This window comes from Aotus nancymaae, unplaced genomic scaffold (assembly GCF_030222135.1).
Source record: "Aotus nancymaae isolate 86718 unplaced genomic scaffold, 86718_ANA_hifiasm-v0.15.2.pri h1tg000040l, whole genome shotgun sequence".
NCBI classification, from domain to species: Eukaryota; Metazoa; Chordata; class Mammalia; order Primates; family Aotidae; genus Aotus; species Aotus nancymaae.
In genome coordinates this window covers 117,624,655-117,753,052 of record NW_026988454.1, presented here as the reverse complement: position 1 = coordinate 117,753,052, position 128,398 = coordinate 117,624,655, and the positions used below count along the sequence as shown (strand labels likewise).

General features: G+C 40.2%; 3 protein-coding genes across 4 annotated transcripts; 2 read left to right on the top strand and 1 right to left on the bottom strand.

Moving 5' to 3' along the window:
* The first annotated feature begins 15,640 nt into the window (after positions 1-15,640).
* Positions 15,641-49,467, top strand: SPATS1 (spermatogenesis associated serine rich 1). Its single transcript, XM_064360426.1, has 8 exons — positions 15,641-15,779; positions 23,951-24,098; positions 31,108-31,229; positions 32,493-32,654; positions 38,923-39,043; positions 40,280-40,342; positions 45,977-46,092; positions 49,329-49,467. The coding sequence occupies exons 1-8, from the start codon at positions 15,641-15,643 to the stop codon at positions 49,373-49,375; spliced, it is 918 nt and encodes a 305-aa protein (XP_064216496.1). The 3' UTR covers positions 49,376-49,467.
* Positions 49,468-59,784: 10,317 nt separating this feature from the next.
* CDC5L (cell division cycle 5 like) lies at positions 59,785-122,007 on the top strand. 2 transcript variants are annotated; one of them, XM_021676066.2, is made up of 16 exons: positions 59,791-59,961; positions 61,488-61,591; positions 63,868-64,029; positions 64,632-64,759; positions 67,991-68,090; positions 74,407-74,625; positions 76,899-77,043; positions 78,714-78,902; positions 89,061-89,209; positions 91,946-92,108; positions 93,772-93,936; positions 95,466-95,546; positions 95,845-96,087; positions 99,387-99,584; positions 116,846-117,058; positions 117,809-122,007. In XM_021676066.2, exons 1-16 carry the CDS (start codon positions 59,917-59,919, stop codon positions 117,911-117,913), a joined length of 2,409 nt encoding a protein of 802 aa, XP_021531741.2. In that variant the 5' UTR covers positions 59,791-59,916; the 3' UTR covers positions 117,914-122,007. The 2 variants fall into 2 exon arrangements, with proteins under 2 accessions (XP_064217075.1, XP_021531741.2); XM_064361005.1 differs by lacking the exons at positions 116,846-117,058; positions 117,809-122,007 and adding an exon at positions 102,000-106,426 and having other exon boundaries at positions 59,785-59,961.
* Positions 67,563-67,952, bottom strand: LOC105714689 (small ribosomal subunit protein eS24-like). Its single transcript, XM_064360425.1, has one exon. It carries the CDS (start codon positions 67,950-67,952, stop codon positions 67,563-67,565), a length of 390 nt encoding a protein of 129 aa, XP_064216495.1.
* Positions 122,008-128,398: the final 6,391 nt, after the last annotated feature.

The following is a 128,398-nucleotide window of genomic DNA, read 5'->3' as shown; positions in this document are numbered from 1 at the left end:
GTTTTTTCCTTCCTTGAGAAAATCTGAAATAAAGAAGGTCTGTACGTAATGCTATGGAAAGATCTCCAAGCTTGAAAAGAAAAACATGCAGAATTGTGTGATTGTATGCTACTATTGCATATAAAGGGATGAAAATAGGAAAACACACATACTCATATTTGCTTGTGTAGCTCTGGAAGGGACACATAAGAAATAATGGTGGTTGCCGAGCATGGAGGCTCACGCCTGTAATTCTAGCACTTCGAGAGGCCAAGGCAAGGGGATCACCTGAGGTCAGGAGTTCCAAACCAGCTTGGCCAACATGGCAAAACCTGTCTCTACTAAAAATCCAAAAATTAGCTGAGTGTGGTGGTGCATTTCTGTAATATCAGCTACTTGGGAAACTGAGGCAGGAGAATTGCTTGAACCTGGGAGGTGGAGGTTGCTATGAGCCGAGGTTGCACCACTATACTCCAGCCTGGGAGACAAGAGCAAAACTCCATCTCAAAATAAAGAAAAAGAAATAACAGTGGTTTCAACTGGGATGGGGGTGGAGATGGGGCCTGCCTGGGGGTGTGGGGTGGCACAGAGGCTTTCCCTGGATGCCTTGATTTTGCAAGCTATATAAATAAATTTCCTGTTCAAAATTAAATAAATAAAATATAAAAAGAGAGACATAGAATAACATGAAATAATGTTCTCCAGGTCCTTGGAAGAAATAAGAGACGGAAATTTTAGGCTATGGCTTTCCCTGATTAAACATAATTTCGGTTACAAAGACAAGCTCCACGCTGTGAGACAGAGACTCTGCAACTTAATATGTGTGCATGAGGCTCTGCTGTCAAGGTACATTATTTTGATATTGTTTTCATTTCTCTCTTTTTTTTTCTATTTTGCTTGTTTGTTTATTCTACAGGTAAGTTTATCATCAAATCCTTTCCTTTCATAAAAATATTTAGACAGATCCCTTGCTAAATGCGGGATTTTTGTTTGCAGAATAACGTTATTTTTCAGAAGACCTGCTGCAAAGTCAGGTGTTATATGCGGTCTGTGGCTCCTGGGAGTCAAGTTGGCTTACTTGCCAGAGTGTCTGACTTCCATCTTTCATTTGGCTGTTAGGGAAGGAGATAGTTGCTCTGTCTTTGGTCTAGAAACCTGTGTTAGGAAGCCCTTCCATGAAGTGTTTAATAAATTAGAACACAGAATTCCATTATCCCTTCTTGAAAGGGGCCCTCTGTAAGGATGTCTGGAGAATGGAAATGTAAACACAGAATTAAGAATCCTAACATTAATGCAATTTTCATTTGCTATCAATTTACTCTATTGTCTTTGAGATGCTATTAAAAATGCATACAGGATGTGAGTGAGATAAAACATCAAATTCAAGCTGAATCCAATTTACAATGGCACTCCATTTCTCTGGCCCACCAGCTTCCAGTGGCTTTAAGCAATCTGGGACACAGCCCAGAGCATGGGAGTGAGGGAAAAGGGCCTCTGAGCAGGGAGAAGTGCTGCCATAAAGTCTGAGAAGCTCAATTCAAAGGAGGGTCTTTACCACACTCACTCAGGGCCTGTGGAATCAGTAACTTCCTTTATATTAATAGGAGTAGCTACCCCTTATTGGGCACTTACTATGTACCAGGTAACATGCTTTATATGTAATAACTTATTTAATCCTCACAACAATCCAATGAGGTAAGTTATAATTCCCATTTTATAGATGAAGAAACTGAGAGAAGTGAAGTGACTTACTGAACATCATATAGACAGTAAATAGTAGGGCATGAATGTGAACCCAGGCAGCCTGGTGCCAGAGCTGACGCTATTAACTACCATGCTCAATTTTCCCTTCTCTCTTTTAGTTATAGAACAGTGTTTGCACAGACCATGCTGAGTCTGTCTTGCTGTTGGATGTGGCCACGTGGATACATTTTGGCCTCTGCACCAGGAGCAGAAGTGAGATGTGCCAGGTCATACAGCTCTGCCCTTCTGCCTTTCCTTCTTTACGAGTTGGAATGTGGTCTTAGGGGTCAGAGTGCTAAGAAAGGTAACACTCAAGGGTGGCAGAGCAAGAGGTTGGAAAGAGCTTGGGTTCCAACCCTGTGGAGGTGCTACAGATTCCTTGGAGTATCTATTCCTGCATTATGACATGTGAGAGAAATAAACTCTTCTGTTTAAGATGCTTTAAGTCTCTATGATAGCAGTCAAACTCACTAAGCAATGCATTTTTCCCAGGGCATGAAAGAAAGGCTACATTATATTAACAAGTCAAGGAATTATTCAAAGCATTTAGAAATTCAGTAACAACCAACCTTTGACTCCTAATAGGGGCAACTTTAGTTCTCTGGAAATATCTCTGGAAAATTCCTTAATGATGACAGTAAAAGGAGTATACATTATTTGGTTGATGTAATAAAGGGAGCATGTAAATTCAATTCAGTTCCACAAATGTTACCCTTGTCCAAGCAGGGGACTGTGGGGAGTGATCAATTGAAGATATTAGATGACACTTGCCAGACTGTGAAAGAAAGCCAGTAATAAATTATCTAGGAGCAGTGTTGCAGAAATATTGATGTCTGAAAGATACTTGACATTCTCTTTTCCTTAGAGAGTATTAACTCAGAAAGAGAGTCAGATTCTGGTAGTTGGGGTAGAAGATGGATGTTTATGGAATGGCTACTATGTGCCAGGCAAGGCAGATAGAGTCCTTGCCCTCAGGGAACTCTCAGTCATTGGGGTGTAGGGGACAATGACAGATGAGCATGCAGACGTCAGCAGTGATCAGGGCTGGTGGAGCACAGAATCCTGCCCTGGCTTAGAGCATCAGGGAAGGCTCTTTGGAGAGATGGCCAAACAGAGTACTAAGGCTGAAAAGAAGTTGAGTTTTCTTTAAAGAAAGGAGCACGTGTGTTTTATGAAAGTTCGAATTGAAAAGCCCGCCCAGATGACAGGAAGATAGAGGACGGACAAATTATTTAACTCTGTTTGTCAGCTCTGAGGATGATGATGTTACCCTTGTCCAAGCAGGGGACTGTGGGGAGTGATCAATTGAAGGTATTAGATGACACTTGCCAGACTGTGAAAGAAAGCCAGTAATTAATTATCTTGGAGCAGTCTCGCAGAAATATTGATGTCTGAAAGCCTTAGAGAGTATTAACTCAGAAAAAGAGTCCAGATTCTGGTAGTTGGGGTAGAAAATGGTAGAATGTAGAGGAGAAGCAAGGAAAGGTGGAGTAGCGTCAGTCATGAGAACATTCTTTCCCTGAAATGTGGTTTGAGGCTGGCATCCTTGGGGTCTCACCCCAAAGTTTTTCCTTACTGCTCTAGTCTCCAGAGTTAAGACCTGGGTCTGATTCTGACTGAGCCATAAGTCAAAGCCAAAATCCAGCAGTATATGGTTATGGCCTTTTAGGAAAATTGCTTAAAATTATACTTTAAGGAAAATTGCATTCTTTCACATAAAGAGTGTGTGTGTGTATACACATGTATGATGTATATATACATAATATATATGTGATATGTATATATACATAATATACATACATATGTATATATGCATAATATATATGTGATATGATTTGGCTACATCTCCACCCAAATCTCATCTTTAATTTTAGCTCCCATAATTCTCACACGTTGTGGGAGGGACCTGGTGGGAGATAATTAAATCATGGGGGCAGTTTCTCCCATACTGTTCTCATGGTAGTAAATAAGTCTCATGAGACCTGATGGTTTTATAAGGGGAGGCCCCTTTTGCTTGGCTCTCATTTGCTCGTCTGCCACCGTGTAAGACGTGCCTTCCACCTTCTGCCATGATTGTGAGGTCTTCCAGCCACATGGAACTGTGAGCCCATTAAACCTCTTTTTCCTTATAAATTACCCAGTCTCAGGTAAGTCTTTATCAGCAGTGTGAAAACGGACTAAGACATATGTATATGCACGTATACATATATACAGATGCTTCTCACTTGACTTTCAACAAAGATGTGTTTATCCCATTTGCTTTTCATGCAAAACGTTGTGACCAGGTGAAAAAAGATAATAAAATAGAACAAATAAAATACAGAAAGAAAAAGCCCTTGAATTTTGCTGAAATGAAAATTTAATGATAACAGGCCTCTATTTAACATAAATTTAACCCTGAATGTATTAACATTGTCCTCTTTGACACAACAGATAAATATATTGAGCTATAACTATTATACACACCATACTAAGTGCTTGAATTTAATCTAATCTCTCTCTTTACAAAAAGAAGAGTATAAAATTGCTTCCTGGTGTTCTTAGAAGAGAGAATTAAATTCATAACACAGCCTTCCAAGCACTGTGCCCTAAGTCCTGCCTCTCCTTTATTCTCCATACCCTTACACTATTTCATTTTCTTCATAGCACTTCCTTCTTTCTTTTTTCTTTCATACTTTTTTTTTTTTTTGAGACAGAGTCCTCACTCTATCACGCAGGCTGGAGTGCAGCGGTGTGATCTTGGCTCACTGCAGCTTCTGCCTCCCAGGTTCAAGCAATTCTTGTGCCTCTGCCTCCCGAGCAGCTGGTATTACAGGTGCCCTCCACCACGCCCAGCTAATTTTGTATTTTTAGTAGAGACGGGGTTTCTCCATGTTGGCCAGCTTGGTCTTGAACTCCTGGCCTCAAGTGCTCTGCCTGCTTCGGCCTTCCAAAGTGTTGGGATTACAGGCATGAGCCACTGTGCCTGGCCTTACAGAACTTATTTCTATCTCTCATTTTTATATTTATTTCTCTACCGTCTTAAAACTTGTCATTGAAGTATAACATAGGTGCAGAAAAGTGCACAGGTGAACTGCTGGGTGCATTTTCTGGGGGTCATGGACTTTCAAAAATGTTATTTATTTATTTAGTTGTAAAATATACGTAGCACAATATTTGCCATTTTAACCATTTTTTGTTTTTGTTTTTGGGTTGGAGTCTCTCCCTGTCACCCAGACTGCAGTACAGTGGCGCGATCTCAGTTCGCTGCAACCTCTGCCTTCTGGGTTCAAGCAATTCTCCGTGCGTAGCTGGGATTACAGGCACCCACCACCACACCCAGCTAATTTTTGTACTATTTAGTAGAGACCGGGTTTTGCTATGTTAGCCAGGCTGGTCTTGAACTCCTAACCTCAGGTGATCCACCCACCTCAGCCTCCCAAAGTGCTGGGATTACAGGCGTAAGCCACTGCTCCCGGCCAATATTTGCCATTTTAACCATTTTAAATGTACAATTCAGTGGCATTGAGTACACTCCCATTGTTGTGCAGTCATCACTGCTATCCATCTCCAGAACCTTTTCATCACCCCAACTGAAGCTCTGTACCCATTAAGCATGAAGTCCCTATTCCCCTCCCCAGGGCCCCTGGCTCCCACCATTCTACCTTCTGCCTCCATGAATCTGACTATTCCCGATACATTATATGTGGTCATGAGTCACTGGCTGTGACCCTGAGCACTCGACATCATGTGCCTCCTGTTTCTGTTTATTTGGATTAAGTGTATTAGTGTTAAGCCGTGTGATGACAGTCCCCAGCCAGCTACAGTGCCTTGAAGACTGTGCTCAGGGATTTTTCTCTCATTTCCTGTCATCACTGTGAGAAACTGCCATACAGCTAATGTTTCCATGTCAAACCGCAGTCTCCAGTGTGAGCAGGAGTTGCTGCCAGCTTCCCAGTTAACTCCTCTTGCCCGTCACAGTAATCAGTGGATTCCTTCCACTTAAGTGGATTCGGGTAAGAGCCGGTGGTGCCGTGAACATCATCTCTCAGAACAAATTGAAGCCATGTTTGAAGGATGCTGCTTCTACCAGTGATGACTTCTGAGTTTTTCCTCTTCATCTCCTCTGAAAGATTTCTTCCTAAATAGGTAGGTTTTGTACCCAAAACAGCGTCTGTTTGGGAAAAAAATGTGTTAAGCATGCAGTTCTGCTTCTTTCCTGCCATTACCCCTTCTCCTAAATCCGAATCCTGTTTAGCTGAATAAGGAACATCTGGGACTTTTCAAGGCCTTTTTTTTTTTTCATGTGAGAGAAAGGCACATCTGTTTTAAAGTATTTCTGGAAAATGGAAACACAGAATGGAAATTGGACAAGATTGAAGTGTGCTGGGAGAATGTGTCCATTTCTCACTCCAGAGCATGAAATTCATGACGACATTCGGTTTGGAGGAAGTGGGCAGTCTGGCAGCTGGGGCCTTCCTCCCTTCAAAGCCCCATAACGAACTGGCCAGCAGTCCAGTCGTCATACGTGTGGACCACAAGTTCCTCTCAGGAGTTCCAGAAGACTGAAGAGGAAGGTGTTTTCCCTCTACTTGCAAAGTAACAAGAACCAATGGCCTCCTGACCCCATGGGTGTCTTGGAGGAACACTGAGGATGGATGAAATGCACAGGACTCAATGATCGTTCTCCACTCATCACAGCCTCCCTGTGTTAGAACTATACAGCCACTCTCTGCGCCACGTGACTTTACGTTATCTTCCACGTGTGCAGATGGAGTCTGTGTGTTCACCTCACTGATTTTGGGTTTTCCCATGCGACCTGCTTTGGCCAACAGAATATGAGTGGAAGTACAACAATTTCAGGCAGAGGCCTCCAGAGACATGATGTGTTTTCATGCACCCCTCGTGTGCTATGCCATTCGACATGAGAAGAGCAGACCCTGGGGAGCTGCTGCTGATCCCTGGGGAGTAAGACAAATCCCGGGGAGCGAACCTGCATCTGAGACGCAGTCTGAAGCCAGGCTCAGCTGAGCAGGTCTAGCCTGAAGGAGATTGATGTTAGCTGACCTCCAGACTCGTGACTGAGCAAAACAGGTGTGTGTTGTTGTAGGCCACTGAGTTTGAGATAGTTTGTTACACAACATTATTTTGCCAATAGCTGAGTAATACAAAGGCCAAAATGCAGAAGCCAAGAGTAAAAGGGTAAGTGGAGTAGGTGGCTGATGTGTGAGTCAATAAGGAAGCGATGGTGGGGTCTGAGCACACAGCGTGTGAGGAAGCACCTGCAGGAACAGAGTGGAGAGGATGGGGAAAGGAACCCTGCACTGCAGCTCCACCAGAGGCTGGACGGAGGGGCAGCCCCCGCCCCACACACCCCTCCTCTCTGTGCCTCTGCTGAGCACTGGGCCTTTCTGGTGTCTTTGTTCAGTGTTTCCAATATCCAGGAGGCTTCTAGAGAGTAGATGTTTGACTCCTAACAGGGTCAAGGTTTCCAGTTATGGGGTCAATCTGGGCTCATGGTCCCGCTGTGTCAATGCAACAATAATGGAAAGGTGGGGCACCTGAGATCTAAGGAGAACGCCGCTGAATGGGTATTGGCATCACTAGCTGGGAGCTCCCTAACTCTACACAGCCATCAGTACAGGGGGCCAGCCCTCCGAAGCAGAACTTCCAGGCTATGCTGGTGTGAGCAGGGCTCTGTAAGGTCCTGCGACCTTGAAGAAGCTGCTTAATCTCTCCAAACTGAGGGTAGGAGGTAATGGGGACAATAAGAGTACCTATCCCCACAGGACTGTTACAAAGAGTCAAGGCAGAGAGCCTCTGACAATGCCCGGCAGAGTGAAGCCCACCATGAATTAATATCAATAGCCATGTTGCCATTTCTTTCCTTCCTTCCTTCCTTCCTTCCTTCCTTCTTTCCTTCCTTCCTTCTCTCTCTCTCTCTCTCTTTCTTTTTTTGAGTTGGGGTCTTGCTTTGTTGCCCAGGCTAGCCTTGAACTCCTGGGCTCAAGCAATCCTCCTGCCCCTGCCTCCTGAGTAGCTGGGCCTACAGGTATGTGCTACCATGCACAACTTGTGCTGCCATTTTGTAATGAGACCGATATCTGGCATTCAGTAAGAAATGGATATGTCCTGTTTTTCTGAGCCTAGATATTTTTTAAAAGTAGAAGGCTGGGTGCGGTGGCTCACACCTGTAATCCCAGCACTTTGGGAGGCCGAGGTGGGCAGATTACGAGGTCAGGAGATCGAGACCATCCTGGCCAACATGGCGAAACCCCGTTTCTACTAAAAATACAGAAAATTAGCTGGGTGTGGTGGCACATGCCTGTAATCCCAGCTTCTTGGGAGGATGAGGCATGAGAATTGCTTGAACCCAAGTGGTGGAGGTTGCAGTGAGCCGAGATGGCGCCACTGCACTCCAGCCTGGTGACAGAGTGAGACTCCATCTGAAAAAAAAAAAAGAAGTCCCATCAAATAGACTGTCGCACCAAGTTGGAACTCTCCTTAACAATACCCTGAGCAGAAATCTGAATTCTGCCATTTGTTCCTCAGCCCATATCAGCCAACCTGCCGGCTTTTGTTTTCTTTTCTCTTTCTCTGTTTCTCAGGAAATCTGTCTATTCTTATGTTTGTAGGGGGAAAAAAAGGTGGAGGTGGACCTGAAAGAGCAGATGGCAGAGCTCAGCAGGATGCTAGCTCTTGACACCAGCTTGGGCTGTGGAAATGCTATATTCTATTGACACTTCCACCATGAGCTAGGTGACCCCTCTGCTGTACCTGTGGCTTGTGAAATGGATCATATGACCTTCATCACAACAACAGCTGGGGCTTTTGAAACCGGGAAGATCCCGTCACACTAGCTTGCGTTTCTTTTCCTGACCTACCGTAGAATCTCGCCTCAGTTCTGTCTTGCACTCTGCTTTTTCAGGGGAGAATTTCCAAGGCCAATGAGCTCCCTATCTAGCCGTTTTTGCATTTTTCTTAGAGTTTGTGTGGAGACGCCAGTCTGTCTCAGGACGCAGTCTTCCACATTGTTTTCCAAAAGCTGGCTTTTCTGGAGGCTTTTAGTCTGTCCCTGGTCCTGGTTCAAACCTGAGTGAAGATACCGGAGGATGTAGCAACCCTCCTCACAGAGTTCATGATGAGCAGGGTAAGGAGATGATCTAACTCCTTCCCTAGGGCCTCTAGCTCTTTAACAACTTGCAAGAGTGAAATTGCTTCTATTGGTTTCTCTCCTCCACCCTTCCCCAAGAGAACAGGCCAAATGCTGTACAGTTCCTCTTGCATCAGATTCGAGTGTTTGTACTTCTTTATTACAGAAATCGGTCATAGAAGGAATTGCTCTTAATAACAAAAGCACAGAGTTATTGACTTCCTACCATGTGCATGTCATTCTAAGTGACTGACATGTATTTATTCATGAATCCTCTCTCCACCTTATGAGGGAAGTACTATTATGATCTCTCTTTACAAAGGAGGAAACTGAGGCTTCCAGAGGCAGAGTAACTTACCTAGAGTGCACAGCTGGTTAGCAGGAGTGGCAAGATTTGCACTCGGGGAGTTTGGTTCTGAAGACTGCTCTTGTACTCACAACGTTGTCATGCTTGTTTTCACAGCACTGGCTGGGTTGAAGACCACAATCACATTTATTTGCTTATTTTTTCTGCAAAAGTAACAAAGATTCAGCAATGTTCAGAGATTTGGCAGCCTCTTAATAGGCTCCAGGAATAGTCTGGCCTTCCATGGGCAAATGTTCTCTTTAGAATGTGGATTATTTAATGCCTCTTTGTCTCCAACTTGGAGCCCCGGGTACCGATTCCAGGCACCAGGAAAAGTTCCTTCAACTTCCTGTTAGTGCCAACATCTCCCACTCTCAGCCTGGCTGAAACCAACTTAACCATTTCTTTTGCTACTGTTTCCTCTCAGGCTAACACAGAGACTCATGTACAATTAGGTTTATTTTTCCAAGACTTGGGGTCCTCAAGCCATAAGTCTTGGGTTGTCTTTGCCTCCTCTGTTTGGTTGGCTTCTCATATCCAGTTGGTTCCTTCTGGCTGGCCCTCTTCCTCAGACAGCAGCCTTCCTACCTCATCAGACTAATCTCCTTAAAGCTCTAGGGTTCCAGCAAGAAAGAATTGGCACCCTCCAGCTGGGTAACTGCAGGGTTTAATAGAGGCACCATTCACAGAGGTGCAGGTGGGGTTTAGGAAAAGCAGCAGGGAATGCGGCAATGCCTCAGGAGTGTAACAGCTGGGAGTCATTGCTACTCCTAGGCCTGCAAGGTCCAGGGAAGGAAGCAGTCAGTAGTCCCCAAAGAGAGCTGTGTGGAGCCCACCCTTGTGTGGCCCTAAGGGGAGGGGCATAGACAACTGAGGCCAACAGGACAGGAGCTGGGGGTTGAGGGGTAAATACCCCGACTTCACTCCTCCCTGTGCCTCCCTCCAGTGCCTCCATGGGATCTGGGGGGTGCAGTCCACATAGGCCAACCTCCCAGGCACAGAACAGGGTGGGGACAATGGGAATGGACCTGGGAGGACACAAGGATGGGCAGCATATACCACTTTTTCCCCCTCATCCCTCTGATGAGAGATCTGCAGTGACTATTCCATATTGGGTTAAACCTGGTATTTATGGAATTCCACTTCAACCTCACCTAATTCAGCCTTTTCCTTTCCTGTTCCATAGAGAATTGGCATCCCACTCACAGAAGCTGGTATCCTTACTCTGCATGTCTATTTTATGTATTACATATGTTACATACATTTTAAAATCTTAGTCATTGATTTATGTTACTCAGAAATCCAAGTCCCAAAGGACTTTTGTGTTTCTGGGGACGATCGTCCTCCCAGGCCTCTCCCAGGCAGTCTGGCAGCCTAGGAGGCAGCCCTGACAGCCTGGCCAGTACTGAGATGACAAATGGACCTGCTCATTGCTGAGGGCACATACTAAGACGGCTCTGGGACCACGGTGAGAGCCCAAGCTCTGAATCTAGAGAGACTGGATTTAAACTCCAGCTTTGCCAGTTTCTGGTGAGACAAGTTACTTCTGCCTTTTGAGTCTGTCTTTCCTCATTTGTAAACAGAGGATGATTCTACTAGCACTTTACCGTGGCCGGGATTAAGTGAGATAATGAATGTAAAGAGATGGGCCTAGCTATCACGGATACTCAGCCGGGGAAGGGACTGTGTTTTACTCACCTTTAAATCCCTGCACCTAGCACAGTTCCTGGAACACAGCAAGTGTCTGGTCATCGTTTCCTGGACTGAACTGACAGGGAGGCCCTCTGACTATTTGGGAGCTGACGGTGTTAGTTGAGTCTGAGGTAGCAAATGCTCTTTCTCCCCATCTTTGCCAGGCTTCCTCTACCTACCATTGAAGGTTTCTGAAGGTAATCGTGCATCAGTAATTCACTCAATGCCCATTTCCCCAGCTCTGTCTTTATACAAGGCTCTGCGATGCCTCTTACTTGAAGTAAACAGCAGAGAATCTATGCGCACGTTCTGTTTTCCATACCTGGGTTTATACTGCCCTCTGGTGCATACTTATGGGACAAGCACATTAAATGAGGGCTTCTGCTGGGTGACCTTTCCTTGACATTGGGGAAAAGAGGCTCCCCTATATAGACCTTCTGCAGTGCTCTTGCGAGAAGTAGTGTTTAAGATGCCCTCCTCGCCCAGTTTAGCTTGCAGCTCTTGAGGGATACCTAACTCAGAGACTTTTTACCAAGGTCTCTTGACCCCTTGGCCATTAAATAATACCATTCTAGGCTCAAGTTTCTTTCTCCAGCAGGCACTTTTTGTCCTGCCAAGACTCAAGAGGAATGGGGTAGAGTTTGTCTTTCTCCCTCCACTGTCTGGTTTCCTCTAATTTCTGGGCTCTTAATTCTTATGGCTGCCCCAGCTGCTCTCGAGGGTCTGGGGTCATGGGAGCCTGGGGAGAACCAGAATCAACCCTCCCTATCCAGTGCCAGTCCCTGCTTCCACCTGTGCCACGCTGTCAATCGTTCCTTCCCAGAGCCAAGCTCCCAGGTACTGAAAGCGAAGTGGGGTACTTCAGGGAGAAGGGGCACAGGGGAAGAGCAGGGGTTAAAGCTCAGCCCACCCTCCTCTGACCTCACCATGAAACCTACTAGAAGCATTTGTCTTTCATGATTAAGTCAAATAACACAAATTTGCTGATATGCAACTATGTTTCACCCGCAAAACCAGAAATTCTATATAGTTCAGGGAAATACTTCACATGTAAACCTTGTGTGTGTTTGTGGTGGCCTGGAGCCCCAGGTTTCCTGAGCTCATTCAGACCCAGGAAAGCCAGGCTTGTGGAACATCAGGATCCCGAACAGTAGAGCTGGAAGGAGGGCCCTACAGCTGGAGAAATTGTTGAGTTGACCTTAAGGACCTGGGACCAACACCCCTCCCCGCATCAGGCCTCCATGCTTCTGTGCAGGTTCTACAGTAACCTCCAGGCTGGGCTTGGTTTGGGGTCCTCAGCCAGGGGCCAGCAAGGGAACACTGGGGAAGGCCTCCTTCTTGCCCAACTGTGCTCACCCTCCCAGCTATACAGGCAGGATTTTCTGGGACCCTCAGGAACCCCAGCCTTCTGGGCACACCCAGCAGCCTCCCCTTGCCTCTGCTGCCGAACTCTGGTTGTGGGGCTGCTGGGCACAGGAAACTTCAGGTGCCAATCCTGGGAATGCACTGGCTGTGTGGTGGGGCCAAGCTGATCAGAGGCAGCTCTGAAGCCCTGAGAACCCCTTAGTTGGCTTCAGTGCCTCACCAAACCTTGGGGACAGCTGCCAGGGAAGGCCTGGTGCAGCAGGCATCTAAAACTTGCCCAAGGAGTGGGGGCAACGTGGTGTGGGAGGTTTTAAGCTGCAGAGTAAGGGAAGGCTTATGAGTCACAGTTCACAGGACTCACCAAAGATGAGAAAGTTTCCCTTCTGTGATTCACTCGCCTGCCTTGCAATCACCTGACCAACAGATAGGTCTTGATCTCTTGTAACCTGGTGATTCAGGTTAGAAACCTGGTCTCTTTCCTCCTAGGCGGATGCAAGCAAGAGAGGGAGGGGCTCAGCTCAGACCATTGTAATCATCCACCCATTCACCCACTCACTCACTCATTTATTCATTCATTAAACAAATAGTTATTGAACGTCTATATGTGCCAGGCACTGTGCTAGTTACTTGGCATATAGCAGTGAACAAAACAGACAAAAATCTCTGCCTTCCTGGTGAAGCAGCATCTTGAGTCAAGCCATTAATAACTAACTATGCTGTTCCCCAGCTAACGTTTCTATTACAGAACTGTTACCTCTCCTACCATGGGATAAAGAGATAACATGTTTTTTAAACTTCGATAAGGGGAAAAGCTCAGGATATGCATCCATCCCTCTGTATCCCTAGGGGATTGGTTCTAAGACTCCCCTCCCATACCAAAATCTTGAGCACATCAAGGATGTGCAAGTCCTTTTTACAAAATGGCATAGTATTTGCATATAACCTATGTACATCCTCCTGTACAGTACTTCAAATCATCCCTAGATTATTTATAATACTTAAAACAATGTAAATGCCATGCAGATTATTGCTAAACTTTGTTGTTTTTATTTGTATTATTTTGTTTTTTTTAATTTTTTTAAAATTTATTTTTATTATTTTTTTCTTTTTTATGATTCCGTTCCAATGCATGTAATGTTTTAAATTTCTGTATATCTTTTGAATATTTCAATCTGTAGTTGGTCATATCTGTGGATCCAGAACCCTCAGATATAGAGGGCCAACTTTTTTGTTTGTTTGTTTGAGATGGAGTCTGGCTTTCTTGCCCAGGATGAAGTATAGTAGTGTGATCTCGGCTCACTGCAACATCTGCCTCCTGGATTCAAGAGATTCTCCTTCAGCATCCCAAGTAACTGGGATTACAGATGGCCACCATTATGCCTGGCTTTTTTTTTTTTTTTTTTTTTTTTTTGTATTTTTAGTAGAGACAGGTTTCAACATGATGGCCAGGCTGGTCTTGAACTCCTGACCTCAAGTGATCCACCCACCTTGGCCTCCCAAAGTGCTGGGATTATGGGATTATAGGTGTGAGTCACAGCGCCTAGCCATCAACTGTAATCTTAAATTTTAAAAGCCCAATACAAAATTATATACATATATATAAAATAATTCGAATTATATTAACGTATTTGTGCACAGAAAAAGGACAGAGAGGAAGCAGACCCTAAATATCAGCAGGGGTGTAAATCACTAGGGGTATATGATGTACATGTGAACAAAAAAAGGACAAGGAGGAAATAACCCCTAAATATCAGTAGGGGAGATTGTATTTTGTAGGACTGCCACAAGCTCCCGTCCCCTGGGCTTTTCATACGGTATGACCTTGATGGAGCGGTGTGGTCATAATTCCCTCTCCGTGCACTTGTGGCTGTGGAGGCAGTACAACTTCTTCCTGGTCCTCCTGGGATGCTCATATTGGAAACTCAGACACTGCTGTGAGAAAGCACATGGAAACACCACACATGGGTGAACCAGCACTACCCCTGCTGACCTCCCCTGACAACCAGCATCAGTTACCAGGCACATGAGTGAGGGAGCTCCTCTGTGACCTCTGACTGTGGCCATGTGAGAGACCCCAGGCATGAGCAGCCGAGCTTAGCCTAGCCAACCACCAGAATCGGAAAATCAAAATGGATGTTGTTGTTTAAAGCAACAGAATTTGGAGGTGATTTGTTACACAGCAATAGCTAACCAGAAAAAAATATTTAACCTCTATATTGTGGGATCATGGATATTGACAATATTTTTCCACATTTTCCAATATTTCTACAATGACTATTTATTTCTTTTATAATCAGCAACAAAAAAAGGGAAAACTTGGTCTAAACACGAACTTAAGGACTTAAACTAGACTTGAAAAGAAGCTTTCTATGCAAGATTTATTAGATACTGGAAAGGATGAGGAAGATAAATTTAAGTCAATATGATGGAAAGAGTAGTGGATTTGGAATGAGGAAACTTGGAAATGACTCTGTTTTCTGGGTGACCTTGAGCAAGCCTTTGCTAAAATTTGGTTTTCTATTTTGAAAAATGCAGCTGGCTGCTTAAGGAAGATAACATCCAGCAGGGCGCCTGGCCCAGAAAAGGCGCTCTGTAAGTGGTAGGTGGATCCTGTCTAATCAATGCCAATTATAACCAGGCATCTGCAAGCTTTGTGGAGGGCGCATCTTTCACTGCCACCAGAGCCTACAGTTCTAATAATGAAAATTGCCTGGAAAAGAACCACAACTCTTAAAAAAAAAAAAAATCCAAAACCACAAAGTGGCTTTTGCAGCGATCCTTGCAGGTGACTGCTGGAGCCTCTGGCTCCGCACCTCTTGGGAGCCTCAATCCCATACCGATGGCCACAGTGCCCGGGGGGTGACAGACAGCGGGGCCGGCAGCCGGGCCAGGCAGGACGCTGCTCACCGCGTGGCTGGGGCCGGTGTCCCGGCAACCCTGGAACGCGCCTCCGCGGGAGGAGCAGGCGGTCGCGGCGTCCCTCTTGCCCTGGGCTCTCGGTTCCTCGGCCTCGGCGTGTGTTCGGCAGTTCGCCTGCCAGTTGGTGCGTTGGTCCCATGCTCCGCGGAGGCCTCTGAGCACAGACCCGAGCCTCCCCTGGGGGAGGGGGTGGGAAGACCCCGAGGTGGAAAAGAAGGAGCTCCTGGAGCTGGGGGTTGGGGTGCAGCGAGCCTGGCGCGGGCTGGGGGCGGACTTGCTAGAGCTCAGAGGGCTTCGAAACTAAGCAACGCCCGGGTGGAGGGAGGGAGGCTCCGGTTTAGAGGCCAGTCCTCCCTCCTGACTTTCGGTGGCTTGTGGAATTTGTTTTCACTGACACCTTTCTTACAAGAGTCTTTTCTTTGTCTCTGGGTTACTTCTAAAATTTAAAACCAACACGTGCACAGATGAGCCCACCGATGCTCACTGGAAACGATCCACGGGGCTGCCGTCTCCCCTCCATCTCAAGCGCAACCTGTGGCAGAGAGCTGGAGAAGGTTCCAGAGAAAAGGGACTCTGGCATGACCAAGGTGGAGAGGACCTACAGTTGAGTGCTAAGAAACCCAGAGCACTGGGTGTGGAGTTGGTGTTCACATCCAAGTATACTACACCCGGGGTCGGGGGTGGGGGTGGGGCACCATTTGAAGTTTAGAAGGAGGCTAGTTTGGGGGCGTGTAAAAAGAGCTGCTTGAATAGTAGCTTATGTCTATACTAACCCAAGATTTGATTAGGCAGAGAGCACCGCCAAAGTGGAGATTCTCATAAGTGACCTCAGGGGATCTCACAACAGTGGAGAAGTATATTACCTATGAGTAAAAAGGGAGCCAGAGATTTGACCTGCCCAGTGCCTGGGTTAATAAACGGTGAGCCTGGATTTGACGTGAGTCTGCCCTACTCCCGAGCCTGTGTCCCTTCATCTTTCTTTTGCTCATATATTAGTAGGTTTGTGTCACTGTTTATTGGATGGGACAGTTCAGGTGGGAATTATGAACACTCTAAAAATGAAATAATGACTGGTAGCTCCATAATTGGTTAAGGCCGAGGAGGGTACTGGGAGGCACGTTTGCCTTTAGAGAACAGTATCATGACCCTGAACAGCCACAGTCTCCCAGAAAAGCTCAGAGTGCGTCTGCGCTCAAGTTCTCATTTACCTGTTATGGGTGAGTGGTCTGCGTACTGCAAAAAGGGGTTGTGAAATGTCCAGACTTTGCTGGATCAGATCTTAGCTTTCTCCCTGGTCTTCTGTATTCTGGGTCTATGATCGCCTCATTCTCCTTCACAGTGAGGAGAAAGGAGGGAGGTACAACTCATTCTACCCAGCTATTAATATATGCTGGGACCGTAGAGAAGGAGGAGCTGGAGGAGTTAGAACTATTAATTGTCCGAGTGGGTCTGGAACAGCAAGGAGACAAGGATTCTGGGATTCTAACTTAAGCTCCAGACCTTTCTGCAGTTTCCAGTTTGGTTTGGGGTAAAGGAGGAAGCTGCTGTTTTAAGGATGTCGTAGGGATCCATGTTTTTGAGTTGAGGTACCAGAAGGGTACCAGATCCCAGACCACATTAATGAAAGACCCATGGTGTCCTTTTCTACTGCGTAGGTGAGTCCATTCAGGAGAATACATCTGAGTTTAGAATACATCTGGAGTCTATGGATTTCAGGAAGGAAGGGGCTCCACAAACCAGTTGAAGATACCTGTGTGTGTGTGGGTGTGCGTGTGCGCATTTTTCCACCAGAGAACCAATTGCTTTCATTACTGCTCATGGGGGAGGGGATATAATCCCAAAAACGGGTTAAAAACCACCGTCCTTGATCCGTAGGCCCCTTGTTAAGCAGATAAGCAGGGGTGGGAAATAGTGTTTGGTTAAATGAGTATCCACATTAGACAAACATGGCTTGATGTATTATTTTTCTCCCTACCAGACAGAGCTATTGTGAAAATCAGCTGAGATGACAAGCATATGAAAGTGCTTTGGTTATGTAAGGTGTTATTCCTGCCTAAAAAAAATGGAAATAATTATCCTGAATTCCACAGATGGCACTAAAGAAACAAGACTTTCTTCCAAATTCTCTGTTTTCCCTTGAATTCCTTTCTGGTCACCAGAACCTTCTCTTGGCCTTTATTTACATTGTTTCTTCGTATTTCATAGTGTTTTAGAAACTTGTTAGAATTTTCTGACTTCTGGCTTACTTGACATTTATTGCATTTGAATAACAATTTTCATGATAAATGGTGAACCTTTCAAGCAGGATGTGTTTCCTTAGCGTGTTTGTTTCTCCCCACAGCCTTCTGAGCCAGATGGGGGAGAGGGCAGCCATTGGGAGCTGGATGTGGAGAAGTAATTGACTTGCTCAGAGTAACCGGATGGTACTCTACACTGTGGGAGCATCAGTATTTAAACATTTAAATTTTGCCCCTAATACAAACAAACAAAACACTTGGGAAAGGGCCCTCTCTGATACCATCCATAGAGCCAACCAATTCTTGCTTGGGGGAAACTCTTAAGTCCTATAGTGGCAATATACAATTAAAATGTTTACATGCTATGAAAGGCAGCCACTGTGAAAACCTAAGGGCAAAAATTGCAGTAAGTAAATGTTACCATAAATACCTCAGAGCTCACATGCAAGTATCAACATAGAGGACATCTTTGGCCTTGATTTCATTTCTTCTCCACATATGTGAATCCATTCTATATCTCTGTACGTACATTTCATGCCTTTTTCATAGATACATTTCTAGAAGTAGAACTATTGAGTCAAATGATATGCACTTCTCATAGGCTTCGGAAGTAATATATGGCCAAATTGCTCTTCAGGAAGATGGGGACATTCCCACCAGCAATGATAGGAATGCCATTACTCCAAGCTATGGCAACCCTGAGTGTTTGCAAGCTGATAGCAAATAATGGTATCGTATTTTAAATTCAATTCTTCAGTTATTAGGATGGGGCCAGGTGCAGTGGCTCTCACCTGTAATCCCAGCACTTGGTGGGAGGCTGAGGCAGGTGGATCACTTGAGCTCAGGAGTTTGAGATGAGCTTGGGCAACATGGTAAGACCTCATCTCTACAAAAAATACACACACAAAAAAATAACTGGGCATGGTGATGCATGCCATGGTCCCAGCTACTTGGGAGGCTGGGGTGGGAGCGTCACTTGAGTCCTAGAGGCAGAGGTTGCAATGAACCGAGATCATGCCACTACACTCCAGCCTGGGTGACAGAGCAAGACCCTGTTTCAAAAAAAAAAAAAAAAACCCCAAAAATAACCACCCACTCCTCCAAACCCAATTGTTATGATGGACGAAATTTTCCCCCAAATATATATTGGCTATTCATATGTGTTATTTTATTTCATGTTATTTTGAGATGGGGTCTCACTCTGTTGCCCAGACTGGAGTGCAGTGGTACAATCAGGGCTCACTGCAGCCTCGACCTCCCCAGCTCAAGCAATCCTCATCTCAGCCTCTGAAGTAGCTGGGACCACAAGTGTGCAACACCATGCCCAGCTAACTTTTTAGTTTTTTCTAGAGACCAGGTCTCCCTATGTTGCCCAGGCTGGTCTTGAACTCCTAGCCTCAAGCAGTCTACCTGCCGCAGCCTCCTAAAGTGCTGGGATTACAGAGATAAGCCACCGTGTCCAACTTGTTTTAAAAATAAGTTACCTGATCATGTCTTTTGCCCTTTTTATTCCTTTTTTGATATTTATTTTCATCTTATAAATGTATAAAAGCTCATAATTTGTCATAGCTACTATTTTTTCTTTCTATCATGTATGTTACAGATTTTCCCCCAGTTTATAGTTTGCTATGAAAGTTTTAAGTGTATATTTAAAGAGGCATATTCAAGTCTATGCCTCTTTTCCTTTATTTTGCCTGTATTTGATATCTTTCTTGGCAATAACTTCTTAACTCTAAGATTATATACACATTCACTTATTTTTTCAGGTACATCTTTAATTTCAATTTTTACATTCAAATCTGTATTTCATCTGGATTATTCCAGTTTGGGATAAAAAAGGTTTAATTTTATTTTTATTCCAAATGGTTAATTAGTTGTTCCAGCAATATTTTTTTAATAACCCATCCTTTCTTCACCAAGATAAAATGCCACTTCTTTTCATATAAAATTTTATTCTATTTATGTTTACAATTTTGTCCTATTGATTTGTCTGTTAGGCTTTTTGTCAGTACCGTCTTGATTATTTGAATATTAGACTACATTTTATAAATTACACTCCAGTTATGTAACCCTGAACAAGTTATTTGACATTTCTGAAGCTTAATTTCTTTATCTGTAAAGTTATCTCTATTTTGTTTATAATTATGGCCTTCTTTTCATTTTTAATAATGATAATATTATTAGTATTATTTTTTAGATGGAGCCTTACTCTGTTGCCCAGGCTGGAGTGCAGTGTGGTGTGATCTCAGCTCACTGCAACCTCCACTTCTTGGGATCAAGGGATTCTCCTGTCTCAACCTCCTGAGTAACTGGGATTACAGGCGTGTGACACCGTGCCCTGGCTAATTTTTGTATTTTTGGTAGAGACAGGGTTTCACCATGTTGGCCAGGCTGGTCTTGAACTCCTGACCTCAGATGATCTGCCAGCCTTGGCCTCCCAAAGTGCTGGGATTACAGGCCGCCCTAATATTATTTATTTGTGTTTAATATCTTTTCTTGAGCCTTGTTTATCTACATTATTTAGCTTTTGTATGAAGCCATAATTCTGATAATCTTTATTTCATTCATTTCTGCTTTTATGATTTCATTCCTTATAATTTTGGGGGGGGGGTTACTCTTTTTTTTTCTTATTTCTTAAATTGAAAGCTTAGCTCATTCATTTTGGAATTTTTGATTTTGAACACTATAACCCGTCAATTGTTGGATGGACAGTTTGCATCTTTGAAGTAGGGACTGCATGGTACCAGTTCTGTGAGCCCAGCAGCAGCCATGATGTAGTTGTAATAATTTTTGCTGTATGAGCGCTGAAGCATGTAGAATGTGTGTTCATAGCTTGGAAGAAAACTCCAGAGACAATAGAGAAGCACTCATTTAAGAAATGTGGGGCTGGGCACAGTGGCTCATACCTGTAATCCCAGCACTTTGAGAGGCCAAGGCAGGCAGATCATGAGGTCAGGAGTTCGAGACCAGCCTGGCCAAGAGACCAGCCTGACCAACATGGTGAAACCCCGTCTCTACTAAAAATAGAAAAATTAGCCGGTTGTGGTGGTGAGTGCCTGTAATCCCTGCTACTCAGGAAGCTGAGGCAGGAGAATTGCTTGAACCCGAGAGGCAGAGGTTGCAGTGAGCCGAGATAGGGCCACTCCAGCCTGGGCGACAGAGCCAGACTCCCACTCAAAAAAAAAAAAAAATGCTGCATCATTCTTGTTGAATTATTAGGTCAGTATTAGGTGGAAAATGTGGACATCAGTGATTGAGTTGAAAGTGATTTAGTAGTCAGACTTCTGAATGTGCATAAGATTTAGGAATGCCTTAGCCAGTCTATTTTGCCTATATTTTCCTTCTTCACATATGCACATGAGTGATATGTGATTAAAATCTATGTCTAAGTAAGTCTAAAAGAATGCTTCAATAAGTATAAAATAAAAATTCTAAGTGATAAAAGCATGTGTCATACTTTAATTGGCAGCCTTTGTTCTTTGTGGTATGTAAAATAACAATGCTAGTACCATTGATGGTGTCTCATATTCAGTGAAATACAGCATAGGCATTTAAGGCTCTAGATTTCTAATTACTGATTTAGTTGAATCCCACAAGTTTTGATATATAGTACTTAATGTTCATTGATCATTAAGCATCTCATGATTTCCATTACAATTTCTTCTTGTATGTGAATTATTTAGAAGCATGGTTTGAATTTCCAAGCTTATGGATACTTTTTGGCTGTCTTTTTATTATTGATTTCTAATTTGTACTGCATTGTGGTCAGAGAGTGTTGTCTATGTACTGTTGATACTTCTTTTGTGGCTTAGTGTATGGGTGGTTCTTCCTTAGACTGCTGGGGACCTGTCCCCTCATCCTCACAGCTTTGCTGCTTTCCTGCCATCTCCCCTGGGCTTGACTCCATCCCAGCTACACTTCAAGCAACCAGTTGGCCCTCACTGTGCTGGGGGCTGCTCCAGGCTCTGGGGCGTATTCCAGAGCCGCACTTCTCACACTTGGCAGGCCCTAACAGTCACCTGAGGTGTTTCTTAAATATCCTGGCTCCCAGACTGTAGGTCTGAGTCAGAGCCCTGGAGCCTGCATGTTGAACAAGTACCCCAGGGGGATTCTCATGACTGAGGACATTCAGGAAGTTCTGTGCAGTTGGGAATCTGGAAGTGGAACAGGATAAAATATAGTGCAGTGATGCAACTAGACCTCAAGAAGGAGATCACTGCCAAACGTGAGACTAAATGAAGAGCAGGGGGGAGGATGGGGGCCTATTCAAAATGCAGGTTCTCAGGCCTCACTTGGAGAGATTCTAATTCAATGGGTCTGCGGTGGAATTCAGGAATCTGTATTTTTAACAGGCTTCCCAGGTAATTCTGATGCAGATAGGCCTTGTGCCATGTCCTGAGAAACTCAGAGTGGGAGGATTTTGAAGGGAGGAAGTAGCTCAGCTGAACTTTAAGCTTTGTAGAGTCACAGGCAAAGTCCTCTTAGGAGTGAAAGGTTTGGTGACAGAGAGTGGAAAAGATATTATTCACTTGTGATATGAATTTGAGAGGAAATGAATAAAAAATTGTCTGAGTAGCAGTCCTGCTGATAGATGGTGGGAATTTGCATAGTTTCTACTATATAGTCCTATCAATGGGCTCTGCATCGGCAAATTCGACCAACTGCCCATAGTAAATATTCAACAAGGAAACAACAAGGCCGGTGCAGTGGTTCACACCTGTAATCCCAGCCTTTTGGGAGGCCGAGGCAAGTGGATTGCTTGAGGCCGGGAGTTCGAGACCAGTCTGGCCAAGATGGCGAAACCCTGTCTCTACTAAAAATAAAAAAATTAGCCAGGCATGGTAGCAGGTGCCTGTAATACCAGCTACTTGGGAGGCTGAGGAATGGGAATCACTTGAACCCAGGGGCGGAGGTCGCAGTGAGCTGAGATGGCACCACTACACTCCAGCCTGGGTGACAGAGTGAGACTCCATCTCAAAAAAAAAAAAAGAAAAGAAAACAACAATATAACAACAAAAATAGTACAAATAAAAATATAACAACTATTTACATAGCATTTGCATTGTGTATTAGGTATTACAAGTAATCTGGAGATGATTTACAGTACAGTATGTGCATATGTTATATACAGAAGGATGTGCATATGTTATATTCAAATACTACACTGTTTCATATATGGGATTTGAGGATCCTCAGACTTTTGTATTTCAAGCGTCCTGGAACCAATCCCCCTTTGATACCAAAAGATGGTTCTATATGTGTGAAGCATGATACTGTGTAGGTGGAATAGTAGTCAGTCTAAAAATGTACTCAAGAATCAGAGAAGTTTGACTCTTATTTCTTACAATTTTCTCATTACCAGAGGTTACATTGCCATCTACTGAGCTTCAGTGCTCTACGAAATTATGCATAAAGAAATATGCATAATCCTTTCATCTGACTTTTTATTTTTGTGGCTGGATGAGGTACATAACTATATAAAATGATAAGAGAACAGATTGACTTTCATGAAGTATTAATAGTATAGCAGAGTGACGATAATGGGTGCTCTTCTCTGTCTGACACTCACTGGTTTTCAGGACTCCCTTACTTGTAACTGTGCGTGGTTGGAGAGTTATAATTCTTTTTCACTTATTCGAGCAAACATTTGTTGAGCACCTGCTTTGTGCCAGGCACTGTTATGGATGCTGCTATCATGAATAAGAAGTGTGAAGGGAACCCACAAAATTTCTGAGGGTGTTCTTTGAGTTGTGATCACCATTATATTCATCAGTCTTTCTATGAACAAATCCTTTTATTGAGATGCTTAATGCAACAGACAGTGCTATACAGCTTACTTCAGATCCTAGGTCTTCCACTTAGTTCAGAGTAGGTGAACTATGTGTAGGGGCAAGCAGTCTAGTAGAGGGGTTAGTATCTCAGGCTTTAGTGTTACAAGACCTGGAATCAAATATGGGCCTAGATTTTTTTTTCTTTTTTCTGAGACAAAGTCTCTGGTCACCGAGGCTGACGTGCAGTGGTGCAATCTCAGCTCACTGCAACCTCCGCCTCCTGGGTCCAGGCAATCCTCCCACCTCAGCCTCCCAGATATTTAGGATTACAAGAGTGCGCCAGCACGCTCAGCTAGTTTTTGTATTTTTGTAGAGATGGGGTTTCACCATGTTGGCCAGGCTGGTCTCGAACTCCTGACCTCAAGTGATCCACCCACCTCGGCCTCCCAAATGCTGAGATTACCGGCATGAGCCACTGTACCCGGCCTAGATGTTTACTTTTTATGTGACCATAGGCAAGTTTCTTAACCTTCTCAACCTCAGTTTTCTCGACCATAAAATGGGGATAATAAGGAATACCTACGCCTGTGGGTTGTTATAGGGATTAAATGGGATAACGTGTGTAAGGTGTTGATATAATCCTCAGTGCACAGTAAATGCTTAATACATGTTAGCTGTTTAAAAAATTTATTTATAATCTAGGAAACAAAATAGGGTGGAATGTATTTTCAATAATGTAATTAAATATGATATCTCTGTGTTGCAGGTGCTAGCTGCAGTGATTTTCTGGAATCCAAGGGATGTTTTGCCAACACAACATCCTCTGACAAAAGTGTCAGTTCCTCTTCTTCTGTTGAAATGGGCCCAAGCATCAGTGAGTCTCCAGGCCTCCCCAGAGTGTCTGCTTACCTAGAGTAAGTAAGGGTCTGGTGCAGAGCTGTCACTGTTGGGGGAGATCCTGACCAAGAAGCCAACAGTCTGAGAGGTAGCATGGTATGCTTGGCAAGAGCATGGATTCTGGAGCTAGACTGTGTGGGTTCAAATCCTGGTCCTTCCATTTAGTATTTGTGTGAATCTGAGCAAATTACTTACCCTCGGGCTTCAGTGTTCTTATCTGTGAAATGGTGATGACAGTTTATAGGATTGTTGTGAGGATTAATTGAGTTAATACCTGGAAAGAGCTCAGAAAAATTCCTGGCACACAGTAAGTTCTGTGTGTTTGCTATTATAAAGTTGAAAAATAAGTGAAACTATATATTTTTAGGATACGTACATACATACATGGGTGGTAAAACAAAGAAAAGCAAAATAATGATTATTGTAAGAGTCACAATTAGGATAGTGGTTACTGCTCCCAGAAGTGGACACACACAGATGGTTTCTGGGGAGTGGGAAAGGGAAGGACTGGCCACGTTTTGTTTCTTTTGTTTGGGTGGAGAGAGGGGTCTTGCTGTGTCACCCAGGCTGGAGTAGAGTGGTGTTACCTTGGCTCACTTTAACCTCAAACTCCTGGGCTCAATCGATCTTCCCACCTTGGCGTCTCAAAGTGCTGGGATTATAGGTGTGAGTCACTGTGCTAGGCTAACGTTTTGTTTCTTGACCAGGACGTTGGCTTTGTAATTAGTTGTAAAACTGTCTTTGTGTTTTATGTAGTTTCTCTGTTTATATTTCTTTTACAATAAAAAGTTTTAAAAATGTTTTTCCAATAATTTTTGTTACAATGAAAGTAATTTAAGTTTATTGTAGAAAATTTGAAAAGATGAAGACTTTTTTTTTTTTGAGACGGAGTTTCGCTCTTGTTACCCAGGCTGGAGTGCAATAGTGCAATCTCGGCTCACCGCAACCTCCGCCTCCTGGGTTCAGGCAATTCTCCTGCCTCAGCCTCCTGAGTAGCTGGGACTACAGGCACGTGCCACCATGCCCAGCTAATTTTTTGTATTTTTAGTAGAGATGGGTTTTCACCATGTTGACCAGGATGGTCTTGATCTCTTGACCTCATGATCCACCCGCCTCGGCCTCCCAAAGTGCTGGGATTACAGGCGTGAGCCACAGCGCCCAGCCCAGATGAAGACTTTAAAAAAAATAAAAGTATTAACAATAAAAGTCACATGGCCAGGCATGGTGGCTCACACCTGTAATCCCAGCATTTTGGGAGGCTGAGGTGGGAGGATCTCGTCAGACCAGGAGGTCGAGGCCAGCTAGGGCACCACAGTGAGACCCCTCTCTACAAATACAAAAATTAGCCGGCCATGTGGGTGTGCACCTGTAATCCTAGCTCCTCAGGCCGCTGAGGTGGGCAGATCACTTGAGCCCAAGAGTTCCAGGCTGCAGTGAGCTATATGATTGAGCTGCTGTACTCCAGCCAGGGTGACAGAGTGAGAACTTGTGTGAAAATAAAGAAATAGATAAATCAATAAATAAAAATCACTAAAATTTTACATCTTAGAGAATATGTTAACATTTCGATATTAGTTTTTTCTAATTTTAATTTTTTCTTGCACATAAAATATATATTTATTTTACAATTAAGATCAGATCATATACTACTCTTTCATAAAACCTATGCTTTAAATAAAGATTTATTAAGGGTTTTACTTTTTCAGAGCAGTTTTGGGTTCACAGAAAAATTAAGAGGAAGGTACAAAGTTCCTATGTACTTCCTGCCCTGATGCATGTACAGCCTCCCCAACTATCACATCCTGCCCCAGCGTGGGACATTTGTTACCATCGATGAACCTACGTGGATACATCATAATCACCCAAAGTCCCTATTTTACAATGGGGCTCACTCTTGGTGTTGCACAGTCTATGGGTTTGGACAAATGTATAAGGGCATGTATCCATCATTATAGTACCTTTTCCATTTTTATTTATTGATTTATTTCTGAGAAAGGCAGTGGAATGATCATGGCTCACCATGGCAGTGGCATAATCATGGCTCACTGCAGCCCTGACCTCCCAGGCTAAAGCAATTGCCCTGTCTCAACCTCCTGAGTGGGTGGGATCACAGGTGTGTGCGACCATGCTCAGCTAATTTTTAATTTTTTTTTTGTAGAGACATGGTCTTACTACGTTACCCAGGCCAGTTTCAAACTCCTGGACTCAAGTGATCCACCTACCACAGCCTCCTAAAGCGCTGGGATTACAGGCACGAGCCACTGCTCCCGGCATATTATGGTATATACAGAGTAGTTTCACTGCCCTAAAAATCCCATGTGTTCCATCTATTCATCCCTTCCCACCCCTCCCACCCCCTGGCAACCACAGATATTTTTACTGTCTCCATAGTTTTTTCTTTTCCAGAATGACATATAGTTGGAATTGTATAGTATATACCCTTTTCAGATTGGCTTCTCTTACTTAATAATATGCATTTAAGTTTCCTTCTTGTCGTTTCACCACTTAATAGCTCATTTTTTTCAATGCTGAATAATATTCCATTGTCTCGATGTCCCACAGTTTATTTATTCATTCACCTACTGAAGGACATCTTATAAAGGCAGCTTTTTCACCAAGCAGCACGTGGAGAGAATTTTCTCATACCTCTGAGTGTTTTTCAAGAGCATAGTTTTCAGTAACTACAGTGCTGGAGTGTCAGATGAATAGACCACAGTCTGAGCAGTGACCTATAGTTTTAAAGATTTGCTATTGTAAATAGTGGTGTAATAAGTGCCCCTGTACATTCGGCTTTTGCCCATCTCTGGTTATATAATAAAAGTAAATTCCTAAAAGTGGATTTATTCATTTCAAAGTTAAGGGAAATTCCTCAGGTGATTCTTTATATAATAAAATCTGCTGCAAGTGGACTTGCTGCCCTCAGCACTGGACATAGAAGAGGCTGGCATAATTCTTAAACTCTGCCTCTTTAGGTCCTCTGAAACAGAAGTATATCACTAGCAGCATCAGTGGGTCCATGTATTGGGAGGGAAAGAAAGCCCAGACTGTGAAGTTCACGTCCTGTAGGATGGGGAACTGGGCGATTGCTGCCAGTTCTGCATTCCTAATTCCCACCTAAAAAAGTCCCCTTTATCTCTCATGATGCCTGGGTTACGGAGGACCTAACTCAGTCAAAGCATGTGTAGCCAAATCTAAAGCTCCAGTCTAGACATAGCCCAGGCTTCAGATTGATATATTGAACTGCTTTCTAGCTATCTCCACCTGATGTCCCACAGGCCCCTCAAACTCAGCATGCCTTGACTGAACTTCTCATCACCCATCCTCACAAGCCAGATCCTTCTCTGTTCCTTGTCTCAGTTGATGATCTCAGTATTCACACAGCCCCAAAGGTATAGATTAAAGGATCATACTTATCTCCTCCCAGTCACTCAACCAACTGGTGATCAAGCCCTGAAATACCATGTAAGCCCATCTCTTCTACTCCTTCTATATTACCTTGGTCCCACTCAAGGGCCTGATCATCTCTTACCTGGACTACTGTAATAGCTTCTAGATTAGTTATCTATTGGTACACAACAAATCATCCTAACTTAGTGGCTTAAAACAACAAACTCTGATCTCGGAAGATAAGTGGGGTCGGGCCTGGTTAGTACTTGGATGAGAGACCACGTGGGAATACCGGGTGCTGCAGGCTTTAAAAAAAAAAAAAATTTACTATCTCACATTTTCTGCAGGTCGGGAATCTGAGTATAACCTAGATGAGTGCCTCTGGCTCAAAGTCTCTCTCATGAGATTGTAGTCAAGATGCTGGCCAGGGCTTTGGGCTCAACTGAAGGTTCAACTGGGGGAGGATCCACTTCCAAGCTCACTCACATGGTTGGTGGCAGGATTCACTTCCTCACAGGCTGCTGGGGCTGAGAGCTCAGTTTCCCACTGGCTGTTGCCTCAGGCTTCCCTCAGTTCCTTGTCTCTACAGAGGGCATCTCACAACAGCAGCTGTCTCTCCTCACAAGCAATCAGGAGTGCACACAAGAAAAACCGCAGTCTCTCTTTGTAACCTAACCTCGGAAGTGATATCCATGACATTTGCTGTTTTCTCTTCGTTGAAAGTGAGTCAGTGGGTCTAACCTATACTCAAAGGGAGAAGATTACAGAGGGGAATAAATGCCAAAACGTAGGGATCATTGGCGACCGTGTCAGAAGCTGCCCACTACGCTCTCCTAAATGGACTCCCTGACTTAAGTTTTATATTCTCAAAGTCCATTCCTTTCACAGCTTCCAGAGTTTTCTAACCATATGTGACCGTACCATGTCCTTGCTTACCATTATTTAATGATATCCCATGAAAGCTTGATAAAAAAGAGTCCCCCCTCATATGAACTGCAAGTTCTCCAGATCTGTCTCCTTCTCTTCTCCAGCTTTACCTCCAGTAGTCCTGCCACAACCACATCAAATTTCTTCATTTTCCTGGTGTTTCTTCCTTCTGTGCCTTTGCTCACTTTGCCTCCTTTGCTTGAAGTGGCTCCCTCCAATCCCTTGCTTGTGTTCACATATTGTGGAAGCTGCTCGGCTTCCACTGACTTCCCAGTGGCCTGGCCTCGTCTATGCTATTCTCCTTTTTCTGGGGAACTGATTTTCACTCCTTCTTTCCCAGTTTGTTTTATTTTGTTTTGATTTTTAGACGGAGTTTTGTTCCTGTTGCCCAGGCTGGAGTGCAATGGTGTGATCTTGGCTCACTGCAACCTCTGCTTCCTGAGTTCAAGTGATTCTCCTGCCTCAGCCTCCTGAATAGCTGGGATTACAGGTGCACACCACCATGCCTGGCTAATTTTGTATTTTAGTAGAGACAGGGTTTCACTGTTGGCCAGGCTGGTCTCAAACTCCTGACCTCAGGTGATCCACCCATCTCGGCCTCCCAAACTGTTGGGATTACAGGCAGGAGCCACCGCACCCACCCTTCCCTACCCAGTTTTTAAACATTTTAACATGAGGTCTTGCTATGTTTCCCTGGCTGGTCTCGAACTCCTGCCACCCAGTTTTAATGAGTATTCCAAATAGAAGCTATCATCATCTTACTTGTCTCCACTTCTTAACTGTGATTGATTTGAGGGAGAATGTATGATCTAAGCTGAGCCAACGAGTCCTTCCCTGAGATTTTTCACGTTGGAGATGGGAATAAAAATTGTTCAGAAGACAATGAGAATTCAAATCTGGGCTATCAGTGGCTTTTTGCTCTTGTGAAGAAGCTCATCTGCAATTGGCAAAAATGAAGCCCAAGTGTCAGGATACGAAGAAGAGAGTGACAGTTCTGAGATATTGAGCCCCAATTCCAGTTGTCTCTAGCTATACTCTGATCATGGAAACTAACACACCTCCAAAATTGCTTATATTCTGAATTTGGGGTGGGGGCACTGAGTTATTTGTCCTATCTACATCACAGGATTGTTAGTAGGGAGCAAACAAGACAAACAATATGAAGTTGCTTTGATACCATTTAAATACAAGTGATACAATGTTATGAAAGAAGATTCTGTGACTTTATAACAGATCATTATACCTGAACACATTGTCCAAGGCCGGGTATCAGACGCAAAGTCATATAAACTAGAAATGATTGCATGTTCTGCTGACACCCACCGTAGTTTGTTGTGGGCCTTTATAAACTGCTAGGAAGTTCAGCACTAAACAAATACTTTATTATTGTAATCATTTCCATCTGGGTTTGTTTTTGATTATTTCTTCATCTTCTCCATATACTTATTGAGTTTTTATTTGCATGTAATGGTTTTATTGAACATGATTTTTTTGGTAACAGAGTCATTTAAACATAATTCACATACCATATAACTCACCCATTTAAAGTGTACATACAACTCAATGGTTTTTAGTGTATTCATGAAGTTGTGCAACTATCACCACAATCGATTTTAGAACATTCTCATCACCACAAAAAGAAATCCATATCCTTTAGCAATCATCCCCCCACACCCCTGTCTTCCTATCCCTCTAGTCTGAGACAACCATAATCTGCTTTTTGTCTCTATGGATCTGTCTATTTCAGACATATTATTTTAATGGAATTATCAATATGTGGTCTTTGGTGTCTGGCCTCTTTCACTTAGTGTAGTGCTTTCAAGGTGCATACATGTTGTAACATATATAATTCCTTTCTAAAAATTATGGTAAAAAATATATGGCACAACATTTGCCATTTTAGCTATTAAAAACATTTTTTTTAAAGAGATGGGATCTCACTCTGTAGCCCAGGCTGGAGTGCAGTGGCACAATCACTGCTCACTGCAGCCTCCACTTCCTGGGCTCAAGTGATCCTCCCACTTCAACCCCACAAGTAGCTAGAACTACAGCCATGCACCACCACACGTAGCTAATTAAATTTTTTTTAAATAGAGATGAGGGCTCACTTTTTTGCTCAGTCCACTTCATTCCTTTCTAAGGCTGAATAATATTCCATTGAACGTATTATGCACCACATTTTGCTTATTCATTCTTCTCTTGATAGACATTTGGGTTGTTTACACTTTTTGCCTATTATAAATAACGCTGCAAAGAACACTCACATGCAAGTATCTGTTTGAATCTCTGTTTTCAGTTCTTTTAGGTATATACCTAGAAAGGGAATTGCCAAGTCTTACAGTAATTCTATATTCAACTTTTTGAGGAACCACCAAATTATTTTTAAACATCCTTTAAAAAAAAATTAGTAGAGATGAGATCTCACTACGTTGCCCAGGCTGGTCTCCAACTCCTGACCTCAAGCGATCCACCTGCCTCAGGCTCCCAAGGTTTTGGGATTATAGGTGTGAGCCACTGAATACCAATCTTTTGAATAAGTTTCAGTCCCCTCAAATTGTGAGTAAATAAATGATATGCTCAGGGACTTTTATAGAGGATTAGTCCCAGTTCTCATAAGTGAGGGCAATTCTAGGGTGAACTATGTGAGATCAGGCTCTAACTACCAGTTTAAGCATGTGGAAGAATCCAGCCCTTCTGCTTTCTTTCCAGCAGCACTGCTGACTTGGATCGGAAATCCTCCTCCTCACATTCTGAGCACTCCTCTGAAACATCATTGCCTGAAGTCCAAAAGCATAAGTATCCTGAGGAATTCAGCCTGCTTAAGTTGCAGACAAGTAAGTCACAGGCCCTCCTCCACAGCCTCTGTGCCCCAGGTCTTTTCAGAAGTCTGCCATACTGTTGGCCACAGTCACTGAAGACCCACAACTGCCAGGCATTTGACATGCTTTATCTCAAAATTCACAATACTTCTGCCAGGAAGCTATTGTATGTTTTTCAAAAATGAAAAGCCTTTATATAAAACCCATTAAAATACTGCAGCAAGATATTAAAATAATATGGAAGTATATAGAGTATAAAAACCCCTTCCCCAATATTCTCCAGCAATATCCCTATTCTGCTCCATAGCTGTGAAGAGTTGATATATATTTTTACAGTATTTTGAAATGTCTGTGTATGTATATATATGCATGTGTACACATATAGGTATAAAACAAATGAGTTAATATACAAACTGGTATAAATAGATCATGGACCTCTTTCTGTATCAATACATATAGATCTATGTGGCTAATATAGACATACTCATTTTACAGAGGAGGAAACTGAGGCTTTGAGACATTCAGTCATCCGTAAAGCTACATGGCCAGGAAGTACAGCGATGGGATCAGAACGCAAACTTGCTTGTCTCAAAGCCTGTGCTCTTCTTGGCTATCCCAGAGCCCACATTTCTCCAGCATCCCTTGAGCTGCTAGGGGATCTTTTATTGTTTAAAGTCCCTGTTAGCAATACAGGAAAAGTATCAGATGATGAAACAAAGGCACTGCAAGGCCCAGAAACTAGCCTGAGGTCTCACGGCAGCTTTTCTCGTTTGAAATTATCATGGGTACATTTCCCGGTGTCACCGTAGCGCATGTGCGTCCTATTGTTGCAGCCAACACCACGTTTCATCCACTTGAGGTACCATGTGGATGGCACCGGTCTAGCCATTTGCTGGTTGATGGCATTCTATTTTTCCTACACAGTTATCAGAGTGAAGATTGCATCACAGGTGCCTGTAAGACTGTCTCTGAGCTTCCCAATCAACACTTAACTTCCAACATAAAGTTGGCTTTATTTTTGAAGGAGACGGTGAAGAGGGCAAGCAAACAAACAAAGGCAAAAAAGGCCTCTTAGGTAGCCCTCCCACTACTTCCCTTCCTTTTGTGCCTAGTCCCACAGGGTTTCACGCTGTCTCTGATGTAGAACCAAGGGATTATACGCATTAATTAAAGGTTGTATAGCCAGGTAGTGCCTGGGGAGTTTCACAGCTTTTTGTCACCCAGTTGCATTATGAGCCTGGGAGCAGCAATGACGGAAGGCTTTCTGGTGTCTTACAGAAGATGGACATCGTCCTGAGTGGACATTTTACCCAAGGCTTAGCAGCAATATCCACACCTACCACGTTGGAAAGCAGTGCTTCTTTAATGGAGTCTTCCTCGGCAACAAGAGGTCTCTATCAGAGAGGACGGTGGACAAATGCTTTGGGAGAAAGAAATACGGTGATGTTTCCTTCTGCATCTTGACTGTGCTGTCCCCGAAAAACTCTCGAGTCGTGATTCTATAGGCCCTGCGTTCTGTAGCTGGGGGCAGCCCTGTAGAGTCACCATGTTCCCCCAGTGGAGCCAGGAAGACAGAAAAGTGAAGGGGACAGTTGGCAGGCTGCATGCTTTGGCAGAGAACTCACAACAGATGCTGATCCAAATTTTCTTTTTTCTCTGAATTTCATAAAATGCAAATGTGACATTTAAGTCATCAGATAAGTTCTCTCAGATACTTATTAATAGAAACCTCCATTGAAGTCTGAAGAAAAAAATTTATGTTCCAATTAGATGCTGCCTGGCATACACATTTAAATTGTACTTTATATTCTCCACAAGGAAAACAACTCAGAGACCTCAGCCTAAAGTACATGTTTTTATTTTATGGCTTATTTAATTAAGGGCTATTGAAATGAATATATATCTATCTGTGTATCTATATCTCCTTGGTTTGTAGCTTGGTGAGTTCTTTGCCCCAACCTACTCATAAAGGATTTATTGAAAGACCCTCAAAAGTTGCTGAGTACTAACGGACCATTTATGACACACTTTTTTATATAAATCCCTGTGTAGGAGGCCACCATTTCTCCAGAAATAAATAGGATTGCTGTAGCAGGAATACAAAGAGAAATAAGTAGACTGTTCTCATTTTTGAGTTTTAAAATAGACTTTTAAACTTACAGCAGAGACAAATCGTTTTGAGAATTGAGGCTTTCATTTATTTAGGTAGAAAAATACGTGGAAAGCCATAGTAGGTGAGCTGAGAGAGTGGTCACTGATAAGGGAATATGTGAGGAGTCCTGTACCTTGCACTTTTTTTTTTTTTTTAAAGACAGGGTCTTGCTCTGTGGCCCGAGCTGGAGTGCAGTGCCACCATGTTGGCTCACTGGAGACTGGAATGCCTGTCCCCCAGCCCCAGGTTCAAGCAGTCCTCCAACCTCAGCCTCCAAGTAGCTGGGACTACAGGCATATGCCACCACGCCCAGCTGATTTTTCTGTTTTTAGTAGAGACAGGGTTTCTCCATATTGCCCAGGCTGGTCTTAAACTCCTGGGCTCAAGCAATCAGCCGGCCTTGGCCTTCCAAAGTGCTGGTATTACAGGTGTGAGTCACTGAAGCTGGCCCACCCTGCACTCTTGAACTGCAAGTACCTATCAAAAGTAAATGGGATTATCAAAATGATCCAAATCCTAATCCCCATTCATCACTGCCCTCCTGGCTCAAAAGTAAACCACTTTATTCTGAATCTTATGTTTATGATTCTTCCCTCTCCTTTCCTTTCCTTCCCCCCTCCCTCCCTCCTTCCCTTCTCTTCCCTTTCTTTCCTTCCTTCCTTTTTCCTTTCCTCCTTTCCTCTCTACATCCCTTATTCCTTTAGAGTTTTATAAATACTGAGTAAATGCACTGATATATTTATAAAAAATGTGTTGACTATATAGAACAAAATATCACAAATACTTGTGTTCTTTTACTCCACTTAAGAAATAAAATACTATCTTTATATTTGAAGCCTCCAGTATGCTCTTCCCTGAATATTCCAACTCCACTGGTAAACCCAAACTCCAGTGGTAACCCATATTTCACATTTTTTAAAGAAGAAAAACTTATTAGGGAAAATTTCAAACAATAGCATAATGAAACCAGATGTACTCATCCACTTAGCTTCAATAATAATCAACACCTGGTTAACTTGTTTCATCATTACCCCTCCCCCCAGGGATTATTTTAAAGCAAATTCCAGACATCATATTATTTCATCTCTAAATATATCATATGTACCTCTGATAGATAAGGATTATTTTATTAACATAACCACAATTCCATAATATCATATTTTTAAAAATTAACAGTAATTGCTTAATATATTCAGTGTCCAAATATCCCATTGTCTCATAAATGCCATAATTTAAAAATATTTAGTTTGTTTGGATCAGGATCCAAGTAAGGTCCATAGATTGAAATTGGTTGGTATGTCTCTTAAGTTTCAATATAAAGGTCCTCCTTCCTTTTTTCTTGCAATCTGTTTAGTGAAGAAACTAGGCCATGATCAGGACTTGCTGATTACATCCCTTGGTACCATTTAACAGGTTTCTCTTTCCTGTGTACTTCCTGTGAAATGGTAGTTGGATATACAGGCTTAATTCGTTTTAGTGTGATTACTTCTTAGGTGATATACAGTGACTTCTTTAAACATCAAACACAATGGTCTTTTTCTATTTCTTCTCTTCCTTGATCTCACTGTAGCACTCGATACTGTCAAGCTTGACACTGGACACTTCTTCCTTTGTGAAATTCTCTCCCCACTAGTTATTTCTTTTTTTTGTTTGTTTTTGAGACAGAGTCTCACTCTGTCCCCCAGGCTGGAGTGCAGTAATGTGACCTCGGCTCACTGTAACCTCTGCCCCGGGGTTCAATTCTCATGTCTCAGCCTCCTGAGTAGCTGGGATTACAGGCATGTGTCACCATGCCTGGCTAATTTTTGTATTTCTGTAGAGACAGGGTTTCACCATGTTGGCCAGGCTGGTCTCAAACTCCTAACCTCAACTGATCCACCCGCCTCAGCTTCCCAAAGTGCTGGAATTACAGGCATGAGCCACCACACCTGGCCCCAGCTCATTATTTCTTGGATGAGATGAAGAGGTAGGCTCAGGGATTGCCAACCAACTGCCATTTTAAACTGGAATTCAACACATTATTATAGAAAAAAATCAATCAAAATATCTGTAAATAATGGTTGACGTTATCCATCAGCCTTAACCAGGATATTAGCCCTAAAGGCCTAGTTGTTGCCACAGAACAAAATGCCATCTGTGATTGTAGGTGATAGCGAAATAGGTCTGAAAATGTAATTTTCTTTCTTTTCTTTTTTTTTGAGATGGAGTCTCACTCTGTCGCCCAGGCTGGAGTGCAGTGGTGTGATCTTGGCTCACTGCAACCTCCACCTTCCAGGTTCAAGCGATTCTCCTCCCTCAGCCTCCTGAGTAGCTGGGATTGCAGGCGCATGCCACTACACCCAGCTAATTTTTGTATCTTTAGTAGAGAAGGGGTTTCACCACGTTGGTCAGGCAGGTCTCGAACTCCTGACCTTGGGATCCACCTGCCTCGGTCTCCCAAAATGCTGGGATTACAGGAGCGAGTCACCGTGCCCAGTCCTGAAAATATGATTTTCTGTTGTGTAGCTCTTCCTATAGTATAGCAATATTGTATTAGAATAGGATAGATTCTGCCACAGTAACAATCCCTGAAACCTCAGCAGCTTAAGCACTAAAGTTTGTTCCTTTCTCTTGTAAAGTCCACTGTGGATCCAGCAGCTCTCCAGGGCAGCTCCTTTCCAAGGATCCTGTCCACGGATCCTGTCTGCTTGTATCTGTGTTTTTCCATCTCAACCTGTGGCTTCTAAGATTTCCATAGAAGGGAAAAGAGAAAATGCTAGAAGGTTTTTCACATCAGCTCCTTAAATGTTTCTTTTTACAAGTGGCACATATCATCTCTGCTCACAATCTACCAGTCAGAACATGGCTCTACTTAAGTGCGCTGGGGCACTGAAATGCGGGGCAGAGTAAGTTATTTGGTAGACAGTCACCCCTTCATGTGGTTATTTGTCTCTTAATGTATGTGTCCCATTTTCTACTTCCTGGATGTAAAGACATTCAGGATGTAAAGAAATTGGATAATCTGTCTAAAAACAAACAAGCATTAGAACTGATCATGTAGTGTTATGGTTCTATCAGCTATTGATACATAGTGGCCAGCACTTTGGGCTGATACCTGTTTTGGTGAGATATCTAGAAATTATACCAAGGCCCCATATTGTACCTAATAGCTTAAACAACACATTATCTCAGAAGTGTTGTTTGGGAGATTTTTCCCCTAAAAGTAACACCTTATACACTGACACCACACGATTGGCTCTTTTTCTTTCTAATGACATTATCTGGTGATATCTTTTACCATAGTGGGTTTTTTTTTTTTTAATTTTTGTTGTTGTTGTTTCGAGACGGAGTTTCACTCTTGTTGCCCAGGCTGAAGCACATGGTGCTATCTTGGTTCACTGCAACCTCTGCCTCCCAGGTTCAAGCGATTCTCCTGCCTTGGCCTCCTGAGTAGCTGGGATTACAGGCATGTGCCAACATGCCCAGCTGATTTTGTATTTTTAGTGGAGAAGGGGTTTCACCATGTTGGTCAGGCTGGTCTTGAACTCCTGACGTCAGGTGATTCACCCGCCTCGGCCTCCCTCCCAGAGTGCTGGGATTACAAGCGTGAGCCCCGCGCCTAGCCACCATAGTCTATTTATAAGTGTTCTCCTTAGACCACCTATATCATAATCAATCGGAGAGTATATAAAAAATGGTGGTTCTGGGATTTTTTAGGTTGAAGCCCGCATTTTAAGCAAGTTTCCTAGGTGATTTTCAGGCATACTAAAATGTTGGAACACTGTTCTAGAGTATATGGCATTTACTGCCTTTTAGTGTTATCTTCTTCTTTACATATCTTGTCTCCCCATCTAGATAAGATTCCTGGAGAGAAGTTTATACCTTAGCTATATAGCAATTATATTTTCTGGATTAAAAAATAATTGGGATGAGGGGTGTTAGTTCAGTTCTGAATTCAAATAATAATAATTGCTATTATTTCTTGAGTGCTTGTTATAGGCTTGTATTATTCTTAGTATTTATGATAACTGCAAAGTAGCCATTTGAAATAAACAGTTTATAAGTGAGGTTACTAAGGCTTAGGAAGGTTAAGTAAATAGCTCTAGGGCACACAACTAGAAACTGCAGGAGTGAGTATGTACTCAGGTGTGACTGACTCCAAAGTCCAAACCCTTCCCATCACATCGTGCTATCACTTCACTCTTACTTGTCAGTGCCCTGGTTAGGGATTCAAAAGGTTTTGGATTCACCGTATATTTAATTTAATTTAATTTATTTAATTAATTTTTTTTAAATACAGAGTCTCATTCTGTTTCCCAGGCTGGAGTGCAGTAACATGATCCTGGCTCACTGCAACCTCCGCCTCCCGGGTTTAAGCGATTCTCCTGCCTCAGCTTCCCAAGTAACTGGGATTACAAGCGTGTGCCACCACACCCAGTTAATTTTTGTATTTTTAGTAGAGATGGGGTTTCACTATGTTGGCCAGGCTAGTCTAGAACTCCTGACCTCAAGGGGATTCACTGTATTTTTTAAACCTCCACTCTCTCCGCTTTGAATCCTCAGCATCTCATACCTAGCAGGCACTCAATGCAAGGGTGTAGTTGATGTTATTTCACTACACAGAAGAGCTAATCAAAAGTGTAACACAGTCAGTTATTGAAAAGGTTTTTGAAAGAGAAAGAAACAAATTATATACTCCAGTAACTCAGGAACTCCCACCTGTCATGCTGATGGTTTTCCCAAGTTAGCTAGAAGAATCTGGGTGTGTGGCAAAGATGGAGGTCATGTTTCCAGCCATGTATCCCTGCTTCTGAGCCCAAGACTGGTGAGCCTTGTAGTCCAGCCTTGTTCTCTTAGGAGATGCATCTGGTGTCAAGTGTGTGGGTTGATTTATTTAATTTTAATTTTTTTAAATAGGCCATTTTAAGGACTTTAGGTGTGTGGGTTTAAATGATCACCCTACACTAGGCTGATGCCTTCCACTCCCGTGATTAGTTTTCTTGTTCCGGGGGGTTTAGCAGGGGCTGAGCTGGGTGTCAGAGCCTCTGCTGAGTAATCTTGCTCTTCTCAGGAAGCCATCTCCCACTGCTGCATGGCCCCAGTCCTTCAGGCAGAAGGAGGAGCAAGACATCCTTTGTTGGTTTCCTTCAGGGACCCAGTCAGAGAGGCAGAGCCCCAGGGACACTTGTTTCTTGGGCTTCCTAAGACTCGGGGATTCAAAGTGCACTAATGCTCAGGAACGAAGAGATTTTTAGGTCGAGATTTTTGGATCATTGCAAAGAGACCTCTGATTCACTTTATATTTTAAACCAAAACGCTCCATCTGAATCTAACAATTCTTTTCCAGGACGAGGTAGTCATAACAACACGTTTTGGAAAACGTCTCAAACATAGGCTCATACGTTTATCTTCATCTCCTTAAGGCAAGATACTCACAAACAGAACGTTGAGAAACTTCTTTGTAATTTATAACAAAATACTAAAATATCCTATTTCTGTTGTCATGCTAATACTTACAGCAAATCTGTGGATCATCTTCAGCCCTTGCATGATCTTGTTTTCAAAACTTCTCCGCAGATATTGATCCCAGGAATGGAATCCCAAAGCTAACTCCAGGGGATAATCCATATATGTACCCAGAACAGAGTAAAGGCTTTCACAAAGCAGGATCAACACTCCCACCAGTGAACTTTTCAATGTAAGTGTATGTTAATACCATCGTTTTTTAGTTAACTTTAAAGGGATTGTGTCTCTCTACTACACATAAATTATATCTTAAAAGGGATAGATGTCAACAAGACATGATTGGATGAAAATTCCTTGAAAAGCTCATCTTTAGTATTCAATTAGTGTCTGCACACATGCATGTGTATAATTAAAATTACACACAGGAGTTGGACTACAAAAAAGTTGTGAATTTTGTTCTTACCTCTATTGCTACACATTCGAAAACTTCTAAATTTTCATACTGAATCAGATCATTGGCTACAGTGACTACTATGTGGGTGGACTTAAACTTGGAAGTAAACTTAGACCAAAGTGATGGAGAAAAATGGGAGGATCATTAAATTAGAAAAAAAAGTAGTTGGTGTATTACATTAAAAATATCATTTAAAAAATCAACCATGTGGGATATAATGATGTTGACTAAACATGACCAAAACTAAAATCTGTGGGCTGGGCACTGTAGCTTACCAGCACTTTGGGAGGCCAAGGTGGATGGATCACCTGAGGTCAGGAGTTTGAGACCAGCCTGGCCAACATGGTAAAATCCCCTTCTCTACGAAAAATGCAAAAATTAGCTGGGCATGGTGGCAGATGCCTGTAATCCCAGCTACTCGGGAGGCTGAGGCAGGAGAATCACTTGAACCTGGAAGACGGAAGTAGCAGTGAGCCGAGATTGCACCGCTGCACTCACTCTAGCCTAGGCAACAGAGTAAGTGAGACTCCATCTCAAAACAAATGAAATAAAATAAAATCTGTGGGCTGGACACGGTGGCTCATGCCTGTAATCCTAGCACTTTGGGAGGCTGAGACTAGAGGATGGCTTGAGCCCAGGCATTCCAGACCTGCCTGGGCAACATGACAAAACCCCTTCTCTACAAAAATACAAAAAATTAGCTGGGCATGGTGGTGTGCGCCTATAATCCCAGCTACTTGGGAGGCTGAGATGGGAGGATCACCTGAGCCGGGAAGGTTGAGGATACAGTGAGCTGAGATTGTGCCACTGCACTCCAGCCTCGGGGACAGAGTGAGACCCTGTCTCAAAAAAAAAAAAAATAAAATAAAATAAAATTGTGGTCCTTACAGTTTTGAGGTTCATACTTGAAAATTAAAATTGGAAAACAGGACATTCTATTGAATACAATGATGTATTGATCTCGTTGCTGTAGATGACATACCAGTTTTATGATTGCCTTTTCTGTTTTTTCAGAGTGCCTTATGAAAAGAAATTTGATACATTTATTCCACTTGAGCCTCTTCCACAAATTCCCAAGTGAGTTCTCTTACCATGTTTTGTGTTATCCCATCTTTACACAATATCGATTATTTTATTTTTTCCTCCTGTGGAGGAACAAGAAGATAACCAGCACACAGGGCCCTTTTAAATCCCAGCAGGAGGGCAGGGCAGTTTGTAAGAAGGGTGTTTGGGTAGACACTCTGTAGAGTCTGGCAATTGGGATGGTCACATAGTCAACAGATGTAATTGATAAACTGCCAGAGGCCACGTGTTGTGCTAGCTGTGCACTAAGAGAGTTTATATGCAACAAAAAGTCAGGACTCCTGATTTCTAGAATATGAGTTTGTTGGGAAAGAAAGACACATACTTAAATGATTGCAACTGGGGAGAATGGTTAGAGTTTCAAGAGGCAGAAAGAAAGCCAACAGAGCACTTCTGGGTTTAAGGGAAGTATCACTCTAATTCCACACTTTTGCTTCACTCCATTCTGAACCTCACTTATTTACCTAAGTAGGTTTCTGACCTATAAAGAGGTATTTTCTTTTCTTTCTTTTTTTCTTTTTTCTTTTTTTTTTTTTTTGCTTTCTAATACTAAGCAGTCTCATATAAGTGGGCATGTGTCCCAGGGTCTGACCAACTCTGGAGCTCAATGGGAATAAAAGCCTTTTATTCCAAACTTGAGATGTTTAATGTCTTTATTATGTTGCATTGTTACTTATGGTACACGATTAAGGCTTCTCATGTCTACACTTTACATTTTTAATAAACACTATTCTAGAATATTCCAAATAATAGCAATTGCCTAAATTTAATCACCCTACCCAACTATTTTGGCTTTTGTACATTACTTTTCATATGCAAATATGTTTTTACATGTATAGATACTAGAATACCAATTAGTCCGGTTTTCCTAAAAAGAAAGGTTAAATTTTTTTTGTTTGTTTGTTCATATGTTTTTAAAGAAGTACAAAACTGGCTGGGTGCAGTGGCTCACACCTGTAATCCCAGCACTTTGGGAGGCCAAGGCAGGGTACTGCTTAAAGCCAAGAGATGGAGACCAGCATGAGCAACATAGTGAGACCCTATCTCTACAATTTTTTTTTTAATTAGCCAGGTATAGTGGCATGCAACTGTAGTCTTAGGTACCTGGGAGGCTGAGGCAGGAGGATTTCTGGAGTCTAGGATTTTAAGGCTGCAGTGAGCTATGATTGTGCTATGTACTCTAGCCTAGGTGACAGAGCAAAATCCTGTCACAAATTAAAAAAAAAAAAAGGGAGAGAGAGAAGTAGATCAGCATATTCTTCTGTGCTATGGTCAACAAGAGAATTGGGAGAGTTACCCTTTCCTCAGGGACAGTCCCCCTGATGAAAAAGTCTGCTAACCAGTTAGTCATGGCAGAAGTGACAAAGTCTTCTGTTGCTGGATTTAGCATTTATTGTTTCCTAGATTCTCTATTTTCTTTTGCAGTGTCTAATTTGCTGTTAGTCCTATCTAGTGATTTTGTATTTTGATCTTTAGAAATTCTATCTGATTCTTTTTTACATCTGTTGTTTCTTTCCTATTTTCATGTCTTCATTAAATACTTGGACATAGTTATAATAACTGTTTAAAGATTTTTGTTTGCTAATTCTATTATTTGTGTCATTTCTGGGTGTGTTTCTACTGACTGATTTTTCTCCTGATTATGGGTCACATTTTTCTGCTTCCTGATATGTATGGTAATTTTTATTTGGATACTGGACATTATACTTTTATATTGTTGAGTATTTGGATTTTGTTGTCTTCTTTAAAGAGTGCTGGGCTTTGCTCTAGCAGGCAGTTAAGTCACTTGCAGTTTGGTTTGGTTCTTTTGAGGCTTGTTTTCAAGCTTTCTTAGGGCTGTCTAATGTAGTCTTTAGGGATAGTTTAACCTCATTACTAAGTAAGATGTTGCCCTTTTAGAGTCTCTACTGAATGCCTTGAGTGATCAATAAGTAGTCTTTACTTCAGTTGGTAGGAACTAAAATGATTTTTAGCCTTTGTATGCCCTTTGTGAGCCCATTCAGTTCCCAGTCATTCTATTGTCTGATCTTGTAGTTCTACCCTACACATGTGTGTCTTAATATTAGGCAAAGACTCAAAGGAAATGCTGGGTAAGTTTCTTAATTTTATTTTTCTGTATAGTTCCTTCTCCAGAACTCTGCCCTGCAGCTTCCAGCCCTCCAAGACTCTTTGAAGTCAGATCTTCTGGCCCTCAAACTCACAGAGGATGCCATACTCTGTGTGGGGTTGCTCATTCTACACTGTGGTCTTGAATGTGCCTCCAGACAAAAGCTGGGTGATTATAGAACTCTCCTTTTCTTTTTGTTTTCCTTTTCTTTAGGATCACAATCCTGTGCTGCCTGTTGTCTCATTCTGAAGACTGTTATTTCATACATTTTGTCCAGTTTTCTACTTGTTTAAGTCAGGAGAGTAAATCTGATCCCTGCTACTTCATTATGGCTGGAATTATTACCTATGAATAAAAATATTATTATTTATCATCTATGAATAAAAATTGTAGGTTTTTTCCCCAAGTTACTTGATGAATCAGTTTTGTACTAGTCCATTACTGTCATCAAAGTTATTCACATCTTTAAATAGTGTAATTATTGTACTTGGAAATTTAAAATGTTAAATCTGCAAATGCAACAATCCGCCTTTAAAATAAGAACAAAACCTGATAACCAGAACCAGATAAAGTTGCCAAGTCTCCTCTGGTTAGTTAGTGACAGAGAGAGCCAGAATTAGAATAAAAATAGGGAGGTAAGACTACTTATTGAAAAGGTCCCTATAATGTGCAGTATGTTTACAGGGATTATTGATTCAACTTAGCAGATACCTTTGAGTACCATTTATGCACTTAATCTACAGGAGAAATGGGAAGGTGGTGAAGTAATGGAGGCAGGGATCGCAAAGGTGAATAAGATATAACACATGTTTTAAGGCTTATTGTCTATTGGGGGCAGAGACTAGTAGATGAGTATTCATAAAACAACTGAAAGCAAATGTGGTACCCTGTGTACATAGAGGGAGGACATGTGGGGAAGTTGGGAACGTGTTGTAGAGGAGGTGGTATTTGATCTGGGTCCTCGATGAGGCATTACAGGTAATGTATCTTCCTTCCAAGGACAAATGTGTCTGTATTAGGTCACTTAATAGGTATTTTTACATTTCCACATGTACTGAAAATAAAGTGTATTCTATTTAATCAGGATGGAAAGTTAGATACATACCCAGAAGATTGACTTTATTGGTTATGTTGTTTAGCCCCTATATTTCCTTATTTTTGTTCACTTGGCCTAGTTTGGACTGAGAGTTACTGTGAGTTAGGTTGTCTGAATATTAGTGTTTCGACATTTTTGTTGTTCATTGTGTCTTTTAGCGTTGTAAAAGTATCTTTATGGCTGTAATCCCAGCACTTTGGGAGGCTGAGGTGTGGGGATCACCTGAGGTCGGGAGTTTGAGACCAGCCTGACCAACATGGAGAAACCCTGTCTCTACTAAAAATTCAAAATTAGCCAGGTATGGTGACACATGCCTGTAATTCCAGCTACTCGGGAGGCTGAGGCAGGAGAATCACTTGAACCTAAGAGCTGGAGGTTGTGGTGAGCTGAGATTGCGCCATTGCACTCCCACCTGGGCAACAAGAGTGAAACTCCATCTCAAGAAAAAAAAAGTATCTTTATTTTTCTCATTTAATACTTTTTGTACTAAAGTATACCGAGCCAGTTATTAAGATTCTAATTCTTACTTTATTTTGTTTGCATCTGACTAATTCACTTTTGCCCATTCTTTTGCTTTTGAAGCACTTTGCTTTTAGTATAGATTTGGATTTTGCTCTGGTGAGCTAGCTTGAAAATATTTTCTTTAATTCAGGCTAATTAGGCCACTTGGATTTATTGATTTGACTGATATATTTTATTTCAGTTCTGTTATATTACTTGTTACATTTATTACGTGTACTATATTATATTTACTGTGAATCTTTCAGTGTTTTCTTTGATTGCTTTAACAAAGGTTGAAAAATTCTTTCCTCTGATGTTTAGAAATGCTTATGTTTTTGTTCTAATAGTTCTTTATGCATTGCTCTTAGTCCTGCTTTTCTTATTTGGGCTTCTACTATTTGGCTTGTCAGCTTTAAGTGATAACCTTGACTTCCACCAATTACCTATGCGGTAACTCTCCTCTTCATTCCTGCAGGGACTTCCCTACCCCCAGCAGTTACATCAGGACATTTTGCCAATTATGGTATATTTCTCCCCAAAAGTGCAAGAATTCTAGCTTCCAAAAGATGAAAACATTCTGCATCTCCCTGCTCCGACTCATCCCAGAGTCACACTTCCTACTACCTCTTGTAACACATACAGCCTAGAAATGACCTTTTGAGTCTCAGTGGCTCTGGGAAGACTCTGGGTATCTGCATTAGCCAAGGTCCCAGCAGGAAACAGAAAGCACACTCAGCTGGGATTCTGAAGACAGCTTAAGGAGAGGGACTATTTATGGGTGTGTGGGCAGGGTTGGGGGAACCCACATGGGAGGATGAAGCACCCAGAGGCTCATGACAGTGGGAAGCGTTACTACTCCTGGGTCTGAGCAGCAACAAGAGGGATCATGGTTTGCAGAGCACTAAGCGCTAAAGCCCTGGGAGAAGGGCTGCCCAACCGGAGCTGTGGCACTGCCAGAATGGGGGGTACCTGGGGAGATAGGACATCAGGGGAGGAGCTAGGTAAGAAATGCCCTAATCTCTTCCCATCTTCTGATCTCCTGTCGGTGCCATTAGCCAAGCCCAGCTCAAAGGTGGAAGCACGGGTGAGGCACAGTGGCTCATGCCTGTAATCCCAGCAGTTTGGAGGCTGTGGTGGGAGGATCACCTGAGGTCAGGAGTTCAAGACCAGCCTGATCAACATGGTAAAGCCCCATCTCTACCAAAATACAAAAATTAGCTGAGTGTGGTGGCATGCACCTGTAGTTCCAGCTACTTGGGAGGCTGAGGCAGGAGAATCACTTGAACCCGAGAGGTAGATGTTGCAGTGAGGCAAGATTGCATTCCAGCCTGGGCAACAGAGCGAGACTTCGTCTCAAAAAACAAAAAAAATCTGGGCCGGGTGAGGTGGCTCACACCTGTAATCCCAGCACTTTGGGAGGCCAAGGCAGGTGGATCACCTGAGGTCAGAAGTTTGAGACTAGCATGACCAACAAGGTAAAACCCTGTCTCTACTAAAAACACAAAAATTAGCCAGGTGTGGTGGCAAGTACCTGTAGTTTCAGCTACTTCGGAGGCTGAGGCAGGAGAATTGCTTTGACCTGGGAGGCGGAGGTTGTAGTGAGCCGAGATGGCACCACTGCATTTCAGCCTGGGCTACGGAGCAAGACTCTGTCTCAAAAAAAAAAAAAAAAAAAAAAAAAAAAAGTGGAAGCACAGAGGAGTCCAGGTGATACTAGCTGCAAGGTCAGCCTCTTGGCAGAGAAGGGCTGAACAAGAGCTGGGTTTGAGGTAGGTGCAAATGGTGAACAACTAACATATTTTATTTTGAAGCTGGTCTAAATTGGAGGTCTGTTTACTTTTGGAGCGTATAGTGCCTTATTCGCTGTTGGTGTTTGTAAATTTTGCATCAAACCGCAACTCAGGGTGTTGTCTTCTTCCAACAGCTTGCCTTTCTGGGTGAAGGAGAAGGCCAACAGTTTGAAGAATGAGATACAAGAGGTTGAGGAGCTTGACAACTGGCGGCCGGCAGTGCCCTTAATGCATAATCTACTCTTTTCTGGTGGGTTAAAGAACCATCAAAGAATAGTGTAACAACTGGAGGAGTTGACCAGGCACAGTGGCTCATGCCTGTAATCCCAGCACTTTGGGAGGCCGAGGTGGGTGGATGATGAGGTCAGGAGTTCAAGACCAGCCTGACCAACATGATGAAACCCTACCTCTACTAAAAATATAAAAATCAGCTGGATGTGGTGGTGCGCGCCTGTAATCCCAGCTACTCAGGAGGCTGAGGCAGGAGAATCACTTGAACCTGGGAGGCGGAGGTTGCAGTGAGCCTAGATTGCCCTACTGCGCTCCAGCCTGGGTGGCAGAGCGAGACTCCGTCTCAAAAAACAAAAACAAAAACAAAAAAAAACTGGAGGAGTCCAGAATAACAGGCTCTTGAGAGGCTTCATAAAGGAGGGCAGGCAAAGTATCTCCTGGAGTGGATGTGTCTTCTGTCCTGAGGTTGTCTCATGGGCAGTTTTCATAGCCAAGCATTGAGTGTCAAGTGTGGTGGTTGAGAATTGTTAGTTTTGTAATGGAAGGAAACCTTTAACTCCATGCCTCTATCCACAGGTACTTTGGACTTTCCAAGACAATACTGAGCATAAACAGGCCCACAAAACATGTACTGACTGCACTCTGGCAAGCCTTTTCCAGTTAATGGTTTTTGTCATATGACTGTTCTAAATCCAATGTTTGACTCTAATGAGAAAGTGTTGTGTTTTGCTTTTTTAAAACTTTTTATTTTGAAAACTTTCACATTTACAGAAAAGTTGCAAGAATTATACAACAAACACCTGTATATCCTTCACATAGATTCTACCATTGTTAATATTTGTTCAAACTTTCTCTCTCTCACAACATTACAATTACCATTTTGCTGAACTCTTTGAGACTCAGTGGCAGATATTGTAACCCTTTACACCTGTATACCTACATACTTCAGCATGTATCACCTAAGGTCAAGGATGTTGTCTAACAACCACAACACAAATAGCAAACTCACAGAGTTTAACATTGATACGAATATTATTAACATTTAGTCCACATTCAGTTTTAGTCAATTATAGATCAGGATGCCCTCAAATCAGTCATAAAATACAGACATCATGTGAGTGTCTTAGCCTGTTCAGGCTGCTAAAACAAAATACCATAAACATAATGGCTTATAAACAATAGGAATTTATTTCTTACAGCTCTGGAGGCTGGGAAGTCCAAGCTCAGGGTGCCGGCAGGTTCAGTGTTTGCTGAGGGCCAGCTTTCTGGCTCATAGTTAGTACCCTCTTGCTGTGTCCTCATCTGGTAGAAGGGGTGAGCTAGTTCTCTGGGGTTTCTTTTACAAGGGCTCTAATCTCATTCATGAGCTCATGACCTAATTGCCTCCCAATGGCCTTACCTCCTAACACCATCACCTCGGGGATTAGGTTTCAACATATGAATTTGGGGTTGGGAGGACAAACATTTAGACCATAGCAGTGAACTTTCATTGCTTTTGGTAAAGCCATTTTCATTTTATTAATATCTTTTGGAGTTTTTCTCTAATATTAACTTGGTACATGTCAGAAAAACATGAAGTCTAGATCTACAGCAGGTGAGTAATACAACTGCCCTGTAGCTGCATTCCCCACTTCAGTATTGCCTATCTACACAGCCAAGCAGCGTGAGAGCTCAGTGACTATCAGTCATGAGTTTTAGGGTCTCCTGTCAATCAGACAAGAAGCAAACATTTGGAGGAAAAGGTGAAATCAAAAGCTGCCTCACCATCAGGCTTTGACACAATCAAACTAATGACTCTCAGCTTATTTATTTATTTATTTTTGAGATGGAGTTTTGCTCTTGTTGCCCAGGCTGAAGTGCAATGCGCGATCTTGGCTCACCGCAATCTCTGCCTCCCAGGTTCAAGCAATTCTCTTGCCTCAGCCTCCCAAGTAGCTAGGATTACCAGCATGTGCCACCATGCCTGGCTAATTTTGTATTTTTAATAAAGATGGGGTTTCTCCATGTTGTTCAGGCTGGTCTCAAACTCCTGACCTCAGGTGATCCACCCGCCTCAGCCTTCCAAAGTGCTGGGATTACAGGCGTGAGCAACTGTGCCCAGCCTGACTCTCAGCATTTTTATAGCCAATCTCTCTCTACTGGGGAACTCCACTGGTTGGCTAATGAGGGTTGTAGATCTAGTCTCCCCAAAACCTTAAAGTGGAAAGAGATTGGGGCCCATGCTTAGATTCAATGTGTCTATGACATGAGCATGATTTATTTCCTGGTCAAAATGTTTGTTGTCTCCAGACACAGCCAAAGTGAATGGAGCAGGTTTAGAACACAATACATTTGGCTGGGCGTGGTGGCTTACACCTATAATCCCAGCACTTTGGGAGGCCAAGGCAGGTGAATCACTTGAGGTCAGGAGTTCGAGACCAGGCTAGTCAACATGGCAAAACCCCATCTCTACTGAAATTACAAAAATTAGATAGGCGTGGTGGTTGGCGCCTGTAATCCTAGGTACTGAGGAGGCTGAGGCAGGAGAATCGCTTGAACTGGGGAGGCAGAGGTTGCAGTGAGCCAAGATCATGCCACTGCACTCCAGCCTGGTTGACAAGAGCGAAACTCCATCTCAAAAACAAACAAACACCACAATACATTCATGGCATGTTCATATCTGCCTCTAGACTTTACTGGCAGAGAGCATGGTGCCTACCACCAGCTGCTGTGCCTGACCACTCCTTGGGTTAACATCAGCATCATCTGCGCTAATCCTTTGGCCCCTGGGACACAGACCAACCTCTACTCCCAACATAATAATAATAATAATTAAAAAAAAAAAGAGAGAGAGGCTGCCAAGAGATTTTCCAGAACACATTAACTTCTGAAAAAATAATAATTTTTTGTGCCTCTGTTATTTAAATATAAAAAAGTATTCCTTCTCTCTAGTCAACAACAATGCCCCACCCCTAAAAAAAAAAAGTCTACTGCAACCACCAGGTGGGTTAATAATGGAGGATACAATATAGAACAAAAAAAGATTCTGCAGAGATTTCCTGATGGGATTATCTAGGTGGCAAGGAAACTACTCTTAGAAGGTACCCTGGTGTTTCGGAAGGAGGGAGTCCCACACCGTAAATATATTACAAAAAACAACCAAAATACAATTTTAGAAGGTTTGGAGTCTCTAGGTTTCAAAGAGGTCTATCTAATTCCTAGATTCTGCTCTAAACCAGAGTAGATATGATTTGATTTCTTTTTCTTTTAATCCAGGCCGCAGAAACCATGAGTTAAAAAAACCCCACACAACTGTTAGATGATTTAACTTCTTGAGTTGCAGGACTACATTGCATCCCCTGAAAATCAGGGCAGTTTTCCCTGGATCTGGTGTTTTCTGTGGGTACATCTTGATGGCCAGGCCTTATTCCACTGCACCTCAACAGCTGGCAGGTAGAGTTCCACTGCCAACTTTGGGCAGGAAGATTATGTCTGCGTGTGTTGGGGAGACAAAGGCATAGAGAAAGGCCACGTGGGAAAAATATGTGCATATCATAGCTGTTCCAGCTTTTGCTTCTTTCCAGCTACAAAGAGGCTGAACCTATTAGATGTAATGATCCCCTTCAGCTCACTGTAGGTTCTTTGGTAAATATAAACGTGTGTGTGCAGAGGTGCGTGTGTGTTCATTTCTTACTTTCAATAACTGAAGTTCCATAGAAATAAACTCTGTGACACTTTACAAGTACATTTCTTAGTGTGCAATTTTACATTGCACAGAGGTATTCTAATTTCAGATTCTGGGATAAATGAAAATGGCCTCTGTGGACATGAGGAAATATTGAATTATTCAGCTAGTGGCACCAATGTTCAAATCAGCGATCTCTGAACTCCCAGTTACCAAAATATTAAGACAGTAGGATGTTAAACTTCTAAAATTCCACAAAGAATTTAGGAATTTACTGTAGGATTCCACTAATTGTTCACATTTCTAATATGAGGCACCCAGTTTGGTTAGTTTTTTTCTTAGGCATTTGTATCTCAAAATCTAGACAGGTAAACACATTGTTTACAGAACTTGACTGGGTGAAGTATTTTCGAGTTGGAGCCCCTCAAGATCACGCCCCTGGCCTAAACAGACTTTTCTTTCCTGCCTTGGAAATCAGGAGAGAGCGCTTGGGTATATAATTACCTCTCCCAGAAATGGACAACATGCTTTATGTGGGATGGTGCACCTTTTTATGGGGCGTAGGGGCCAAGGTTGCAGTGTGCTCTGGAAAAGGATGTGGGAGCCCGTTTGAGATGACCAGTGTCTTTCCCATGCTGGGGAGCCCCAGGAGGGACTGTGGCCTGATCCCACCCTCAGGAATGGGGAGGCCACTACTTACTGATCTGAGAGCCAACACTGAGGCTCCTAAATCCAGGCTATAATGCTTACATGAAAAGTCAACATTTTGTGGTGTGCATGAAAGGTCCTAGCCTTATATCACATAAGCAGCCAAGATACCCCAGTGTCTTGTTTTCCGAGGAAATGTGTCTGCCTCCACCAAATGTGGTGTGGGGGTGGCAGATGGATCCAGCTCCCAGTGGTAAAACTGTGAGCAAGGGTATGCTTGTCTGGCTAGAAATGTGTTCTTTTGTCTGGGTACAGTTTGGGCTGGAGTAAAAGTTGGGATTCTGTTAGACAGAATGGATGTAGGGGCATAGTTATACTAAATATTGTTTGTTCTTTATCTAAAATTCATTTAACTGGGAGTTCTGCATTTTTATTTGTCAGATCTAGCAACTTAGAGTGGAGGTGGCCCAAAGGAGATAGATTTGAGGGCAAAGTAGGAGATCAAGACGGTAAGACTCTGGGATGACTTGGGGATGGGTGGGGGAAACATACACGAGAAGGAGAAGTGGCAACTGGGTGGATGGTGGTGCAGTTGCCAGGGCCGTCTGGACCCCATGTAGCATCTTTGTACAACTAAAGAATGACGCCCTCTTGGCGGACACAGACCTTTGGATGCATAGCTTGGTGAGCTGTGTGCAAGCTGGATTTAAATCCCCATGTCCTTGTTGTGCAGTTAACTCTTTACACAACCGTACACAGCAGCCCTGTGCTATTCACTGAAATAAGGAATGCTGGGGAAGTAGATTTTTTGGGAGGATGTCAATGTCAGGCAAGTTGACACTGAGGAACCTGTGACACTGGCGGAACTGTCTAGGGTGTAGTTGGGCATAGAAATCTGGGGTCTGGATATATGCACGTGAAAAATAAAGTCCCCTGTGAGAAATGTGTATCCCAAGCCTGTGCCATGTAGATGCAGGGTCTAGATGTAAATTACACAATTGATGCAGGGTCTAGATGTAAATTACACAATTGGAATATCCATCCCAAACTGAGCAAGGAGCTCAAAAAGAGCCTCGAACCTCAGGGCCTGAGCAAAAGCAAATTCTCCTTGGGATCACTTCTCCACTTCAGGGCACAGGGACTCCCTTGATAACACCCACAAAGGTGAACCCCTGAGAAAGACCTATAAAACCACAATTGAATCCACCACAAGGAATTGTCAATGGATGGAACTCAAGCCAATTTAGGTGATGTTTTTAGCAATACAACATGAATTATCAGGATTTAGGATGCTTGGAATTCATTTTGTAGCAACTTGACACCAGGACATTAGCTTTTCCTAATGCTGGTTGAGGAATTTCTAAATGGGAAGGCCGGGCTTATGGATGGCAACCTGGTGGATAGGGTGGGGCTAGAGAACCTGCCTTGAAATGGTACAGCCATGCAACACATAACAACATTTGATTAACTTTAGACTGTACATATGATGGTGGTCCATATTTACTGTATCTTATTTTTCTTTGTTTCTTTCTTCTTTTGCTGATGTCTTTTTTTTTTTTTTTAACAATTATTAGAAGACTTTTTTTTTTTTTTTTTTTTTGAGAAGAAATTTTGTTCTTGTTGCACCTGGCTAATTTTGTATTTTTAGTCGAGACGGGGTTTCTCCATGTTGGTCAGGCTGGTCTCAAACTCCTGACCTTGGGTAACCCACCCACCTCGGCCTCCCAAAATGTTGGGATTACAGGCGTGAGCCACGGCGCCTGACTAGAAGACATTTTATTGATAAATGTTTTGACTGTCTCTTTCCTATATTTAGGTGCACAAATGCTATTGTGTTACAACTGCCTATGGTATTCAGTTGAGTAACATGCTGTACAGGTTTGTAGCCTAGGAGCAAAGGGTTACATATACCATATGGCCTAGGTGCGTAATAGACTATTGGATCTAGGGTTGGTGTGAGTACATTCTATGATGTCCGCACAACAGTGGAATCATCTAATGATGCATTTCTGAGAATGTAGCCCTGTCATTGACACATGACTGCATTTGCAAAGCAGGATAGTATTTTTGTTTAAATTATGTCTGTTTATTTGGGAGATGATGAAGATTGTGAGAGTCATTAACTCTGCCTTTAAATTATGCTTTGGTGTTGCCGTAGGGGTTTGCCCCTAATTTTAGCCCTTTCCTGCACAGTTTCCTGGTGGTGAAAAAACTGGATGAAAGGGAAACTAGAATTTTGATTGTTTTCTCTGCTAAGTAAATGTCAATCCATCCAGAACCAGCTCCCCAAAGAGGGGTAAGGGGTAGGGAAGTGGGGGCAATGCAACCTAAAAATCCTTCTACTAACATTCCTGGTTCGCCTTTGTAAGTTGGATGGACTTCCAACCTCTTTTTCCTAAGCCAGTTTCCCAAATTGTGTTTCCTGAGTGTCAACAAATAGATAAGAAAAAAGGTTTTCAGAGTCAAATTAGTTTGGAAACACTATATAGTAAGTCCTCACTTTTATCATTGATAGGTTTTTGGAAACTGCGACTTTAAGCAAAAGGATGTATCATGTAATCAATTTTACCATAGACTAATTGATATAAACAAGAGTTAAGCTCCTATGGCATATTTCTGGTCACAAAACATCAGCAAACTTCTAAATAAAGACCAAAACACTTCTAATATTAAACATTGAAATAAATGTAAGCTATGCATACATTTAAGAAAGATTAGGCTGGGCATGGTGACTCACACCTGTAATTCTAGCCCCTTAGGAGGTTGAGAAGGGCAAATCACTTGAGCTCAGGAGTTTGAGACCAGCCTAGGCAACATGGTGAAATCCCATCTCTACAAAAAAATACAAAACTTAGCCAGGCATGGTGGTGCACGCCTGTAGTCCCAGATACTTGGGAGGCTGAGGTTGAAAAATTGCTTAAGCCTGGGGGTGGGGGTCAAGGCTGCAGTGACCTGAGATCGTGCCACTGCACTCCAGCCTGGGCTACAGAGTGAGACCCTGTCTCAAAGGAAAAAAAGGAAACAAAGATTAATAAAAACAAGATAAGCACTCCAGCTTATTCCAGTTCAGGGTTGCAGGTGGCCAGAGCCTATCCCGGCACATGGCAGGAATCAGCTCTGGACAGGAGACAGGACCATTCCATTGCAGGGCACACTCACACACACCCACAGTCACTTGGACTGGAGGCTCACCTGCACAGCTTTGGGATGTGGGAGGAAACCAGAGTATCTGGAAGAAATCCGCACAGATGGTGGCCCTGGCCTCAAATGGATTTTTTTTTTTTTTTTTGAGATGAGGTCTTGCACACGCTGGAGTGAAGTGGTGTGAGCATGGCTCACAGCAGCCTCGACTATCCAGGCTCAAGTGATCCTCCCATCTCAGCCTCATGGATAGCTGGGATCACAGGTGTGTACCACCACGCCCAGCTAATTTTTAAATTTTTTGTAGGGACAGGGTCTCGCTATGTTGCTCAGGCTGGTTTTGAACTCCTGGGCTCAAGTGATCCTCCTGCCTTGGCCTCCCAGAGTTTTGGGATTATAGGCATCAGCCACCATGCCTGGCCTCATCAATGTTATAATGAAACAATCTTGCACAAAATGATGTTATTCAAGGATCTGCTGTATTAACAAAGGAGTGTATCAGCGTCCTAGGGCTGCCACAACAAAGTACCATAAACTAAGTGGCTTAAAACAAGAGAAATGTATTCCCTTACACTTCTGGAGGCTGGGAGTCCAAAATTAAAATGTCAGCAGGGCTGGCTCCTTCTTGGGGCTCAGAGGGAGAGTGTGTTCCATGCCTTCTCCTGGCTTCTGGTGGCTGCCAGAATCCTTGGCATTCCTTGGCTTGGAGCTGCATCACTCCAATCTGCCTCCTTCTTCCGATGACATTCTCCCTGTGTGTCTATCTTTTTTTTTACTCCACTTACAAGGACACTAGTCATTGGATGTAGGGACAACCCTACTCCAATATGATCTAATTTTAACTTGATTACATCTGCAAATATTCTATTTCCAAATAAGGTCACATTTACAGGCACCAGGGGTTAGGAATTGAACATATCTATTTGGGGGGAACACAATTCAACCCTCAACAGGGAGAAACAGATTTCTTCATCTGACAGCTTCTTACAGGTTTTAATTTCAGTGACTCTGCAAGAGGGATGAACATGAAAAACATTTTTTTTTTTTTGGTAAAAATATTGAGTGTTCTACGCAACTGGTGTTCTAAGGAACATGTTTGGGGAACGAAGTCTCGGGTGAGTGAGGAGACGTTTAGTACTGGCCATGCACTTTACCAAAGATTCACAGTGACTGACAATACAGTCGGGTTGCCTGATGGCAGATGCTTCTTATGGCTGTCCCTCAAGAGATTATTGGCAGTTCCTGGGGCCTGTTTTTAGGGGTTCCCATACCTGGCTGGTGAGGCTGCAGTAGTGTGGTGGGGGGTGACTGGCCAGCCAGGCTATCCTGTAGGACTGTGTGTTTGTGTTCTGATGTTTGTGGCTACAGTGCTATGCTTTCAGACATCCTGGGACTTCAATAATGTTGCATTTTCTGAATTCCGAAAGGGGATATACAATCTGCATGTTCAAAGGTAAACAGGGGACAGTTGGCAGGGCTGGAAGTTTTATCTGGATGAGTAGGTTGTATAATGCACGTCTCTAGGGGTGTAATTCACATAGCAGCCATGCTAGATCCAATTTTCTTGTTATAGAGTGTCCACTTCCCAGAATATCAGTAGTTTTTGACAATTTTCCAGCAGGTGGCATGAAGTGTCTTGAGGAAGGGGAATCTTTTTCCAGGAAGGGGCACCTTTTTCTAGTTCTCACAAAGGTGACATATAGTATAGACGTGGCCCTGAGTGGGAAGGAGAAGCCATCATCAACTCTTGGAATATGAGATCTGAAAGGGCTTTGAGAGAGTATTGGTCCATCTCTGGAATTGTTAGGACTCTTGCTTACAAATAATAGAAACCCAATTCCAACTGGCTAACACCAACAGGGGAACTAATAATCAGAATGCAAGAACAGGAATGCAGCTAGGACTCAGGAACATGCTGGATCCAGGTACTCTGACATGGTCAGGACCTATGTCTCTCTCTTTAACTGCTTTTTTCCCTTCTTAGTCCAAAACATGGTGGTAGACAACTCCTGGGTGTCACATGTCAGATGTTCAGTAGTCAGCAGAGACTGACCTCCTCTATGCTCCATTGTTAACATCTCCGTTCAGTTTTGATCATATCAATCAAATAGCTAGTGGGGTGTGTGTGTGTGTGTGTGTGTGTATGTGTTAACATCTCTGTTCAGTTTTGATCATATCAAATAGCTAGTGGTGTCTGTGTGTGTGTGTGTGTGTGTGTGTTTGTGTGTGTGTGTCTCCATGTCCATAAGCATGACAACTAAGTGGATGTTGGGAGTGGTGTGGGCAGTAGGTAATGGTCACACATCCTACAGAGGAACACTGTAAACAGAAGTCACAGAGAAAGAAAATGGCCTGTCACTAGTCACATAGCCAGCTGACAGCAGAGATAGGAGAAAACCAAGATCTTAGATGGTTACATCTGTGTGCTTTTCATAATCTTACACTGCCTCCCTCTCAACAGAAAGTAGTGATTTTGATACAATTTCCTAATTCAAGATAGCAACAACTACAACAACAATCAAATCAGGAAATTCTTTAGGATGTCCTAGCTAGAGCAACCAGACAAGAGAAAGAAATAAAGGGCATCCAAACTGGAAAGGAAGAGGTCAAATTATTCTTGTTTGCAAATGACATAATCTTATATTTGGAAAAACCTAAAGGTCTCACTAAAAAACTATTAGAACTGATAAACAAATTCAGTAAAATTGCAGGATAAGAAACCAACACACAAAAATCAGTAGCATTTCTTTTTTTTTTTTTTTTTAAGGCAGAGTCTCACACTGTTGCCTGGGCTTGAGTGCAATGGCGTGATCTCAGCTCACTGCAACCTCCACCTCCTGGATTTAAGCGATTCTCCTGCCTCAGCCTCCCGAGTAGCTGGGATTACAGGCACGCACCATCACACCCTGCTAATTTTTTGTATTTTTAGTAGAGATGGAGTTTCGCTATGTTGGCCAGGCTGGTCTTGAACTCCTGACCTTGTGATCCGCCTGCCTTGGCCTCCCAAAGTGCTGGGATTACAAACGTAAGCCACCGTAACTGGCCAGTAGCATTTCTATATGCCAACAGTGAACAATCTGAAAAAGAAATAAACAAGTAATACCACTTAAAGTAGCCAAAAATAAAATAAAATACCTAGGAATGAACTTAGTCAAAGAAGTGAAAGACTTCTACAATGAAAACTATAAAACACTGATGAAAAAAATTGAAGAAGACACAAAAAATGAAGAGGCATTCTATGTTCATAGATTGGAAGAGTCAATATTGTTAAAATGTCTATCCTGCCTAACACAATCTACAGATTCAATGCAATCTCTATCAAAATATCAACGGCATTCCTCACAGAAATAGAAAAAAAAATTCCTAAAATTTATATGGAACCACAAAAGACCCAGAATAGCCAAAGCTATCCTGAGCAAAAAGAACAAAACTGGAGGCATCACATTACCTGACTTCAAATTATGCTACAGAGTTATAGTAACCAAAATTGCATGGTACTGGCATAAAAACAGACACATATACCAGAATAGAGAGCCCAGAAGAAATCCACACACCTACAGTAAACTCATTTTTGACAAAGGTACCAAAAACATACCCTGGGGAAAAGACAGTCTTTTCAATAGTGGTGCTGGGAAAACTGGATATCTATATGCAGAATAATGAAACTAGACTCCTATCTCTAACCATATACAAAAATAAAATAAAAATATATTAAAGACTTAAATCTAAGACCTCAAACTATGAAACTACTATAAGAAAACATCAGGGAACGTCTCCAGGACATTGGTCTGGACAAAAATTTCTTGAGGAATACCCCACAAGTACACGAAACTAAGGAAAAAATGGACAAATGGGATCACATGAAGTTAAAAAACTTCTGCACAGCAAAGGAAACAATCAACAAAGTGAAGAGACAATCCACAGAATGGGAGAAAATATTTGCAAACTACCCAGGGATTAATAACCTGAATATATAAGAAGGTTTTCCAACTATCTGAAAAAAATCTAATAATCCAATTGAAAAATGGGCAAAAGATTTGAATAGACATTTCTTAAGAGAAGACGTACAGATGGCAAACAGGCATATGAAAAGGTGCTATGCATCATTGATCATCAGAGAAATGCAAATCAAAACTACAATGAGGTATCATCTCACCCCAGTTAAAATGGCTTTTATCCAGAAGACAGGCAATAATAAATGCTGAAGAGAATATGGAGAAAAGGGAACACTTGTACACTGTTGGTGGGAATGTAAATTAGTACAGCCACTATGGAGAACGGTTTGGATGTTCCTAAAAAAACTAGAGCTACCATATGATCCAGCAATCCCACCTCTGGGTATATACCCAAAAGAAAGGAAATCAGTATATGGAAGATGTATCTCCCCTCCCATGTTTGTTGCAACACTGTTCACAATAGCCATGATTTGGAAGCAACCTAAGTGTCCATCAACAGATGAATGGACTAAAAAAAAAATGTGGTACTTAAGACACAATGGCGTACCATTCAGTGATAAAAAAGAATGAGAGCCTGTCATTTGCAACAGCATGGATGGAACTGGAGGTCCTTATGTTGAGTTAAATAAGCCAGGCACAGAAAGACAAATATTGCATGTTCTCACTTATTTGTGGCATCTAAAAATCAAAACAATTGAACTCACAGAGATAGAGAATAGAAGGATGCTTACCTGGAAGGGTAGTGGGTGAGGGTGAGGGACAGTGGGGATAGTTAATGGGTACAAAAAATAGTAAGAATGAATAAGACGTAGTATTTGGTAGCACAACAGGGTGACTATAGTGAAAAATAATTTACTTGTACATTTAAATTAACTAAAAGAGTATAATTGGATTGTTTGTAACATAAGGATAAATGCTTGAGGTGACAGATACACCATCTACCCTGATGTGATTATTATGTATTGTATGCCTGTATCAAAATATCTCATGTACCCCATAAATAAATACACCTACTATGTATCCACAAAAATTAAATATAAAAAATTAAAAAAAAATGCCCCATTACATGAGAGGTCCAAATGAAAACATTTGTTTGAGTTTAACTGGCCACAGGTTCGATGGTTTCCTATCCACCGCAGAAATAAATAGCTCAAGGGTGGGCTGCCGGCCAGCGTAAACCTTTGAGAGGCAAATACTACCAGGGTGGCCTAGGAAAATGCCCTCTTGCTGGCCATAATTGTACAGAATGTGTGTAAATAAAAGCTAAAAGGAAAAAGAAAGAAAATTCTTTAGCTCTTCCAAAAGAGGCAAAGGGAGAAATGAAATATAAAGAGATAGGCACTATATAAATACTAAATACTATCAATAGGGCATTTCCCGACCCAGGAAATATTTTGATACTTTGCAGGGATGGAGCCAGAGATGTTCTGAAAGGAGATTGCATGCGTAATTGGGGTAGGGTAGCAGAGAATTTGACAATCCCTACCTCACTTAGTTTTAGCTACGTTTCAGTTAATCTGCCTCCTCATTTATGAGGTAGGTATTGTTAGCTCCACTTTTCAGATGAGGATACTGAGATTCAGTAAGGTTGTTACCCAAACTTACGAGAAAGCCAAGATTTCACAAGATTTCAACCCAACTCGAGTTTGTCTAATTCCAGTGCGTATCAATGGTATTATTAATCCAGACTGAGCGATGAATTAAAAACTCTGGCGTGACGTGTCTACGGGTTTCTGGAACAAGCCTGGATCACCTGGGGATCGGGTGAAGTTGGCGTTGCCCTCCTTGCAATAATAGTTGCTATTGTTTTGGAGCAGTTACTATGGATCAGATACTGTGGTGGGTCTATTATCTCATTTAGTCCTTACGACAATCCTGAGGTTGGCATTACTATGATCTTTATTTTCAGGTTAGGAAACTGAGCCTTAAATAAACGATTGACTTTTCCTGTGAATAAATTCCAATTAGTGAAATACTTAAAAGAGCTTGATTAATAAATTAACAAAGCCTCCTTCTGAGCAACTGTGCTGAAATTCCATACGCGTGACGTTCCCACCCTCGGCCACTCGGTGACGTCACGATAAATCCCACCACTGTGTCCCAGCCAAGCGTCACCGCTGTTATCTCGCGAGAGCCGTGGTTTCTTGCATTCTGTTTTGAACATGCGCGAGGCGTAAGGCGCTTTGGCCAAAGTGGTTTGATGGTTTCGTGTCAGTCTTCCTACCGGTGAGCTTCTACCAGGCACTTTTTCCCTTTCAGCCACCCCAGATCTCGCGAGACTTCTGCTGCCCCCTCCCACCTTGCGCCTGCGCAGATCTTCAAAGCAGAAGGTCGCGCTTGGAGGAAGTGGTGGCTTTGAGTCCCTTGGCCCAAGCGTCGTTACTATTTCTCTGAAGCTCCTCTCGGCTGCTCGCCGAGACACCCTGCCGCCGAGATGCCTCGAATTATGATCAAAGGGGGCGTGTGGAGGAATACCGAGGTAAGTCTCCTTTTCCCGCCGTCCGCTGCCCTCCGCTCCCTCCGGCACCTTGTGCGCACGCGCGCCGGGGTCGGGGAGGCCAGGAGGAGACCCTGCTGGGTCTTCGTGGAGGGCAGCGCGGGAGCGGACCCTCGGGGCCTTTTCCGTGTGCCCGACCCCCTATTTTGCGAGCTCCAGTAGGACAGGGACCTTGATGTAACTACCTGACTACTCAGCTCCAAGCTCACTTGTTAGGCCCTTAGTGAACATTTGTTGACTTGAATATCCCCTTCCTACCCCCACCCACCCCTGGAGGAACTAGGAGTGTGGCCAGGGAGATAGGACATCAGCGAGAGTTGTTCCCCTGGGGTACCATCCACTCTTAGTCCGGGCACAGCGACTCTCTCTGATACTCAGAAATAAAGAAGTTGTCTTGGCCATAACTTTGTTTCTTCATTGACTTCCTTGCAGAAGGGAAGCAGTTTTGAGTGCCAGGTTCAAAGAGCCTGTTTATGCCCCCATCTCTCTAGTTATCTGTTATCAAGGCATAACCTGTTTGCCATCTCGACAGATCCCAAGGTCTGTCTCTTATCTTTCTGTCACTGTACCTTTACCTAGATAGAAGCCAAAACTGCCAAGGATAGTCTCTGCTTCCAGAAATGTAGTGGATAGTGCCATTGGTGAGCCAAAGGGCAGTCGGGTGGAAATAAAATAGAAATTAGATTTTAGTGCATTTTGTGTTCAGAGTGTATTGAATTGGAGCACCTCATATCTTTTCATGCTCCATGTCTTTTTCGCGTTACATTTTGTGGCTTCTTTTTTTACGTCTTGTGCCTTCCTAGTGCTTGACATCTTTCTGATCATCCTTTAAACCTAGTTCAGAAACACTTCTTGGAATCCCTGTAAGAATTAGTTGCACCCCCGGTATTCTCATGGTACCTTTTTCTTCCATTTGTTAAAGCTTGCTTTGTCTTTTTGTAAACATCACATCCTCTGTGTGCTACTGGGTACGTTTCTTAACTTCTGAAAGCCTAAGTTTTCTAATTTTTCTAAAGTAGGGTAATAATACTTATCTCTCTTGAGGATTATACGAGTTAATACGTTTGGAACATTTAGAACAGAGTAGGGCACATAGTAGCCTCTGAGTAAGTGCTAGTTGCTCTTTCACCTCACCAGACAGCATTGCAAGAGGACCAGATCTTGGTATCCCTAGAACCTAGAACAGTAACCAACAGGTTGCTTGAGAGGTGTTCGCAGAATGAATCAGGTAGAGTAGGTATCTGCTGTATCTATTTAGTTGAAGTTGTGTTTAAGTTAAGGGTAGATGCCTTTCTGAGGGATTTCTTCTTAATTTCTTAGTTCTTACTTGCTGTTTATCATTGTAGTTAATGAGGTTTTCATCCTTAGTTTTTTAACCTGGGGGGTGTATATGGACATGTTATGTGTATGTCTCTTTCTCTCTAGCAGCCCTATCAGAGTTAATTTAAATTTTGTCTTTTCTCACTTGGAGTTTTGTGACTGAATGTACTCTGGCAATTTTTTTTTAGGATGAAATTCTGAAAGCAGCGGTAATGAAATATGGGAAAAACCAGTGGTCTAGGATTGCTTCGTTGCTGCACAGAAAATCAGCAAAACAGTGCAAAGCCAGATGGTATGTACCAGTTTAGTAAGAGGAAAACATAAAAGGAGCTTAATTATGATGAAGGAAAATGCCAGTTCTGTGAACCTTATCAAAGAAAGCAGACATCATGAGATAACAAGGCATGGAGGGAGAGATGGGAACTTGGATTTTTGACTTAGCTGTCACTTGCTTCCTATGTGATCTTAGGCAAGCCATTATTCTATCCCCTCTCCTCTGTCGTTGTTTTCTCCCAATTAGGAATAATAATACTTGGTCCCAACTGATAGAGATGAGTTACCATCTAAATGGGTTAATGTATTTGAGAGTGCTTTGTGAAGCATACAAAGTCTACTTTCAGGGACAGATGAGCCCCAACTTGTAAATGAATTGTCTTCTAAAAGTGCATAAGTTAGTTGTTTTAGAACTTACTTTCTCAAATAAATAACAAATACTGGTTAATTTTCTAAGTAAGCCTACAGTAGTTGAGTTTGAATAAAGTTGAAACATTATATATTTTATATTTTATAATATAATGTTGTATAATATGTATTAAACATACTTAATATATATGTATTAAAACATAATATAAGCGAGCTCTGAACCTGTGGTGTCACCTCTTAAATCACAGGACAGTGGACACATGAAGCTATATAGTGTGTTCTTGGCATGAGTTATTTAGCAGCAGCCCCAACTCATATGGTGTTAGGAACATACTTTGGATTGTACAAGAATGACCTAATTTCCTAAGTACCTGGGTAGGAGAAAGGATCAGAATGTAGAAATTGGCCAGGTGCATCTGTAATTCCAGCACTTTGGGAGACCAAACCTGGGATCACCTGAGGTCAGGAGTTTGAGACCAGCCTGGCCAACATGGTGAAAACCCTGTCTGCTAAAAATACAAAAATTAGCTAGGTGTGGGAGGCCGAGGTGGGAGGATCGGTTGAACCCAGGAGGTGGAAGTTGCAGTAAGTGGAGATGGTGCCATGCACTCCAGCCTGGGCAACAGAGGAAGACTACACTCAAAAAAAAAAAAAAAAAAAAATGTAGAAATTGGCTGTTAAGAGGAAGATGATTTTTAGACTGAAGAATTGGTTCTGATTTCTGTTTCTGTTAGTGTTAACAGCTCCTGCTCTGATACTTGGTAGGACTTAAGTTCTGTTTGCCTGCTTGTCATCCAGCTAAGTAGACTGTATGGAAAAGGTGGGCTCAGTGAGGCATTAGGAAAGACAGAGGGGATGTCATAGTAGTTTTACTTAAATTTTAAAACATATCAAATGAAAGGATATGGTGAATGGAGTGAAAGTCAGATGCTTAAAGAAGTAAGACACTGGCCGGTTGTGGTGGCTCACGCCTGTAATCCCAGCACTTTGGGAGGTAGAGGCGGGCGGATCATGAGGTCAGGAGTTCGAGACCAGCCTGGCCAATATGGTAAAACCCCATCTCTGCTAAAAATACAGAAAATTACAGCACTTTGGGAGGCCGAGGCGGGTGGATCATGAGGTCAAGAGATTGAGACCATCCTGGTCAACATGGTGAAACCCTGTCTCTACTAAAAATACAAAAAAATTAGCTGGGCACGGTGGCGCGTGCCTGTAATCCCAGCTACTCGGGAGGCTGAGGCAGGAGAATTGCCTGAACCCAGGAGGCGGAGGTTGCGGTGAGCCGAGATCGTGCCATTGCACTCCAGCCTGGGTAACGAGCGAAACTCCGTCTCAAAAAAAAAAAAAAAAAAAAAAATTAGCTGGGCGTGGTGGTGGTGGGCACCTGTAATTCCAGCTACTCAGGAGGCTGAGGCAGAATTGCTTGAACCTGGGAAGTGGGAGTTGCAGTGAGCTGAGACCATGCCATTTCACTCTAACCTGGGTGACAGAGTGAGACTCCTTCCAAAAAAAAAGAAGTAAGCCATGTTGTGAGAATCAGAGCATGAGAAAATAGTATGAAAACTAGAAACACTAAAAAATATGAGATTGTATTGTCTTCCAGATATTTCACAATTTCTAGAAAAGTATAAAATAAAAACAAATGATAGTTGGGAAAGAAGGCATATGATGATTCAGTTAAGTAATTTTTAACCTTTACTAATCTTGTATAATTAAAACAAAATAGAACCTGTGATGAAATGGGGAATATTGACTGGGGTGAGTGTAACCACACAGCAAATATTCTGTTGTCAAAAAGAACAGTTTTAGTAATTGAAGGGTGAGAGCATTTGTTTTTCAGACACTAGAAGTCAGTGTATCCATTGTGCAAATTGGATATTTATGCCAGGTAACTGATTAATACATAAAATGATCTGTTTTTAATAGGTATGAATGGCTAGATCCAAGCATTAAGAAGACAGAATGGTCCAGAGAAGAAGAGGAAAAACTCTTGCACTTGGCCAAGTTGATGCCAACTCAGTGGAGGACCATTGCTCCAATCATTGGAAGAACAGCGGCCCAGTGCTTAGAACACTATGAATTTCTTCTGTAAGTGAATCTTCAAAAGCAGTGTAGAATACATGTATCTGTTCTGAAAGAGGCTGAATAAACTTTTCATATTTTCTCTCTTTAAACTTTTAATTACAGATGTGAGTAAAGCCAGAGCTGAAGCCATTGGATGGCATTTTCCAAATCTCATACAGTTGATCAAAATTAAGCCTTCTGTTATATACTTCTTAAAATAATAATTGAAAAAAATTATACAAGTCATGCATGTTCATCATAGAAAATCTGGGGAAAAATTAGTAAAAGAGCAAATAAAAGCCACCATAATCACGCTGATAATTAACTATTGCAACATTTTGGTTCTTTACTAATAGTTTTTTTTTTTTAAAGTCTGTGTGGCTGTACTGCAGTTGTGATTAGGATCTGTTGGGTCCTTTTTCAGAGTGATTGAAAGCAGTCACTGAAATTAGCGAATTTTAATACATCTCTTTAAAATGAAGTGATATAGAAAGGCTTTATTTTGTTAAAGCCCATCCATTCTTTTTTTTTGGGGGGCGCGAAAAGAGTATCAGAGCTTGGAAATCTGGTAATTTTAACACTAAATGGTATTATAGTGTGACTAACTCATAAGGGCTTTTTTCTAGGGATAAAGCTGCCCAAAGAGACAATGAAGAGGAAACAACAGATGATCCACGAAAACTTAAACCTGGAGAAATAGATCCAAATCCAGAAACAAAACCAGCGCGGCCTGATCCAATTGATATGGATGAGGGTAAGTGTGTGCTTTGAGGAATTTATTTCTTTGGTAACTATAAACTCCTCAGGTCTCTTTTTTAGTTCCTTTCTGAACTCCTCTACTTTAGAATCCCTTTCCTTTTTTTTTTTTTTTTTTTTTTTATTTGGGACAAGGTCTTGCTCTTGTTACCCAGGCTGGAATGCAGTGGCGCAATCATGGTTCAGTGGAGTGTTCACCTCCTGTGCTTAAATGATCTTCCCACCTCAGCCTCCTGAGTAGTTGGGACTACAGATGTGTGCCACCATGCCTGGCTAATTTTTTAATTTTTTGTAGAGATGGGTTCTCCCTGTGTTACCCAGGCTGGTCTCAAACTCCTGGGCTTAAGCTATCCTCCCTTCTCTGCCTCCCAAAGAGTTGAGATTATAGGTGTGAGCCACCATACTTGGCCCCCAATTCTGTTAGCAGTTCTTATTCTAGGTATCTTTCCAAATGTGTCCAGTGTATTCTGTTACAGAGTAATTGCTTTTTCTGAATAGTGCCCCTTTATCTTCTGTTTCTTCAGTTCAGTTAATTAAGCAGTGTTACTGGGTGTGCTGGTGTGTGCCTGTAGTGCTGGCTGCTAAGCAAATTGAGGTGGGACGATCTCTTGAGCCCAAGAGTTGGAGGCCAGCCTGGGCAACATAACGAGACCCTGTCTTTAAAGTAGTGTAATTCTACTGGGTGGATTTTTCAGAGGCTAGAGGTGAGCTCTTGAGGGTCCTGTTTCTCATTCCTATTCCATGGAGAGAGGCAACAAGTCGGAATATTGGACCTAAGTCCTCCTATTAATTACTAATTTGACTATAGGCAAGTTATTTATTCTGTGTGAGAAGGCAACACTGTGAGACAGTGATGGAGACTTACAAGTGATTCTGTGAGGTATTGAATCAGGAGTTCTATACTAGAAAGTATATGGAATCAATCTAAGTGTCCATCAATGGATGAATGGATAAAGAAAATGTGGGCTGGGCATGGTGGCACACGGCTGTAATCTCAGCACTTTGGGCATATCACTTGAGCCCAGGAGTTTGAGACCAGCCTAGCCAACATGGTGAAACCCTGCCTCTATAAAAAATATAAAAATTAGCTAGGTGTGGTGGCACATGCCTGTAGATCCAGCTACTGGGGAGGCTGAGGTGGGAGGATCACTTGAGCCTAGGAGGCTGAGTTTGCAGCGAGCCGAGATCAAGCTTCGGCACTGCAGCCTGGGCAACAGAGCAAGACCCTGTCTCAAAAAAAAAAAAATAGTGATGTACACACACACACACACACACACACACACACACACACACACAAAATTTGGCCATAAAAAACAATGAAATGTCATTTGTAGCAGCATGGATAGCACTAGAAGTCATTATGTTATGTGAAATAAGCCAGGCACAGAGAGACAAATACTGCATATTCTCACTCATCTGTGGGAGCTGAAAACATTGATTTCATGGAGGTAGAGAATAGAGTGATAGAAGCCAGAGGCTGGGAACAGTGTGTAGGTAGGAAAGCGGGATGAAGATGGGTTGGTTAATGGGTACAAGTGTAGATGGAAAGAAGTAAGTTACAATGTTTGGTAGCAGAATAGGGTCACTATAGTTACCCGCAGTGTATTATGCATTTCAAAGTAGCTGGAAGAGAGATCTGAAATAAATACTCAAGGCAATGGATACCCCAGATACCCTGACTTGATCATTACACATTCTATGCATGTAACAAACTCTCACATGTACCCTATAAATATGTAAAGTATGATGTATTAACAGAAAGAGTCAAGAATTGGATTTTCAACCTGTGTCTGCCACCTATTAGTTGTTTGACCTTAGGCAAGTCATAAAATCTCTCTGAGCTGTAATTCCCTTTGTTGCTAGATGGAGAATACTAATACTGCTTTACCTTAGCAGGGTTGTTGTGAAGCACTCAGTGAATATTTGTTGAGTTTCTAAAATGTAAAAGTTTGAATATAGTGGTTCCCAAAGGCAGGCTGTGGCTGGGCTGGCTGCATCATTATCACAGGGGGTGCATTTAAAAATAGAAATATCAGGGCTTCTCCTGTATATACTGAGTCAGTACATCTAGGGTGGTGTGAGGGGCAAGGGAAGAGCAGTGATCTTGGAATCTGAGTGTTTTACAAGTTCCCATGTGATTTAGTTGGACAGCCTTGCATAGGAATTGTTCTAAGGCATCAATAGTGGCATGTATTATTCCATTCTACAGAGCCATGAAAAATGTATTGGAGGAGAGAAATTGTTCTGAGGGGAAAAAAAGCATCTAATGATAGCAGTTCTCTCATAATTAAATAGTTTTTACCATATTTCACAATTTGTGCTGTGTCAGTTAGTTGATGATAATGAAGGCTACAATAATTGTAGCCACTGTTTGAATAGGATGCTTTACATATTTCATTTTACTTAACTCTTCTCAACTTCCTTGTGAAGTAGGAATTGTATTCCAATTTTATAGGAAAATACACTTAGGGAGGGTGAGTAAGTGACTATAAGGTCACATAGCTAGCAAGTGGTGGGCCTGATTTTTAATCTAGGTTCTTTGATTTCAAAACTCAAGCTATTTCCATTATGCTACACCATGAGTTTATTTATGGGTTTTTCTCATTTTGAGTAATAGAGTGTCTCTTACATACCTTGCTTCTAAGGTATGTAAGAACTAAGAAAAAACTTAGTTTTTCTTCTTTTTTTTTTTTCCACATGGAAGTTTTTAGTTTATTAAGCTTCTCGTGAAAAATCCACAGCGGCCACAGTTAACATCATTGCAGCACCTTTACCCCTTTGGCTGTGATCCAATCTCCAGCTCACTTTTTGCCAGCACCAACGTTGTCCTTTGCGGTCTCCCTGACTTTCTTCATTCTGTTCCTGCGTTCCTTTCGTTGCTTTCTTGAGGTCTTTTTCTTCTCATATAGGCCATGTCTTGCAAGTCTATATTTGGTTTCATTTTTCTTTGCATAATCCAGGGAATCATAAATCATGCCAAAGCCAGTTGTCTTGCCACCACCAAAATGAGTTCTGAATCCAAATACAAAGATGACATCCGGTGTGGTCTTGTACATTTTGGCTAGTTTTTCCCAAATTTCTGTCTTAGGCACTGTTGCCTTCCCGGGGTAAAGGACAATGACCATTTGTTTCCTCTGAAGTAGGCGGTTGGTCATGAACTTTCTAGTGCGGATGGTTACTGTGTCGTTCATGATGGCGGCCTCAGTTTTTCTTCTTTTAATTTTTGCAGATGAACTTGAGATGCTTTCTGAAGCCAGAGCTCGCTTGGCTAATACTCAGGGAAAGAAGGCCAAGAGGAAAGCAAGAGAGAAACAATTGGAAGAAGCAAGGTATGTGTGGATATAGGAATAAAAAGCAAAGTGTTTTTTTCACTTAACAATCAACACAGAATAATTCTGTGACCAGATAGGTGTTTTCTTCTCCCCACCCCCAACCCCACCACCAGCAAGCAGGCAATCCTGCAGTGGATAGCAGGTTGTCCTCTAATTCAATTAATTCTAGTACTGTCTATCTGGAGATAGCTCCAGATCTCACGGGTTGAGGACTTAGTCCCACAAGACTGAACCCCAGTTTTGATACTGACCATAAGCCTCAGGTTGTTTTCCTTGTGTTTCTGACCAAAGAGCTGGGTTCCACTGCCTTCTCCTTGGGTTCCATTCATTTGCTAGAGGGCTCACAGAACTCAAGGAAACACTTACTCACATTTACTGGTTTATTATAAAGGATATTTTAAAGGATGCAAATTAACAGCCACATGAAGAGATACATAGAGTGAAGTCTGGAAGGGTCCTGAGTGCAGGCGCTTATGTCCCATTGAAGTTGGGATATGCCACCCTCTGAGCAAGTGGATGTGTTCTTGTTCACCTTTTTGGAGGCCCCATGTATTTGGCTGCCCACAAGTTCTCCAGACTCTGTCCTTTAGGGTTTGTATGGAGGCTTCATTACATAGGCATGATTGATTACATCATTGGCCATTGCTTATCAACTCAACCCTCAGCCCTTCTCCCCTCCCCTGAGGTTGGGGGGTAGGGCTGAAAGTCCCAATCCTCTAATCCTGCCTTGGTCTTTGTGGTGACAGCCATCAGTCAACTCATTAACATACAGAAAGACACTTATCATTCGGAAGAGTCCTAGGATTTTAGGAGTTGCATTGTTGGAAACAGGGATGAAGACCAAATATATTATTTCACAATGTCACAGTGTGGTTGTTGCCATTCATAGTTCAATAATTAGTCTAGGCATCCTTAGGACCAATAAAAACGGCATGATTTGTTAACCCTGTTGGGTGAATAATAATTGGAATTGTCCCAATTCTCATTTTGCTAGTATTCTTTACCTTTTTTATTTCTCTGAAAACATCTTGTATTTTTTTTTCCCTAACCATTTCAGAATAGTTAGAGAAAACTATATTTTAAAAAATTTAAGCTGTGGCAGAAGTAATGCCCAGTTTATCCAGTATGTTGAGTTTGTTCTGTTGTCATATGAGAGCTTCATTTGTTGTAGCTGTTGTGGAGTCATGACTTTAGGACACACAAGATTATGTGTCTTTTGTATGACTGCTAATTAGTTACTTTCCTTGGTTGGTATTGGGCAGGCACTGGCTGTGAATCAGAATACTTGGCTGAACAAAGAGGGAATTAATGAGCCTAGAACCAAATTTAGGCCCTCACAGAAATCTTTATTTAAAAAGTAAATCAATATATATTGCACATTGTCTTTCACCCAGGATTTTCTTCACTTTCTCCTTTTTTCCTTTTGGTTAAGCCCATGATTGATGTCCCAGTAACTCAGAATCCAAGATGAAGTCAGTAAGGGCAAATCTGGACTGACCCTGGAATAACCTCCCTGTCCTACACAGTGCCCCTTTGTGGACCCCAGGTTGGCCTGCTGGTGCTTCTTCACCTGATGACTAGCAGTATGTTAGAATTAATGGCTTTGAAGTGCCAGATTCTGGGATGGAGGATTTTTTTCATGCCTGAGGATGCATGTTGGCAGAGCTGGCCAGTTGCTAGCCTAGAATAGTTAACTTATGTTGAGGGTATGAGCTGCTTGGGACAGTAAACAGAAACCAGGAGGAGGTACTATATTTTCTCCCATTCCTGGCCACCTCTCTATTCTGTATACTGTTTAGAGTTAAATACTGTGAGTAAGGTTGAAAAAAAATCACTTTTCCATTTTTATCCATGGTTGTTGGGGACCAAATTTTTAGAGCCTTTTAACCATGTGGACTGGGCCAGGGATATAGCAAATACATATGTGAAAAATCTCCAAGTATGGCTAGCATTGGTGGTTTGAAGTCTTTATTTCCATTATTTAAAGAATGAAATTACTTTAAAATTTGAAATATATCTCTCTAAACCTTTCTTTCAACATAGATGTGTATTTATACGTATGTATATACACTAACATTTCTACAAAATTGAATCATACTGTATTGTTTTAATGAGAAATACTATAAATCTTACTGAGATTTCCTTGTAAGTGTTGAATCATTTTTGTTTTATTGCTTTTAATTTTAATTTAATTTTTTTAAGAGAAGGTTTTTCTCTGTTGCCTAGGCTGTAGTGCAGAGTTCACTGCAGCCCTGAACTCCTGGGCTCAAGTAATCCTCTGCCTTAGCCTCCTGAGTAGCTGGATCTACAGATGCACACCACCATGCCCACCTAATTTTAAAAAAAAATTTTGTTGAGACAGAGTCTCACTGTGTTGTCCAGGCTGATCTTGAACTCCTGACCTCAAGCCATCCTTCTTTCCTGGACTCCTAAAGTGCTGGGATTACAGGTGCGAGCCACTGTGATTGGTCTGTCTTACTGGTTTTAAATCTTTTCGTCTTTTGCTTTCAAGATTTTTAATATGGTGTGTCTGTTTGTAGATTTCTTTTTGTCTATCTTTCTTGGAGTTCATTGAGCTTACTGGATATGTAGATTAATATTTTTCAATAAATTTTTCAAAATTTCGGCCATTACATATATTCACATACTTTATTCTGCTCCTTTCACTTCTCTCCTTTTGGTACTCCTGTTATGCTTATGTTGGTGCATTTAATAGTGCCACATATTTCTCTGAGGCTCTGTTCATATTTCTTCGTTCTTTTTCTCTCCTGTTGAGCCTCTCTAGTGAAGTTTACATTTCAGCTTTGTACTTTTTTTTTTCTCTTTTAGACAGAGTCTTGCTTTGTCACCCAGGCTGGAGTGCAGTGGCACAATCTCTGCTTACTTCAACCTCCACCTGTCGGGTTCAAGCAATTCTCCTGCCTCAGCCTCCTGAGTAGCTGGAACTACAGACGTGTGCTACCATGCTCAACTAATTTTTGTATTTTTTGTAGAGACGGAGTTTCACCCTGTTGGCCAGGCTGGTCTCAAACTCCTTACCTCAGGTAGTCTGCCCGCCTCGGCCTCCCAGAGTGCTGGGATTATAGGCGTGAGCCACTATGCCCAGCCACTTTTTTTTTTAATTAAATAAATTAATTTTTCTTAATTTTTTTTTTCCCCGTTTTTGTAATTTTGTTCCTTTTCCCAAGTTAGCTGATCAGCTTTGTGCTTCTCAATTTGAGAACTTCCATTTGGTTCTTTTTAAACATTTCTGTCTCTTTACTGATATTCTCTACTTGATGCAACATTGTCATCATACCTTCCTTTACTTTTTGGTTTCCTTTTGGTTTTGGAACATATAATGGCTACTTTCAAGTCTGTTAATCTGACATCTGGTTGCTCTCATAGGCAGTTTCTGTTGCTTGTGTTTTTTCTAGCAAATGGATCATTCTTTCCTGTTTCTTTGCACGTCTTATAATTTTTCATTGGAAACTAGACATTTTAGATGATATAGCAATTTTGGGTACTACCCCCAGCCCCCATTTATTATTTGCTTGTTTACTTGTTTGGTGACTGGCTTATTTTATTTATTTATGTTTTTGAGACTGAGTCTCACTCTGTCACCCAGGCTGGAGTGCAGTGGCACGATCTTGGCTCACTGCAACCTTTGCCTCCCGGTTTTAAGCAGTTCTCCTGCTTCATCCTCCCTAGTAGGTGGGATTACAGGTGCTCTCTACCATGCCTGGATAATTTTTGTATTTTTAGTAGAGACGGTGTTTCCCCATGTTGGCCAGGCTGGTCTCAAACTCCTGACCTCAGGTGATCTTCCCACCTTGGCCTCCCAAATTGCTGGGATTACAGACAGGCCTCAGCCAACGTGTCTGGCCAATTTTAGTCAATCTATTCTTCCTTTCCCTCTCATAAGAAATGTGAAGCATCTGATGTTGCTCCTGAGGGAGGCAGTCTTAGGTATGCTCACAGACCCCCTGGGATGGCATGGTTTGGGCAGGGCTCTCTTTGACATTCCTTTCACTGTTAAGTTCTACTGATTGCCAGCTGTTTGCCCTGTTAAGTTCTACTGATTGCCAGCTGTTTGCTGTGTTGTTTTCAGCAATGTCCTGAGGCATAAATTGCACTACAAATTGATCCAGTCAAATTTGGGCTTTGAAGGGATAATTCCTGATATCAGTGTTTGAGATTTGTTCTCACCTCAGGGAGGGTTCCCTCCTCCCAGCCTTCATTCCTTGTTTCTGTCAAACTAGTAGGCCTACAGATTCGTTGGTATCTCCATTGAGTCTGTCAAGTTTATTCCCAATTGTCTTTTACCACAACTTCCAGTGTTTTTGAGTGCCCTTAGGCATGAACTTCTCTACAGTCTGTTGCAAATGAAGTCCTTTTGTTTGAGGAGAGATGTGAGGCTTTCAGTTATCTGTCCTACTTCTTCCCCAGAGCTCTGATGGGGCTTGTCTCTAAGTGACAGCTCTACTTTATTAGCTAAGTGTTTGGTGGGGAGTTGGGGATGGACAGCAGCCCAAGGTTTCCTTGGCTTGCCCTTCTCCGTCCCCCACCACCCTCAGTGTGGAACCCTCATCCCATAAGCCAGGGCAAAGGCTGTCAGGGCTCCAGTATTAGCAGCACTGTGCCCAAAGCTAGGACTTCTGTTCTGTTTGGATGGAGGAAGGAAGTCTCACTTCTCAGACACTTGATGGAACTTTGCCACTAGAAATGCTGATGTCCTAGTCCTCTTGGAATGAAAGCCCTACTGCTGGGAGCTGGAGGGGAGAAGGAGCCCTCGGTTGTTGGATGCGCTTGTGTGGAGTGGAGTCTCTGTTTCTCTGAGGTGGGGGGAAGGAGGGAGTGGGTCTTGATTTAAATATTATATTCTTGCTTTTTTTTACCGAGTTTAAGTACATTTTCTTAAGTTAATGTTTATGTATTTGTTGTTTCTGCTTCAGATCCTCTCCAGAGACTTTAGTTGGTTATTTTTTAAATATATATAGTTTTCACCATTCTCCCTGGGTAGTGGGTTTATGGAGTTCCTCATGCTGTCATGCTGGAAGTCACTCATATATACCGTTGCTGACTTGTTTTCTCTCTTTAATGTTGTGAATAGCTTTTCTTATCATGAAATCATTATAGCTATAGCAACATAGGAAGACACAAAGAAAAAAAGTAAAAATTAAATGGAATTCCACCTTCTAATGACTGTCATTATTAATATTTTGGTGGACATCCTTCATATCTCCTCAGGCATATATTCACTCATAGATATGCATACAATTCTTACATGTTGCTCTGTAACATGTAAATTTTCTAACATTTTTTACATAGCAGTATGTCTTGGGCCTCCTTCCATGTCAGAGTAGATTTATAGCCTTTTAAAAGTTTATATAAATGGCTGATATCTTACAAATGCATTTAATTTCTTATTGATGGATGTTTAGATTGTATCCAGCTATCCACTCTTATAAACAGTGCTTAGTGAACAGCTTTGTAGTTAAGTCCTTACTCATGGTCTAACTTACTTCCTTAGGCTAAAGGCTAAGGAGTGAAATTGCTGCTAAAAAAAATATGAAAATCTTTAGGCTGTGAATGTGTATTTCCAGCTTCTCTTTGGGAAAAGATGCACCAGTATAGTTTCTCATTACCAGTGCAGCAGACTGTCCATTTTTTTTGCAGCTTTGCCATTAAACCGAAACAAAAAAACTGAATGATATTAATTAGATATGTAAAAATGGTACTTGTTAATTTGTGATTCTTTAATTATTAAGTAAGACTTTTGTCATTTTAGCTACCTGCATTTTTTCCTTTGTAAATTGTTTCCTTTTGCTCTTTTTACCCTTTGAGTTCCTTTAAAAAAAAAACAACTTTGCTTAGACTCTTTATATTTATCCTTAATACTAATTGCAGATATTTTTTCCTACTATTTGCCTTTTAATTTCATTTATGAGTTTTCATAATGTTACAGTTATAAATTTTAAATCTCAAAGCTGTTCAGTGTGCAGATGGGTGGATTAAAATGCAAAAATTGTTTTTTTCTTTTTGATTTTTTCTATTGCCATTTATTTAGTTTATGTTTAGTAAGTATATTTCTATCCAGAGATAAGATACATGTTTGCTTTTAGTTTCTTTTGGTTTTTCTTTTTGCCTTATTTGCATGTGTGTATGCACCTTTAAATTAAAACTAGGATTTGTTTTAGTGAATGGTGTGAGGTAAGGATTTAAATAAATATTTCTTCCCCAAATAAATGGATAGTTTTTTTTTAACTGTATTGGATAATTCATCCCTGCCACATGGCAGATTATTTTCAAGGTGATTCTGCATTCTTTTCAGACGTCTTGCTGCCCTCCAAAAAAGAAGAGAACTTCGAGCAGCTGGCATAGAAATTCAGAAGAAAAGAAAAAGGAAGAGAGGAGTTGATTATAATGCTGAAATCCCATTTGAAAAAAAGCCTGCCCTTGGTTTTTATGATACTTCTGAGGAAAACTACCAGGCTCTTGATGCAGATTTCAGGAAATTAAGACAACAGGATCTTGATGGGGAGCTAAGATCGTAAGTTGCCTTTCTGATTTTGGAAATGGAAAGGTATAGTAAGAAGAGTCTTACAAAGGGTCAAGTATTATTATTCTCAGAGCCATATTTTAAAAATTGATTTGAATTTTTTAAAATTAAAAATTTTTTTTTTGAGTCAGGGTCTTGCTCTGTTGCCCATGCTGGAGTGCAGTGGCGCAATCATGGCTTACTGAAGCTTTGACCTCCTGGCCTCAAGCAGTCCTTCCACCTCAGCCCTCTGAGTAGCTAGGCCTGCAGGTGTACACCACTGCACCTAGCTAATTTTTTGTTTTTTAATTTGTAGAACGAGATCTCCTTTTGTTGTCCAGACTGGTCTCAAATCCTAGCCTCAAGCGATCCTCCTTAAGGTGTTGGGATTATAGGCGTCAGTTACTGTGCCTGGCCTAGATTTTTATTAGTACAATGTGGCCTACATTTGGTTTTATTTATTTTAATGGATTTACCTTTCTTAGAAAATTAGGGACCCTGGCTGTCATGTTTTTTAGCACAGAGTGCTGTTTTTGGTTCTTGAATTGAAATGTGTGGTTGTTAATGGACTGTTTACTCTTTGAATCACATTTTAACTTTTATATGCATTTATGAATAGATTTTACCTAGTGGCTGAAGAATCTGTCAAAATTGAGTCTGTTTTTTTTTTAGTCTTTAAAAAAATTTTTTTTAAGACGGGATCTCACTGTCACCCAGGTTAGAGTGCAGTGGCATGATCACAGCTCATTGTATCCTCCTAGACTTAAGCGATCCTTCCACCTCAATCTCCTAAGTAGCTGGGACCACAGATGTGCGCCACCATGACTGGCTAATTTTTTATTTTTTGTAGAGATGTGGTTCTTACCATGTTATCCATGGTGGTCTTGAATTCCTAGGCTCAAGCTACCCAACACTTACAAAGTGTTGGGATTACAAGCATGAGTTACCATGCCCGGCCTTTTTAGTCTTTTCTAGTGAAAAATTTTACCTTGTTTTTATTAAGATGAAATTAAAAGAAATAACTTACTGATCTTTTCACTTGATGGGGATAGATATACATTTACAAAATCTTTATGTCTTAGAGGATAGCAGATTTTCCCTATTTCTTAAGATTTTTAGTTTCTTTAAATCTCATACATAAATATTGTAGGGAGAGTATTTTATGGTTGTCAAGGATTTTTTAAAGTTTTCTGCTCTGTTGACTTTTCATTTCTGTTGACATGAATTGTTACAAAACAACAGCTATCAGTCATTGTAAAATAGGATTTTCTTAGATGTACTCCGCTGTATTCCTCAGATTAGGACTTTGCTTTAGGTAGGCTCTACAAATAAAGAGATTTAGCAGGGAAGCGATTTTTGAAAGGAGTACTAAGTGCAGGAGGCAAGAAAGACATGCAGAAGGGGAGGAGGTATTCCTGGAGCTTTGAAAGACTGCTTTGAGCCTGGCTTTAGACTTCCTAACCATGTTTAGATGTCACTTGTCAGTATTAAAATAGCCTTTTTAAAAAAATTGTGAATTTTAAGAATCATGACAATTTAATAACAGTTTTAAAGAGAAATTTAAAAATTATGTTTTAATTTTATCTTTTTCATATACTTATTTTCTCTTTTACATGCTTGTCATACTTTTTCCTATGTGCACACACGTTCTTATTGAATGTATTCATAATGCAGGAAATGTTTTTCTTTTGACATTATGTGGAATGTTTTGCTTATCATTATCTTTACACTTGTATTTTTTAATATTTAGTACTTCAATAATAATTTTATTGCTATTCTGAGTTTGCTTTCATCCTGAATATAGTAAGTAATGGTGTAGGGAATTATTTAATATATATTGTTTTTGTCTTCTTTTAGTTTTTGTCTCTTTTTTTTTTTCTTTTTCTTGAGATGGAGTCTTTCTTTATCGTCCAGGCTGGAGTGCAGTGGCACAATCTTGGCTCATTGCAACCTCCACCTCCTGGTTCTAATGATTCTCCTGCCTCAGTCTCCTGAGTAGCTGGGATTATGGGTGCATGCCACCATGCCTGGCTAATTTTTGTACTTTTAGTAGAGACAGGGTTTCACCATGTTGGCCAGGCTGGTCTTGAACCCCTGACCTCAGGTGATGCACCTACCTCAGCCTCCCAAAGTGCTGGGATAACAGGCATGAGCCACCATGCACGGCCTTTTTAGTTATTGTCTTAGAAAAGAGATTGTTCAAAGGGTATGAGTATTTTTATGGATTTTAATGTTTTTGCCTATATGTAACTTAAAAATCTCTTCTCTGCCTTGATCCATGACAGTGAAAAAGAAGGAAGAGATAGAAAAAAAGACAAACAGCATTTGAAAAGGAAAAAAGAATCTGATTTACCATCAGCTATTCTTCAAACTAGTGGTGTTTCTGAATTTACTAAAAAGAGAAGCAAACTAGTACTTCCTGCCCCTCAGGTAATCTGATAAAAGCAAATTTTTCACTGTGTGAATTTATATGCTATATCATTTATTCAGCAAATGTTTGAAGGCCTGTGTACCACGTTTGTGCTGGGTGCTCTTAAGAAATTCACAGTTTAGTGGGTGAGACACACACAAAAACAAGTGGTTGTGGGCTGGCCGCTGTCCTCACACCTGCTGTGGTGGCTCATGCCTGTTTTCGCAGCACTTTGGGAGGCTGAGATGGGCGGATCACCTGAGGTCAGGAGTTCAAGACCAGCCTGGCCAACATGGTGAAATCCTGTTTCTACTGGAAATACAAAAATTAGCCAGGTATGGTGGCATACACCTGCAATCCCAGCTACTCAGAAGGCTGAGGCAGGAGAATTGCTGGAACGCTGGAGGTGGAGGTTGCAGTGAGCCAAGATTGTTCTGCTGCACTCCAGCCTGGGTGACAGAGTGAGACTCCATCTCAAAAACAAACAAACAAACAAAAAACTCACAAGTAATTGTGATATAATATGATAAGATAGTTTCAGCTTCTCTGTATAAATTATTGTATCAGGTCCTAAACTGTTCATATGATGGTTTGGTAAGTAATTGTTAGCTTTTAACATTTTGTCAACAGGTTAGGGCTTCTTTTTTGTAGCTGACCAGGGTAAAGGTATGATTTGGCTTTGTGGACTTTAAGCTGCCTTTTCCCTGGGAATGTTTTGTTGTGTTACGTTTCTCTTTTTTTGAGACAACAATTGTGAATCTGGAAATTGTGGAGAAAAGAGATACAAACATTCCTTCATTCAGCTTATTACAGGCTGTATTCTTTTGACTTACTGTAGTTGGTCAGAGACATGGGACCTTAGAGTAACCTTTTATTTTTTTGAGTAGTACAGCTTGGTAGAATTGGACAGATTAAATGGTGTGGAGGAAAGGGCATGGGAGGCGAGAAGAACTGTTTTCCCAAATGAGCACACTGGCTGCATCAACACAGGATTCTTGGGCGTAAATTAATTTTGTCATATTCTGCCATTCCTAGTGGGGATAATTATTAAATTGAAATTTTGTCTTTAATTTTTTTCTTAGTACACCTTAGGATATTTATTTTGGTGAAATTACTAATGTGGCACCTTTAGAATTTCTTACAGATCTTGTGGTTCACTGGACTCTTTCTGTGTGATATTTTAATTGGTTTTCAATCTTTCTCCTCCCACATATTGATGAATAATTTTGTATAAATACTGCTATTTTACATTCTTGGTACATTGATATGTTGATTTGAAAGAATTTCAGCATAGAGATACAGCCTGTGTAGCTTGATTCTATATCATATATGATTTTCCCCCCACATTTGTTAGGGAAGGCTTTCTGAAGCTATATTATGGAAACTTTCAAAGCCACAAAAAAGATGAGTACTACAGTGAACCCCTGATACTAATTGCATAGCTTCAGCAATTCATTTTTCTGGAATATGGAAATTTAAAGCCGTGTCAGTTCTCAATTAAAATGTTGGGTTTTTTTTTTTTTTTTTAAATAGAGACAGAGTTTCGCTTTGTTGGCCAGTCTGGTCTTGAACTCCTGGGCTCAAACAGTTTCCCCTTCTTGGCCTCCCAAAGTATTGGGATTATTAGTTTGAGCCACTATGCCTGGCCTCAGTTAAAATGTTGCTTACTATGATAATTATGTCCTTTTAGATTTCAGATGCAGAACTCCAGGAAGTTGTAAAAGTAGGCCAAGCAAGTGAAATTGCACGTCAAACTGCCGAGGAATCTGGCATAACAAACTCTGCTTCCAGTACTCTTTTGTCTGAGTACAATGTCACCAACAATAGTATTGCTCTTAGAACACCACGAACGCCAGCTTCCCAGGACAGAATTCTTCAGGTAAGGTGTCACGTAGTAGAATGAGCCTTTTACTTTGTTTATTGTCCTTAGAAGTATCATGCAGCAGAACTAAGTGATTTGGTTGTGTTTCGTCTTGTGTAAATGGTGTGAAACTGAGTCCTGAATGCATAGATCTTGCAATATTCTGTAGTAGAGAAGCTAAATAGATTCAGCAATAAGGTAGTTTTAATTTCACATTTATTGTAACTTCTAGAAGCCAGCTCTTGTCCCTTCCTTAGTCTTTTGTACCTGTCAGTATAAAGCATAGTTTTGTAAAATTTGACATTGCCTACCAATCCTGGAAAGAAAGAAATACTTGCTTGCATATCTGTACTTAGCTTTGCGTAGTGCCCGTTGTTCTGCTTTCTTCCTTCTCTCTAACACATAGTGTAGACACAGCTTAGTGTGTTCCCTGGGTGTCTGTATACCAGAGAATATCCAAATCTACAAAATAGAGTTGGGTCTTTTAGTACCCTTACATCTCATTTCCTCTTCTCTAATAGGAATATAATTTTAAGGCTTTGGTTCGAGGCAAATAGTTGTGCAAGGCTTAGCAAGAAGAACAGTTGTGCCCTTCATCCACAGAAGTGCCAGTTACAACTCTTTGTTTTATTTTTACTGCTAAGATCTTTGTGACTTGTTGACTGTTTTCAGTTTTAGGCATTATTTGTTGTTTTTCCCCACAGAATTTGACACTTGACTCTCCCATGCCTTCTATGTCTGTCGTGCATACATTTTCTTTTCTATTCCTTGATTCTTTGTTATAATTTGGTTAACTTTATATTCTTGGTTTATCTTATGACTGTAAATCCTATTCATTGCTGAACCATGAATTACCTTTTAATTTGTGTAATTATACAAATATGTAATATTTGTACATGTAGTATGTAATCTATAGCATACTGTTGTACTTTGCAGTATAGTATTTTTTCTTGGAGTTAATACTTGTTTTATTCAGTTGCTAAGTTTTTTGACTAAGCACTAAGCACTCTAGACTATGCTGGCTGTATCAGTTTTCTCTAACCTGTCCAGACTTTTATTCTCATCTTTTTGAAAAGTCTTTCTAAGAACTTCTCAGTGTTCTTGCCTGGACTGATTATTCTTCAGGGTGTGTTTATAGCTTGTTCTTTTGATTTCTCTTCACTGCCTCCCTAAAGAGTTCCTTGGATTCCCTCTTTCAGGCTCCCATGTCTTTGGCTTTCTTGGTTTATTTTCTTGTTCTGTGAAGAATATCATTCAGTAGCTTTCAGAAAAGGGGTTCATAGGAGGTAGAATTTTTTTTTTTCTTTTGAGACAGAGTCTCACTCTGTTGCCAGGTGCCAGGCTGGAGTGCAGTGGCGCGATCTCGGCTCACTGTAACCTCTGCCTCCCGGGTTCAAGCAATTCTCTTGTGTCAGCCTCCCCAGTAGCTGGGACTACAGGCATGCGCCACCATGCCCAGATAAGTTTTGCATTTTTTAGTAGAGACTGGTTTCACTGTGTTGGCCAGGATGGTCTTGATCTCTTGACCTCATGATCCGCCTGCCTCGGCCTCCCAAAGTGCTGGGATTATAGATGTGAGCCACCGCACCTGGCCAGAATTTTTTTTAATTAGTTTTCTTCATTGACAAGGAAAAATTGTATCTATGGCATACAGAATGATGTTTTGATATATGTATACCTTGTGGAATGGCTAAATCAAGCTGTTTAACGTGCATTACTTCATGTATTCTATCATTTTTTGTGGTAAGAACACTTAAAATCTACTCTTGGCAATGTTCAAATGTACAGTATATTGTTACTGTAATCACTGTGTTGTATGACCTCTTGAACTTATTTCTCCTGTCTTAATTGAAATTTTGTGTCCTTTGACAGACATCTCCCTGGTTTCTCTACCTCTCAGCCTCTGGTAACCAGCATTTTACTCTTTTTCTGTGAGTTTGACTTTTAGATCCCACAAATAAGTAAAATCATGGGGAATTTGTCTTTCTGTATCTGGCTTATTAATGTAATGTCCTTCAGGTTCATCCATGTTGTCACAAATGACAGGATTTCTTTTTTAAGGCCGAATAGTATTTTATCTTGTGTGTGTGTGTGTGTGTGTGTGTGTGTGTGTGTGTGTGTGTCTGTGTCTGTGTGTGTATATATATATATATATATTTTTGAGACAGAGTTTTGCTCTTGTTGCCCAGGCTGGAGGGCAATGGCATGATCTCGGCTCTTTGCAATCTCTGCCTCCCGAGTTCAAGTATTTCTCCTACCTCAGCCTCCCAAGTACCTGACCAGGCATGTTCCACTATGCCTGGCTAATTTTGTATTTTTAGTAGAGACGGGGTTTCTCCATGTTGATCAGGCTGGTCTCCAACTCTTTTTTTTTTTTTTTTTTTTTGAGACGGAGTTTCGCTCTTGATACCCAGGCTGGAGCGCAATGGCGCGATCTCGGCTCACCGCAATCTCCGCCTCCTGGGTTTAGGCAATTCTCCTGCCTCAGCCTCCTGAGTAGCTGGGATTACAGGCACGCGCCACCGTGCCCAGCTAATTTTTTGTATTAGTAGAGATGGGGTTTCACCATGTTGACCAGGATGGTCTCGATCTCTTGACCTTGTGATCCACCCGCCTCGGCCTCCCAATCCAACTCTTGACCTCAGGTGATCCGCCTGCCTCGGCCTCCGAAAGTGCTGGGACTACAGGTGTGAGCCATCGTGCCCAGCCTGTGTATCACATATTTTTTAATTCATTTCCCCATTGATGGACAGTTAGGTCGTTTCCAGAGGTAGAATTTTTCAAGACCTTGCGTATCTGTAAATTACTAATCTGCCGTCTTGATTGACAGTATAACTGGGTTTAGAATCCCAGATTGCAGTGGTTTTTGTTCACAGTGTTGAAGGTGGTGTTGCAAGGTCTTCTGGCTTGCACTGTTCCTTTTGAGACCTTCTATACTATTCAGTTTGTTAAAAGGAAACCTAGTTTTTTCTTTGTCTGGAAGCTTATATTATCTTACATGATTTATGATGCATGTTTCTTGGTGTAGATCTTTTTCAACCACTGTGATCTTTTCATTCTGGAGGCTCATAGCCTTCAATTTTGTAAAATTATTTTGAGTTAAATTTTTTTCTCCCTTTCATTGATCTCTTTATGAACCTCCAGTTTTTCTATTCATTCCTGTCCAGTTTTCTGTCTCATTGATTTTGATTTATTTGTAGGAGATTTTCTCAATTTTATCTTTATTCTGTTTTTAATTTGCTGTCATATATGTAATGTTTAAGTGTTTTTTAAAATTTTGTTCAGTATGTTTTTTAACATCTCATTTAGTGAGTATCTTATTTCTCTGAGGCTGTTAATGGTGGTTTTGTTTTGTTTTTACAAATTTTCTTTTCCTTGCGTAGTTTCTAAGTTTTTGTTTTATTTCATCTCTGTCTTTGCTAATGAATATTTTCTCAAATGTCTGATGCTCTTTGACTGTGTCTAGGGGTACGTGGGGGGCAATCACAAGCTGATTGGAAGCTCCTTAGGTGTGGGTAGCCTCCCAGCTTCCCTGGAGGCTAATCTGGCTGGGATGTTTCATTGGGGAATTCTTGATGTCAGTATTTCTAGTTCTTTTTGCTTAGTTAGTCAGATTCCTCAGATAAGCAATTTCCAGTCTCCTGTCTACGGGGTATAAAGTTGGCCAGCCCCTGGGAACCTTCTTGGGGAAAAAGGCTGGATGCCTCCAATGTAAAATAAAAACTTCCGCTTCATTTCTCTATTTTCATAATGATAATTTTGCTTTTAACTCTTCCTGGTATTCTCTGGCTTAGAAGTCTTTTGTTGTACTCTCTTCAGAGAGTAAAGCCCCTATGTCTTTTGTAAATCCTCTGTGTGTGGGTGTGTGTGTGTTCTAAAAATCCTACAGACTTTGTTTTTTATTATCCCTCTCCCTTTTCTTCTTATTTTATATTGTTTTATGAAAGTTTACTAAATTATTGCACACTAGTTAGCAGCCAACTCAAGGCTTTGAGGAGGCCTGGACATATGGCCTAGCATATCAGAAGCTTTAAAAACAATAATGTGATCTTGCATTTCCTTGGACTCTGAACACAAGTAAGGAATGTGTTTCAGGGTGTTCAAGGCCAGATAAAGTGTCAAATAAGCCTGTTCAGGCAAGCTGGGAAAGAGAAAACCTAACCACCCACAGAAGAAACATGGAGGGGCCTAAACAGTCCAGAATAGAAAGGAATCCACTTAAACTATATAGACCTGCTAATAACATGGGGCAGTAATAGCTGTAGATATTGTAAGAATTCCACCAGCCATCTTTTCCTGGCAGCCCTGAAGTGATGTAGATGCTTCTGATAGCGGCTCTGTTGGTGTTACGTGGCTTAGTATTGCTTGTGCATGTGTAGCACTTATCCAGCCCTTTCATTAAAATACAGAGCATGCTTTCCTCATTCTGTCACTTGATCCACGCCTCAGCCTTTCCGATGTCTCCACTTCTCTGACAGATAGGAATAACCTTTCCCCTACTTTTTTTTTTTTTGAAACACAGTCTCACTCCCATCACCCAGGCTGGAGTGCAGTGGCATGACCATAACCACCATACTCAGCTAGTTTTTTTACTTTTAGTAGAGACAAGGTTTTGCCATATTGCCCAGATTGGTCTCAAATTGCTGGGCTCAAGTGATCTACCCACCTTGGCGTCTCAGAGTGCTGGGATTATAGGCATGAGCCACTGCACCTGCCCCGCCCGCCCCATTTTTTTCAGTGGTGCTGTTTGAAGAAGTTTGCAAGTGTGATTATTCACACTTGAAATTTAAAATATATATATATTTTTAATTTTGGAAAAATATTACATTATAGGGTAATATAAGGAACATTTAATGGAACTCTTTTTATGTTTTTTAAACAATATTATTGAAATATCATTCTTACAGAATTCACCCATTTTTACTATATTCACCAAGTTGTTTACCCATCACCACAGTCAATTTTAGAGTAATTTCATCATCCAGAAAGAAAACCCATACCCATTAGCAGTCATTCCCTATTCCCATCAAACCTGCCATGTTTTTAGGCAACAATTAATCTGCTTTGTGTCTCTATAGAGTTCCCTATTCTGCACATATATGTAAATGAAATCATAGATATGATCTTTTGTGACTAGCTTTTTTCACTTTGCATAATATTGTCAAGATTTATCCATGTTGTAGTTTGTATCAGTACTTCATTCCTTTTTGTTGCTGCATAATATTTCATTATATGAATATACCATGTTTGTTTATCCACTTAGCAGCTGATGGGCATGTGTGTTGTTTTTACCTTTTGACTATTAGGAATAATGCTGCTTTGAACAGATGTTTGTGTGGACACGTTTTTCCTTTCTCTTGCGTGTATACCTAGGAGTGGAATTGCTAGGTCCTGTGGTAACTATGTTTAACTTTATGAGGAGCTGCCAGACTGTTTTCCGAAGTGGCTGCACCATTTTGTTTGTTTTTGAGACACAATGTTGCTCTGTTGCCCAGGCTAGAGTGCAGTAGCACAATCATGGCTCACTGCAGCCTTAACCTCCTGGGCTCAAGTGATCCTCCCATCTTGGCCTCCTGAGTAACTGGTACTACAGGCATGCACCGCCAGGTGCAATGAGAAAATGCACGAATTTTCTAATTTTTTGTAGAGATGGGAGGGTCTCACTGTGTTGCCCAGGCTGGTCTCGAACTCCTGACCTCAAATGATCCTTCTGTCTCAACCTCCCAAAACACTGGGTTTATAGGCATGAGCCACAATGCCTAGCCTGTTGTACATTTTTATAGGAATGTGTAAGGGTTCTAATTTCTTTATATCCTCACCAACACTTGTTTTCTTTTTGATAATAGCTATCTTGTAATCAAACAGATCCTAGTTGTGAAGTAGTATCTTGTGTTTTTGATTTGTATTTCCCTAATAGCTAATGACATTGACATTTAATGTGCTTATTGGCCATTTTTATATCTTTGTTGTTGTCGTTATTATTGAGACAGAGTCTTGCTCTGTCACACAGGCTGGAGTGCCGTGGCGCCATCATGGCTCACTGCAGACCCAACTTCTCTGGTTCAAGCAGCCCTCCCACCTTAGCCTCTCAAGTAGCTGGGACTACAGGTGTACACCGCTATGCCTGGCTCATTTTTTATTTTTTGTAGAGATGGGGTCTCATTATGTTGTCCAGGCTAGTCCCGAAGTCTTGGGTTAAAGCGATCTTCCCACCTTGGCCCCCAAAATGTTGGGATTACAGGCTTGAGCCACTGTGCCTAGCCTGGTGCATACATGTGTGTGTATATATATATATATTTTTTATATGTGCGTGTGTTTGTGTGTGTATCCATATATATATCTATATTTTTGGAAATAGCTATTCATATTCTTCACCCATTTTTAAATTGGATTATCTTTTTTTTTTAATTAAAAAAAATTTTTGTAGAGACAGGGTCTTGCTGTGTTCCCTAAGCTGGTTTTGAACTCCTGGCCTCAAGATTCTCCCACCTGAGCCTCCCAAAGCGCTAGAATTACATATGTGTACCATTGCACCTGACTGAGTTTTTTATAATTGTAAGAGTTCTTTGTATATTCTGGATATAAGTTCCTTATCTGATATATAATTTGCAGATGTTTCCTCTCATTTTGTAGGTTGTGTTTTCACTTTCTTGATGTTCTCATTTGTAGTACAGAAGGTTTCGATTTTCATGAAGTATAGTTTAGCTATCTTTTTCTTTTTTGCTTATGCATTTAATCTTATCCAAGAAATTCTTTCCAACCCTGGGTCCTGAAGAGTTACTTCCATGTTTTTTTCCTCAGAGTTTTATAGTTTTGGTGCTTACGTTTAGGTCTGTGATCCATTTTAAGTTAATTTTTTGTATGTACTGTTAGGTATGGATCTACCTTTATTCTTGAGCATGTGGATATCCAGGTTTCCTAAGACAATTTGTTGTAAAGACTGTTCTTTCCCCATTATATGGTCTTAGCAGCCTTTAAAAAATCAATTGACCATTAATGTAAGAGTTTATTTCTGGACTCTCAATTCTGTCTTACTGATCTATTATCTATCTTGTGCCAGTACCACACTGTCTTAATTCCTATAGCCTTGTAGTATCCTTTTGTATTTTTAATACAGGCATTTAACTGATTGTTAAAGAATATTGAGGTAATGAGTGAATGTTAACTGAGAGAGTAGTCGTTATTTTGAAAAGGTACAAAACAGGTTTAGAGCCTGAGCCATATGCAGTAAGTTTGGGGCTTGTAACTTTGGATTCCTCTTCTAAAAGATGTAGGGGAAGTTATATATTTGTTGGAATTAGGTTTAGCTGTAACAGAAAACCTCTCACAGTGGCCTAAATAGAATAGAGGTTTATTTCTGTTTCATGTCCTAATTGTTAAGAGATAAATCAAACTGGGGCTGGTGTCAGGGACCTGGGCACCTGCTGTTTTGTCTTCCCTCATGTCAGATTTCTCTTCTTCTTTTCTCCTTGTGGCAGGTAACAGTGGCTGCAGGGCCAGCCATCATATCTGCATATAGCAGGCAAGAAGGAGGAAAAAGGGTACACCCTTTCCTTTCTTAAGAACACATTTCTTGGACACATCATTCTGTTCTGTCCTGTTGGCCAGAACTTAGGCACACATGTCCCAGCTACGGGGACATATGATATTTGTTCTGGGTAGCCAGATGCCGGTTAAGAATTGAGGCTTCTGTTACTATGGAGGAAGAGAATGGGTGTTTGGTGACAAGTAGAAGTCACTGCTAAGATAAATACCTATTAATGGAAATGATTATGATTGGTTGAAGCCCTTTGGAACCTCTAAGATGAACTGACAGAAGTTGAGATTTAGTCTAGTCTGTGACATATTTTTATGTAAAATTTTGATAAATTTCATCTTTTATTCGTTTTCATCTTTCAGCTTTTATTGGTTCAGTGTCTCTGTTCTATGTGTGATAAAGGTGGCATCTCTGGCTGCTGTTGTGTGTAGCTAGGGATATGAGGAGTTTTGCCCCTGTCTCTTGGCCGCCTCTGATCTAGTCCAGGGTACATCAGTCAAGGTTTAGTTAAGGGAACAGAACCACTATTAAAATCATAGATGAAGGTATTTGTTAGAGGAATTAGTCCCATACACAGTCATGGGAAAAGCAGGGCATTAAAGGTCTGAAGAGGAGTGTTAAAGATCGGAGAAAGGTCACCAGCCCTGGTGGGGTGAGTCGTAGCTTATAGGGAAATCTGGAGGCTAGGCAGGAAGCGGGTTGGTATGGAAGTCTGGAGGGTTGTTGGCTCTTTGTTACTACTGTTTCTGTGAGTTTGAAGCTAGAAGTCTGGTTGCTGTTGGTCTCCAGGGCTGCCTATAAAGGAGGAGGATTGGATATATGGAGCAGGAGGAGCAGGGACACACTGGAACTTGCCAGCTCCTCTGCGAGTCTGTCACTACCTCTAACCAGTGAGGGCCTTCAGAGCTTAGTGATTGCTACTTCACCTCTGTCACCTTGGCTTCTCTTTCAGCTTCTACCTCTATTTTACTTTTGCTGTAAAATAACTCAGTACCAAGAGAGAAGAGAATTCTGGAAAATATTCCAGTGTAACCAGGTTGACAAGAGGATGATTCATCACATAGGAGACAGCTCTCAGATGCACCAGCATATTACTTTGGCCCTGTTACCTCGGCCAAACTCCCCCACTCCTTAGCCACATCATTTTTGGGAGTGTTGCCTGTTTGTAATCTTGGCACTTATGATATGTCTCATGTTACCTACTCTTTCAGGAATATATACTTTTGCCATTTGAGTCTTATTTCTCCTCTTTCCTATGCAGAAGTTCTAAGCCTACATACATTTTTTTCCTGTAAATGCTTTATATTTGGAATAGCAAAAAGGACACACACAGGATCTTTGATAATGTGAAATTTCATATTTTTTCCCATGAATAAAGATATACAGGATAATGGAATGAGTCTTGCTCTGGTTATTTTCATTTTGCCTCAAAACTTAGTGGTTTAGTGCATTTTACTATGTTTATGACTTCTGTGAGTCAGGAATTCAGACAGGGCACAGAAGGAGTAGTTCGTCTGTGCTTCGTGATGTCTAGGGCCTTAGTAAGGAGCACTCAGCGGTTCTGGGTGATTTGACAGGTAGGGGATAGAGTCGTTTGGAGGTGTCATCCTTCCATGTCTGGTGGTTGATGCTGGCTGTTGATTGGGTGAGTCCTCAGCTGGGAATGTGGAGTGAATTTGCATGTGGCGTTTCCTGTGGTTTGGGCTTTCTCACAGCGTGGTGGTCTCAGAACAGTTGAACTTCTCTGGTATCTCAGAGCTCCAGTGTGAGTGTGGTGGGAAGCCACGTTATTTTTTCTAAACTAACCTGGGAGGTCAAGCATTGTCACTTTTGTTGTATTCTGTTGGTTACAGGTGAATCACAAGCCCACCTAGATTTAAGGGGAGGGAGCATAGATCCTACCTCTTGATGGAAGGAGTATCACAGTTGGATTTTAAACATGAGAACATGAAACATGAGAGAGAAGGTAGTGATCATCTTTGGAAAATAAACTGCCACAGGCCCTAAGTTGGACGTTAAGAGACTTAAGGGTGCAAAGATAGCACTGAGGACAGGGTTATAGTAGAGGTGCTAAAGAGAACATGGTCAGTTCTGCCTAAAGAGATCAGGCAAGACTTCTGAAAGGGAACTGACCCCACAAGTTGCTTTCTTGTGCAGTGGAAAGGTTGCTTGGGAGTATCTTAACTTCCCAGTAGAAAAAACAGACTCAGAGACACTAGTGAAGACTGGATAGAGAATTAGTGGTGAAGCCAGACTAAAACCTAGGCATTTAGACATTTGGCCTAAGCTCACACTGGGAAATTTGAATTCTTGTATTTCATGATTATGGAGAGGTTTGGCACAAGTAATAGGAGAAGTTTTTGGGTAATGATAATTTCATATGTGAGGCCACAAAAGCATACCTCTACATATAAAACTTTATTTGATGTATAAAACTTCAGATGTGAGATGTGTTAGATTGATAGAAGGAATGGAAGTATTGAAATCTGCCATGACTGGTATTCATTTTCTCTATTGGTTTTCATTGAGAAAATGTGTAAGAATTCTACCTGCTTCAAGATTTGTATAGTAGAACCAGAAGAGATTCTGCAAGCCTCTCTAAACTGTTAAACATGCTTTTTTGCCTTCTTGTTAATCAGGAAGCCCAGAACCTCATGGCCCTGACCAATGTGGACACCCCATTAAAAGGTGGACTTAATACCCCGTTGCATGAGAGTGACTTTTCAGGTGTAACTCCACAGCGGCAGGTTGTTCAGACTCCAAACACAGTTCTCTCTACTCCATTCAGGTATTGTAAATGAATATGTTTTTTATTTTAGAAAAACTTGAATTCAAGGACTTAGGCAGCATGTTTGCTTTAGTAATGTTTACAGAGAATGAATACTTCCTGTGTTCAATTTTCCTCTAATTTCTTCTTCATAGTAATAAATAATAGTATCCAGGAAATGGTTAAATAGTATGGAGCACCCCTCCCCCCCCTTTTTTTTTTTAAAGATGAAGTCTTGCTCTGTCAACCCAGACTGGAGTACAGTGGTGCAATCTCAGTTCACAGAACCCCTCTGTCTCCTGGGTTCAAGTGATTCTCGTGTCTCAGCCTCCCGAGTAACTGGGATTATAGGTGCCTGCCACCATGCCTGTCTAATTGGAGTGTCCTTTTGCAAAGTTTCGGATCCTATCACGTTATTTTTGAATACTTTATATTTGATTTTAGAGTAGATTGATTCATTTTTAATGATTACATTATGAATTTTATTAAGATTGTAATCCTTTCATGTATGTATTACTGTTGCTTTTCCCCCAGCATTTTATTATGAAAATGTCAAGCATTTAGAGAGGTTGAAAGAATGTGTGGAAGTTATCAGTATTGAAATGGAATCACTTATGTTATATTTTCATGAAAAAGGAACCCTCATTTGCATATGCCCATGACAGAAATTATTGCAGAGATCTTTTGAAAACCACACAAATTCCAGATAAGTTGCTTCTGTGAAGACGTTGCCCTACCAGGTTGAACATCCTAAATCTGAAAACCCAAAATGCTCCAAAATCTAGACTTTTTGACCACCAACAACATGACACTCAAAGGAAATGCTTATCGAAACATTTCAGATTTCAAATTTTCAGATTTGGCGTGCTCAACCAGTATAATGCAAATATCCCCAAATCTGAAAAGATTCCATATCTGAAACTCTTCTGGTCCCACATTTCAGATAAGGGGTACTCTTACCTATATCGGCAATGAAAATAAATGCCATTTCCTGTGCTAAGTCCCTGTAACCAGTGGTCTTTATTTCAAAGCAGTTTACATGGACTTCTCTCTTTTATCATTAAAACCTTCTCCTTGCCCCAGCACCCTCAGATATACCTATGGTCTGTCATAGCACACGTATCCCGCACTGTCATCCCTTGTTGTTCCTGAATAAACTCCTTGTTTTGGAGACCCAGTCTCTCACCTGTTGAAGTTGACAAATGGTAAAGTGAACATCTGTATCATCATGCCACCACTTAGAATCTAAGATTGCTAGTATTTTAGTGTATTTGCTTTATCACCTATCCATCCATCAATTCATCATATTTTTAAATGCATTTCAAAGTAACTTGCAGATATCAGTTTGTTTGATCCCTAAGCACTTCCACGTGCATTAACTAGAATTAGTATTTCTTTATAACTCTTTTGCTTAGTTTTAAGCTGCCATTTTTTAAGAAGAATCTTTAAAATACCAATGTTATGGAAGCATGTAGTAGTAAAATGGAATTGGAACTTATAATGGTTGGAAATATTTGTGACTTACTTTTAAGTGTTAGGATATGTCCTTCTACTGATTATTTAGTAGGGAAAGCATTTCACACTATTACTACACGTGTCATGAGAGCAGAACCAAGAAGCATTGGCTGCCAGTCTTAAGCATTTAACACTTCTTGAACTTCTTGAGAGGCTTATAAGAGAGTGTAATCCCTCTTTTCCTATGTTTAGTTGGCCCTCTGAGGGTTCCACATTCGTGGATTAAACTAACTGTGGATAAAAAATATTCCAAAAAAACCCAAACAGTACAACAGTAAAAAATAATACAAATAAAAGTATAATATAACAACTATTTATGTAGTATTTAAATTGTATTAGGTATTATAAGTAATCTAGAGATGATTTAAAGTACATGGGAGGATATGCAACCATTATATGCAAATGCGATGCCATTTTATATCAGGTACTTGAGTATCTGCAGATTTTGGTCCTGGAACCCATCACTGTGGTTACTTAGGGACAACTGTACATCTTGTTTCTCACCTAGATTGTAAAATCCATGGGGGCAGGGACCATGTCTTACGTGATAACACCTTACCTATCAGGAATAGCTGTCTGGCAGCATCACCATTCTGCAACACACCAATATATAGGAAATAGGCAACCAGGAAAAAAAAGTCTTTGAATAATTAAAATACAGGTTGCTGCAAAGTCTGTGGATCTAGTTCCTAGGAAAATCTCTTAGGCCTCCCTCAGGAGCTTACTTATGTTTAGATGGGATTCTAAAAGTGTGGTATTTGGTTTCTAAACAAAATGTAAAATGAGGAACTATTTAAAGTGTGTACATCAGTAGTAATAACAATGATAATGATGTAAGAGCCAACAGCTTGATAGGGAAGAGACAAAACCAAACTTAAAAGAGTCATCTGTGGTCATTGAGTGTGGTGGCCCATCTCCCTGCCCACTGCATATTCTTAGCTGCCCTAATGTGCCTGGAAAAGGTTGAAATAATGTTTAGTGGACCTAGTTTATTAGAAAGGCAAGAAAATATCAAATGTAATGACTATTGACAGTTAAAAAATAAAAATATTGTGTTTAAATACCATGCTAGCTCGACTAAACATTGATTTTAACCTAGAGATCCTAACGAAACTAGCTAGACAGAATTTCTGGAATCTTTATTTCCTTATTTCCTGTGAAATAATTTATGTGAAAAACATTTGAAAGCACAATCTAAAATATAAGTAGCACTGCTGTTAATTGGGATTCCTGTCTTTCTAGGACTCCTTCTAATGGAGCTGAAGGGCTGACTCCCCGGAGTGGAACAACTCCCAAACCAGTTATTAACTCTACCCCGGGTAGGACTCCTCTTCGAGACAAGTTAAACATTAATCCCGAGGATGGAATGGCAGACTATAGTGATCCTTCTTATGTGAAGCAGATGGTAAATGTCAATTCCCTTTTAATACTCTGAATTTTTTTTTATATATCTCATGGGTGCCAAATTAAAATTTCTCCTGTTAGTTCACATCACATATACCTTAATCTATACACCTGTGGATGCCAAAAAAAGAGAATGATTTGTAAGACTTGATGAAAGAGGGAATCTTTTGGGCTCAAAACCTACCTTTCCTTATGCTTACTAGGTTTGATGTTTGTTGATGTTACTGATGTTTTGTTGTTGATTTTACTGAAGTTTTCTTCAGCAAGGTGAAGTAGAAAGCTAATTGTAAAAGTTAAGTTTTGCTTCTGCCCATGTAATTGCGTTTATTACTTTGCTGTTGGGCCTTATTATCTGATGCCACAGAAATCATTGTGAAATTAAAAAAATAATTTCTAATGATACTGGCTTGTTTTCATTTTAAAATTAATTCTAACCTCATGTATATATTTGGTTGATTTATATATGTTTTTTAAAAGTCCAAATTGATATCAACTAAAGCCACCTGTGACTGGATACATAAGAATTAAACAGATTAAGAACCTCATGCATGCAGAGCATGTGTTTGGACATTTGAGGGATCTAAAGTTGAATAAAGATGTCCTTTGTCCTAAGGAAATTTATATTCTGGGGAGATTGGCAGTACTAAACTAAGTCCAAAAATAATTGTAATATCAGAACATTCTTTGAGTAAAACCAATGTGCTTAGGGTAAAGAAAGGAATAATCACATTTGTTGGGTAACAGGAAAGCCTTAATTGAGGAGATAGGTTCTGAAGGAAGATGGAGACTGTCCCAGTTGGAGACCACAATATGAGTGAGCACAGAGGATGTTTTGGACATAACAACCCATCTGTTCCTCACACCTAGTACATGTTAGGAGTAGTGGGAAATGAGACTGGAAAGGTGAGCTGAGGATGTGGTGAGGATATACTGGGAAAACTCTGGGTACCAGGAGGCTTTTTTGGAAACCAGGGCTTGACTCTCTTTTGCCTACATGGGATTTAGTATTTCTATTAAAAATAAACACACACATACAAATTCAAGTATCTTTCAGAGTGCGTTTTATTAGTCCAAGGACAAACTAACTTTTGAACCTGTTCTTTTCATTTGCTGTTACATTTCAGTGTCAGAAATGTATTCCCTCAAATGAAAATCATAGTGGTCTTTTTTCTGCCCTGGCCTCAAACCTTCTATTGGAATATCTCAGGGTATCTTCAGTAATCACAAGTGAAAGTTTTCGATTGGTCTGAATGTTGGGAAGAAGGAAGAATAGAAAATAAACAAAAGACTTATCTTAGTTCTGAAGTCAGGATTATTTTTCTAGAATTAATACTAGGCTGATTTTTTTGAGACTTTTTTTCTCTTACTATAATTTTTAATTTTTGTAGATACATAGTAGCTGTATATATTTATGGGGTTCATGAGGTATGTTGATATAGGCATGCGTTTGTAATAATCACATCGTGGAAAGTGGGATATTCATCCCCTTAAGCATTTAACCTTTATATTAGAAGCCATCCAATTATACTTTTAGTTATTTTGAAAGGTACAGTTATTTTGACTAGAGTCACCCTGTTGTGCTATCAGTTTCTAAGAGACTCATAAAATACTGGTTGAATATTTAATGTGTATGAATTGAGAAAAGGAGTACTTCTTTTCTACAGGAAAGAGAATCTCGAGAACATCTCCGTTTAGGGTTGTTGGGCCTTCCTGCCCCCAAGAATGATTTTGAAATTGTTCTACCAGAAAATGCCGAGAAGGAGCTGGAAGAACGTGAAATAGATGACACTTACATTGAAGATGCTGCCGACGTGGATGCTCGAAAGCAGGTGGGTAACTGCACTGAAAGAAGTGTGAGTTTGGCTGAATGTGTCAGTAGGCTCGAAGAATGAAGAATAGCCATTAAATGTCTCAAGATCTTTACCTATTTCTTTTTAATATTGAAAAAAAATTTGAAAGTAAATAACGTCATTAATAAGGAATACTAATTTACATAATTAATATACTCAGTATTTTGATGGACATTCTTAAAAATGTATATGGAAATTTAAATACATTCTGTCAAAGTCATTATGCTTCTCTAAAATACACATAGGAAGTCTTTTAGACATTGCTTCAGTCTAGCAAAGAAAAGATGTTATTGGTTAGTCTTAAAAACAAATACATCTTGGTTCCTGGGTAGTGCAATGGTAGGAGCCTGTAGTCCCAGCTACTTGGGAGGCTGAGGTGGGAGGATCCTTTGGGCCCAGGAGTTTGAATCCAGTCCAGGCAACATAGTAAGACCTCTATCTAAACTGGAGTTGGAAATTTAGAGTATGTCAGAATAATGTTAGTAACACTTTGTAGTAATATATGTAATTATTTTCTCATTTGCACATAATAGCACAGTGATATAAGTAGGATCGGTATTACAGGTTGAACATTGCTAATCCAAAAATCCAACATCTGAAATGCTCCAAAATTCAAAATTTTTTGAGGGCTGACATGACACTCAAAAGAAATGCTCATTGAAGCTTTTTGGATTAGAGCTGCTGAACTTGTTAGTATAATGCAGATGTTCCAGAATCTGAAAAAAATCAGAAGTCTAAGATACTCTTGTGCCAGATATTTCTGATAAGGAATACTCAATAAGCTCAGATGAATTCAGGTCTCATGGTCTCAACTTTCTCAGGTCTCATGGTGGGTAAGTGGTAAATCCTAAAGTAGAACTGGTATTATATGACCCCTTTCGGTAAGTCTTGCTGCAGTCCATTGCTGGAGGATTTTAGGAACCTTTAATCTCAGGGGATTGGAGTGAGAATGACATCAGTGGAAATAATATCTTAGAGGGGACCCATGTGAATGTGCTTTTCATTGGGGAACAGAAGATGATACTTTTTGTGTTTAGGTCTCAGCTACTTTGAGTTCCATTTACTCCTTCAGAAATGGCATGAAATTTTAATGTGTTATCCCACGTTATTCATAACAATCAAGAAACGATACGATACATTTTTTGGCTGGCTTTTTGAATTAAAAGTCAGTAATTTGGGGTGAAAGGGAAGAAAGAGTTGTGTTGCGGGAGTCTCTTCGGAGTTTACATTTTCCATTTGGATGAGAAAAGTTTGTTATGTGATGGATGGATCCATGCAAATTTGGAGAATGCTCTCGTAGACAGTGGGAGCTGTTAGTTTCTATTATAATGAGAATGAATAGACATTCATTTTTGTGGCCTTAGCATTGCCTTTCTGCAAACTTAAACTGATTTCTAAACTTTAGCTCTTGAACATACGTGATCTTACATACCAAAGTGTTTTTAGCTTTATTGAGAGATGTCAAATACTCTATAGCTGCAATAAAGGATATAAAAATCATTTTTTAGGCCATACGAGATGCAGAGCGTGTAAAGGAAATGAAACGAATGCATAAAGCTGTCCAGAAAGATCTGCCAAGACCATCAGAAGTAAGTGTTAGAATTTCTGGTTTAGGAAGTTTTAAGTTTCTTTTTATATGATTGCTGCTTTTTACATCATTCATAAAGACTATAAAACAAAATTTCATCTACTTTCTGGAGTATAGCAAAGTAGTTCTCAAATCCAGTCTTTAAAATGTTTCACTAGTACTAGTAAGAATTTAGAAGTAAAAAAATAGAAATTGCTTTCGAAAATGTAAAACTGCTATTTAATTCATGCTGTAACAGGTACTAATGTTAATATATTGCAGTGATATGTTTGGTAATTGTATTTGTTTTAAATTTTTAGGTAAACGAAACTATTCTAAGACCCTTAAATGTAGAGCCACCTCTAACAGATTTACAGAAAAGTGAAGAACTAATCAAAAAAGAAATGATCACAATGCTTCATTATGACCTTCTACATCACCCTTATGAACCATCTGGAAGTAAAAAAGGCAAAACTGTAGCGTTTGGTACTAATAATTCAGAGCACATTACCTATCTGGAACATAATCCTTATGAAAAGTTCTCCAAAGAAGAGCTGAAAAAGGTATGATTGAGCTGGAATATTTCTGTCTTGAGATTTAGTTATTTGTTAGGTGCTGTGTATCACAGACAAATAATGAACTTATTTTCCCCATTGGTATTTATAAACAACTGAAGCATATGATTAGGAGTTACATGTTTAGATTAAGTGTTATGAAAAGGACATGCTTTAAATACCTCCGTCCCCCATGTTCAGTGTGATAGACCTTTATCAAATAAACACCACCAGGGTGTTTTTGTTTCATGGGTGTTAATGGCTTGATTGACAGTTGTTACAGTTGCCATTTTCTGTATTCAGCTCTGCTATCTCTGAATAAAAATTTGATGTCTTTACTACTAAAACCTTGCTTATTTAGAATAATATGAAGAGGTGAGAGAGAGACTAATACAAAAATGTTTACAGATTAAACCTTTCACCTGTTGAAAGAAAGGAAATATTTATTTGCTGAATATACTCCCCTTACATGATTTCCCCCTACTTTTTTGGATAAAGACATGAAGAAATGATTTCTTATATGAAGTGTGTGTCTGGTCTTTTCCTCTGTACACATTTTAATCCTTCTGCTTTGACAGAGCAAACAACTGTGATTGTAAATAGAAATCTCCACAATTGTATAAGAAGATAGAGTGGGTCTCATAGTTGGAAGCAGAGTGGTCATAGCTTAAGTCTTCTTTTCTTTAGCCCTTCAGCCCTGAGGAGCAGTGAGACTCATGGATTTGGAATGAGCTCCTGGTTACTTAGGATAAAGCAATAAGATTCTTACAGACTCTCCTATCTTCTCTCCTGCATTCTTCCTCTTTTCTTCCCCTCTCACAATTTCTTACTTTGTATTTTCTTTATCATATAAGTAATACATATTTATTATAGGATTTTTAGAAAATAGAGAAAGGAAGGGGGGTTTTGATTTATATTTCAACAACTTGTCCCTGATTTCAGAATAACTTTGAGTCACTCATTTTTTAGTAAGTGCAATAGGGAAACTGACATCTGTTGAGTGCTTACTCTGTTGAGCACATTTAATCATTGAACTGGGATTGAGAATCAGGCTACGAAATTGATACTTGCACAGTTTCCTCTTTTTAGAGTTGAAAATATGAGGGGAAGAGGAATTTAGGAAATAAGTTTTCCTAAATTGTATGTATGGAAACCTGAAACAAAGATCACATTGGGCCGGGCGCGGTGGCTCAAGCCTGTAATCCCAGCACTTTGGGAGGCCGAGGCGGGTGGATCACGAGGTCAAGAGATCGAGACCATCTTGGTCAACATGGTGAAACCCCGTCTCTACTAATACAAAAAATTAGCTGGGCACGGTGGCGCGTGCCTGTAATCCCAGCTACTCAGGAGGCTGAGGCAGGAGAATTGCCTGAACCCAGGAGGCGGAGATTGCGGTGAGCCGAGATCGCGCCATTGCGCTCCAGCCTGGGTATCAAGAGTGAAACTCTGTCTCAAAAAAAAAAAAAAAAAAAAAAAAAAAAAAAAAAAAAAAGATCACATTGTTGCTTTTGGAGATTCTGTAGAGGATAAACCTTAACAGAATTTATGAAAAATAATAATTCTAGGTCTTGGTTTGGAATTGTGTGAAACAAAGTAGTTTAAATATTCTCTCATGTTTTATTTATCTGTGTATATTTCTCTTTGTTCCAAAAAGAATTTGAAGCAGCTATTTACTTAGCAGATTATTTATGGATAGTTTAAAGATAACTTAGCCATATTCTCTCCTAATGATTACAAGATCTGAACTTGTAAATTTACTGTGTACACTTACAGAGTAAAATAGCATTTCTCTTTTAATAAAGTGTCAGATTTTCTTTTTCTTTAATGTACTTTAAAGTATGTTAAAATTGATTTCTTTCCATTATTTCCCTTAAGAGTTAATGTTTAAGGGTCCTTTTTATCTTCTATAGACATGATTTTTCATTTTTTTGTTAAAATTTTTTGTTTATTGATCATTTCTCTTGTTTTTTAGATTTTGATGTGTTTATTTTTAATATTACTGGAAAGATTGAAAGCCTTCTATAAAGCACAGAAGGTTGTTACCAGTTTTTCATAAGCCATGAAGTAAAGGGCTAGAAAAAAATTCATATGCTAATGGAATTCTGTGAGTCTGGCATTGGGCTAGGCTCTATGGTGTATTGTTCACTTAATCCTAATAACAAACACATCTGATCTTAGGTCAACATCATAATTGTTTGGAAAGCTATTTTCAGCTGAGAAATGGGCTCAGATAAATCAAGCAAGCTCAGAGAGCTGCTTTAATGTTAAAGCTGTGATTTGAACCCAGGCTGGTCCAGCTATCCCTCTCATTCTGTCATTTTACACTGTTTTCTTTAGTAGTGAACTAAGCTGGTTTATGATCTATCATCTGATTCATGCCCCAGTCTCATTATCTGGCAATTCCTTCAGGATGAGAGAAATGGCACTTGACAAAAAGATGCCTAGCTCCCCTTTGCTAATTATTATGTGAGGTCCTGCACTTATGGTGGAGTGGGAGAGTGGAAGGAGTACACACAAATTGATGCCATTTGTATTCTGCCTTATCTGCTTACTAACAATGTGGTCTTAACAAGTTGATTAATCTCTCTGAGCCTTAGGTTCATTAGCCTTTTTTTTTTTTTTTCTCCTTTTTTGGGACCGAGTCTTGTTTTGTCGCACAGGCTAGAGTTCGGTGGTGCAATCCCAGCTCACTGCAATTTCCACCTCCTGGGTTCAGGTGATTCTTGTGCCTCAGCCTCCTGAGTAGCTCGCATTAGAGGCATGTGCCACCATGCCCTGCTAATTTTTGTATTTTTAGTAGAGAGGAGGTTTTGCTGTGTTGGCCAGGCTGGTCTCAAACTCCTGGCCTCCTTATCCACCCACCTCAGCCTCACAAAGTGCTAGGATTACAGGAGTGAGCCACGTGTTGGGCCTAATTTCATTAGCTTTTAAATGAGGTTAATATTGGCTAATTTGTAAGGTGATTGTGACCTTTGGAGATAATGCAGGTAAAACTTTTAAACCTAGTTTCTTGCAAATAATAGGTACCTGAGAAATGGCAGCTGCTGTAATAGTGAGTGAAAGCAAAGGATGTTTATGCTTTTGAGGAAACATGGATGCTTGACTTTTAAAAAGCAATCTGCATTGACTCAAAGGCTTTTTAAGCTGTTTTTCTTAGGTATTGTTATCCCCACTTCCAAAAAAACAACCAACCGAAATTCCTTGCCTTTGGCTCAAGGAATGAGGGAAAAAATGAGTCTCTTAACGCTCTCTGGATTATAGCAAGTGTTTGTAGTACTTACACTTACTGAAATTATTATTGTAAACAGGCCCAGGACGTTTTGGTGCAGGAGATGGAAGTGGTTAAACAAGGAATGAGCCATGGAGAACTCTCAAGTGAAGCTTATAACCAGGTGTGGGAAGAATGCTACAGTCAAGTTTTATATCTTCCGGGGCAGAGCCGCTACACACGGGCCAATCTAGCTAGTAAAAAGGACAGAATTGAATCACTTGAAAAGAGGCTGGAGGTTGGTATCCTTTTAAAATTTTAATTTTAAATGTACCTTGATGAAGATAATGAATCAAATAATGCCACTGAAAACAATCTCAGAAAAATACTCTGAGATGCTTATTGCCTTTTTAGTTCTTGGAGAAAACTACACTTAAGTGTTAGATCTTCCTTGGCCTTGTTCATTGGGTTTTTTGTTTTGTTTTTGTTTTAAAATAATTGTTGGCCTTCATGACTAAAGAGTGCCCTGCAAGTTGACCACAGGTCAATCAGAACCTTTAGATGTGGGAGCAAGGAGCCAAGAAGCCTCAGAAGAGTGTAGGTCATTGCTAGCATAGCCTGTTTGCTCTAAAGAGTAATCTCAGCAGTACCAAGGAGTTTTCTTTTTATAGCAAAGAGAGCACATTTACAAAAGTTAAATACAATTCTCTTCATCCTTGGGTTACTGTAAGTTTGAGTTAGGTAGGACAGAGCTGGGTTCTCTAGATAGTGGCTTTGATGATTTTCCTTGTCTGTGAAAATGTTGAAACATACTAGATGCAGTTTCAGGACATGTGGTTTCTTAATACAGTCTGCATATTTTGAATACCAGAATCTGTGTAGACATTTTGCCAATGGCATGTAAATTGTGGTTCGTAGACCACCAGGCTGCCTTGAGCTTTCTTCTTCTTCTTTTTTTTGAGACAGAGTCTTCACTCTGTTGCCAGGCTGGGGTGCAGTGGCGCAATCTTGGCTCACTGCAACCTCCGCCTCCCGGGTTCAAGCGATTCTCCTGCCTCAGCCTCCTGAGTAGCTGGGACTACAAGTGCACACCACCATGTCCAGTTAATTTTTGTGTTTTTAGTAGAGACAGGGTTTCACCATTTTGGCCGGGATGGTCTCGATCTCTTAACCTTGTGATCTGCCCACCTTGGCCTCCCAAAGTGCTGGGATTACAGGCATGAGCCACCGCTTCTGACCATGCCTTGTGCATTCTTAATGTTAATCCTTAGGGGTGTTTATAAGGCGAAGGTGGGATGGGAGAGAAGGGGTACTTCAGGCAGTCATATGCAGAAGATGGCCTTGGTTTCCTCTTTTATGTCATTACCAGTTTCCCTTTACAAAAAGCACATCTAAAAATATTTTTATTTAGGGTTAAAGCCAGAAATAGTAAAATCACTTGGGGTGATGGGGACTGTGTGGGGCTGGGGAAATGAGGGGGGTGAGAAATGAGCAGGAAAAAGCAGTATCTTTTTATTTCAGTTATTCTGAGTCTTAATTTAACCTTTAAGATCGCGGCTGATGTTTAATCCCTGTGAACCTCTTTTTTCTCCAGTTAGTGAGAAATTACTGGTTCTTGGGTAAAATCTTAGCAGTTCAGTGCCGCTAATTATTTGTATTACCAACTTCCAGCAGGGTGTGCTGTTGCTCTGTGTTGTGATTCAGTGTTAAAGCCAGGGAAAATAGAACATCAGTGGTTAAATTGTAAGTTACATTTTTTTGTTGTGTAGGCTTCATTTCTTATAAATGGTAGTTAGCAGTGTAATTGTGAACTAAGGTCTGCATCATCATTGATTGAAAAGCTATTTGGAAAGCTTTGTATCATTTATATATAAATACTTAGGTTTCTTACTTAGTATGAAAATCTTCTCATTTGAGGTGGGTAAACTCTTTTTGCCGCAAATGGCAAGAACATTTCATGCTTTTTAAAATGGTAGAAATTTTTTTTCTCCCTAAATCTCATTTACTTTGTTGAGGCACTAACTTTCATGACAGCAAATAAATGTGTCACACAGTGAGTGGTGCCATAAAGTACAGTAATTTTTATTTCTGTGTTGAATTGGTCTTATGAATTTTAAAGGGAAAAATACGGAAAGAACGACTGCTGTTCTTTTGGAGATTTATTTGGGTCGTTTATGAGCAACCATTAAAAACATGTGGTTCTCTTTGTTCAGTTCAGTACCAGGAACTGAAATCTTCCGTTGAACTATTTTTGTTGAAGGATTGGTGATTTTGGAGAATATTCATAAAGCAGTCTGAAGTCATTTTTCTTTTCTTGACTCTTGGATAACTTACTTTATTGTTTACCCAGCTAGTTACTTTTAAATAATACTTAATCAAGTCCTTTAATTTAGTAAACTATGCTTACTTCAAATGAAAGTTCATGAAATCTTTAAAAAAAAGAAAGCAACTCAAACACCCGAATAAACAAACCCCCCATTTTATTTATATTCATCCCTAATTCAGAACTAGGTTTCTTTTAGCTTGTTTTAGTTTTTGAAGACACAGTTCTACTGGTTTGAAATACATAAATATTTTATTTCAATTGTGGTAATTCTTTCATTTCAGTTGATTGCTAAATTATAAACATTATTCAAAGTTTGTTGTGGGGAAGGAACTTCAGTTATATTGTATAAACTAAATGCTATACTTAAATTATCCTTTCCACTCTTAGGTTCAGGAGATAAGCCCTTCTCTGCAAGCACTCTATGCCATGGCTGCCAGTGTGTTTGATTTTTGCTGCCATGAACTTTGGAATCGTGAATCTAAATTATGGCCCTATCACTGCCTGTCAAGCAAGATGAAATCCAGCTTTGTCGTGGCTGGTGTCTCCTGAATGGATTTTTAAAAAATGCCCTGGGGTTTATATTGGAGGTAGTCTTTGAGCCATTGCTCATGATTAATATTTGAAACTTAGCACTTAAATGAAAATCCTTAAGATACTCATTTAAAACTAATAGTACCATCTCAAATTTTATGTAGAATGTGGTAGAGGATGTGTGTGTGCAAGCAGTTTGTTAAATAAATAGAATTAGAAGGTAGCTACAGGTCAGAAATAAGTGGAAAAGACTTCTGAATTATAACCAAGTCTGTGTATTTTATTCTGCTTTGGAGGCAGAATTAAGTTTAGAACCTTGCCAGACTTGTGTGTGTAAAATAAGACAGCAAGAGCAAACACAGCAATGACAGTTAATACAAGGAAAGGAAAAGTTTCATGCTGAGGCCTTTTTTACATGGTGGCAAAAAGCCCAGTGTATTTTAATAGCCTTAAGGGCACTAAGATACATTGTAGGGGAATAAAGTGATTGCTATTTATAGTGGTGTCCCAAATTAATAAGAAAAACTTTCTTTCTTTTTGAAAAGTGTCATTTTTTTTTTTTTTAAAAAGGAGGGATGGCTGTAATTCAGTATAGGAAAAAATTTCACGAATAGTTAAAAATAAAGGAGTTTTAGTACTTTTATTTATTTATACATTCAGTAATTATTACTGCCCATCTACCATGTACTGGACACTGTTCTAGGTACTGAGGGTAACAGCAAGGAACAAGGCAGACAAGTTCTCTGTGTTTGTGGGCTTCTGTTACCTGGAAAATGCTTCATGTGGAGAACCTCATTTTCTGATGATGCCAGATAAATGAGTCATTACTGTATTTGGGAAGTGCAAATAGAATTTGAAGTGTTCTAATTTAGTTCTACTTTAAGCAGAAATAGGAAATCATCTGAAGACATAATTATTTTGAGTGAAATAATTTCCGGTAGGTGCAAAAATGAAATGAGAAGTCTGAATTTAGGCCTGCCGTTAAATTTAATACTATTTGAAATAGTATCTAAACTGCTGGTTGAGGAAGTTTGGCTGAAAAGTAGATTTTGTCATGTTAGCTATAAAAATGGAAAGGCTTTCCGTAGAGATAGAAAGTAGGTCCAGAAGAAATACTACTACTCTCTGTAATTTACTGGCATAGTCAACTGTAGTCAAGAAATATTATATAACATTGACTTCTTAGAAGTAAAGTAACTTAAAGAACACAGATAACACACTTGAAATCTTTCTCAGTGTATTTGTAGAACTCTTAGGAGGACCCTCTGACTCATCTGAAGGTTATATTTCTGCAAAATTGGCTGCACAGTAGATCTCATTTTCTCAGTGATTTTTGTCATGAAGTCAGATGTTTTTACACAGGAAAAAATGTCCTTAATACTTTAAAGAGGGAAAACTTAGGGCAAGGATTTAGTTAGTGGACAGTTCTGGGTAGAGGGCTATATGTTGTCAGATATCAGCAGGTTTATCCTTATGTTTTCTTGTGTAGGGGTGGGGCAAGTGACTTGTGGTACAGGAGAGGAGTTCATAGTACTTTGGAATACTCTCTCTTTCCCAAATTCTGTTCTCTGCCATGATCCTTACAGGCACTGACAGATTTCACAGTGATCTCTGGTAAGAACTCTGTGAGCTGGACCAGAGATCTTGATATAACCAGGTTGCTTCTGTTATGCCTCAACATGAATTGAATTTGTTTTATCCAGTTTACATGTTTCACTTCCTAATGTATGCAGATGTAAAGTGTTCTTGCATTGCTTTGTTCGTGTATTACTGTCCTTGGAAAGGTTTTTAGTAAGGTTTTACCTTCCTGGTTAGCATGCTTTTCAGGGATGCAGTCTGATGGTTGCTAACTCATAGATGCAAACAATAATTACTTTCTTGGACCTGCATCTCATCAGTATAGAGAAGGTTCACTGATTAAAAAAATGCTGGTAAGTGATATAGAGATTAAAGGAGAATCACTCGTGGACTCCTGTTGTTTGCAAACGTTTTGGTGATTGAGCCACATCTTTACTATTGTGGGATCATATTGCTGAATGATGGACTGGGAAGTGGAGCTCCCATTGACTGCGTATTTATTTTGGGTATCCTTAAACCTGTTTTTCCAGTGGTATAAGGTTATGTTCTGGGCCCCCAAGTAAGAGTTTCAGTGAGGGGTGTTCTTAATGTTTCTGAACCTTACTGTAACAGATTTTAACTTAAGACAGTATTGGAGACCCAAGGATAATGTGTTTATTTTGGAATTACTTAAGCTTAGTAACCTTAACAAACTTAGTGAGCTTGAAAGTAACAATTACACTTTTATAAGTCCCATACAGCTCCCTCTTGTAATGACCCAAGGAAACACTTATGGTTCCACTGATTTATCTCCTGGGGACCATCAGTTTTCCATTGGTTTCTGGCCAGTCTTTTTTAGACAGTTTCTCTTCTATGCATTTAAAAAAATAACATTTCTAGGCGTCTTTCTATAAATAATAGCTGTGCTTTGTAGAAGTTTAAAAAGAAATAGAAAACATGAAGAAAAGGAACCTACTATCCAAACATAACCACCTTAAACATTGTAGTGTATATACGCACAAACACCCCCACATTCTCCCATATCTTTTTTTTTTAAATGTGTGGATGAAGGTGTTTAAAACTAAATGGGATCATCATATTCTACATTTTTCCTTCAATAGTTGTAAATATGATTAAACACTAGTTATCTTCCACCCTACTTCTAAAAAGTTGGTAAATGGAACCTTTTTTTTCTGTAAATTTTTTTGAGAGATGTTTATTTTCTTATAGTGTTATAGCTTATTAATAAAAGAATTTAGAATTTTAAAATACAAACTGGGGAAAGTAAAAGTTTTTCTCAGGTGTCAAAATTCTTATAAGTGGTTACCTATAGGTGAAAATCTAAGTCAGGGAAAGAATGATGGGCAGAATCGCTAATTAAGGTCTTATTTCTTGTTTACATGTGTCTAGAATAATTTATTTTTCAGGGAGCTGTCTGGTGACATTTAAGCCATTCAGTTCCACAGCTTAAATTTTTTCAGGCATGTTTGCATTTCAGGCGCTGAGCCAAGGAAGACTTTCAGTTTGCTAGCAGTGGTGTGGCCAGTGTATTGGACTTTCAAGTAGGGCACAACTGCATGGCATCATCTCCTGGTGGCTGTGGCCTAGGGCAAGGCGCAAAGCCACTCAGTGATGACGCCAGCAGTTGAGCCCTACTTAACCTCTCTGGGTCTTACATTTTCCTATCTGTAAAAATTGGATGAGTAATAGTTTTATTTGATGGAAGTGTGCATTTGAGATAATGTAAGATTAAATGAGACACTATGTGATTAGCAGATAGCAGGTTTTAGTAAATGGGAATTCTCCTCCCATGTCTCTTCAGGTCTGTATCACTCTTAGAGTTACCTAAATTGGATTATACTTGGTTTGATACTATGAGGTATTAGGAACTAACCTCACTTTAAACAACAGTAAATTTGTTATATTTTTTTATAGTCTGTAAATTTTGAGGAATGTCTGAAATTTGAGACATGGGCTGATTTTAGGAGAGAGATTACTGTACTGAGTGAGGCTTAAAACTCAGATTTTAGTTAGTGTAAATAGATTTTACGTAATTGTGGATTTTAATCTAACATTTTATGTATATATTTTGGTGTGTTGAAATAGTTGACATACTTGTAAATTTTAATGTCTCCATTATATTTCATTACATTGATGTTTCATGGTTTGTGGTGTATGGTCTTGAGAAAGTAGCCTTTAGAGTAGATAGAGTATTCAATTCGACTTAAAAAAAAATCTTTTATTACAAGAATTTTCAAACATACCCCAAAGCATACTGGTGTAATGAATCTTCATATATTCTCACCCAGCTGTGACAGCCATCAATCATAGCCACTCTTGTTTCCCTGTCATCCTTCCTTCCACTACTATTTTGAAGCAAATTTTAGATACCATATTATGAAATAGAATTAGGATGTGTGAAATATCTCAGCTTGGTCTTCCTACCCATTTGTTTGTATGTGGATATATTCTTGTTAATTTTCTGTTTTGAATTGAAGTTTACCCTTTCATATTTGATCAAGTCAGCTTTAATTGGTCTACTTTAAGTTCCTATTAGTGATAGCGAACTTCATTTTATTTAAGAAATTTTGTGCCAGTAAGGTGTCCATCAGGGCAGTTGCTAGTGCTTGTTTTAAAAAATTTAGAAATGTGAATCTGTTTAAATCTGAGTCTGATTTTCCCTTTTTCTCTGAATTTTAGGAAATAAAGTTTTATACTGTCTTGCACTCCAACGTTGTTTCTGTGTGTGGGGGGGTGGGTGTTGGGAGTAGCTGGGCTGATTTAAAGTAGTCCTGTCACTGTATACATGTATATTTCATACTTCAGGTTTATTGGCTTGAAAAAGCAGAAACTGTAGGTTAGGATTTTTCCTCTTAAAGCATGTTGAGCAGTCATAGGTTGAGCATTTTACAAAGCATGCGGATACCTTCCTTTGTGTTTTAGTAATCAAATGACAGGTGTAAGATAACTAAGCTTAACTTGAATATTAAAAGCTGTATTCCATTTCTTCTTTACATGTTTAGTGACTACATAGTTATTTGGCTAAATTAATTTTTTCCTGTGCTTAATTTAATTTTTGTACAACTTATGTCCATATTTGATTGGAACCTTAGCACAATATTTGAGCCAGAAGACTTATAAAGCTTGAGCTAAATGAAATAAAATTGTTGACATTAAATGAAAGCTAACAACTTTGAAGTTTTAAAGTTGTTTGAGAATAATAACTCCATTGGATGAGGTGGGGTAATTCTAAGATACAGGGTACTGATAATATTAAACGTACCTTGATGACTAATTAAGCAGTTCTGAATATAGGTATTATGCCGTTACACCAAATTGGAAATGGACTCTCCCTGGAGCACAGTGTATACCTAATTGAGTTATCTTAACCAATGAAAATGTTAATTCGTATGACTAATTTTTAAAAAGCATTGTATGTATTTGACATTGTTTGCTCTTAAGGGTTTTGGAATGTATGTTTGAATCCAGATGTGATTGGAGCAGGTAATATGGGTATTCTTAGAACATGCTGAATTGTTTTTCTTTTTTGGAGACAGAGTCTTGCTCTATTGACCAGGCTGGAGTATAGTGGCGCGATCATGGCTCACTGCTGCCTCCCAGGCTTGGGTGATTCCTGCCTCAGCCTTCCAAGTAGCTGGAACCACAAGCATGCACCACTATGTCTGGCTAATTTTTGTATTTTTTGAGAGCTGATGTTTCACTGTGTTGTCCAGGTTGGTCTCAAACTCCTGGGCTCAAGTGATCCACCTGCCTTGGTCTCCCAGAGTGCTAGAATCACAGGTGTGAGCCACTGTTGCCTGGCTGAACATGCTAAATTATAGAATAAGGAACTTGAATATAATTTGATGGATTTAGTTGTTCATATCTTATTGGAAATGAGGACTTTTTGGTAGGTATAGTTGAGAAAATAACTGATACCTAGCTCTGTAATGACTGGCTAAACCAGAGTTTGTCATCCTAATTGCCTGTTAGAATCATATGGGAGCTTTTAAGAACACAAAGATCTGAGTTCATTTAAATCAGAGTCTCTGAGGTTAGGGCACTGGTGCTGGTAGATTTTAAAAACTCCACTGGTAATTCTGAAGTTTAGTTGTGGTTGAAAACCACTGGCTTAAAAAGACATACTCCAGAAATATTTGAAGTGGAAGTGAGTATGTACAAATTATTATCTTCTCTCTTTGATGGTGTTGTAAAATTTATGTGGTGGAAGCTTTGTCTTTTTTTTTTTTTTTTTAATCTAATTCCATCCTGCTACCACCTTTCTAGAACTTATACTCAGAAGGTACTCTTTTGATTTCTGGGGGAAAATTTTTGCACTTCGTATCCAGAAGAATTGAACATGGAGATATTTTATTGTCTCCTGTGGAGGTAATGTTTCTACTACTAGTATACCTTTTTTTTTTTTTTTTGCCAGTCTGGAGTGCAATGGCACAATCTCAGCTCACTGCAACCTCTGCCTCCTGGGTTCAAGTGATTCTCCTGCCTTAACCTCCTGAGTAGCTGGGACTACAAGTGCACACCACCATGTCCAGTTAATTTTTGTATTTTTAGTAGAGACAGGGTTTCACTATTTTGGCCAGGATGGTCTCGATCTCTTGACCTTGTGATCTGCCCGACTTGGTCTCCCAAAGTGCTGGGATTACAGGCGTGAGTCACTGTGCTGGTCAGTAGACCTTATTTTTTTAATAGCCTTACTGAGATATAAATTACATACCATAAAGTTCAGATCATTTAAAGTGTATGGTTCAGTGGCTTTTAGTAAACTCACATAGTTGTGCAGCCATTATTAGAACACTGATAACCTCAGAAAGAGATTCTGTATCAGCAGTTACTCTCCATTTCCTGCAACCTGCCTACCCCTAGGCAACAATTAATCTACTTTTTGTATCTATAGATTTGCCTATTTTGGACATTTCACATAAGTGGTATCATATAATATGTTGTCTTTTGTGATGGGCTTCTTTCATTTAACATAATGTTTTCAAACGTCATCCATGTGATAGCATATGTTAGTATTTCTTTTTATGGCTGAGTACTATTCCATTGTGTGGATAATACCACATTTTGTTTATCCATGTATCAGTTGGTGGATATTTGGGTTGCTTCTACATTTTACCTATTATGAATAATGTTGCTATAAACATTCATGTACAGGTTTTCATGTGGACATGTTTTCATTTCTCTTGGGAAGTACTAGGAGTGGAGCTACTGGATCAAATACTTAGATACTTCCTTCACCTCATTTGAACTTCAGGGCTAGAAAATCTTCCCATAGAGTTGGGAAGCACCACGAGTCCATGTTCTGATACTATTTTTACACTGTAGGACAGAGGTCCAGTGTGTGTTATTTGGTCTCGTGGTCCACCAGGGGCAAACTCCTCACTTAAAGAAGGACCAGCTGGTTTTCCTTGTTGTATTTCCGGGAAAGGGTCCACTTAGACTTTTATTGAAGATGGAATTTAATGAAGCTTTTAAAGCCTCATACTTTTACTCCTTTAGTTATTAGGGAAAAGAACAAAATGTTTGAACTCTTAATATCTGGAAAATAATAGTATTCAGACCTGACATTTGTTGACTGCTTATTCTGTGCCAGTCACTGGGCAGCTGAGGCTTTTTGCATCTGTCATCTTATTTAAGCTGCATAACAACTTGTAGCAATGACTGTTTTACTGTTAAAGAAATGGAGACACACAGGTTAAATAACTTTCATCAGGTCAAAACAGCTGGGCGGCAGTGCTGGGTTGTAACAGTGACACTCTTACCCACTGTACTTTGCTGCCTGCCCTTAACCAGTATATCCTGACTCTTTTAGAAGACATATAATCGTTGTCATGGAACTTGGTTTGATTTATCAGAGGTTCATTTATAAAGGACATCAACATTTTTCATGAATTTTTTCAAGTAAGTTGCAGAGGAATAAAAGCTTAACTTTTATAAAAATCTGAAGAAATGCATGGTTTTAAAGGAGCTTCATTTAAATTAATTTTAGATCCATCTCATGTTTGTAAGGCACATGCATGCAGTGTTACTCCCCTGCCTCCACCTTCCATGGGCTTATTTGACTTGGACTTTTAATAAACCAAGCTGGAGATGGATAGATATGAACTAGTACTACTTTTCCAGTAGAAATACTATATTTAAGTTTTGAGGGACACTACTTTTTTTACATTCTTACATTTAATCATAAAGCATTGAGACTGAACTTTTTTTAAAATCAGATGTTATGCATTGAAGTGGGTATTTCAGAGTTGTTATCATGGGAAGCTATATACTTGTTTTAAAACTCTACAAATACGATTATATTGTGTGTAAACTTTTAGAAAACATCCTAGGTACAGTTTTCATATCAGAATTTCTCATTTGACAGTATTTTCACCATGGTACCATATCTGCTTATTTACCCTCCCCCCTACGACATTTACTATCTTAGAAAAAAGTATTTACATAGCTCGCTCTCGCGCTCTCTCTCTCTCTCTCTCTCTCTCTCTCTCTCTCTCTCTCTCTCTCTCTCTCGGTTGCTCTTAGTTACATTATTTTGAATTACAGCATATCATTTGGGTACACATTATTCTGAAACTACTTTTAGCTGCTTATGGAATCACTTGATGGAATTAGTTTGAGAGAGAAGAATGGAGAGAAAGATAGGAAAAGGTGTGGGGGAGAAGGGAGGAAGCAGGGAATAGGCATAAAGAAAATTAATACAGATTTACTAATTATTCCTAAGGCTTTCACCTCACAAATGTAAGTGTTGTTATGTTGCACAAGCATTTGCAGATCATTTTAAAATGTGAAGTGATTATATCATGTGGATGTAGAACAGGGTCCCCAATCCCCAGGCCGTGAACGGGTACCAGTCTGTGACCTGTTAGGAACCAGGCTGCACAGTAGGAGGCGAGGCACAGGCAGGCCAGTGAAGCTTCGTCTCTATTTACAGTACTCCCCATCACTTGTATTGCTGCCTGAGCTCCACCTCCTGTCAAATTAGCAGTGGCATTAGATTCTCATAGGAGCATGAACCCTGTTGAGAACTGCACGGGTGAGGGATCTAGGTTGCATGCTCCTTATGAGAATCTAATGCCTGATGATCTGTCACTGTCTCCCATTACCCCCAGATGGGACTGTCTAGTTGCAGGAAAAAAAGCTCAGGGTTCCCAATGATTCTGCATTATGGCAGGCTATATAATTATTATATATTACATTGTAATAGAAATAAGGTGCACAATAAATGTAATGCACTTGAATCATCTGAAAACCACCCCTACTCCCCGCCCTGGTCCTTGGAAAAATGGTCTTCCATGAAACCAGTCCCTGGTGCCAAAAAGGTTGGGAACCACTGGTGCAGAGTATATACATAGATACAATATGATGCCAGTAGAATTCTGCATTTCATACCTGCTCTGCCTTTGTTTGACTCTCTAAGCTCAGACTTTGTCTGCTCTACTGTATCAGTTTATTGCCCCTGCTGTATCCAGAGTTTTGTTTAAATCTTCTGTTAATTGTCCCTCTCCTGTTTTTGAGTTTATACATTTTAAAATTATTTTCCTATAATTTTAGAATAATCAGAGAAGGCAGCCTGCCTATACTCAGTATACATATTCAATAGGGAAATTGTCTTGACTTTATGCTATGTTTTAAGTCTTCAAAATTTAAAAAATATTTTGTTGCTTTATGTAATGTTTATATTTGTGCTCTCTGAGTTTTATGCCAAATTTAGGATTATAACATTGTAAAAATAATGTACTCATTTTGTAGTTTCAGGGAGTTATGTTTTGATTATAACTATGGTATATTCTAGCTATTAAAAGTGTATCACATGTATAATACAGAAGATGTATAATACTTTTTTTTTGGAAACTGAGTCTTGCTCTTTTGCTCAAGCTGGAGTGCAACGGTCTGATCTTGGCTCACTACAACCTCTGCCTCCTGGGTTTAAGTGACTCTCCTGTCTCAGCCTCCCAAGTAGCTGGGACTACAGGTGTGTGCCACTATGCCTGGCTAAATTTTGTATTTTTAGTAGAGATGGGGTTTTGCCATGTTAGCCAGGCTGGTCTTGAACTCCTGACCTCAGGTGATCCACCCGCCTTGGCCTCCCAAAGTGCTGGGATTTCAGGCGTGATCCACTGCACCTGGCCATATTTTTTAAAGCTCTATTTTAATTGACAAATAATAATTGGATATATTTATAGAGTAAAATGTGATTTTTTTTCCCATGCACAGATGTGAAATAATTAAATCAGCTAATTAACATATACATCACCTCAAATGCGTACCATTTCTTTGTGGAGAGAACATTTAAAATCCATGTTCTGTGTTTTTTTTCCCCTTGAGACAGAGTCTTGCTCCGTTTCCCAGGCTGGAGTGCAGTTGTGTGATCTAGGTTCACTAGAACCTCTGCCTCCTGGGTTCAAGTGATTCTCCCACCTCAGCCTCCAGAGTAGATGGGACTACAGGCACGTGCCACCTCGCCTGGCTAATTTTTATATTTTTAGTAGAGATGGAGTTTCAACATTTGGCAAGGCTGGTTGTGAACTCCTAATTTCAAGTGATCCACCCACCTCAGCCTCCCAAAGTGTTGGGATTACATGTTTGAGTCACTATGCCTGGCCTAAAATCTCTTCTTCTGGCTGTTTTAAAATAAACATTATTCTGTGATTGCCATGCTGTGTAATAGACCACCAGAACCTCTTTTTCCTGTCTAACAGAAACTTTATACCTTTCACCAACATCTCCCCTTTCCCTGTCTACCACTTACACCACTATCCTCTGGTAGCCACCATTGTACTGCCTGCTTCTATGAGATTAACATTCTTAGATTCCACATACAAGTTACATCATATAGTATTTGACTTTCTGTGCCTGGCTTATTGTAATTAGCAGAATGTCCTCTATGTCCATCTGTTGTTGCAAATGACAGGGTTTCCTGTTTTTAAAGACTGAATAGTATTCCATTGTATGTGTATACCATATTTTAAAAATCCCTATCTTGGCTGTTGTGGATAATGGTGTAATGAACATGAAAGTGCGGACATCTCTTTGACATACTGATTTCAATTCCTTTGGATAGGTATACCCAGAAGTGGAATGGCTGGATTGAATGATAATTCTGCTTTTAGTTTTTTGAGGAACCTCCATACTGTTTTCCAAAATGGCTGTTGTAACTTACAATACCACCAACAGTGAACAGGGGTTCCCTTTTCTCCACATCCCATGCCAACACATACTTTTTTCTAATAACCAGTCTAACAGGTGTGAGGTAATACCTCTTTGTGGTTTTGATTTGCATTTCTGTGATAAGAGATGTTAAGCATTTTTTTCATGTATCTGTTGACCACTTGTATGTCTTCTTTTGAGAAATGTCTGTTCAGGTCCTTTGCCCATTTTAAAAATAGGGTTATTTGGTTTTTATTGAGTAGTTTGAGGGTTTTTTTTTTTTTTTTGGTATATTTTGGGTATTGGCCCCTTATCCAGGCTAGGGCATGGTGGCTCACACCTGTAATCTCAGCACTTTGGGAGGTCTTGTTCTTTTTATTGATTAAAAAGGCCTTGTTCTTTTTATTAATAGTCACTCTATGCCTTTTGATTGGGGATGTGATCCATTTGCAGAGTAATTATTGATAGGTGAGGACTTAACCAGTGTAAATTGTTTTCTGTTATAGATTCTTTGTTCTATTCTTCTCTTGCTTGTGATGTGTGTGTGTGGGGGATGGCGCTTAATGGCTTTCTGTAGTGGTATGCTTTGGATTTTATCTTCTTATCTCTTGTGTGTCTATTATAGACTTTTGCTTTGTGGTTAGCTTGAGGCTTACACAAAACAGTTTATGTAACAGGGTATTTTAAGTTGATAACTTAATTTTGATTGCATACACAAACTGTACACTTTTCCACCCCTTTCTCCCATGTGTTTCTGATGTTATACTTAAAATTTTTATATAATTTTTATTCCCTTAACAAATTATTGTACTTTAGTTGTTAATAGTTTTGCCTTTTAACCTTTGCATTAGAGATATAATTGATTTACTCACTTCCATTAGAGTATTAAGAATGCTTTGGATATGACAGTGTACATACCTTTACCAGTGAGTTTTATACTTTAATATATTTTCATTTACTAATTAGTATTATCTTCCTTCAGCTTAAGAACTCCTTTTAGCATTTCCTATAAGGCAGGTCTAGTGGTGATAAAGTCAGCTTCTGATTGCCTGAGAAAGTCCTTGTCATCCATTGGTTTTGAAATACAGAATTGCTGGATATAGTATTCTTGGTTGGCAGTTTCTTTTTCTTTTCTTTTTCTTTTAAAGTGTTTTCTTTCTTTTTTTTTTTTGAGATGGGGTCTCACTCTGTCACCCAGGCTAGAGTGCAGTGGCACGATCTCAGCTCACTGCAGCCTCCGCCTCCTGAGTACAAGTGATTCTCCTGCCTTAGCCTCCTGAGTAGCTGGGATTACAGGTGCGTGCCACGTCCGGCTAATTTTTTTTGTATTTTTAGTAGAGATAGGGTTTCACCATGTTGGTCAGGCTGGTCTTGAACTCCTGACCCCATGATCTGCCCGCCTCAGCCTCCCAAAATGCTGGGATTACAGGTGTGAGCCACCATGCCCAGCTCTTCCTTTTCTTTCTTTTGAGTTTTAAATATATCATCTCACTCCCTTCTGGCCTGAAAAGTTTCTGCTGAGAAATTTTCTGGTAGTCTTACGGAGGTTCCTTTATACATGGTGGTATGGTTTTTCCTTGTGGTTTTCAACACTCTGCCATTAGTTTTTGACATTTTAATTGTGATGTGTCTTGGTGGGTCTCTTTGAATTGATCTTACTTGGTTTCTTTTGGGCTTCCTAGATCTGGCTTTTCATTTCCTTCCCCAGGCTTGGGAAGTTTTCTGCCATTATTTCTTTGAATATGTTACTTTTCTCCTTCTGGCCCTGATAATGCGTAAGTCGTTCTCCATGATGGTGTCCCGTAAGTCTCTTATGTTATCTTTACTCTCTTTCATTATTTTTTCTTTTTGCTCCTGAGATTAGATGATTTCCAGTGACCTGTCTTTTAGTTTACTGATTCTTTCATCTGCTTGATCTAGTCTGCTGTCGAACCCCCTATATTGAGTTGTTCAGTTTAGTTTTAGTATTTTTCAGATTGACGTTTTCTCATTGGTACTTTTAATACTTTCTGTCTCTTTGTGGAAGTTCTCAGTTTCTTCTTGCATTGCTGTCTCGACCTTGCTGAGCATCTTTGTGACCATTATTTGGAATTTCCTGTTAGGTAGTGAATCATACATCTCCAGTTCATTTGGGTTGGTTTCTATTGATTTATTTTGTTCCTTTTTTTTTAAAATATATATTTCTGTTTCTTCATCGTTCTTGACTCTCTCTATGTTGGTTTCTGTGCATTACATGGGATAAATGCCTCTCTTAGTCTTCTCAGACTGGCCTTGTGTAGCAGAAGGATCTCACCAATCCATCTAGGTAGAGATTTTAAGATACCTTTTAAATCTTTGTATTTGTTCAGACTGCTGTCTCTATTTTTGTTGCCACATTCTGTCAGTACCCTGTGATTAGTAAGGTAGAAGCCAGATGCTTAGATGTAGCTGGGAAGGTTGAGGTACTGCGTATGTGTCCCAGTTCCTTCTGTCCTCATGTTGAAGATAAGTGCCTGATTCTTTCACCCTCTCTACAGTAAGCCATCTCTATGGCAAATGCCTATTCTTGGCTTGTGGCTGCACTCTATGATCCTGGGGAGATACCAGCTGGAATTGGGCTCGTTCTGTGTCTACCTGTTTGTTTTCTGTGGTTGAGGGAGATTCCAGAATGTAAAACCCTGTCATTTCCCATAGCTTAGGTTGTGAAGGGTACAATCCCTTGTGTGTGTGTCGCTATAAAAGTATGGCACTCAGTCTGTGGACAAACTCCTTTTAGGAAGAATGGGTAGGCCTGAAATCATCAGTGGGATGCGCTGGAGGAAAGGCTCAGGATATGACAAGTTTCTGCTCAGGCTGCCTGTGGGTTACTGTTTGTCTCCCCCATTAGCTCTCTGATGGAAGTTAGAGGCCAGACTGTCAAGTAGCCACTGGAAGACTATGCAGTTATAAACCCTTTTTGGAGAGAAAGTGAGAGCTGCATGTTCCAGATTCTTTTCTTCACTGCTCCCAGGGAGTGTAGTCCTAGAAAGTATTTACACACCTGTTTAAAACCACCTCCTTATTTTTTGATCTACAGAGACTTGCATATGTCTAGTCTTTTCCATTACCAGATCTAGGAGATTTAGGATATATTCATTTGGATGGATACTGTGAAAATTGAGGCATTTGATGTGTGGACAAACTCCTTCTAGGAGGAATTGGTAGGCCTAGAGTTACTGCTGGGGCAAGCCAGTGGAAAAGACTCAGAAAGTGTCCAGCTGCTGCTTAGGCTGCCAGAAGGCTACTTTTGTACTGTCCCAGTAACTCCCCAATGCAAGTTCAAAGCCAGGCTGTCGAGTATCCACTGCAAGACTGTGCCATCAGCTCCTTCCAGGGAGAAATGTGGAGCTTCACATTTTTAGCCCCTTCTTTGCACTGCTCCCAAAGGTTGTAGTCTGTAGTCCCTGAAAGTACATGCATGCTTGATTAAAAGCATCTCTTTGTTCTAGGGATCTAGTGATCTAGGAAGACTTGGCACTAGATCCCTCAGCTCCCAGAGCCAGGAGATTTAGGATGCAGGCCCTTGGGTGGAGACTGTAAAAGTTGGGGTGCTTGATGTGTGAACAGACCCCCAGAAGTACATTTTTGAGATACAGATGATGAGGATGGCTTGCAGCTAGTCCCAAAATAAATAATGTTGAATGACAGCAGAAGTCATTTTCAGAAAGTAGACATTAGTTTTTCCCATACTATGATATTCAAGCCTGCTTTGTGCTTCAATCATGGGTCAAATTATTATAAATAGATTATAGATTATTTGGGACTCACCTGTAAAACCCTTTAGATGGAAGATAAATCCTTCTTAAGCTTGATATTGTGTTACAGTAGTTGAGCTATAAAGAGTTGTAGTATATTTTTGCTTTGAGGCACATACGTGAACAAATGGTACCTTTTTAGCCCTGTTATTTAATAGCCTGCTTTTCTCATGTATGCTGAGATCTTCCCCTGCTCTCCAGATAAACAGGGGTCACATGACGACAGAAGCCAAGAGAGCTGCAAAGATGGAAAAGAAGATGAAAATTTTGCTTGGGGGTTACCAGTCTCGTGCTATGGGGCTTATGAAACAGTTGAATGACTTATGGGACCAAATTGAACAGGCTCACTTGGAGTTACGCACTTTTGAAGAACTCAAGAAACATGAAGATTCTGCTATTCCCCGGAGGCTAGAGGTAATGTGATCTATTGAAGTGTTATTTAAAAAGAGTGCTGCAAAGAATTATCAGAGCTGTCCTCTTTTTACTTCTCCTATGCTGGCTGTCTCTGAAGTTGGTACTGGCAGGCTTTTAATAATGAGAGCCTAAAGTATTTGACTTTCTAATCTAGAATTGCCTCTGTATAGATGGATAGACCAGGCAAGTTGTAGATACAAAGGCCTTCCCTTACTCATCTTCTGTTTTGTACATAGATACATTGTGAAATGGAATACTTAGCCCTTGTAATTTGACCCCTTGAAACTTAATTGCAACCCATTCATGTAGTTCTGTGAGGGGAAACTAAACCAGTATCTTTTTGTTTTGTAACTTAGGTTGCTGGGAACATAGCTAGTCCTTCTAAACCATCACATTTCTTTGACCAGGTTTGGATTCAATTATCTACCAAATGTGCATAATAGCTCCTGTCCAGCTAAAGGGCAGTCAGGGCTTCTTGAAGTTCATTTGTGGGTATTGATAGGACAGTAGTGTTTTGTTTATTTGAAGTAGCAGCAGGATTTTACAAGATGGCAAACATATGACCAAATCAAAGAATGGCTGTAACACTGCTTTTATAGCAAAAGTATTGGATATGTTTATTTCTCTTTGAGAAATATTTACCTCTTAAGAATCATGATTTAACTCAGCTGGTTTTTAAGTAGAGTACTGTAGATTTTTTTCAGTATAGTTACATCTAAAATATTTACTTAATGTTTTTGTTTCTTTAAGTGTCTAAAAGAAGATGTTCAGCGACAACAAGAAAGAGAAAAGGAACTTCAGCACAGATATGCTGATCTACTGCTGGAGAAAGAGACGTTAAAGTCAAAATTCTGAAGTACAGTTTATTATTCTGCCACAGAACGAATTAATTGCCGGTTTTCATACTCTAGAAGGCTGAAACTGATGTTTATCTTCATTGACAAAGTAACCCACCATCTGTGGTTTTTCAGTTGTTTATTTTAAATGATATCGATCTTACACATTCTGTGTATAAAGACCCTAACTCCACAGGACGGACATTTTGGGGTTTAAATTATTAAGGCTGTCATTCTTTTAGCAATGTCATATTTGCAAACTTTTTTAGTTTTGGCCTTTAATTTAAAAAGCCTAATTTTAAAGTGCTGCCTATGAGTAACTTGAATAAAAACAAAATATAAAAAATTGAGAATGTAGCCTTTTGTTTGAAGTAATTAGATACTTAAGAGTGCCCGCAAACCAGCAGCTCTGTACTCTGTGTCATATTTAATGAGTAACTCTTGGGTAATCAAAATAGTGATCCAGTATCTTAAACACTTAAGAGGCAGTTCTTTGTGGCTTTGTTAGTTTCGGCAAAGAATGGTCATTTCTGTATACACTGACAAGATAGATTAACTTTTTAGTACCTCAAAAAAATTTTTTAAAATATCACTTTAAAGAAGGTCTCTTCTATGCCAGCTACTTAACATAATTTATGGGTCAGGGCTTAAAATATTTAACTTTTCTTGCCCTATTATTTTCTTGTAAGTATTTTTTGACAAAGGCACTTTAAAAGTTAATTTCAACAAGGCCATCAGACTTAAAGCTCTATGTTTAGTGTAAGAAGTCAGTTATATCAGTGTAGAATTTGGGAAATGGATAGAGGTGGAGAGATTTCATTTTATAATAATTCATATAAATTGATTTAGTGTACAGTATTAGTTGACTACAAGCTCATTATAGGCCACCAGTGTGTTGAGATCACCAAAAACATTTGCCCAGTCTTAGAATACTAGGGACTGTAGGAAGGGAAGGGAGGGATTCATTCATCCATCCATCCATCCATCCATCCATCCATCCATCCATCCATCAGATATTGAATGTATACCTTGTGCCAGAGTCTTTGAGCTAAGAACAAAGAATAAAATAGGCCTGGTTCCTGTTTAGTAGAGCTTATAGTTTTTTGAGAATGACAGACAATTAAAATCCAATGTGTCAGACACTTAAGTGTTGGAGATAATCAATTACTAAGAGTTCGTGCTCTCATGAAGGTGACATTAGTGGGGAGGAGATACTAAATATGTACAGGGAAAGTATCAGATCATGAGTTTTAGATTCTGTGGATGAAATTAAAGTAGGGTGATTATGAGATAGTGAATGAATGGCTATTTTAGATTGGATGATCAAAGAGACCTCTTGGAAGACAGCTATGCTCACCACTGTACCACCACACTATACTGTACCGTATCACTGTAAGCCGCACAGCCAAAGAGACCTTAAAGAAGTAATATTTAAGATAACGTGTGATTGGCATTTTAGAAGGGGCCATCCTTGTGAGATTCAAGGAAAGAACATCCCGGGCAGAGTGGATAGCAAGCATAAAGCCTCTTTTGTGTGAGGAACAAAAAGGACAATGTGACTTTTCTGTATATAAGGCCTGGTTGTATACAGCCACATAAATAAGGCTATAATAAGGAATTTGGATCTTTAAATATGGCAAGAATCTATGAGAAGATCTAAGCAAAGGAATGATATCAGATTTGGTTTTAGAAACATCACTATCTCTTTACTGTGTGATATCTCACCAGGCTGGAGATAGGGAAGCCAGTCCATTTAGGAGCCTGATGCAGTAATCCAGGCAAAAAATAATAGTGACTCTAACTAGGGTCCAGGTAATAGTAGGGGAGTTATGTGGAGAGACATGATAGGTATATACTTAGTAGTCTTATCAGACCATAGATTGATATTTTCCTGGCATACAGTCACTTAATTCAAATACTTTTTTCATTTAGTTCTGGGTTTTTTAGGAAATAACTTCCGTATCATCTGTGAATAATGATAATGTTTCTTCTGATAGTTTTATTTCCTTTTTATTGCATGTTTTGTTAGCTGAAATGTTTAGGACAATGTTAAATAACAATAATGATGTTAGATATTTTTGTTTTTTTCTTATTTTAATGGGAATGTTCATAGTTTTTACTTTTAAGTTTGCTGTTGGGAGTTAGATAGTCTTTATCTGAAAGATAGTGTCTCTCTTAGTTTTTAAAGAGTTTGAATTAGAAATGCCTCTGGAACTTTCAAAAACATGCCATTTAGGCATCTATTAAAACATTCATGTAATTTTTCTCATTTGATATTTTGATGAGGTATATTATTAGATTTTCCCACATTAAATCATCTTTGCAGTCCTGGAATCAGGTAGATTAATTTTTAAAAGAAATTTAAAAGGATTTACAGTTTATTTGCATTTTTTGTAGACTTGAATTATATGGATTTAAAATTTAATATTAATAAAGGCTACTTTGGTCTCAAAATTTGAAGTAATGCACACACTTATAGCCTAAAAAAACACCAAGAATTACAAAATTTCAAAACTGGCAGTCTGAGTGCATTGTAAACTGCATATGCATTTGCCACGTAGCAGTGCCACTTGAAATGGTGAACAAACACACAGTTATCCTTTGTTAGTATCCTGTAAAGCCCAGGATTCTTTACCACCACCACTCAGCCATTTTGGTGATGATTTTAATATTCACATTGAGGCCAGGGGTGGTGGCTCATGCCTGTAATCCTAGTACTTTGGGAGGCCGAGGTGGAGGATCGTTTTAGCTCAGGAGTTCAAGACTAGCCTGGGTAACATAGACCCTGTCTCTATTAAAAAATAATCATAATAAAAATAATATTCACTTTGGTATTGGTCTCTCACAGGCATTCATTAAGGTATTGTTGAAACTTGTGTTAAGCATGATAAAGTCTCAGTAACTTTGGGACAGAAATAAAATGTGACAAAAAGCTGAAAGAAACCCCCACAAAGGAGAGTCCTTTTTGAAATATTACAGACATAATGCTGTCTAATAAACGACATCAAAGAGAAACTACACTACAATGATTGCAGAGTTAATGTTAGCCAACCATGCATCCTCCCTAGAAATGCATTTGAATTTGATTTACTAATCTTTTATTTAGGAAATTTGCATTTTTTTACATGAATGAGATTGGTCTTTTGGGCTATTTTGTTGTGTGTGGTTTTTTTTTTTTTTTTTTTGAGATGGAGTCTTGCTCTATTGCCCAAACTGGAGCACAGTGGTACGATCTCGGCTCCCTGCACCCTCTGCCTCCTGGGTTCAAGTGATTCTCTGCCTCAACCTTCTGAGTAGCTGGGACTACAGTCATTTGCCACCAGACCTGGCTAATTTTTTATTTTTAGTAGAGGTGGGGTTTCACTGTGTTGGCCAGGCTGGTCTTGAATTCCTGACCTCAGGTGATCCACCTGCCTCGGCCTCCCAAAGCGCTGGGATTACAGGTGTGAGCCACCATGCCCAGCCTGGTTATTGTATTTTGACATTGAGATATTGCTAGCTCTCTAAAATAAATAGGATAACTGTATATCTTTTTCTGTGCATTGGGCAATTATAATATGGGAATGATTTATTCACGAAAGGTGGAAAGTCTATACTTGTAGAACTTTTGAGTTCACAGCCCTTTCTGGAAATAATTTCTTTATAACTGTCAGTTTCTTTTGTGACTATTATGTTATCAATTTTTAAATTTAAGCAACTTTAAATTAAAAAAAATTTGTTTTAAAATATATTTTTCCTTTTATGTTTATTTAGTAAATTTAAGTAATGTATATGTTTTAAGAAATATTTTTATTTTGTTGAAATTTAAACATCTGTTGTTAGCAGAGAATTCTAATAGCAATCTCTTTTCTATTAACGTTGCCATTTCTAAGTTCTAAGAAATTTACCTTCTCTTAATTCTACCACTTTTTACTTGACTTGTTAAGGATACACGTTTTCTGTTCAGGAAACTAGTGTTTTGATTTGCATATTGATTGTGATTTTGTTTTAAAATATGTTAATTTCTCAATTAGACTTATTTTGCTTTCCATAGATTTTTTTTTTGACCAATTTTTGAGGCTGATGTTTACTTTTTGCTGTATACAAATAAATGTGTTGAAGGCTTTTGAACTATCTCTTAAGTTCAAGTATGTTCACATCCCAGCCATTTTGATGTGTAGTAGTCTTGCTTTCTAAGTAGTTTATCATTGTGTTTTAAATTCCTGGTTCAATAATTCTTTCAAAATTTCCATATAGTTTGCTTAAAAAAAATTTTTTTTTTTTTTTGCTAGTTGTAGGATTTTTACCTTGTGGCAAAAAAAACATGGTTTATTTTGTTTCTGTTTATTGAGGTTTGGGGGCCAGACAGCTTTAAAAAGTGTTCTATGGATGTTATAAATGAAGATTTATTTAGTTTGTTTAGGACAGAAGTAAATGTGTATTTATTCAACCAATTATTCAAATTTAATATTCTTATTGTTGTTATAAGAATAATAGTGTTTTCTTAAAGTCTCATAGTTATTTCCCTCAATTTCATATGTTTCTCTAGACCTTTTGCTTTGTGTATTTTGATACTGTTATTTAGTATATAAATACTTGTGTCTGTTACATACAATTTGTAAGGGATACTTCATGGCCTAAAGCTATCCTTTTTGTTGCGTTTATGCTTTTTGCCTGGAATTTTATTTTCTTTGTTATTAGAATTTCTCTTCTTTCTTTGCTCATATTTGCATGATAAATTGTCCTTTTATTTTCACCTTTCATATATAATTTTTAGTTGTCTCTTAAACAGTGTATCTTGTTGGATTTTGTATTTCAAACCATTTGGAGAGCCTTTGCCTTTTAATTGGGGCTGTTTCATTTTTTATGCTAATTAATGACTTTAGTCTTCTGTAATCACGCCTTATATTTTCTCACTGATGTCCCTAAAATGGACTGTAATTTCTTGGTTTTAATTATCTTAGTGATTTAGAAAATATACATCGTCTTTTAAATCTTACCAATTATGGTATCATTCAGGGTTTAGAATCTGTTCAGGAGAAAGTAAACAAACCGGTAATTTGAACAAGGAAGACTCAATATGAAGATTACTGACCAGTAGTAGGGAGTTAACTACTAAGTGGGACAAAGACATCTCTAAATAAGACAGGAATGGCAGATGTAGGGAGCAGCTGCTACCTATAGACAGAGTAACTGAAGAAGGACTTGAAAGAGCCCTTTCTGCCTCCTTGAAGGCTGAGATTCACATTTCACTGAAGCGAGTGTGGTTGGAGAAGTTTGCTGAGGTGCCACAGTCTGGGGTGGCAGGCAGGATGCCAGGGAACCTCACTAGGAAGTCACTTGCTGGGAGTGCTGGTGATACTTGGAGGAAAGCTGCCTCTGGGGCACTAGCAAAACTCCAGAGCACCTGCACCACTGGGTCTCCCACACCTCCCCGGCAGAGAGAAGTGCCCCTTGTGGCAAGGAAGCTGCATTCTGACAGTGACACAGTAGGAGTAAGAAGGAAAAGCCCAGAACCAGGAGAAATGAAGCCCCTTTCACTTGTTGTGTCCCTCAGTGGCTGTGATATTGTATCTACTGGCAAAGTGGAAACATGTCTAGGTTACAACTCCTGTACCACAAATCAAGGCAAAGGGTGAATTTGGAGCTGGCACAATAACCGTTGTTTTTCAAAATCACACTCAAGCCTGTAGTTTTCGGGACTTCTAAGTAAAGAATGAAGCAGTGGTTTGAACCAGTTTTAATTCCGTTAGCAGCTCCTTTACATTGTGGTCAGGGGATGGCTTAGATAGGTCTTTGGGGGATCTCCAGGGTATGCATCCTATTTCATTATTTAAGGCTGTTTATTTCATCTGGTGTTCCCTGGTGGCCAGTCTTTGAGTTTGGTTCCAAGTTTTTCACCTCTGCCTGGCCTTCTGGGCTTGGATTATTTGTTGAAAGTGTTTCCTTAGTTCCCCATCCTTCCTGCAGTCCTACATTATTTCTTTGGGCCTCCTTCTTTGCACCTTTGCTGTCAGAGGTAAGGCCAAGGAGGGGAGTTCAGGCAATACTGCAGCAGTCCTCCCTTGAGGTTTCACTTTCTGAGATTTATACTCTCAGGTTTTACCATGACCCAAAAATATTAAATTGAAAATTCCAGAAAGAAGTAATTCGTGCTTTTTAAATTACACACAGTTCTGATTAGTGTGATGAAATCTCTCATGATCTCACTCTATCTCGCCCAGGAGGCGAATCATTCCTTTTTCCTGTGTATCCAGGCTGTGTATGCTACCAGCTCATTAGCCAGCACTGTTATCAGATCAGAACAAACAGTACAGTTACTCATCACTTGATGGGGAGGATACCTTTTGAGAAATGTGTTGGTAGGTGATTCTGTCATTGTGTGAGCATCTTAGAGTGTACTTATACAAACCTAGATGATATGGCCTGCCACACACCTAGGCTACAAACCTGTACAGCACGTTACTGAATACTGTAGATAAGTGTAATATGATAATTATTTGTATACCAAACATAGAAAACATATAGTAAAAATATGGTGTAAAAGATAAAATGGCGCACCTGTATAGGGCACTTACCATGAATGGAGCTTGCAGGACTGGGAGTTGCTCTGGGTGAGTTAGAGAATGAGTGGTGAGTGATTGTGAGGGCTAGGACATTACACTACTGGAGACTTAGAAACACTTTGCACTTAGGCTACGCTAAATTTATTAAAAAGTAAAGTAATTATGTTACACTTTATGACAGCTATGATGTCACTAGGTGATAGGAATTTTCAGCTCTGCTGTAACTTCACGGGGACTTTGTCATGCATGTTGTCGTTCACCATAACATTGATGACAGGTTAGTAATCTCAGTGATTAATAATAGGTTACAATTTTAAAGATAGGCTTAACTATTTCAAAAGCTTTGTTTGGTCTCAAGATTTTTTTCTTTAAAAAAAAGACAATAACTTAGTATATGCATATTAAAATTAGCAGTTATAACGGACTTGTTAACCTACCATGTAGAGCTGTGCTGTCCTGTATGGGGGCCACTAGCCACATGTGGTTGTTGAATGCCTGAAACATGGCTATTGCAAAATTTGAGGTGTGCTATTAAGTGTAAAATACTGGATTTTGAAGACAATATGAAAGTAAATGTAATGTAGCTCAATTTTTTATATTGCTTACATGTTGAAATGAGAGTATGGTTGACCCTTGAACAACATGGGTTTGAACTGCATGAGTTTAATTACACAAGGATTTTCTTTTCCCTCTGCCACCCCTAATACAGCAAGACCAGTCCCTCCTCCTCCACCTCCTCCTCAGCCCACTCAGTGTGAAGATGATGCAGATGAAGACCTTAATAATGATCCACTTCACTTAACTAATTCTAAATATATTTTGTCTTCTTTAACAGTTTTTAAAATAACATTTTCTGGCCAGGTGTGGTGGCTCATGCCTGTAATCCAAGTGCTTTGGGAGGCTGTAGTGAGAGAATCGCTTGAGGCCAGGAGTTTGAGGCCAGCCTGAGCAACATAGCGAGACAAAATATGTGTTAACCCAGTGTTTATATATTGGTAAGACTTCCGGCCAACGGTAGGATATTAATTAAGTTTTAGAGTAGTCAAAAGTTATACTCAGATTTTGACTGCATGGGGTCCAGTGCCTCCAACCCCCGCATTGTTTAAGTGTCAGCTGTATTCTGGATATGTTGGGTTAAATAAAATATATTATTGAAATTAAGTTCACCTGTTTCTTTTTACTTTTGTGGCTAGTAGAAAAATTTAACATGGCTTGCATTCTATTTCTACTGCACAACACTGAGGTATTTTTTGTTTTGTTTTGTTTTTGTAATTGGTTTCCAATTCCATTGTGGTTTAAGAACATACCCTGGATTATTTCAGTCCTTTTAAATTTATTGAAACTTGTTTTATGGGCCTGCAGATGGTCTGTCTTGCTGAATGTGAGATCACAGGTGTGCACCACCACACCCAGCTAATTTTTTATTTTTTGTAGAAACAGTCTCACTATGTTGCCCGAACTGGTCTCGAATTTCTGGCCTTAAGCAGTCCCTTTCACCTAGACTTCCCAAGTGTTGAGATTACAGGCACTGAGTTGCCATGCTTGACCAGGTGAATGTCATTCACTTGAAAATAGTGTGTATTCTGCAGGCTATAATGTTCTATAAATACCAAGTAGGTCAAATTGATCAATAGAGTTTCTCTTTCATATTCTTAATTGCTTTTTTTTCTCCACTTGTTCTACAAATTACTGAGAGGGGTATGTTGAAATTACCAACTATAATTGTGGGTTTGCATGTCTCAGTTGTCAGGTGTTTTCTGTTTTTTTTTTTTGAGATAGAATCTTCCTTTGTACCCCTGGGCTGGAGTGCAGTGGCACAGATGGCTCACTGCAGCCTCAACTTCCTGGGCTCAAGTAATTTTCCCACTGCAGCCTCCTGAGTAGCTGGGACCACAGGCGTGCAACCACAAGCCTGGCTATTTAAAAAATCTTTTTAGAGATGGGGTCTGACCATGTTGCCTAGGCCGGTGTTGAACTTCTGGGCTCAAGTGATCCTCTCATCTTGGCCTCCCGTAGTGCTGGGATTACAGGGTTGAGCAACCATGCCCAGCCTCTGTCAGTTTTGCTTCATCTGTTTAGAAGCTTTGTTATTGCACATTTAGGATTATTGTGTCTTGATGACTTGACCCATTTGTCATTAGGAAATGCCCTTCTTTGTATTTGGCAACATTATTTGCCCTGAAACCTACTTTTTTTCTGACATTAATGTTGTTACTCCAGTTACAGTGTTTGCATGATTATTTTTCTTTCATCCTTTTAACCTCACTGTATCTATATAAAGTGAGTTTTTATAGGTATTATATAGTTGGGTTGTGGTAGGCATGTTTTTTACACTGCTTGACATGCCATAGGTCACTAAGGTTCTGTTATTTTTTTTGTGTGTATAAATTTTGAAGTTTTTTAAGTATACTGATTTTTTTTCTGCCATGTCTAATTTGTCATTAATCCGTTCCAGTGAAGTTTTCATTTCAGATATTGCATTTTTCTTCTTTAGCAGTTCCATTTTGTTCTGTTTTTACATCATTTCTCTCCTCATTATGTTCCCATTTTCCTTTACATCCTCAAGCAAATACAGCAGTTTATAATGGATTTTTTAACATCTTTATCTGCCAGATTCATGATCTGTCATTTCTTGGTCTGTTTCTATTTACTGATTTTTCTCCTGGTTCTTGGTCATTTTCTAGTTCTTTGCAGTCTAGTACCCAGAAAGGATGGTACACATTGTGAATGTTACATTGCTGGCCCTTGTTTTCCTCCTTTAAATTATATTAGACTTTATTCATAGTTAATTTACTTACAGATCAGCTTAAACCTTTTGAGGCTGGTTTTTTAAGCAAACTGTCCCATGCCCATACTCATTTTTGTATTATCATCTATGGCTGCATTTAGAACAGTAGAGTTGCCATGGGGACCATGTAGCTTGCAAAGCCTAAAATATTTACTGTCTGATTCTTTACAGAAAAACTGCCTTTCCTGGTCCTAATAAGTGCTTATTATTATTTTTTAAAAAATGAATTTGTAGCTAATTTGTTTTTTCAGACAGACTCTCTCGATGTTGCCAGACGAGTACGGTGGTGTGATCTCAGCTCACTGCAACCTCCACCTCCTGGGTTCAAGTGATTCTCTTGCCTCAGCCTCCTGAGTAGCTGGGACTACAAGGTGTGTGCCACCACATCCAGCTAATTTTTGTATTTTTAGTAGAGCCGGGGTTTCACCATGTTGGCCAGGATGGTCTTGATCTCTTGACCTCGTGATCTGCCCACCTTGGCCTCCTGAAGTGCTAGGTGACAGGTGTGAGCCACCACACCCGGTTGTAGTTAAGTATTTTTAAACATTCTCTGTTTAAATTACCAATACAGCAGATATCAATAGCTATCAATATCAATTCCACAAACAAGTTTTTGGAGTCTTCAGTTTTTTTTTTAAGTGTAAAGGTATCCTAAGACCAAGAAATTTAAGAACTATGAATTTAGATTAAACTTGCTGGGTAGAAGTTACGTCTTCTGCCCAGAGAATCTGCAGTTATCTTGTCTCTGATCGGGAGTGTTATGGGACACCTTCCAGCCCTACCTGCCTTGGCTGGGAGTGGGTGGGTGGCTGTCCTCTGTGTGCAGTGAGTGGGTCACTTTCTTTTTGGCTGGGAGTGGGTGGGTGGCTGTCCTCTGTGTGCAGTGAGTCAGTCACTTTCTTTTTGTCTGGGAGTGGGTGGGTGGCTGTCCTCTGTGTGCAGTGAGTGGGTCACTTTCTTTTTGGCTGGGAAGGGGGGGTGGCTGTCCTCTGTGTGCAGTGAGTGAGTCACTTTCTTTTTCTTACTCTTATTCTCTGATTCTGAGGCTTTTCAACTTCAATAAGCAACAGAAGTGGCCAGTTATATTTTTTTGTTTTGGTTTTATTCTTCTATCTTGATCCTGGAGAGGTGTTTTAAATATAGTAATGAGGAAATACTAAGTAATTTGTGC

Coding starts and splice junctions, on each gene's coding strand:
- SPATS1 (XM_064360426.1), top strand. CDS start 15,641: ATGAGCCCACCGATGCTCACTGGAAACGATCCACGGGGCTGCCGTCTC. Junction 15,780..23,950: donor CAAGGTGGAGAGGACCTACA/GTTGAGTGCTAA, acceptor TCTGTGTTGCAG/GTGCTAGCTGCAGTGATTTT. Junction 24,099..31,107: donor AGAGTGTCTGCTTACCTAGA/GTAAGTAAGGGT, acceptor TCTTTCCAGCAG/CACTGCTGACTTGGATCGGA.
- LOC105714689 (XM_064360425.1), bottom strand. CDS start 67,952: ATGAACGACACAGTAACCATCCGCACTAGAAAGTTCATGACCAACCGC.
- CDC5L (XM_021676066.2), top strand. CDS start 59,917: ATGCCTCGAATTATGATCAAAGGGGGCGTGTGGAGGAATACCGAG. Junction 59,962..61,487: donor GCGTGTGGAGGAATACCGAG/GTAAGTCTCCTT, acceptor ATTTTTTTTTAG/GATGAAATTCTGAAAGCAGC. Junction 93,937..95,465: donor ACGTGGATGCTCGAAAGCAG/GTGGGTAACTGC, acceptor ATCATTTTTTAG/GCCATACGAGATGCAGAGCG.